General features: G+C 36.7%; 15 protein-coding genes and 1 pseudogene across 19 annotated transcripts; 10 read left to right on the forward strand and 6 right to left on the reverse strand.

The window, feature by feature from the left end:
* Positions 1–525: 525 nt before the first annotated feature.
* Positions 526–2272, reverse strand: LOC132180588 (uncharacterized). The gene is made up of 2 exons (XM_088516339.1): positions 1434–2272; positions 526–1216 (listed from the first exon to the last, which is right to left on the reverse strand). The coding sequence occupies exons 1-2, from the start codon at positions 2270–2272 to the stop codon at positions 526–528; spliced, it is 1530 nt and encodes a 509-aa protein (XP_088372465.1).
* A 3948-nt stretch (positions 2273–6220) lies between these two features.
* LOC132183208 (heavy metal-associated isoprenylated plant protein 46) lies at positions 6221–6928 on the reverse strand. Its single transcript, XM_059596610.2, has 2 exons — positions 6838–6928; positions 6221–6712 (listed from the first exon to the last, which is right to left on the reverse strand). Exons 1-2 carry the CDS (start codon positions 6844–6846, stop codon positions 6335–6337), a joined length of 387 nt encoding a protein of 128 aa, XP_059452593.2. The 5' UTR covers positions 6847–6928; the 3' UTR covers positions 6221–6334.
* A 1229-nt stretch (positions 6929–8157) lies between these two features.
* On the forward strand, positions 8158–8691 carry LOC148585180 (uncharacterized). Its single transcript, XM_088516340.1, has one exon. The coding sequence runs from the start codon at positions 8158–8160 to the stop codon at positions 8689–8691; it is 534 nt and encodes a 177-aa protein (XP_088372466.1).
* Positions 8692–39056: 30365 nt separating this feature from the next.
* On the forward strand, positions 39057–45453 carry LOC132181085 (putative membrane protein At3g27390). 2 transcript variants are annotated; one of them, XM_088516577.1, is made up of 10 exons: positions 39057–39308; positions 39540–39648; positions 39739–39931; positions 43110–43246; positions 43323–43611; positions 43739–43845; positions 44104–44269; positions 44345–44540; positions 44625–44865; positions 45104–45182. In XM_088516577.1, exons 1-10 carry the CDS (start codon positions 39215–39217, stop codon positions 45111–45113), a joined length of 1542 nt encoding a protein of 513 aa, XP_088372703.1. In that variant the 5' UTR covers positions 39057–39214; the 3' UTR covers positions 45114–45182. The 2 variants fall into 2 exon arrangements, with proteins under 2 accessions (XP_088372703.1, XP_059450132.2); XM_059594149.2 differs by having other exon boundaries at positions 39061–39308; positions 45097–45453.
* An 891-nt stretch (positions 45454–46344) lies between these two features.
* Positions 46345–47316, forward strand: LOC132180589 (uncharacterized). Its single transcript, XM_059593468.2, has one exon. The coding sequence runs from the start codon at positions 46345–46347 to the stop codon at positions 47314–47316; it is 972 nt and encodes a 323-aa protein (XP_059449451.1).
* Positions 47317–48771: 1455 nt separating this feature from the next.
* On the forward strand, positions 48772–50871 carry LOC132182295 (period circadian protein). The gene is made up of 4 exons (XM_059595497.2): positions 48772–48915; positions 49013–49100; positions 49881–50276; positions 50533–50871. The coding sequence occupies exons 1-4, from the start codon at positions 48815–48817 to the stop codon at positions 50662–50664; spliced, it is 717 nt and encodes a 238-aa protein (XP_059451480.1). The 5' UTR covers positions 48772–48814; the 3' UTR covers positions 50665–50871.
* Positions 50872–51861: 990 nt separating this feature from the next.
* Positions 51862–60080, forward strand: LOC132182430 (uncharacterized). Its single transcript, XM_059595669.2, has 16 exons — positions 51862–52298; positions 52523–53136; positions 53722–55071; positions 55355–55828; positions 55946–56017; positions 56147–56227; positions 56349–56386; positions 56499–56586; positions 56667–56816; positions 57175–57366; positions 57455–57534; positions 57672–57744; positions 57828–57929; positions 58224–58329; positions 58867–58954; positions 59669–60080. The coding sequence occupies exons 1-16, from the start codon at positions 51935–51937 to the stop codon at positions 59874–59876; spliced, it is 4080 nt and encodes a 1359-aa protein (XP_059451652.2). The 5' UTR covers positions 51862–51934; the 3' UTR covers positions 59877–60080.
* A 3270-nt stretch (positions 60081–63350) lies between these two features.
* Positions 63351–68930, forward strand: COL9 (CONSTANS-like 9). The gene is made up of 6 exons (XM_059594234.2): positions 63351–63561; positions 64494–65192; positions 66210–66437; positions 67134–67438; positions 68005–68136; positions 68271–68930. The coding sequence occupies exons 2-5, from the start codon at positions 64605–64607 to the stop codon at positions 68132–68134; spliced, it is 1251 nt and encodes a 416-aa protein (XP_059450217.1). The 5' UTR covers positions 63351–63561; positions 64494–64604; the 3' UTR covers positions 68135–68136; positions 68271–68930.
* A 289-nt stretch (positions 68931–69219) lies between these two features.
* Positions 69220–72272, reverse strand: LOC132181152 (uncharacterized; annotated as a pseudogene). The gene is made up of 8 exons (XR_015912119.1): positions 71711–72272; positions 71531–71632; positions 71312–71393; positions 71176–71195; positions 70985–71045; positions 69896–69978; positions 69577–69684; positions 69220–69429 (listed from the first exon to the last, which is right to left on the reverse strand). The product of XR_015912119.1 is annotated as an uncharacterized LOC132181152 (transcript).
* Positions 72273–79053: 6781 nt separating this feature from the next.
* XERICO (RING/U-box superfamily protein) lies at positions 79054–81303 on the forward strand. Its single transcript, XM_059596641.2, has 2 exons — positions 79054–79180; positions 80383–81303. The coding sequence occupies exon 2, from the start codon at positions 80612–80614 to the stop codon at positions 81074–81076; it is 465 nt and encodes a 154-aa protein (XP_059452624.1). The 5' UTR covers positions 79054–79180; positions 80383–80611; the 3' UTR covers positions 81077–81303.
* A 4163-nt stretch (positions 81304–85466) lies between these two features.
* Positions 85467–98886, forward strand: RNEE/G (RNAse E/G-like protein). Its single transcript, XM_059593247.2, has 14 exons — positions 85467–85784; positions 86884–86987; positions 87710–87891; positions 88380–88632; positions 88721–89832; positions 89918–90235; positions 90363–90404; positions 90854–90978; positions 91629–91776; positions 92362–92434; positions 93331–93443; positions 93779–93898; positions 94473–94628; positions 98450–98886. The coding sequence occupies exons 1-14, from the start codon at positions 85630–85632 to the stop codon at positions 98627–98629; spliced, it is 3081 nt and encodes a 1026-aa protein (XP_059449230.2). The 5' UTR covers positions 85467–85629; the 3' UTR covers positions 98630–98886.
* An 846-nt stretch (positions 98887–99732) lies between these two features.
* On the reverse strand, positions 99733–102275 carry LOC132180701 (calcium ion-binding protein). Its single transcript, XM_059593607.2, has 2 exons — positions 102119–102275; positions 99733–101762 (listed from the first exon to the last, which is right to left on the reverse strand). The coding sequence occupies exon 2, from the start codon at positions 101712–101714 to the stop codon at positions 100005–100007; it is 1710 nt and encodes a 569-aa protein (XP_059449590.2). The 5' UTR covers positions 101715–101762; positions 102119–102275; the 3' UTR covers positions 99733–100004.
* Positions 102276–103173: 898 nt separating this feature from the next.
* On the reverse strand, positions 103174–106802 carry LOC132180702 (ARM repeat superfamily protein). The gene is made up of 2 exons (XM_059593608.2): positions 106355–106802; positions 103174–104266 (listed from the first exon to the last, which is right to left on the reverse strand). Exons 1-2 carry the CDS (start codon positions 106720–106722, stop codon positions 103438–103440), a joined length of 1197 nt encoding a protein of 398 aa, XP_059449591.2. The 5' UTR covers positions 106723–106802; the 3' UTR covers positions 103174–103437.
* Positions 106803–111767: 4965 nt separating this feature from the next.
* LOC132180703 (flocculation protein (DUF1296)) lies at positions 111768–121380 on the reverse strand. 3 transcript variants are annotated; one of them, XM_059593610.2, is made up of 11 exons: positions 120896–121380; positions 119360–119403; positions 118901–119009; positions 118388–118517; positions 117909–118267; positions 117634–117816; positions 116438–116837; positions 115361–115661; positions 114938–115084; positions 113701–114192; positions 111768–112768 (listed from the first exon to the last, which is right to left on the reverse strand). In XM_059593610.2, the coding sequence occupies exons 1-11, from the start codon at positions 121056–121058 to the stop codon at positions 112472–112474; spliced, it is 2625 nt and encodes an 874-aa protein (XP_059449593.1). In that variant the 5' UTR covers positions 121059–121380; the 3' UTR covers positions 111768–112471. The 3 variants fall into 3 exon arrangements, with proteins under 3 accessions (XP_059449593.1, XP_059449592.1, XP_059449594.1); XM_059593609.2 differs by having other exon boundaries at positions 117634–117819; XM_059593611.2 differs by lacking the exons at positions 119360–119403; positions 120896–121380 and having other exon boundaries at positions 117634–117819; positions 118396–118517; positions 118901–119003.
* Positions 121381–128731: 7351 nt separating this feature from the next.
* Positions 128732–131396, forward strand: LOC132181049 (heterogeneous nuclear ribonucleoprotein 1). The gene is made up of 6 exons (XM_059594092.2): positions 128732–128903; positions 129040–129080; positions 129615–129778; positions 129988–130087; positions 130201–130370; positions 130673–131396. Exons 1-6 carry the CDS (start codon positions 128851–128853, stop codon positions 131165–131167), a joined length of 1023 nt encoding a protein of 340 aa, XP_059450075.2. The 5' UTR covers positions 128732–128850; the 3' UTR covers positions 131168–131396.
* A 4678-nt stretch (positions 131397–136074) lies between these two features.
* On the forward strand, positions 136075–139056 carry LOC132180566 (receptor-like protein 7). The gene is made up of 2 exons (XM_088516655.1): positions 136075–137429; positions 137664–139056. The coding sequence occupies exons 1-2, from the start codon at positions 136075–136077 to the stop codon at positions 139054–139056; spliced, it is 2748 nt and encodes a 915-aa protein (XP_088372781.1).
* Positions 139057–141238: the final 2182 nt, after the last annotated feature.

Genomic DNA, 141238 nt, shown 5'->3' on the forward strand with positions numbered 1-141238 from the left:
CATGAATAAAATGCAAAACCTGATTCTTCAAGGCCTCGGTGACATAGACCCTCTTCTTGTAAAACAGTACCCCCTGAACCACAGAATATTTTGTATGTCCCATGTTCCCACTCAGTACCTTCTGCAACAATTCTTGAGCTTTAGGGTCATTATGATAGCTGTTCCTTACTTATGATAACCAGTCCAAAGTTGGATAAGAAATGATGGACAGTGTGACCAGGGGCTCTTCCTCTTCATTCCTTCAAGAAAAGGCATCAGCTACTTTATTATCTTGTCCTTTCTTATACTCCACCACAAAATCATACCCCATCAACTTAGCAACCCATCTTTGTTGCATGGGTGTACCAATTTTCTGTTCCAACAGAAATTTTAAACTTTGATGATCAGTTTTGATAAGAAAGGGATGTCCTAAGAGATATGGCCACCACTTCTTTACTGCTGCCACTAAAGCAAGCAACTCTTTCTCATATGTAGACATCAACAAAAATCTCCCTTTCAATATCTGACTAAAAAACCAATTGGCCTCTATTGTTGCATCAGAACTGCCCTAATTCCCCTTCCTGAAGCATCACACTCAATTACAAATGGTAAATTGAAATCTGGTAAAACCAACACTGGGGGGCTCACCACAGCTTTTTTCAAATCTTCAAATGCTTTCTCAACCATTTCATTCCATTGCCAAGCATTCTTTTTCAACAAATCAGTTAAGGGTGCTGCAATGGAACCATAACCCATAACAAATTTCCTGTAGTAGCCTGTAAGACCTAAGAATCCCCTTAAAGCTTTCAAGGATTTAGGTCTAGGCCATTCTGCCATGGCAGACAACTTCTTACTATCAGCCCTCACTCCTTCAGCTGAAATCAGATGAACTAAGTAGTCCACTTCAGAACAGCCAAATCTACATTTACTCCTCTTAGCAAACAACTGATGAGACCTCAAAATTTCTAAGGTAACTTGCAGATGTTGTAAATGGAGAATCAGGTTAGGACTGTAAACCAAGATATCATCAAAAAACACCAGAATAAATTTCCTCAAATATGGCCTGAAGATGTCATTCATCAAACTTTGAAAAGTTGATGGTGCATTGGTTAAGCCAAAGGGCATTACCAAAAACTCATAGTGACCCTCACGTGTTCTGAATGTTGTTTTATGTATATCTTCCTTCTTGACCCTGATCTGATGGTAGCCAGACCTCAAATCCAGCTTAGAATATACCCTAAAGCCATGTAATTCATCCAACAACTCAGGGGAACTTATCCTTGATTGTTTCATTGTTTAATGCTCTATAATCCATACACATCCGCCAAGAGCCATCAGCCTTCCTTACCAGTAACACAGGGGAAAAAAAAGGACTCTGAGATGGTTTAATAACCCCTGACTGCAATAAATCCTTAACTATTTTCTCAATTTCTGTTTTCTGAAAATACGGATACCTATAAGGCCTTACACACACTGGCTTAGCTTCTGACTTCAAAACAATTGTATGGTCTTGAGACCTATGAGGTGGTAAACCCTTAGGTTCAGCAAAGATATCAGAAAACTCAGCTAGCAACCCTTCCAATTCTGACCCTTTAGGTACTGTTTCTGTATCCTCCATACTATCAGGCAATTGTAACAGCAATCCTTTTGAATTCTTCTGTATAGAGCTATCCAGCTGTGCCTCTTCCCACAATTGTGGGGCAACCAATCCTTGTAACAAAATTGCTCTCTGCCCCAAAGTAAACTCCATGGTTAAATCTTTGAAATTCCAAGTGATTGACCCCAAGGTTACCAACCACTGAATTCCTAAAACCATATCACAACCAGCTAACATAATGACAAATGCTTCAGCTAAAAAAGAGAATTCCTTAAGCTGAATTTTCAGATTAGTGCACTTTCCTTCACTCAAAACTTCTTCCCCATTAGCCACCTTCACTTTAATCCTCTGCTCACTACATATTGACATCCTAACTTTCTTACAAACTGAAGAATCTACAAAGTTATGAGTACTACCACTGTCCACTAAAATCATGATTTTCAGGTTCCCAATCCAACCTACAAGTCTCATAGTTTTGGGATGTTGACTGCCTGTAATAGCATGCAAGGAGATTTCTGGATTCTCCTCAGCATAGCTAACCTCCATCAAATCCTCCTTCTCCAATTCCAAGTTAGGGCTTACTTCTAACTCATCTAATCCTTCCAACAGAAAGAGTTTAGGGTTTTGGCATTTATGCCCATATTGCCATTTCGCATCACAATTATAACATAATCCCTTTTTCCTTCTATCCTCCATCTGTGCCTGAGAAATTTTTTGGATAGGAACTGTGGCTTTAGGAGTTCCTAAGGTTAAATTGTGGCTATTAAAACCCTCACCCCGTGGCATGCTGAGGCTTGAAAAATTTCGACCAGAACCACCATAAGTCTTAAATCTTCTCCCATTTAATACATGTTCTTCCTAAACCTTAGCCAAACCATAGGCTGCTAACAATGATTGAGGCTTAAACATCCTAACAGGAAGCCTGATTTCATTTTTCAACCCTCCCAAAAAACAACTCAACCTATTTTGATCATCAATTCCTCTTACTCTATTGGACAAAGCCTCAAATTTTTCCTTATAATCATCGACACTAGTGGTCTATTTCAGTTTAGAAAGAGCCTCCATAAGGTCATCATACCCCGAAGGACCAAATCCTTCTAGCAATGCTTGAGTTAAAACAGTCCAATCATGCAAGCAACCAGACATTTCCATGTCCCGAAACCAAACTAATGCTTTGCCTTCCATATGAATAGAAGCAAGCAAAAACTTCTGATAAGAAGAAGTGTTATGAACTTGAAAGAACTTATTTGCCTTATAAATCCATCCAGAAGGATCAGTACCATCAAATTTAGGAAATTCAATTCTTACTGACCTGGTTATAATAGCCAACTGATCATCCCCTTGCTGATCACTTCTATAAACTCTATCTTCTGCATACTGTCTTCTCGTGTGTCGCTGTGCATGTTGGGAATATCTGCCCTCCATTCTTCCTTCTGGAACTATTGGATTATAATCCTCATAGAAACCCTGTTGCCAGTGCAACCTTGCATCTATGTTCCCTAGATAAGGAAACTGCGGAGACTCACCACAATGTTGAGGAAATTGAGATCTTCTCTGCCATGGTGCTGGACCACTTCCTCCTGGTACATTCACTTCCTCTCTTCTATGCCAAGGTACTGCACCATTCCCTCCACTTAACTCAACTTCCTCTCTCAACACCTCTTTATTTTTTTCCCCCCACAGTTTGTGAAACAAACTGTGGATTCTTCTCTTCCACTGCTGTTGCTTTCCCACTGGTATCACCTCCCAGCTTTAATACTTCTGGACTCCTTTGCTTTTCCATTATGTCAGTAAGATGAGTAAGTTTGAACATCATTTCTTCAAACTTTTTCTCATTAGACAGGTTCATCTCAGCACAAAGCTGTTTTCCCTGGCTCTCAACTCGCTCCAATTCTTTATCATGCTTCTCGAGTTGCTTCCTGATTACTGCTATATTTTCCACCATCTGGTTCATTCTAGTACCATCTGCCATTTCTCCTCAGGATTGTGCTTCTCTAATACCACTTGTAGCACACAATGTACTCTTACAAGAAATTAAGAGAAAACTAGTGCTTGGTTGAGGGAATTTCTCTTGAGAAACTGCGAAACAGAGTTTTATTCAAAACTAATCTAATTGATTACAAAATGTAACTGAATGCTTGCGTAATTCTCAAAGAATACAATTGAGCTTTTATATCCCTAGGCAGGGTTACAATGGAACTTCTCACAGAAGAATAAAACTCAAGTCAATTACAACTACAATCAGTTAAGCAGTTGCAGCCAGCTGGATTCCACATGTCAAATACCCAACTGCTCTTTCACTTAATCCCTTACAATTCTGCCACGCACTCCACCTTTATCTCCCCCAGCTTAAGTCTTTCTTATTCTTCTTCCTGCGCACCATTCCCTTTCCTTCTATCAAAATACTTATGACATATATATATATATATATATATATATATAAAATTTGAAATTCTTCAATATATAAGCCATGCATGGTCAAGGGTTTGAGTAATCAAACTTATATGGATTGATATGAAAAAGTAAAATAAAAGAGGGGGGGGGGGGGGGGGGGGGGGGGCGCATGGATAAAACCGATTTAAAGTGGCTTGTGGGGATGATGACACTCATGCTTATATTTGTATAAGTTGCAATGGAAGCTAATGATCCTCTCTCTCTAGATCTCCCACTTCACATGATGATATGATCGAAACACCCAGAAGAAGATCCAGAATGCTTAGAAAAGTGTGCTAAATCTTGCGAGAAGTTCACAACTGAGCAAGGATTTGAGCTTTGTTTTAACATCTGTGGAATAATAAAATGCGATTTCGAATTCCCTGAGCTTGCGAATCTAGAGAAGAGGATGAATTATAGATTGGGAGAAATTCCTTGAAAGGAGGAAAAACTTTCTTGATTCTGCAATGTTCACGAGAGCCAATAAATTAATCATGTTTACGTATTAATTTAGACTTTTTAAACCTATATCTTATCGAATAAATAATTGTTCTTTAGTATTTACTCTCTTCGTTTTTTGTAAATTGTTGATGAATAATCAATGCAAGACTTGCAAAGGCATTTTTCTACTTGAATTTCTAATAGTTAAGTACGTATATCAATTTATATCCAAAATGAGTGTACATAATCCTTACATCTTAACTTATTTTATGGTTAAGATTTTATTTTATTTTATTTTATTGTGCAAAAAATATCATAAAATATCATAAGGCAAGACAATCATACACAAAATAACACTAAAATTTAAGTAGTTCCCTCAATGTGATGTATATCCACTGGCGGAGGCGATCACAAATAAATTTACTATGAAAGATGGAGTACAAAAATATAGTGAAAACAAAATCACTCAGAACCCAAAATCCATGCAAGATAGCGATTGGTCTCTATTTTTCTCTTTCGCTATAGTGTCCTTTATTTTTCTCTCTTGTTTTGACTTTTCCAAAACCAAGAAAAAAACAATCGACGCTTCTTATTGTGTGCGGCTCTATGCTTGCTGCCCCTCAAACACAACAGCCTACAAATTACACTTGTGCGGCTCTGTTGATATTTCTCGCACTACTGATAAGCATGAAGGTTGGTTGCTGTATGTAGGAGGGAAACTAAGTCCAGTTGGACAATAAATTTCAATACAAGTCGGCAAAGGTCTCCGATTCCAAGTATAAGACTAACAAACAATGAATTCAAGACCAAATAGTGAAAAGAAAAGCTGATAGCCCACCAACTGATTGGTTTCGAGGCATACTTAGCAAATATATTTTATTTAATAGTATACATGATGTCAAGTAATAAATATGTTATCACTTCATTTAACAATTTTAAGTGATGTGACATTATATACATTGTCAAATGAAACAAAATGGCTCATCCCCATTTCGCATATTTCTAATATTGCTAGTAAAGATGCAGAAATGACTTTTTACTCTTTCAAAAGTGAGGGATTGATCTTCCTCACTTTTGGATATATGGTGCCATCTAAGAAACTTTACAAGGTAGATAGTGACCATTTGCACCATGGTTTGGCAGAGAGTAGGATTTTTTAATGTTTAATATTTCAATTAATAATTTGTATCATTTTATTCCTTTTAATATATATATCTTAGATTAGCATTTTCTATATATTGGTGACAATTTGTGTTTACATGTTACGTTCAGGTCTTATCGAGGCATGATGATAACGTTACTATGTTAGCATAAAAAACAAATATTATGCTTAAAATACGCAATTGAGAGGATTTAGAATTGCCTCAAGCCATATTTGCTCAACCTAATCAAAGAACTACAACAGAAATCCGGTATCTTCCGAACTATTATATATTCATGGAATACTTTGGATTAAATTACCGAACACCCGTAATTGTGTTTAATTTAATCACGATAAGCGCATGTGGCATACATGCCACACTTTTTAAGTCAATCCTTATAACTCGATCCATTTAATTAAACAGGTCAAACCTTTTAATTTTAACCCATTAACTGTGTTCTAGGTTTCTAAAGTTTGTATTATAGATATACTTGGTTAATTGTAACCATTATTTGAACTAGCTAGTTGGCATCAGGGTATGTTGTTCTCAAGTTTGGATGTCTTGTATATATGGGGGATATTCCAGCCCAAAAAAACAAAAAGAAATGAAAATCCCTAAGAGGCGAGAGAAGAGAAGAGAAAGTGATGATTTATGCTTGAATACATCGCCCACCACTGAGGAAGCATTAGATCGACAAAATATGGAAATTACTCTCCCCGGCCTGCCTATTCATAAAATAGAGTTACATGATGGAGCAAGAAGGGAAGGGCTCCTCATGATGATAGATTGGGTAGGAAGGCATATGATACGGCGGCGGCCACACTGTCAACGGAACTACTTCAACTTTTTTCTCTTCTTTCTTATCTTCTTTCTTGTCTTCCACCACGCTTACGATATCTGCATGCCCGACTTTCTTCCGGATCAACGTTGTAAGTTTGACGGTGTCAATTCCCTCCCCTTTCACCTCTATTTGGTCCTTTTCCGGCCCTTTCAAAGATGCTGCTTCCACCCCTCGAACGCTAACTGCAATCTTCATGGCTTTGGTGCGGGCATCGTGTCCGGCCATGACACAGAAAAATGACTTCTGCCCATCCATGGTCACCCTGAGCACCACAACTTGCTGCAAAAAAAAAAAAAAAAAAAGAATTATCAATAATTAGAAAAAGAAAAAAGGCTTTTCTTTATTTATTTATGATTGACTAATATTAATTAATTAAGTTAAACAAAACAAACCCATTTCTATACCTTCGTCATGGTGTTGGTTTGTGGGATATATTGTGACGAAGAGTCTCTCTCTGTTGGGGGCCGGATATAGAAATGTAAAATTGAAAGTGAGAAGAATTGTGGTTATAGCGAGTCGTTTGGGATACACTCCTATTTAAAGGCCTTGGAGGGGAGCCGCGACTCCAAACAGTTGCTCGGGAGTTTCCCAAGTCAACAAGTCTTTCTTCTCTCTATATTTAAAAAATAAAAAAATCAAAAAATCAAAGTGGGGAAGAAAAAAGAGAAATTACAATAATACAAACAAAATCGATAGAGAAATCCTAGTAACAGTTAGGAATGAGTCAAATAAATGACTCGGCCCATCAAGCGAACCAATACGGCCAAAAGAGGCTGTTATAAACAGCCCAACAGCTTAATTGCACGAATCATAAAAGTGAAATATCACCCGGAGTGTACTGTGCTTAGGGCTCAATTGGGGAAGAAACCTTCTTTTGCTTGGAGGAGCATACAAGGTGCAAGTGATCTTATTCGTGAGGGCTTGATATGGAGAATTGGGAATGGGAGGTCCGTGCGAATCTGGGCTGATCGTTGGATTCCAATCCCTTCTACTTTCAGAATGCAATCCCCCCCAAAGGAGCTTGACCCGGATGCCACAGTAAACCAGCTCATTGATGCAGAGACGAAATGGTGGAATAAACCACTACTGGACCAGATATTTTCAAAAGAGGAGATTGCAGCTATTATGTCACTTCCTGTCAGCCATTCGAATCAGGATGACAAACTTATATGGAGAGGAACAGCTACAGGGGTCTTTTCGGTGAAGAGTGCGTACCACCTCCAAAAAGAACGTGAAATGGCTGCTAGGCCCGAAGGATCCTCCCGTAGCAAAAAAAGTACTTTCTGGAGCAATCTGTGGAAACTTCATCTACCGCCGGTGGAGAAGAATTTCTTATGGCGTGTGTGCCACGATATATTGCCAACACGAGACAACTTATGTCGACGGAAAATTCTATCTGACCCGGGATGCCCGATTTGCGAAGTTGAGGCTGAAACTACCTTCCACACTTTGTGGCAATGCCCCTAAGCAAGGGATGTGTGGAGTGGGGGGAATGTGCTGTTTCAGAAGAGCTATTACTCTGGCCCATCTTTCGGTCAAGTTGTGGAAGACATGAATCAGAAGTGTTCCACGTTGGTCTTTCAACAATTTGTGGGTATAGCCAGAAGGATTTGGCTCAGAAGGAATGCGGTAATTCATGAAGGTCTTTTTCTTCATCCTAATTCTGTGTTACAACAAGCATTAAGGGGGTAGAGGATTTTCTCAGTATTGAATCAGCACGGCATATGGAGAATCCCACAGATGGCTTTGGAACGATCCCAATATGGAAGGCGCCTCCTCCTGGCTGGTACAAGGTAAATTGGGATGCCGGCGTTGATCTTAAAAATGGGCGGTTGGGACTGGGGGCCATTTTACATGACCATCAAGGGAATATGTGCGTGGCAAAATGTTTGACAAGATCAGGTTATGTGGATCCTACATCAGCGGAAGCATGGGCTGCATTGATGGCACTTACTCTGTGCAAGGAGGCGGGTGCTCAATACCTGGTACTTGAGAGTGATGCTAAGGTACTGGTGGATGCTATAAAATCTACGGAACCTGATGATAGCTGCCGTGGACAACTTGTGGCCGATATCCAGCATGTTTTAACGGGGTTTACCTCGTGGGAGATAGGCTTTGTTCCACGCCAACTCAACAGGGTTGCACATGCTTTAGCCAGTCAGGCCGTAAGGGAGCAGCAGGATACGTTTTGGTGGAATGATCCCCCTCTCTGTATTCGAAATCTTGTAGAGGCAGAGCGTACTGCTCTGTTTTTCTAAGTAGTGAATCAGTAAAAATTGCTCCACTTTTATCAAAAATAAATAAATAAATGGCAAAATTCCGTAAACGGAACACCCCAAAGGGTAGCCGACACGACCATCAATGGTTGGAAAATGACAACAAAGCCGACCATCAGTAGTCGAAAAGTGTATAGAGAACAGAAAATTACGGGTAATTGAAAATGATGTGGTATAAAGTTTTGAATTTTTTTGTATTGAAAGTAAAAAAAAAAAAAATGTGAATGATGTGATATAAAAAAAAGTGAAAATGTTTTAATGTTGATTTTTTTGTTAAAAAAGTTGCGTGACCAATATAAAAAGGGTGAAACGGTTTGTTAATTAAACAGACTGATTTTGCATTGTTTGGTAATCATTAATTATAAGTGACCAAAATATGAGATCAATGATGGGGAAATCAATTTAATTAAGCACATGCATTTAAAGGGAAGTGTACCACTCCAATTAACATGTTACTGTGAGTAGGGGTACTGTCAATTCATATTTGTATGTTGTGTTGAGGTATAGGTATAGGATTATATATATATATATATATATATATATATAACATAACTCATTTAATTAAAATGATCAAACTTCTTAATTTTAACTCACTAATTTTGTATTGGGTTTATGTCTAACTTGCAGGTCGTACAAAATATTATCAGTTCTAAGTGTGAGTGCGATTGGAATGGAGATCATAGATCTATTTTTATGATTTAGATTTTGTTTTTTGTTGTTTTTTATAAGTGTATGTGCCTACATGGTTTATTGTACCGTAACTTATACACTATTAAATAAATATGTTAAATTTAATATGAACGACAAAATAGATTTTTGGGAAAAGTCCACGTACCCCTCTCAAACTACCACCCAATTGATAATGTCCCCTCCAACTTCCAATTGTGACAATGTCCCTCCTAAACTAACAAAATATTGTCAATGCCCTCCAAAGGTTAGCAAAAAGATAAAAATACTCCTATAGATTTCAAAATAAGACAAAAATACCCCTATAAATTTTTAAAAAAATAAAAAGAAATTAATTTTAAAAAAAAAAACGAAAATTTTAATTTAAAAAAAAAAACGATTTTTTTTTTTAATTTTTTTAAACGAAAATTTTAATTTTTTTGAAATGGAAATTATTATTTAAAAAATAATAATAATTATGTTTTAAAAAACGAATTTTTTTTTAAATATTTAAAAAAAAAAAAAAACGAAATTTTTTTAATTTTTATTAAAAACAATTTACAAAACAAAAATTAAAAAAAAAAAAACAAAAACAAAAATTTTCAATTTTTATTAAAACAATCGGTTTTTTTTTTTCTAATAAAAAGGAATTTTTTTTAAAAAAAAAATTGGCCAGATTTTAATTATTCTTTTTTAGTTTTAAGTTTTTCTAGAAATTTTAGCATTTGTCGTTTTTATTTTACTATGGGTAGTTTTGTTATTGGGGGGACATTAACAATATTGTTTTGATAATTTTGGAGGACATTGTAATTTGAGTGGTAGTTTGAAAGAGTATGTGAACTTTATCTTAAATTTTTTCTATTTCAATCTAAATCGCGATAATCCCTATTTGATTATACATTACCAAAGACACAAAGTAGTGCAATTTACCCTTAATTATTTATTTTGTAATCACACTGGATGATTATAGTAGATTTGTTTATTATTGTGCAAATACGTACATATATAAATGGCAGGAATAATACCGGTAATACATATACATAAATTGGTTGTTGTGGGTAGGGTGATGCTGCATCATCCAGGCACGTACGTACGCATTCACCATCGCAGATGATCACTACATGATCATCGCTTTCCGACTTTTCTTTGTAAAAAAAGCGGCTTTTCTTTGTAAAAAAGACACTTTTTCTTCTTCTAACCAATTCAAAGATGAGTCACAACGATATATATAAAGCGACTTAATTTTCTCTGAGACCGACAATTATTATTATTATTATTTTGTGCTGGCTTGAGTTTTGGGAAGTGTTAGAGAGCCAAAGAGTAGGAGTTAAAATTCTTTCTAAACTGACGTGACAAAATGAAAAGAATTTATAAACAGTCGGTTTGAAGTCTTTAAAATTTTTGCAACATCAGTTTGAAAAGAATTTTGACACTTATTGTTTGGCATTACAATTATGCTTTTCCAGATTTGGGTGAGAAGGATTTCATTGAAAAAAAAAAAAAAAAAAAAAAAAAAGATTTGGGTCCCTTCAAGGCTTATTGTCATGACTCGGGATCAACAACAATTTATGGATAGCGACCTAAACCTACCGGTACTAGGTAGATATGTAGAATGAAACAATTTTTTTTTTTTTTTTTTGTAAATTTGTTGTTTTTTTTTTTTTTAAGCAAAAATGGTAGGTCGGGGAGATCAATTGTGGCTATCCTACATAGGCGTAACAATATTAGCACCTACCCGCTGAGAGTCGTACAGGAGGGGCCTAGACGGTGGGAACCGCAAGCGCTCCCTCAAGTCCGACTGAGCCATAGCTTGACCCAGCCCCATCAGGGTATCAATGGGAATTCAATGTGGCTAATACTAATCAGACTTATGTGGAAATTCTTCATTGCAGAAATTCGAACACACTCCCTAATACATACCCTAACCACTTAAGAACTTTTTTGGGCCATTTTGTTGTTTGAATTCTTATCGAAGATGTTTGTAATATATGCTGATATCAAATTGGTGGATATATACAAAGATGTTTGTAGACTATAGCCAAATTTAAAAATGGAAAACATACATTCTTTCACTGACCTGGTTGGCCACACGACTTGACCTTGACTTGGGCAAAATTCCCCAGCCACCACGGCAACGGCCAGCTGGTGATTGAAATTTAATATTGTTTTTCATTTTCTTTTTTAGTATTAATATTGTTCATGCTTTGGATGAGTAATTAAAAAATGAATAGGACATTTAATTTTAATCATGAGGATCAATGATAGAATTTTGGTTGGAAAAAAAGGTTGGGAGAGGGTTGTGTGTTAATCCCCTTCCCTTTGTTAAATTATCAGTTATCCCAAAAGTTTAAGCTTATAGGAAGATGTAAATTTAATCACTTAACCATTACTTTAACAATTCCCCTTACGTGTGGGCTCAAACTTCCCTTTAATAGGTGAGGCCCAACACGTGGAATATTTAATTAAATGGTGGGTGAATTGACGGAGTCAAGGTTCGATCCCATGACCTTTGGTTCTGATACCATGTTAAATTACTAATTATCCCAAAAGCTTAAGCTTATAGGAAGAGGTAAATTTAATCACTTAACCATTATTTTAACACCCTTCCCTCCCCTCTCCTCACTTGACTTGATTTGATTGATTTAATTTTATGAATTGATTGGTGCTATGTCATGGATTTGTGTTAATTGGTTCTTATATATCTATCAAGTGAGCTGCAATTAAATTTAATTATTTAATAATAATATGTGAAAAGTATTGTGTTTATTGTAAAAAAAAAAAAAAAAAGGCAAAACTTCACTCTACCCCCCGTAACCTACTACCTTTTTTGACTTACCCCCTTCGAACTTCAAACTCTCTCACTTTACCCTCCTGAACTTTTAATTTCTCTCACTTTACCCCCCTCTGTTAGTTTTCACCGTTAAAATCAAATTCGTTTGATTTTTATGCCCATTATACCATCACTTCAAAACTACACCGTTATGGACTCTAAATCTACAACACCCATCCAACCCAAAACAACGTTGTTTTGAGCATTATATATATATATATATTATAATAATAATAATAATAAAGAAAGAAGACCAAAATCAGGGTGGCTCCAGCCACCCCCTTGCCACCCCATTTTGGCCAAGGGGTCACTGGAGCCACCCCCTTGGTCTTTTTTTTTTCTTTATATATATATATATATATAATGCTCAAAACGACGTCGTTTTAGGCTTGGTGGGTAGGGGTGGGCAAAAACCCGCCCAACTGGCAAACTCGCCCCGCCCTGAACCACACGGGTTTTGTGTGTATTTTTGCGGGTTCAGGTAGGATTTATCCAACCCGTGCGGGGCAGGGCGGGTTGCGGGTATAAGAATTTTTTCCTTACGGGTACCCGCCCCGCCCCGATCCAACCCGCATTAGTATAAAAAGGAAAAAACCCTAGGTTAACCTCTCTCTATTTTGTTCGGCCACCTCTCTCCCTTAGTCCCTCTTTTGTTCTCTCGCTCTCTCTTCGTCTCTCTCGCTCTCTCTTCGTCTCTTTCGCTATCTCGTTCTCTTGCTCTCTCTTCCTCTCTCTTGTTCTCTCTCATTAGTGGCTCTCTCTCCGTCTCTCGTCTGCGTCGCCCTCCACCTCCTCAGACGCTACTGCGTCGCTCCCACCTCCACAGACTACAATCCAGGCATTTTTCTCTCTCTAGACCTTTTTCATGAATGGGATCTAAGAGATCTCTTGATAAATTCATTAATCTGATGTTGGATTGTTTGTTCAAACAAATAAATTTTCGTTTCCATTGTTTATAGGTTCTGGTGTTGGGTTGTGGTTGTGTAGGAGGAAAAGAAATCTGCAGAACAAGAGAGACGAAAATGGAGGAGAAAAAACCAGACGAAAATGGAGGAAAAGAACCCAACCCACACAACCCGTAGACGATTTCCCCGCCCCGCAGCACTCGAACCCGCGCGGATGTTGCTCATTGTGCTCGGGCGGCGGGTTGGAAATCCCAAAACCCGCAAAGTGCAGGGCGGGTGGGAAAAAGTGTAATCCCCGCCCCGCCCCGCGCCCAGCCCTGTGGGTGTTGTAGATTTGGAGTCCAAAACGGTGTAGTTTTGAGGTGATAGTATAATGGGCATAAAAATCAAACGGATTTGATTTTAACGGTGAAAACTAACAGATGGTGGTAAAGTGAGATAAATTGAAAGTTTAGGGGGGGCAAAGTGAAAGAGTTTGAAGTTCAAGGGGGGTAAGTCAAAAAGGGTGGTAGTTTAGGGAGGGCAAAGTGAAGTTTTCCCTAAAAAAAAAAAATTATAATAAGCCATTAATTTATGCTTATAAATATTCTTAAATCTAATTTTATGCACAACTGTCATTATGTATGGAATTAGGAACATCTTCATTTCATTTGAACTGAATAATATCCAATTAGTTATATTGGAAGGGTATTTTTGTCCCCTCAAAAACTGAAAAGACAAAAATACATTTCTAATATAACTAACGGGATAAATATGAACTGGAAATGATCATTTTCCTTATGTATGAGCATCAAATGATTGGTGCAAGTATTTTACGAAATTTATAAAAATACTCACGTTTACGCAGCTTGGAAGGCTGTGATCCTTTGTAGAGATCTGGCTCTTCGTAATGTGTAGGATTCAATTCATGTTGCGATATGAGTATAAAATATATATGTCAATTCAAATTCGACCAATTTAATTAAATAGGTTAGACATTTTAACTCTAACCCACTAATTTTGTGTGAGATTTAATTGCATGTCGTGTAAAAAATTGTTAGTCTTAAATATCGTACGTCACGCTCAGGTCGTATCGAAACATAAGCATTATCACATATAGATCCAATCCATTTAATTAAATGGGTCATAAACGTAAGCATTATTATTATTTTGATGGAGTGACGAATTAGAACTAAGAACACAAAAGACACAGGTGGGGTTTAGTTTTATCAACACGTAATTGGAAGTATATAAAGATAAATACAATTCAAATTTAATGTCAAATAATATTAATGGTTGATGTTAACGGCATATGGTCCTGTGGGGCATGTTTATCATAATTTTCTACAAAGACCATGATGTGTACATGTCGTTTGGCGGAATATTAACGCGGTTAGCATTCCGCGTGAGTCAATGAGTCAACCAGGCTTAGTTCACACTTCACATTTAAGTCAATTATTCAAACAAACCAAGTCAATTTTCAATTAACGAGTCCTGCCCGCCATTCTATTCTTCCACACACAAAATTATATTATATCATATTATATATTATATATGTATCTATATTTCTGGAACCCTTGAATAACATTTTCCAGAACATGAGGTCTTAATTGCAATGGACTTAGCAAGATAATTAAATGCCAAGATTTGGGTGGGTGGGATTTTTCATTCAAAAAAAAAAAAGATTTGAGTCCATTCAAGGCCCATTGTCATGATTGGGGTCAACGCCAATTTATGGACTGCAACCTACACCTACTAGTACTAGGTGAATAATTTGATAAAAATTCAATAATGATTGATTACAAGCTCAATAGTAATTTTAATAGTCATATCATTCTTGAAGAAACTTAAAAAAAAATATATAGAAAATGAGATTCTACTTACTAGTTGATGATAGAGAGAGATAAACATTGAAGCTTATTAACAAGCGCCATTACAGTCTAGGAGAGAGGAGGGGGAAAGACTACTTTTTTCTTTTTTCTTTTTTTCCTGCGACGTAAGTACATACACTTTGTTTGTAATACTCCCTTCGCACCTGTAGCATTCCTCATTGTTTTAAGCATAAACTAGTCATCAATACATGAACCAAACATCAAAGCTCCAACCTTTCTCATCAAAGATCAAATCCACAAAAGAATCTACCATATATGATACATCTCTAAAACACATGGATCTACATTTAATCTCTTTAAATAGTAGATAAACATCATAAAAAATAAAAAATAAAAAATAAAAAAGATATTACTTGCTAAACAAAAGCTATAACCTAGCTACCTACTCAATAATCATCATCTAACCTATAATACTCATCCTAGAACTATATATTAAACAACAAACTTATACAATAAACTATGAAAATACAACTAATTAACATATATAGTAGTCAGACATCATAAAAACATGCTCATAACAATAATGAACACGAAATTAGAGCAAAAGGTTACCTCTCTTGAACGTAAATTTCAATAATCCATCTCTTCTCTCTCTAGGGTTCTTTGGACCAAAAGGCAATGAAAATGAGCAAAATGGGGTGTAATTATGAATTTATAGAGAGCATTATTGACAAAAAGTTAAATTTAACATTGAGTAGAGAGTTTGTTAAATTATTTATTTTGTGAGTTTTGTTAAAATGTTAAAATAAAACTAACAGTAAAAAGTTCAATGTGAATGTTCCAACAAATCTTAGTCGTAACTCAAATTTTTGGGTTGGCTTGTTGGCCTCTCTTGTGTCCGTACAGTAAACATAAGATGGAGTTTAGTCACCACTACTGAAGAAGCATTAGACATGACTTAGGCAGTCGCTTACGGCCCCATAAGTAATATTTATAATCTGCAACAATTTTGAAAAAAGAAATAATGTGCATTATCTCTTCTTTTAGAGAATCTTTAACTTTTATAGAAAAATCAATGTTATAGGCCCACGAACAAAACCATTAATGATCTCTCCCATTGGGAGTGATTGGCTGTGGTGAGAGTTTAACTATGGCTGTTCTTTTTTTCTTTTCTTTTTTTGTAAGTAGACAATGGTTGTTACCTTTCTTTAAATTGTTTCAAATATTTTGTGTTCAAACCCCAAAACGCAAGAGATTAGACAAAAATGTGTGGCTGTGGTACAACTACACTTTTTCCTTGTGTTTTATGTCATCAGGAACATGTGGCTGTGGAACAACCACATTTCCCCCCCTTTTTTTTTTTTCCTCTTATATCATGTTATCATTTTTGTCAACAAAATTTAAGTTCTTCAAAACAACAAAAATTAATTAAATCAAGTGTTTTGTGCCTCCCAGTGTCGGATAATTATAAGAAAATACTAGAAATTTATGTTTTTGTTGAATAATAAAATTGTTTTAGCAAAGAAAAAAGTATTGTTTTTTTTTGTCTACAAAAGCTTAATTAATAAGCTAATACGATCGAGGCATATGAAAGTATATTAGTCAATAGTTACTATTAATTAAGTATATTAGTCAATATACGATCGAGGCATTTGCTTTTTACAAACAGAGCAAAAAGTTCTGAAGCAAATCATAACCGAAGCTAAAATTATATACGTCACCAATCATACCAAATCAACCATAACAAAATCATCCGCTAACCCATGACTAATCATCAGGTTTAATATCAGATCATTACCAAACAGACACAATCCAATGCATAGGTAGCACTTATTCAATGCATAAGTAGCACTTATTCCTCGGCCTTGAGAGCAGAGAACTCCCAAGCCAATATTCATCCTCCTCAACCCGGAAGCCAGGATATCGTTCACATCCACAACCCAAAAGTCTGGACCAAATGCAGATATACTTACGGATAGAAAACAAAAAGAGAGGATAGAGCCTTATTACAAGCAAAAAACATGAAAGAATAAACGTATAGCAGAAAACGTATAGGGAAATAGCAACGGAAAAACAAGCAAATACAGGCAAAATCGGAAACACAACTAAAAGAAAAAACAGGGAAAGCACACTATGGGGATGACGACAGCCAGGAGGAAGCGATCGCGTGCTAGCTGGAAACCGATGCGGAATGTGGCATTGAAAGCACATCGCGGGGAGACGCGAGAAAAGACCGGTAGCAGACGGTGGGCGGCAAAGCGGGCATGGAGGAGATCTGCAGCGTACTCAGAACCCGAGGGGAGAGTTTGAGTGAAACCCCAAGGGCGGCACCCACACAAAGTGCCAAACAAGCAAAAAACCAAAAAAAAAAAAAAAAAAAAAAAAAAAAAAAAAAAAAAAAACTAATCCCAAGCAAACAACAAGAAGCAAAAATCGCAGGAGAAAGAACCAAAACAGGAAAGAAAAAGCAAAAAACGCCCAAACCCCAAACAGAGGCCTCGTCGAAAAGAACAAAGTGCAGGAGGAAAGCAGGCTGGAACACAACAGACCCATGGCAGGGGCGACGGACCCGGTCGGAGCCAGAGGGCTAAAAGGAGAGACTCGCGTCGATCCAAGAGCCCAGACAGATCCGGCGGAACAACAGAGGAGAAGGCAAGGCGACAAGACGGCGGGGCAAAGTTTGAGACTAAAAGGCTAAGCAAAACGGAGGAGAGGGAAAGAAGAAGAGGGAAACAAGAGTGGAAAGGGGCGGAAGATAAAGGGGAGAAAGCACCGCACAAAGGCTAGGAAGCATCAAGTAAATTGCCTAGTACAAAGGGTTGAGGGCAAGGGGAGGAGGGTAGGCAGCGAAGGCCACCCCTCCTCCCCACCTGTGCGGCGCTCAAAGAAACAGTGGCTAGGGTTTTTTTGGGAGAGACGGGAGAAACTCCACAATCCAAATTTCAAAATAAAATTTGATGACTTGTGTAAGTTGAGTGAATTAGATGATCATCTTATTATAAAGTAAAGTTGAAAGGTCGTTGATAAATTAGGTTATATTCATCTTTTATTATAATTTTATATCATATATTATATAGATAATGTTTCTTTTATTTACAAATATTTGTAACTATAAATGTCTGCTAGAAAGGTGCGTTTGAACATATAAAAAAATTTAAAAAAAAAAAGAATAAAAAAGTTAATTGAAACTCAAAACATATATTTATATCGAAGGCGAAAAGAATAATTTTTTTAAAAAAATAAAAATAAAAATAAATTATATTAATTAATATTTAAATATAAACAAATGTCTTATTTAAAAATTATCGCCACATGCCCCAAAGAGTTTTGTACAACCAAGTAGAAGGTGACACATAAGTTAAACTTACCAAACGTAAATTAACAAAAAAAAAAGCATAACTATATTAGATTATATCACATATAAAATAAAAATTAATTGTTTTTAAAAACTGAAAAAAAAAAAAAACAAAAAAATAAAAAACAAAAAACAAAATTGAAGGGGTGGCTACCCCACTTGGGGTGGCCGCGCGACCACTCCCGTGGCCTGGGGGTGGCTCGCCGGCCACCCCTTCAATTATGCTTTTTTTTTAAAATAATAATAATAATAATAATTCTTTATTTTATTATAGTATAATCTGGTGTGATTGAATTTTTGTTTAAAGTATAAGTCTAATGAAATTGGCTGATGTTTCAGCTTCTTATTGGTAGCACAAAAAGTGACTTTTGTGCAATAGATCCACCCAAGTTGCTCTCTCTCTCTCTCTCTTATATATATATATATATATAGCGGGCCTGAACTGAAATTACTCTCCCTATGATGGAGCAAGCAGGGTAGACGTCCTAGAGAATATTTGAGAAAACGTTTTGGTTTTTTCCTCTTAACCAAAAACAGAGTATGACATTCTTATTGATAAACAAATTACATATGCAGGCTAGGAGTTTTGAAACTTTTTCAGTGAAAAAGAAAATGAAGCATTTACAACATTTACGAAAGAAACAAATGAAAAACCATTGACATGACCGGCAAATTAAACATGATAAAGAGTCAAAGACACAAACAAGGGCAGTGCTCCGGGTTAAATTAGTGATGATAGAGTGGGTAGGAAGGCAGAAGGCACACCACCCCCATAGTCTTACGCCAACCGCCACGGTAGTACTAGTATTGCATCAGGTTTTTCCTCTTCTTTCTTCTCTTCTGCCACGCTTACGATATCTGCATACCCGACCTTCTTCCCGATCAACCTTGTAAGGTTGACGGTGTCAATTCCCTCCCCTTTCACGTCTATTTGGCTTTTATGCAAGCGACTACTGGGACGAGTCACTTTAATGCCGTGTCAAACACCGAGTCTCCAAGCCGTCTAAGGGTGCGTTTGGGAGTGCGTTTTTTAAAAAATAATTTGCGATTTTAAACCAAATCGCAATTTTAGGGTGTTTGGGATTGCGATTTTAAAAACGCAAATTTTAAAATCGCAAAAAAATCTGCGATTTCCATAAGCTGATTAGAGGGCGCTTATTTGAAAAAGTGCGAATTTAAAACAAAATCACGATTTCTATTAAAAAGATATTTGGCGCAATATTTACCTTTTTTAGAATGGGAATGAAAAAAATACCAAGAATATCCACATAAAATATATTAAAACCCTTCTTTTCTCTTTTTTTTTTTTTTTATTTATCATCTCTGTCTTGTTCATCCTTATTGATTATTTGGTCATGAAACCGCAATTATATGTTAATGTTATCCAAACACTCAATTGATAAAAAAGTACTTTTTAATAGGTTTTACCAAACGCCTGTGCGATTTTAAAAAGTAGCGATTTTAAAAACGTAATTTTTAAAAACGCAATTTTTAAAATCGCACTTATTGAAATCGTACTCCCAAACGGGCCCTAAGGGCGAGATCCTCAGTTGCGAGTCGACCAGGTAACGATATATACTTTAATATGATCATCTTCTATGTCGATCATTTTAACGGTTAGAAAAGTTTGATAGTCATACATTGTACGTATCTTTAAACCAAATATGCATATAACACAGTTGCAACGTAATATATGTAGAAGATGTAACACTAGAAACTGAGGACGAAGATGTAGCTCACACTGAAAGCGAACCCGTACACTAGGCTTCACTACTGTCCCGTGGATCACCGCATCTTTCCCGTGGTTCAGCACATCCGTATGTATATATAGATTACTTCTATATGCACCACTATATTTATGTAATGATATAACTACAATTGAAAAACTAAACTATGAAAAACATGTACATTTTTTAATGTGTCATGTTTGGTATGGTTACAGTTTTTGAATTATATGTTCTGTTTGGCATGTTTACTTGTTATGATATTGATAATGTAGATAGGTTAACGTTGTTGTTTAGCCGTTTATGAACCAGAAGTTGTTGATTACAAAGACCTTCTTATACTTTAAAGTTGCTCATCGCTTAGTGACTTAGACTTGAAAATATGTTATCATGTTTACTCTCTTTATTTTGCATTTAAAGATAAAACAGTTAGGCTTGTGATTTTATAATTTTATATGCACATATGTTGAGATTATGTTGTTTTTTAATGGAATGTGATTTTTGTTATTTTAAAGCTTGATTCATTGTAATTTATCTTTTCTTTTCTTTTTTAAAGCTTGGTTAAACATATATTATGCATGTTTTAATTATTTTTTGTCTAATTGATTTTCTCCCTCCATGGTATCCAGTCCGCTTGATAGATTCTGTAATATATATTAATGATGTTTTTCATGTTAAATGTTCATTTATGTAAACTTGAAAAATTTAAATGTTCATTTCACTCAAAATTTTGAGTACATATCATAGGGACTTATCCATAGGTTATAAAAGATAGGGTTAAATATCTTATTCACCCATGTAATTTAACTTCTATTTTTTGACCTCTAGAGTTTACTTTTTATTACAGGAGGTTCATCTGGTTTGCCTAAAGACGAAGATAGCTCCTCCATTAAAATTTCATCCAAAATTTGACAAAATGCCATGTCAGCACCATTCACGGTTTAACACGTGTCCATATAATTAATTAATTAAAAAAAATTTAAATTAAAAACTTTATGTTTTACTATAAAGGATGCTCCACAATGATCCACCCAAGGTTAGAACAATAAAAATCAAATATTATATTATTACCTTAAAAACCTTCTCTTTTGTCCAATAACATCAATTTCATGACAATTATTAAAGATCTTGTTTGTATTGCATGTAGAAGTCAACGGTCAAAATTCAAATTATATAGATAAGATCTATTAAGCAAAAGTTGACCAAATTAATTAAGATGGTGTGGACTGGAGAGTGAACCAAAATGAAAATTCAAAGTTGAAGAAGAAGAAGAAATTAAACAGTACTCGCCTTGTCAAGGTTTGCAATAATTGAAACTTCCCCATATCTTGCCTTGTTCCAAATTGAGTTTTTAGCAATCAACCCATCATGCTCAAGTCCCGGGAAGTCCCATGAACGAGTTGTGTGTAATTTTCTTCCCTTGTTGAGGAAAATGGACACCACTTTCGGATGCTCTGCATTTGCAATATAGTTTATATATATATAGAGAGAGAGAGAGAGAGAGAGAGAGAGAGAGAGATATTTCTCACTAGCAATCTGAGCTGCTACTTGATCGTCAAATCTTGCAGCAAAGCCATTGATGTGCCTAGTGTATGAGTAAAATATGGATTCTTTGGCCATAGTATGACTGCATGAAAAAAGAAGATAGAAACACCCACCTGCATCAAATTATGTAAGGAAAGAAATGAAAGTATACGTACCTTCCCAAGAAGGATCCAAGAAATTCATAGTGAGACTCGGTTGCTCGATTGAAATCAATGGAAGAGGGTTCTGGGCCATGTGAATGAGCTCCCAAGTATACCACATAGGACTACAAGAAGGGATTATATAGTGAAATCATGAACATATTAACCCCAACTACATGGAAAAGTAGTATTTCTTTTTTCTTTTTAATTATTCTATTGGAAGAAAGAAGGTGTAATTAAATTAAATAATGCTTACCGTTTTGTAGGCAAAGGTAGATCTGTGCAGTAGAGAGAATAGAAGAAATGACAGGACGTAAAGGGCAGGACTTGACATTCTCATTGCCTATTTCTTTTGCTAATACTCCTGCGCTTTACCCCTGTTTTCTGCCCCTGGCTTGTTCAATTCAATAGAACAGAAAGTTGCCACTTCTTTGGGGTTGAGCTTTATAAGAAGGGGGGAGGGGAATTGAAGAAGTTGGTAATTAATATCACATGGCCCCATAATTTATTAATGGATATAAAGAAATTGAAAATGTAGCATTTAGTGGACCCAGATAGAAAATATAGAATTAAATTTGAATTATGTGAAGGTTGCTACCACTATCAGTATAGAAGAGCATGGGAATATGAGGAGGAGGAGGAGCCCAGCAACAGCAAGCTAGCGGTGAAGGATAACATGAGCAGGAAGCGCATGCAAAACATTGGATACGACAACATCGGTCGCCGTTGCTGGGGTCACTCTACCGCATTTCCTTTCTTTCAAGCATCGTTCTCCAGGCATCTTTCTCAGCCTACTATGGTTTAGGTCATTGAGCCTGTTGATGCACATTCAGTTTTCCAAGGGAGGACGTGGCACACCTTCCTGGAGATGTTGCGGTGTCCAAGGATGCATCAGGCTACACACAGAGCAAACAAGAGGATTAGAATCCTCGGTGGTGTTCCGGCAGGGAAACTCCGATGCTAACATCAGTAATATGAGAGAGTGTATAAGCAACATAAAAGCCAAAAAGCAAAAGTTACAATTACCTTGGTGCTGGGAGTGACTTGCATTTTATAGGCATGGAATGGAGTTTGATTCCCGTACGTCTTGGTTCCCTTATTCCTCAATATTTGTTGTGCAGTTATTTGAGAAGGATTGGGTTTGTTAGCCACTCAGTGATCTTAGTAGCCTAAGATCGTGGGATAAGCGATATCGCTTCCGTTTGACGTTAGATAAGGATGTCCGAGTAGTCATCGGTCAGACGTGCACAACTTAGGCGCTGACAACTAATCTACATCCTGATGAGTGTAGATAACATTTTGAATTTGAATGATAGTCCATCCCGTTTGTATAGGGATAGTTGATATGTTGACAGCTAGTCTATGTTGTGATCAGCCTTTCAAGTGGGGGATAAGATCATCCATTTTAAATAAAATGTGTAGATATCCTTGTTGTTAAATAACCGACCCATCCTCGGCTCTTGACTTTTTTGCCCCTGATGATTTGGGTCTCAGACTAGGCGTCCGAGTCCTCATCAGGCTAAGCTGTCCGAGGCCTTGTCTAATTGCTGAAATCAGATTAGGGATCCATTGGGCCTTATGAAGTTGATCCATGACCCAACAGAGCCCAACTCTTATTGGAATTGGGAACCCGGCGAATGGCAATACATCATACGTGGTCCACGTGGACCTATATATGGTGATGACTAGTAGGTAGCCTTTCCACTACGAGAAAGGGCCCAACTTTATAGACTTTTGAGTACCAATTGCTCAAGGCTGATTTTGGTGTATATATATATAGTGGCACCTAATATATTGAGTTTCAATGAGAATGTAGACTTGGGTCGGGCAATTGAGCCTAAACTATTGATTCCGTTGGGCAAGAGAATCAACTAATCAACTGCTCGTATAACAATGGAGATGTGATGCAAAGGATAACTGTTCTTCCACCTTATATATTCTAACTATCTTCTTGTTTTTTACAAAGAATCAAACAAAGCCTTTAACTTGTCAGTGGGCATGTAATATAAACAATGTTTAATAATAATCACGACTTGTGAAGAGGTAAGGAATTCGGCCCCACTGCCCTAGCAATTGCGATTCCTGGCAAAGGTTAAACCTCACTATATGCAAATTAAAAAATGCCTTGCTTGGCCAGGGATGGGCGACATATATATATATATATATATATATATATATATATATATATAATCAGAATATATTCTGTTTATATTCTGATAATCACCATAATTGTTGATTTGATATATTTTCCCTGTATATACATTGATATTATTTTGTAATATTGAACATTAATCCCTTGATTGTAATTCCTATTATGTGTGGCCTTATTTAACTATAAATAGGCCCCATTGTATACAGTTCTAAATACACAAAAATACAATATTCAGTTTATCCCTATATTCTCTAATATTCTATATTTTATTTCAACATGGTATCAGAGCCAAGTTTTGGCCTTGTCTAGAGAATTAGGAAGTCAGTCCGGTCAAAGGCTTTTTCGATCTTGTTTTGGTCTAATTATTATACCAACAGGCTCAAAAAGGTCTGATCTGTCCTGTGAAGTTATCAGATGAACATTCTGAATTTCAACGCGCTCTCACGCGCCGCCTGAAGTCTCTGTGTGACTATTCACGCGCCTCACGCGCCACCTCCGGCCACCACGCGCCGCCCCAGTCAGCCGTTTTCAGAAAATTCCACCAGAATCCAGATCGGAGGCTGCTCATCTACTGACCTGCCGAAAAAACGCGCCACCAGGAGACCCTACGCCCTGCCACGCTCCGCCACAACCTTCTGTGGAATTTTGAACCATCGCCACGCACTATTTCCGGCCACCACGCGCCGCCCCTGTCAGCTGTTTTCAGAAACGAATCACAGATTCGTGATCGGAGGTTGCCGATCTGTCGAACCAGCTGAAGCACACGCCACCCAGAGCCGCCACGCGCCGCCACCTTGTAAGTTGTCTTGTTGAGCTCATTTTTTTCACAATACAACCTGCCACACTAGATTATTCCTACTTTTTGAGTTCACACACCTACAGTACACCTAGCCACACTAGATCTCAGCCCTCTTGCACCAAGCCTATACTCCTTACTATACACTCAGCCACACCAGATCCTAACCCTTAAAAACAAGCTCATATCCCCTATCATACACTCGACCACACCAGATTGATTCTCGCACCAGGCTCACAAAACCTACCCTACACCCAACCACACCGGATTATATCCCAAAAAAAAAAAAAAAAATGGCCGTACCTCCTACCACTCTCCCAAACACCAAAGATATTACCCAACCTATCCCTACTATTCTCGATGGCTCCAATTACCCGGCTTGGTCTCAAAATATGAGTAGGTGGCTCAAAGGACATTGTCTTTGGGAGTGTGTTTCTGGTGAAGAACCTAAGCCTCTTGCTGGAAAAGAGGAACCTGCTGTGGCTTTCTCAACCCGCCTCCGCACATGGAAAAGTATCCATTACAAGATTATTTCTTGATTCTCCAACACTTGTGTTGTCTCCATCAGCATGACATTTGGCAATCTTGACAATGCCAAAGATGTCTGGGATATGTTAGCTCAGCGCTACAGCACTACTGATCTTGCTCAGCGGTTTCAAATTGTGACCAAGCTCCATCACATGCGCTAGGAACCAGGTCAGAGTATTACTGATTTTTATTCACAAATGACTTGTCTTTGGAATCAATTAGCACTATGTGAGCCAAAATGGAGGGATAAGGTTGATGCCTCTGAGTACATCGCTTTTCGCAATAGCATGCGCCTGGCCGAGTTTCTTGCGGCAATTCGAGATGAGTTTGAGCATACTCGAGCTTCTCTTCTTCACCGCTCACCACTGCCATCTTTGGAGAGTGCTCTTAGTGAACTTGTTTCAGAAGAGACTCGATTCTCTACTATGAAGTTACACACCTCTGAGATGGTCATGGCCACTACATCCCGCAATGCGCGTGCTCCTAATTCTATTCCTGCTGGGTCTTCCTCTTCCAATCGGAACATCCAGTGCCACTATTGTCAAAAGTTTGGCCACAGATATAGTGAATGCAGGAAAAGACTTTCTCGTGGGAATCATCGAACTCCTAGTCATAAGCCTGCTACGGTCACTCATACTGATACATCAGATATGTCTTACACCGATATTGCACCCCAACCCAGTACTCTTTCTCCTGCAGAAATCGAAGCTCTCATTCATCAGGTTTTATCTAAGTCCAATCTTAATACCGCCATGTCCACCACACCAGGTAATTCCTCCTGGTATATTGATTATGCTTGTTGTAATCACATGATACCGAATTCTTCCATATTTTCTGCAAAATCTGTGTTACCTAGGCCTACCACCATTTACACTGCTAATGGTTCCCATCTTGCTGTTAGTGATGTCGGGTCTGTTTCAACTCATCAACTATCTGTGTCTGATACATACTTAGTGCCTAATCTCTCATTAAATCTTTTATCTGTTGGTCAACTTTGTGAACTTGGCTTAGAACTACACTTTTCTAACCGAGGTTGTGATGTGCAGGATCCATAGACGGGACAGCTAATTGGGACCGCCCGTAAGATTGGACGTCTGTTTGAGCTTTCATCACTCCATCTTCCTCCTGCTGTGTCAGCTGCCACTCTATCTCAGTCTCCCTCTACCACCCTCAGTTTATGGCACTCTCGTTTAGGACATCCATCTATTTCTCGTATTCGTTCTTTAGCTACAAGTGGTCAATTAGGGTCTGTTGAGTCTGAGTCTTTTGATTGTGTTGCATGTCAACTTGGAAAACAAAGTGCTTTACCTTTTAATAATAGTGCATCTGTTGATTTGGTGCATTCTGATGTATGGGGCCCTGCGCCTATTCCCACCATGGGTGGATCCCGCTATTTTGTCATTTTTGTGGATGATTTTTCTCGATACACATGGCTTTATCTTTTACAAAATCGGTCTGAACTTCCGAAAATTTACTCTGAATTTCAACGGATGATTCAAACCCAATTTTCTCGCAACATAAAAATTTTTCGTTCTGATAATGCTATGGAATATCGTGAATCTACCTTCCTTACTACCCTCAAACAAAATGGCATTCTTCCCCATCGCTCATGCCCAAATACTTCTCAACAAAATGGTCGTGCTGAACGTAAACACAGGCACATCTTAGACACTGTTAGGGCTTTGCTTCTATCTGCTTCTATCCCTGAACACTTTTGGGGAGAAGCCGCTCTTACCGCTGTTTATACCATTAATAGGGTCCCGTCTCCCACTACCTTAAATAGGTCCCCCAATGAACTTTTGCATGGATCTCCTCCTGATTACCAATCTCTCCGCCTCTTTGGTTGTGTCTGTTTCGTGCTACTTCCATCCCATGAACGAACAAAATTATAACCTCGTTCTCGTCTATGTTCTTTTCTTGGGTATGGCATTGAACACAAAGGATATCGTTGTTATGATCCTATTTCCAAACGGCTCCGCATCTCACGGCACATCACTTTTTGGGAACATAGGCTATTTAGTGATATGGAGTCTTTTCCTACTCGTCCCTCTAGTTCTTCTCCTATCTTCACTAATGTCTCGCTTGATTTGCTCCCCGACACTACTGATCTTAATGCAGGGATGACAAGCTCTCCAGACGACATTCTGACAATCGACCCCAATGACTCTGCCCTGCCTATTGATCCATCTACTCTTGAGCCCGCTCCCTCTATCCCTCGTCGTTCTACTCGGGTAACATCTCTTCCTTCCCATCTTCATGATTATCACTGTTATTCTGCTCTTGCTACTCTCCATGAACCTCACTCCTTCCGTGAGGCTCATGCTAACCTTCTTTGGCAGAATGTTATGTCTGAAGAACTTAATGCCCTTTCCAAAACTCATACTTGGGACTTAGTTGATTTACCTCCAGGCAAAACTGCGGTAGGGTGCAAGTGGGTTTACAAGATTAAGACAAAATCTGATGGGTCTATTGAGCGATACAAGGCACGTCTTGTGGCAAAGGGGTTCAATCAGGAGTATGGTATTGATTATAAGGAGACTTTTGCACCAGTGGCTCGCCTTACTTCTGTTCGATCACTCCTTGCTGTGGCTTCTGTGCATCGTTGGGATCTTTTTCAAATGGATGTGAAAAACACATTTCTCAATGGTGATCTTAGTGAAGAAGTTTATATGCAACCTCCTCCTGGGTACAATCATCCGCCACACAAGGTTTGCCGACTTCGCCGGGCATTGTATGGTCTGAAACAGGCTCCACGGGCTTGGTTTGCCAAATTCAGTTCCACTATTGTGCAGATTGGGTTTGTTTCTAGCCCCTATGACTCTGCTCTTTTATCCGGTGATCTGATGCTGGTCTCATTCTCCTCTTACAATACGTTGATGATATGATTATTACTGGAGATGATACTGTTGGTATTCGTAACCTTCAACAATTTTTGAGCCAACAATTTGAGATGAGGGATTTAGGTTTTCTCAGCTACTTTCTTGGATTGGAAGTGTCTTCTGATCCAAAAGGTTACAATCTCTCTCAAGCCAAGTATGCTTTAGATCTCCTCTCATGAGCTGGCCTTACTGATTGCAAAATTGTTGATAGCCCTCTAGAGACAAATGTCAAACTTCGTGCCACTGATGGTGAGCTACTTTCTGATGCCACTCTCTACCGACAGTTAGTTGGCAGTCTCATCTATCTTACTGTGACACGACCGGATCTTGCCTATGCAGTCCACCTTGTTAGTCAGTTTATGACAGCGCCACGCTCGGTTCATTATGCGGCTGTTCTTCGCATCCTTCGCTACGTGAAAGGCCCCCTGTTTCATGGTTTGCATTTCTCTTCTCACTCATCATTAGGCTTACATGTATATTCAGATGCTGATTGGGCAGGTGATCCCGCTGATCGTCGTTCCACCACGGGTTATTGTTTCTTACTTGGTGATTCTCTCATCTCTTGGCGTAGCAAGAAACAATCAGTTGTTGCACGCTCTAGCACCGAAGCTGAGTATTGTGCTCTTGCCGACACCACTTTTGAGCCCCTCTGGCTTCGTTGGCTCCTGCATGATATGGGTGTTTCTCAGACCTCCAATTCTCCTATCTTTTGTGACAATCGAAGTGCGATTCAAATTGCGCATAATGATGTATTTCATGAACGTACTAAACACATTGAGATCGACTGTCATTTTGTGCGCCATCATCTTTTGCAAGGGACTCTCCGTCTCTGTCCCATTGCTTCCTCTGATCAGTTGGCCGATGTGTTCACCAAAGCACATCCACCTGGACGGTTCCGTGATCTTGTTTCCAAACTCAAGTTGGCATCTACATTACCACCTTGAGTTTGAGGGGGGATGTTAGAATATAATCAGAATATATTCTGATTATATTCTGATAATCACCATAATTGCTGATTTGAGATATTTTCTCTATATATACATTGATATTATTTTGTAATATTGAACATTAATTCCTTGATTGTAATTCCTATTCTGTCTGGCCTTATTCAACTATAAATAGGCCTCATTGTATACAGTTCTAAATACACAGAAATACAATATTCAGTTTATCCCTATATTCTCTAGTATTCTATAGTTTATTTCAACAAAATATATATATATATATATATGGTTAAGACCGTACGGAAAAAACACTCCACATAAGAAAGGGAAGGTAGTCATTCCAAGTACACACTATATACTCCACTACTCATGCATTATATTCTCCTATTTTCCTAGTGATCACTCTTTCAAAGATTCACACGTACAAGAGCCCCTGTCTAAGTTAAGTCTTTAATTTTACTTCGTGGTATGAGGTTGTGAAATGACGTGATACTTTTAAATATCTCTTTCAAAAGCATTATGCTACTCACCACTGCCGTACCGCATTGGACGATTGGGGGAGAAATAAGTTGTTGTTTGCAGTTGGAGAGGCATTGCAATTGTGTCACACTGTCACCCATACTCAACGATATGAGGAGCATGCGTGTTTGGCTGAGGCCTTTCAGGTTTGATTTTGAGCAACCATCATTCCAACTTTCATATCACATCTTTTACTTCGACTGTACGTGTAAGAATGCTGAAATTGACTAATGATGATATATTGTAAACCAGCTAGCTAATTAAAAAGGACCCAAGAAACCCATCGTGAAAATCAATGCGCTCCCAATTAAGTATATCACACAAGACTACAAGAAGAGATAATTAGTCAAACTCAAATCATGAAATCATGAACATATTAACCCCGGCCCCCAACTACATGGAAAAGTAGTACTTCTTTTTCGTATTGGAAGAAAGAAGGTATAAATAAATAATGCTTACCTTTTTGTTGGCAAAGGTGGATCGATCTCTAGAATAAAGAGAATACAAGAAATGACAAGAGGTAAAGGATTGGTTTGATACTCTCATTGCCCCCTTTTTTCTTTTGATAATACTCGTACGCGTAGGAGTATTATCAAAATAAAAAGCCACGTGCCATGACTCTCATAGCCTCAACTGCCTCTTCTTAATTTAGAAAATTTTGTTTGTAACTTGTAAATCGCCCATTTATGTAAACATATTTTATCACATCGATATATATGCCACTTCAACTTCCCAAATCAGTACTTATATATAGGCCTGGGTATCGGTCAAAACGGTTCGATTTTGGCTCTTATCGGTTATTAACCAATAATCTTCAGTTAAACGGTTTATTAACCGATACCGAACCAATAAAAATTTTAACCGAAATTATCGGTTATAACGGTACACGGTTAAACGGTTCGGTTAAACCGGTTAACCGATTTAACCATGGGCTTTATATTCATTTATTTTGTTGGGCCAAAAATGAGTTTTTTTTACTTTTGAGAGCCCAAATACTTTTTGTTGAGCTAAAATAACTTATTAAAAATGAGTTGTTTTAGGGCTCAAATACTTTTTGTTGGGACCCAAATATTTGTTTTTTGGGCTAAAAATTGAAGCTTTTTTATATTGATCCACCACAACTTTTTTTTATATTATAAAATACATTTTTCCAAAGCAAATGGACTAATTAACATAATGAATGCTAATTAGACTAACAAAACTAATTAATGAAAAATGCTTTCACCAAAGACAAAGAAATCCCATCTAATGCCATCATTAAAAAAAAAAAATCAAACTTACCTAATCTCAAATTAAGATAAGGTTACATAGGTATATATATAATTCCAAAACTATGTCGTTTTGGCATCCCTACTTAACGGTTTATATCGGTTAAACGGTTAACCGATATAAAATTTCTAACCAGACCGAACCGAACCGATAAGCATACCGGTATAAAAAATTTAACCGATAAGAATATCAGTATATCGGTTACGGTTAATATCGGTTCGGTCAAAACCGGTACACAGCCGGTAATCGGTAACCGGTTAATCTGCCCACCCCTATATATATATAATAATTTGAAATTCTTCAATAAATAAGCCATGCATGGTCAAGGGTTTGAGTAATCAAACTTATATGGATTGATATGAAAAAATAAAAAAATAAAAGTGATGGATGGTGGTGGTAGGGGCAGCCGATTTTGAGAGAGAGAGAGAGAGAGGGGGGGGCGTTGCGTTTTTTTCACTTGAGGGAGAAGGTTGCCGGAGATAGAATGACGTGGTGGCTGGCGATTTAGGGGAGAGAGATAAACTGGGGTTGGGGGTTTTTTCTACGTGGGGTCTAAAGTTTTTTCTTTTAATTCCTAACACTTACCAAAGCGGCGCCGTTTTTCGTGCTTATTTTAATATGATTTTTTTTCTAAAATGGCATTTTAGTAATTTACCCTTGTCAAAACGACGTAGTTTTGAATTTTTCATCATATTTGACAGTAATTACTAACGGAGTGGCCAAATTACAACTGTTTGGTAGTTGGGAGGCTACTTTATCACTTTCTGAACATTAGGGGGCTAAAATGAAAACGACTGGTAATTTGGGTAGCTTTTTCATATTTTTCTCAATTTTTTTTTCTTCATAAAAGGGCATTGTAGTAACTTACCTGTAACAAAACAACGTCGTTTTGCAGTTTCCATCCAAACTGACAGTTTTGACTAACGGGGTGGCCAAAATGCAATAGTTTGGTAATTTGGGGGGCTACTTTATCACTTTTGGAACATTAGGTGGCTAAATCGAAAACGGCTGGTAGTTTAGTGGGCTTTTTTATATTTTTCCCTTATATCTATCAAGTCTACAATTAAATTTAATTATTTAATAATTGTAACAACTTAGATTTTAAAACTTTTATTTAAATAATATTAAATAGATTAAAAGAATAATCGATAAATTAGAACAATGATATGTAGATTAATGATATTAAATAACTATTTAGTGTTAAAAGTATATTACATTGATTTTTGACCTCTTTTATATATCACTTCAATTCTAAAATTTAGCTTCACTAATATGTTTATGGGTATAATTAAACCAAATTTAGTAAATAAATTATTTATTTATTTATTTATGAATAAATGACTGATCTTATTCAAAAAATTCTGGAGTGAATACAAAAACATCTAGAGCCACACAACACTCTAAATACCAAGAGTTTACAAGAACTCTAAACAACAACACCCGAACTCTCTAAGGTAATTATATCGTGTATAAAATCCGGGACTTCTTCCATCCAAACTCTATGCTCCCCATTGATACCAACTGCCCTTGCTAATCTATGAGCTGCACAATTTGCTTCCCTTCTTACAAATTCCACCTTCCAGCTCCTAAACCTCGGCAGAATAGTATGTATATCTTCTATAAATAAATTATTTATATTGATGTTTAGTGAAGTCACAAATTAATTTGAAGCTTTTCAGTTTTTAACCTAAGAAACAATGTCTTAATTTTTATACTGTCTAATGAGATTAAAACTGCTAAAGAAAGATACCAAGACTAACCACCTTTGTTGAAAGCTTAAAGTCTTCTAGCAATGAGGGTAATGGGAAATATAATGATAATAATAATTTAATAAGGCAAGTGGCAAAGTCAGGGGAATGCAAGTAATTAAAGTCTAAATTGAATCAAAAACTTTGTATAGGCCAAAAATAGACTCAAACAAACTTGAATGAAGTCAAACGAAAAATATAAAATGTTTGTATCGGAGTCCTCTATCTACTCTCAAAATTTCATGTCAATCGGAGTACGTTTGTATATTAAAAAATGGATCGGGATACACTGCCCTCATTTTGGACGAAAATACTAATTGGTATAGATCATGAAATATGGACTAGGTTCATTCTTTTGGTTAAATACATCTCAACCCCTAGATCAAAACTGTAAAAATAAATCATAGCCATTCATTCTCTTATAAATAGAGCCTAAGCTAAGTCACTTTCACTTGAGCTTTTCATTTACAATCTTAGAACAAGTAAAATTGTTTGCTCATCCTTTCATTTTATTTCTTAGTTCTAGTCAAATACCATATAGCCTAGATCTTTCGTGTAGTGTTCAAGTGTTCTTATTTTTCTGAACTAGCTACCTAGAGAAGATTTGGTGGAGTTTTACTTCTAAGGATTATTGGGTAAATGTTTCTTGTATAAATATCATGATTTATTGCTTGTATCACTTGTTCTCATTTAATTGTTTAAAGACTCAATAAGCGTATGATGTAAAATAGAGTAATGGATACCAAGTGAATTAATAATAATGAGTTAGTAGACAAAATCAATTAAGAGCTTATGATATTATTTATATATTATTTATTTTACAGCTTTTACATTCTATCATTTCTTTTATTGTCATTTAAATTTTAGTTCATATTTTTAGCGGTACGGACCATTGGTCTCATTCCTGAAATATGGATTCAGTATCTACATTCAATCATTTCTTTTATTGTCATTTAAATTTTAGTTCATATTTTTGGTGGTACGAATCATTAGTCTCATCCCCGAAATATGAATTCAATATCTACATTCAGTCATTTCTTTTATTGTCATTTAAATTTTGATTCATACTTTGGTAGGTACGGATCATTGGTCTCATCTCCGAAATATGAGTCATGCTTAATATATATTATTTATAATACTTTTTTGTATTTAGTGATACTGGCCATTAGCCTCGTCACCAAAAATGAATTCAGGTATAAAGCTAGTTATAAGTGATTATCTTAGATTAATATAATAAAATGAGTAAGTAAAGATGAAGTGACGGATAATAAATAAATATAAAAAGATGAGGGTCTTTAAACAATAATATTATTGGAGAATGAACTAATATGTAAATATTGTTTGTATGTATGTATTTATATGCAGAAGTGGAGCAGAATTCTACACTAAGGAGTGTAAGTATGGATATACTTACTGAGTACTAGCTTTGTTTTATTGTTATAGGAATTCTTATTTTGTCTTATTAATATAATTTTGCAATACAACTGCTGCATAATGTGTCTAATAAAATTGGCTGATAAGATAGCCACCTTAAGAATAAGCTGGGTGAATTGCTGCAAGGAACTGTCGGTATCTCAGTGGATGGAGGTATATAACCATCCAACATGCCTAATATATAACTAAGCTGGGGCGGTGTAGTTGCCAACACCAAACATGTAAATCTCTAAAGTGTGAGGGGCGTAATAGATGTAAACGGGCTGGGAGCTCATAACGAGAGGTCTGAAGAAAGATTATCATAAAACACAAACTAATCTGTCATTACGCCGCATTCACAACTCATTCATTATTATATATTTTAGTCTTTAATCTTACTTGTTCAAACTAGTCTTTTTAGTTTTTATCTCTAGGAAAATAGATTACTCACTTGTTTGCCTATAAATATGATAACGTCATCTTTACATAGACCTTGATGCAAGAATAGAAAGTGAAGATGATGGTCCTTTTACTAGTTTTGATGGTTGATAGACCATCTGCTGCAGGATTGATGCTTACTTTATGGAGTAAGTCTCATTTATGTTAATCGCTTTTATTACGTATGGTGATGGGAGTGAACTTAAAAAATATTACTATATTAATTTGGTGCCGTATGTGGCATATATTTGGTACACCTAGTGTGTACATATGTTATAATGAAAACCATGTTTCTATTTTTATTAAATAAAATACCACCTTGAGGTATTTCAGTTAACTCAATTGTGTTGTGTAAGTTATTCCTAGGTCATAGAAAAAGAAAAAAAATAAACATACTCTGCTGTAAGATTGTATTTTCTAAAGTAGCAGCGTCACGACTTTGATATTTGCTAGCTTAAATATCGGGGCGTTACAATAATAATATGTAAAAAGTATTATGTTTATTGTAACATTAATTTATAAATTTAAAAAAAAAAAAAAAAGGCGAAACTTCACTCTGCCCCCCTTGACCTACCACCTTTTTTGACTTACTCCCCTCGAACTTCAAACTCTCTCACTTTGCTCCCGTGAACTATCAATTTCTCTCACTTTATCCCCCTCTGTTAATTTTCACCGTTAAAATCAAATCCGTTTGATTTTTATACCCATTATACCCTCACCTCAAAACTACACCGTTTTGGACTCTAAATCTACAAAACCCACCTAGCCTAAAACGACGTCGGTTTGAGCAATATAATTTTGGTCTTTTTTTATTATTATTATTTTATTTTTTTTTTGCTTTTTTTTTTCTTTTTTTAAAAATTATAATGCTCAAAACTACGTCGTTTTAGGCTAAGGAGCATCAAGTAAATTGCCTAGCACAAAGGGTTGAGGGCAAAGGGAGGAGGGTAGGCAGCGAAGGCCGCCCCTCCTTCCCACCTGTGCGGCACTCACAAAAACAAGGGCTAAGGGTTTTTTGGGAGAGACGGGAGAAACTCCACATCCAAATTTCAAAATAAAATTTGATGACTTATGTAAGTTGAGTGAATTAGATGATCATCTTATTGTAAAGTAAAGTTGAAAGGTCGTTGATAAATTAGGTTATATTCATCTTTTATTATAATTTTATATCATATATTATATAGATAATGTTTCTTTCATTTACAAATATTTGTAACTATAAATGTCTGCTAGAAATGTGCGTTTGAACATATAAAAAAATTTTAAAAAAGAGAAGAATAAAAAAGTTAATTGAAGCTCAAAACACACAACACACACACACACATATATATATATATATATATATATATATATATATATATTTGTTTCAAGCAATATAACATTGACTCACGAAAGCGAAAAGAATAATTTTTAAATAAAAATCAAAATAAATTATATTAATTAATATTTAAATATAAACAAATGTCTTATTTAAAAATTATCGCCTCATGCCCAAAAGACTTTTGTGCAACCAATCAGAAAGTGACACATAAACTAAACTTACCAAACGTAAGTTTAAAAAAAAAAAAAAAAAAAAAAAAGCCTAATTATACCAGATTATATCACATATGAAATAAAATTTATTTTTTTTTTTTAAAAAAAAAAAACAAAACAAAAAAAACAAAATCTAGCCACCCCTTCCCCACTTGGGGTGGCCGTGCGGCTTCCATGGCTCGCCAGCCACCCCATAGGCCATGGGGTGGTGGCTAGCCACCCCCAGCCCATGGGGTGGCTCGCCGGCCACCCCTTCAATTCTGTTTTTTTTTTTTTTTTTTTAATTTATTTTTTATTTTATTAGAGTATAATCTGGTGTAATTGAGTTTTTGTTTGAAGAATAAGTCTCATGAAATTGGCTGATATGTCAGCTTCTTATTGGTAGTACAAAATGTGACTTTTGTGCAACAGATGCACTCAAGTTGGTCTCTCTCTTTATATATATATATATATATATATATATATATATATATATAGCCGGCCTGAAATTACTCTCCCTATGATGGAGCAAGCAGGGTAGATGTCCTAGAGAATATTTGAGAAACTGTTTTGGTTTTTCTTCTTGACCAAAACAGAGTATGACATTCTTATTGATAAACAAATTACATATGCAGGCTACGAGTTTTTAAACTTTTTCAGTGAAAAAGAAAATGAAGCATTTACAACATTTACAAAAGAAACAAATGAAAAACCATTGACGTGACCGGCAAATTAAACATGATAAAAGAGTCAAAGACACAAACAAGGGCAGTGCTCCGGGTTAAATTAGCGATGATAGAGTGGGTATATAGGAAGGCAGAAAGCACACCACCCCCATAGTCATACGCCAACCGCCGCGGTACTACTACTACTGCATCAGGTTTTCTTCTCTTCTTTCTTCTCTTCCGCCACGCTTACGATATCTGCATACCCGACTTTCTTCCCGATCAACATTGTAAGGTTGACGGTGTCAATTCCCTCCCCTTTCACCTCTATTTGGTCCTTGTCTTGCCCTTTCAAAGATACTGCTTCTTGTTGGATCGATCCTTTGACCATCTTATCTGAAAATCAATTGGCATTCAGTCAAGAAAGTCAAATCATTTTATGGCATTCGAAATCAGACCTCACAAAGCATATTCTAATAACAGTCCAAATGAGCAGAACAGCAACCTCAATACTTCCACCCCTGGAACGCTAACTGCAATCCACAAGGCTTTGGTGCCGGCCTCATGTCCAGCCATGGGACAGAAAAATGACTTCTGCCCATTCATGGACACCTTGAGCAGCACCACAGTTTTCATCTATAGTTTGCTGCAAAAGAATTTCAACCAAATTAAGCAACTTTCAATTAAAAAAAAAAAAAAAAAAACTTTATTTATTTATTTTATTGACTAATATTAAGTTAAACAAAGCATATATATACCCTCAAAAAAATTTTAAGGTAAAAAAATTTTTTTTTTTTTTTAGTCTTACCTGCTAAATTTTTTTGCTCTTCGCCCCTACCCATTTTCACAGCCGGCTCCGTCCCTGCCCTCATCACGGTGTTGTGTGGACCAGATGGGCCGATGATTATCATTATCGGAGAGTGGAGAGATAATTGTTGTTATGGCTGGTGGTTTGGGATACGTCTCCAATTTAAAGGCCTAGCTTGGAGTTTCCTTTTTTCTTTTTTTCTTTTGAAGAAGTAGTTTCTTGGGAGAGATAATTGTTGTTATGGCTGGTGGTTTGGGATACGTCTCCAATTTAAAGGCCTAGCTTGGAGTTTCCTTTTTTCTTTTTTTTCTTATGAAAGAAGTAGTTGCTGGGGAGTTTCCTATAGCACAAATTAAACGCGTCGGTGAGAACGAAAGATAGCCTAGTCTTGTTTATAATTAGGTAAAGAGAAGTTTCGATTCTCTTTGACTTTTTGACTTTTTATTATTTTTATAAAGTTAACAAATTCTCAATTTAATATAGAATGGATGCGTCAAATTGAAAATGGGAAACCGTACATTCTTTCACTGACCAGGTTGGTGTTGGTTATGACTTGTATTTCACACTTCAAAAATATGTGTTGGCTTTGACAAAAGAAACCGACACGTTTTTTGTTTGCAAATTCAAGTGTGAATTGATTTTTTGAGCTGTTATAGATTTTTGGCCAAACAAGTAAAAAATGTGGGCTTCTAGATGAAGGAAGAAACAAAAAACGTGTGAGGGGAGAATTGTGGGCTATGCTATAGTTGTGAGCTATGCTATAGGGAGGGTAGCGGAAATGTTTTAAAATAAGCCATCTTGTTTGCTTATATATGGCCATTCGGTTATTGCGGTGAAGTGGGCAGTAGTTCCACAGAAGTAATCCCAAGAAGAGAGTTAAGAATGTGCAAGAAAGTGAGTGCTTTTGTCCTTTAACTTAATTATCACTTATTGTATTGAAAGGAGTGTATGAGGTTTTTATATGGGGCAAAGTGTATTTGGGTGGTATGAACATGTACTGTGCGTTATAATAATTTGCTCATAGTGAAACTCTCTTGTTGCTGGGCGTAGGCCAGTTTTGAGCTGAATCACGTAAACTCTTTGTTTGATTGCCAATTATTATCAATTTCCTAGCAATTGGCCACGCAGACTAATGCTCTTGGAAAGATAAAAGGAAACGCAGGGGGAGATTAGCCATGTCTCATGCTCCGAAAAGGGAAAAAGTAGGGTTAAAATTATGATAATATATTGACTAGATCCTAGTGGGGATCTCGGTGAGGTCCTGACTGGGTCTCAGTAGCATCCAAGCAAAATTTATGTAGTGGCTTGGTTGGGTTTGGCGGTGTTCCGGTAGGGTCTGACCCGATAAAGTCTTGGTAGGCATATTTTGGTTTGGTCTATTAATTTGAGAATAAGAAATTTAAATTCGAAAAATGATTTATAGTTTAAAAAATAAAAAGAGAAATCGTGTTGCAAAAATTAAAGGATATTTTTTAATATATATATATATATATATATATATATAACACTTAAAAGTATAAAAAAAAATATTTTTCAAAAATCGGAAAATATAAAGTTAGAGAGATAAGAGGAAAACAGAATGGGGGCATCTCAAGGCGGTTCCTTCCCGCCAAAAAGCGTGATGTGGCCTTTATCCCCACTATCTTTTCGGGGGGAAGTTAGTTCACGGATTACAGCATCCGTGGGTGGCCACGTTTCGGCCGAGCCACCATATTTTGCCACGTTTACAGTGTCACAGTCCTCCCCTTCATAAACAAAAAGCTGTCCACTTTCTTTCCTCTTTTGCACGCACTCCAAACGATGCGAAAGAGATAAAAAGAGAAGCCCGATCCTCTCTGTCTCTACTTGTATTCTTCTCATGGAGGTTCCCACTGGGCTCTCCGCCAAGCTATGCAGCTTTCTCTCCTTCCTGCCCTTCTTCTTCTTGCTCTTCATCCTCGGCATCCTTAAAGGTTTCATTATTCTCTATAACTCTTCTTTTTTATTTATTCATTTATTTTTATGTATTTATGATTAATTGAAGCGGGTATATGAATGCATCTGCAATTAGACATGCATGCGCTATAATGGGTGATGGGTTAATGGATTATATGCTATACATGTGTTTATTTCATATTTGATGAAATGCATAGTTGAATGGATTTGTGATCTTGTCCTTTCTTAACAATTAATTCCTTTGGCAGCGGCACTTGTTGGACCGGTAGTAGTAGGCATCATTTTGATTGGAAACTCAGCAGTTATACTTGGGCTATGGACTGCACATTTTGTATGGACTTATTACTGTGTGGTAAAGTATGTGGATGGTTTTTCAAGTCCCAAGTTCATGTTTTGTTTTCATGCCATGTGCTTCTGATTGGATACCTTTTGGGCCTATAATTTCAGAACCAAGAAGCTCGGACCAGTTCTGAAGGCTGTGCTGCTGGTTTCATTGCCAGTTCCTCTGGCCCTTTGGCCAGTCTTTGGAATTGTTGGAAGCCTTTTAGGGGGAGTAGGATATGGATTTTTTGTGCCTCTTCTTGCAACTTTTGAGGCTGTTGGAGAGAATGTCACGGACAAATTATACCACTGCTTTCTTGTAAGTTTCTCTTTCTGCCTTTTGCTCAGTTTTTTGTTTTTCGGGTCTAGCTTTTTGACTAAAATCCATGTGCATGTCTTACCTGAATACCTTACAACCTCAATGACAAATCCATTAGGCCCCAATTATATTTAACTTCTAGAATCCTCTATATGTGTCACAAATTCAATTATGAAGATCAAACCACTGGTTTAATCCCTAATGCAGCATTACAATCAGTAAATCCTGATCAATAAGCCTATGCTACTATATGTGTAACCGAGTCAATTGCTAAGACCAGATCACCGGTTTAATCCATATTAATGCAGCATTACAATCATTACATCCTGATTAATAAACCTACGCTAAATCCTCAAGGTAATCAGAAGTCTAATTACCTTGAGGATTGCCACTCTAGTCCTATTGGATAGGACACTTATAGGTCACAGCCTATCTTCTATCTGAAAGTCCATTCTGATCATTATCTTAACCACAGTACTAAAATTTTTCAAGTCAGGTTTCCTTCCCCGGATATATACACTAGGTCTGGTACAGGAGGCTGTTCCTGAGCTAAGCTAACTTGTCCAGTCGAATGTTCCTAAGGCAGCACAATGTCCCAGAGAAGATTAATGCGAGAATAATCTCTTAGTCCGAAGGTAAGTCGAGCAATCTTTGAGTGTGTCGTGGAGTTCCTCCCATGGTGGGGATTTCCTCTGCTTGTCGCCCACCCTACCTTGAAACCTGTGGCGCTTGTCTTGCAATCAGGGTGTCGGCAACTCTTGGACCAAGTTCTAGCCTTGTGCTCCTTCAAAGTTAGAGTCTCCGATTTGTTGCAACAAACGTTTTTTTCACTAGGCGGATCAATAAACAGAACGAGTATCGCAGCATTGGTCCGTTAACATTGACTCAATTACTAAAAGCATACTCTAAACTTGGACTTTACTTGGCCGGAATGTGATTTCCCATTTTCCCTCTAAGTCTATCGTATTGTTGTGGCTCCTAAAAGTCTACCGAACCTTATAACCTTTGCTCTAATATCACAACTATAACTCTCTTGGCCCATTAGGGTTAGGTTCGTCATCTTAGTCTCTCAGAGGCACAGAGTATTACAAGGTTTACTAGAGCAACTAACTAAATGCAAAAATAAATGCATGATAAGGAAATAAGATTAATTAAAAATTGTCATTTAATGCAAAGACGCTTGTGCAACTGCACTAAATTTTTTTTTTTTTTTTTGAAATGTAAAGTTTCGTGCTGAACTCTATTCGTCTCCTATATTCCCATCCTGCCCCTATGACTTCATGCTTGTAACCTGAAAAACAAAATAAAAAGGGTGAGCAAAGAGGTTCAATAAGAAAAATCCCCTACCATGAAAACAGTTGGGTTAAGTTCATTTTCTTTAAAACCACTTTTTCCTTAAAAAACCACATCAAAGCACATTTATTTATTCTAAACATGTATATATAGATACTCATACAACATTCTCTTAGTACGGCCGATGTACACAATTACGCCCCACGTACTGGGATTGCGCGTAATCCCAATAAGTGTGAGAATGAGGTTAATTGAAAATTTAATTTTTGATGAAAAATAACCCAATAGACGTGAATAGTAGTAGGTTCTAGAATTTTGGTTCTAATTGTCTTGGTTTAGGTGACCAATCCAAGGGTTGTGGTGATTTCTCACTAAAAATCTTGGCCCTTGGTTAATAGGTGCAAGATAGGAAAATAAAATTTGAATTACATTTTTAATGTAGAGACCACACATGGCCGGCGATAAACTTTTGCCTTAGGTGATTGATTTCAACTTAATGCCTACCATTTATTTCTCAATGGATGTAAATGACAATAAGACTAGGTTCATAATTGAAATTTTATTCTTGGCATTTCTTCTTCCCTTTTTGGTCATTAACTCGAATTTTAAGGTTTGTAGGAGATGTTTTTTTTATAGGTGAATTTTGTAGGAGATATTATGTATGGGCGGCTAGGGTAATTAGGGTTAGGATTATGCATTAAAAATTTTCCTTTTAGGAAATTAGGCAAAAGTTGATGCAATATAGAGTTTTGTCGATCCTATGCCCCCCTAAAATTACTGTTGCTAATGATTTTATTAAACTAACCATGTCATTCAAGATAATACCTTAAAAAAATAACGCTGACTTGGCAGAATAATGTGGCATGGGGATACTTCTCGCTCTTTGATAGGCCTTGATGTGGTAGGCCATTAAGTTTTTTGATGGAACACAGACGGAGGGACCAACTGTATTTATAAGATGTTCGCAGGTATAATTTGTAATACTTTTGTAAACTGAGGTGGCTATTTGATACCAAGGCAAACCACGTGTACTAAAAAAGTATTTAACCCTAAAATTAAATTATTTATTTTATGCGTAATCTATGTTTTCATCTACTCACTAAGATAATTCCATCTAATAATGGGTTTGCACTCTCTAAGCCCATCTACCTGGGCTAGGCCTACAAATTACTTTAGCTTAGGATTGGGGTCGTTACAATGTTATTCTCAAATGGTTCTTATGTGGTTCTTATGTGTCTTTTGGATAGAAATGGTTTTTTACTTCAGTTAAGCTGTGCCTGTTTCTCTTGAAGAGACATAGTGAACCACCTTTTTTGTGCAATGTGTTTGTAAATACATAAATGCAACTAATTCTGCTTTAATATCACAGCTTTATCTATTATATGAGATTCTAATAAGGAATAGCCCAACCAAGAGCTAATAAATTTTCTTACTTGTTCTTATAAGCGTGGTAATTGGTTTTACTATAATTTCTTAATTGCTAAAAATTTTGTCATAGCAATGTCTTTAACTTTTGTTAAAGATCTTAATAGATCCATCGGAACTTGCATATATTTATTTTTTGCCTATGTGTACCAAATATTTAACAACTTAGAGAAAGTGTTAACCATACTTGCGCTATTACTCCAAAAAGACTAGTGAAATTGCAATTAAAGTTCACTAGAATAATTTACAAAACTCAGTCTCAACTAGTAAGGAACCAGTGTGGGACTTGGCATCCATGAGCATTTTTATAATGCATTCATCCAATGTAGGCAATTTATCATTCCACTATAAGACTAACTTTTTCAAGTGTCACAAAATAGCTGGTATAAAGCTTTGCTTAATTGAGTTTTCCATAAAGTTTTTAGCAATTCATCTGGTTGGCTTGCTCTTTTTACAACAGGATGGTTGTTGGTCTACGATTAAAGGAGGCTGCATGGTAGTGCAGGATTTCACAGACTTTTGCTTCCACTCATACTTCTCGTACATGGATGAGCTAATTGAGACAGTGCTTCCGGATGAAAAGCCTATGGACATTAAGTGAGAAATATTCTTTTTGATCCTATTCTGTATGGTTACAGATTCTTTAAGACATATTCCATTTTTTCTTTGCTAGGTTATCGAAATTGCCTAGTTGTTTGCTGGCAAGCCTGATTGGTGTGCCAGTAGATATGCTTTTAATTACCACTGTTGCTCTGTGGAAAAGCCCTTGCATGCTATTCAAGGGCTGGAAGAGGCTGCTAGAAGACTTGATTGGGAGGGAAGGACCATTCTTAGAGAGAGTATGTGTTCCATTTGCTGGCCTTGCTATCATCTTATGGCCATTGGCTGTTGTGGGAGGCGTGATAGGTGCTATTGTCTCGAGCTTCTTTTTGGGGCTCTACAGCGGAGTTATTGTCCATCAGGTCTGTCATAAGTTGCTTTTCTCATTATGACAGTGAATTCAGGTTTTGATGATGTAAGAAATGTATTTTTTGATGAATTTGTATTGGTTTGAAGTTTTATTTGAAAAGAGATTTATAAAATTTCCAGGAAGGCTCGCTTCATTTGGGACTTGCGTACATCGTGGCTGTGGTTTCACTGTTCGATGAATATGTAAATGATTTACTCGCCTTGAGGGAGGGATCCTGTCTTCCGCGGTATATTTTCTTCTAACCAGCTTTTTTCTCTTAGCCCTCACCCCCTTCCGTGGCGGGATTCTTTTTTCTCTTGTAGCAAGTGAAAAGAAAGCAAGGTAAAAAAAAAAATGTTTTGGGAATATTTTAGTGAATTGTTGTGTTGAAGAGAGAAGAAGTGGGGACATTAGTTTTTAGAATTCAAGTCATTATTATTGCTCGCGAGTAATTATTCATAATTTATATGGATTGATTTGATTCTGTAAAATTGTCGACAGCCAGGCCTAAATACCGTAGAAACATGAGCCCCAGCTCAGAGAGAAAAAAACTAGGTGACAATCATATCGTCAACTCAAAGAATGGGAGGGATAACCCGTGCACTTCAAAACTCATCTCAGAGAAATCAAGAACTATGAAGTGGACAATTCAACAATACAAACCAATGCAGGTAAGAACTCATGAGGTACTTCTTCTAATTAGTATCGGTCTTGTGTGGATTTCATTGATTTTGTCAATGTTGCAGGTATGGGACTGGTTGTGTAAATCCTGCGAGGTTAATGGTCGGATTCTCCTTCGTGATGGTCTGATAACTCACGAGGACATTGAGGAATGCATTCTGAGGGGTAATTGTAAGAAGTTGGGCATCCAATTACCCGCTTGGTCTATATTACAGTGTCTGCTTGAATCTGCAAAGTCCAACTCATCTGGGTTGGTGATCTGTATGTCTCTCAAACTTTTGTTCTTACATACACGTACATAAGTATCAAGAGGTCTAGTCATGATCATGCAATCGAATTTCCCAGCCGACGGAGTGGAGTTGACGAGGGTGAACGGGCCAAGGGATAAAGTGTTCGAGTGGTTCATTGAGCCCCTATTAATCATGAAAGAGCAAATAAAGGGACTCCAACTAGATGAAAATGAAGAAATATGCCTGAGAGAGCTTGTTATGAGAGGCAGAAATGGAAAGCCCGAGGAGTGGGATGACACTGAATTTGCATCCAGTGACAACGTCAGAAGAGCACAGTTGCAATCCATTATTAGAAGGTGCACTTTTGAATATTGTATCTGAAATGAATCAAGTGTTCATGTCTTTTCCATTAGAAATAAAACTCTGAGTGTGCATTTAATCCAAAATTATAAGAATTGAGAAAACTTCAGCTCTTCTATTTCATCAGTACATGCTATTAGAACATAAAAAGCCTTGGCCATAATTTTCTAATGTACCTCCAAACTAGCTAGGCAATTAATTTTGCTTCCCCCTCTCCTTTTTGTCAGACAACAGGGAATTGTAGCTTCAATGTCCCGGATACCAACCTTCCGACGTCGCTTTAGGAATTTGGTGAAGGTGTTGTACATCGAAGCAATTCAGAATGGTGCTTCAGGTAATCATATTGGGGGAATCTTAGAAGCCAGATATGGCAGCAAGAAGTGGATTCAAGATGAAGACAGAAACAATGGAGACGAGGGAGAGCGTAGTACATATGACAATGGGAATGTAGTATAAATGAGTTTGTAGAATTACATTTTTCAAAGGATACAGTACTAGGGGCTTTTATTATGTTGCCACAGTACTTGTTTGGAGAAAATGGTCTTTTCATTTTGAAAGAAAATATTCTAACAGGTTATTTTGGTCGCAAAAGCATATGCACCCCACGGGCTTGGTTCTATATTTACACCATAATCTTTTGAGGACTTTTGTTTTTGTCATTTACAACGAGGGTAGTTTGACTATTTTACATCAAAGAGATCGAGAATAAAAACAGTATTTTGTATTTTGACTTCCAGCGGATTGAATACAATGAAAGTTATTGTATACTTGTATGAGACCCAATGGATGAAATAATTAATTTTAAAAAATAAAATAAAATGGGAGTAAATTGAAAATAATAAATTAAATTAATATTTTAAGACAGACTGTGAGTCTGTGACAATGACCACCAAACAATGGACGATTCGAAAGAAGCATAAAAATTATGCTTCTTCCAATTCTATTGCTGACAGATGGAAAATGGTAAATACTTAAAACAAAAAAAAACCGTTTGGTATTGAGTGGACAAAGAAACTGCATTTTGTGGTAAAAAAATCTGTAAGGAGGTTCCCATAACCCCTTGTCTTTCGGTACCCCTGCAGAGTTTTCAGCCTCAAGAAGGAGACTTTTTCTCCATCAAAACAAACTTCCATGTCTATCCCCCCCTGCCTTTCTTCCTTCGCCAAAAAGCTCTGTCAAACAATTTTCCTGAGAATCTTCCATTTCCCTTGAGCTTTTCATCTGTTGCCGGCCTGCAGAAGTCTTGGGTGGCTGAATTTTCTTATCAGATTCATGCTCTTTAAGGTAACATGCAGATCTCTACTTTCATGTCATGATGAAATTAATGATGTTATGATTGGTCTTGGGGCAACAAGAAGAAATGGAACCCAAATAGGTTGTCTGCTTGCCGGATGTTCAATCTTGCTCCCAGAAAAGAAAATATATACCACCTTCCCCGGCCTTTTGGCTTTCCTAGGACAAAAACACATACAAAAATGTCTTTTGGTCGGTCCATTAGAGCACAGTCATTGAATCAACAATTTCCATTAGCAGAGAGAATAACTGTTGAAGAGCCTGCAGCAGCAGCAGTAAACAAAAGTGCTCAAAGCACCGTCACCTGCGTCTACCAGGCGAACATTGCCGCGTATTGGCGGAGAGTGACGGTGTCGTGGTGCAAGAACCTCATGAACCATTCCTTCAGCATTAAGGTGGATAGTCTAGAAAGCGACTTTCATTACTCCTGCAAGATTGATCTCAAGCCTTGGCATTTCTGGAGCAAAAAAGGGTACAAGTCGTTTGAGGTTGAAGGGAATCAAGTGGATGTGTACTGGGATCTCCGTTCGGCTAAATTTGCCGGTGGCCCCGAGCCGTGTGCAGATTATTATGTGGCTCTAGTATCGGACGAAGAGGTGGTGTTGTTGTTGGGAGACTATAAGAAGAAGGCATACAAGAGAACAAAATCCAGGCCGGCCCTTGTGGATGCCTTTCTAGTGTACAAGAAGGAAAATGTATTCGCCAAGAGAAGTTTCTCCACCCGGGCTAAATTTGACGAGAGAAAAGAACACGACATTGTGGTCGAGAGCTCGACATCTGGGCCTAGAGATCCTGAAATGTGGATTAGCATAGATGGGATTGTGTTGATTCATGTAAGGAATTTGCAGTGGAAGTTCAGAGGGAACCAGACAGTATTGGTTAACAAGAACCCTTTGCAAGTGTTGTGGGATGTGCATGATTGGCTGTTCAGCAGCCCTGGTATGGGGCATGGCTTGTTTATATTCAAGCCAGGCGCACCAGATCATCAATGTGATCAAAGTGACATTAATGAAGGCAGCAGCCATAATGGAGATACTACTACTACTACCGTTGACAGCGATGGCAGCACAAGTGGGTATTACTCTACTCGGAGTAATGCTCATGTAACATCACCTGAATTCTGCCTTTTTCTTCATGCTTGGAAGATTGATTGAGTAGTAGTCATCACAATTTTACTTTTACATTTATATTTACATACATATATATATATATATATATATATGTATGTATATTCATGAACTAAACATTTTGGGAAGATCACCAATATTGTAAACTTGATTAGTTCTATCCATCCATGGGCCTTTTTATAGTTGTAAATTATGTTACTAATTACATTTTTTTAAATTATTTGGGCTCAACACTTTATTTCACCTGCTATATATATATATATACTTGCCATGATCGATTATTATTGCAGTCTGCATATAGGATCTTTCATTAGTTTAGGGCTTGTTTAGGTTTTGCAGTTTTCAAAAGTGAAATTGTAAATTAATTGGCCTTTAAAGTCATGGGTTTTTAAAAATCTACACATTTTCTGCGATTTGAAAACGTATATTTTTCTACATTTTCATCGTATTGTAATTTTTTTGAAAAACACAATTCCAAATAATCTATTTTTTGCGATTAGGTTTAAAGTCGTGCTTTTGATCTACAAAATTACAATGTTAAACACACTCTTAATGCTGCCTTGCTGCGATAGAGATTGTTCACAGATGTGTAGGGGTCTAAGATATGATAGGACTCTTAAGATAATTCAAAAGGATTGTTGCATGGCGAATGTTGGAACAATTTGAAATCTCCTGAAGAACTGTATAAAAGACCAAATACAGGAAATATCAAAATAAAAAAGCCAGAGACCAATGTCTCACTATAATGCCTCAGATAAAGCCTAATATCATTGGGTAAACAAACAATGTAAGACTTAACACTTATGAACATGTTTATAATTGGAATATGAAAAATTAAGCGTCAATGATTGCGATCACATTACAATCATAAATAAACTAACGGTACCATCAGTTGTCTAATTATAAATTAGTGCTCCTATAATTGAAGACTGTCATTAAAATTTATAGAAGTGCCAATCACCCGGCACATTAGGTTGTAAAATGAGCCGCTTCCAATAAGATTTTTAGAAGCATTCCTAACTCTTCTCCTTATCTCTCTTCTATTAGAATTAATAGTAAGAATTATCCTTATAATCCCCATTTTTATTATTGGTTAGGAAAAAAAAACATTATTTAAAGATTAGGGAAAAATGTAAAATTAGTCAATGTGGTTTATTTAATTATAAATTAACTCTATGTGGTATCAAAATGAATTCAAAGGTCCCTGAGTTATGCCAAAAAAATAATTTAGTCCTTATAGCTAAAGTTCGTACTGGCTACAGCCAAATTCTGTTCAAATTGGTTTTTTTATATACCTTAAGGATATTTGAGTTTATTTTGATATGACATGAAACTAATTGTAAATCAAGTAAACCATTGGACTAATTTTACATTTTTTCCTAGATATTATTCCAGAAATATTATTCTAGAAAGTGCTGAACGGTGCCGTTCTGAAGACCGCATAAAACAAAGAAAAAGGAAGGAAAGGTCCTCTCTCCTGTGCAGTTGTCTTTCATTCTGGGGGAAGAAGAAGAAGAAAGAGAGAATGAAGGTAGTGTTCCTTTTCAGAGATTCAGAGGGATTGGCGTCTGCCATCTACGATTCTCTCCACCCTAACCCTAACTCCTCTCTTCTTCAGGGCCCACGGTAAGCTAATGCTCTTATGGTACACCATCTCATCTCTCTCTCTCTCTCTCTCCCTCAGTTGCTCAGTTGCTTAATTCCTTTCTGTTTGCGTGTGCAGGGAAGAGTCGTTGGAGCTCTCATTGGAGCGGTACGGAATTAAGGATCAGAAAGCGTCTGCCAAGGTCATTCACTATGTTGATCAACAGGTACTCTTCTCACCACCCCAGATTCCAAAATTTCCTTGCTTTCTTACAGATTTTTTTTTTTTTTTTTTTTTTTGACTAGGTGATTAACCTTTTAGAAATTTGGAAGTCTCCCCTTAGCAATTACAATTAGGCCATCGATTATGTTTAATGGGTTCCAATGTTTGATTACTGTTGATCTTGGATAGCTAAGTGTGTCACGTTTTAGAATGAGGGAGTTGTAGTTGGTTGAAGTAAGGGACTTTTGATCAAAAACCAAGGTAGAATTCTCTGTGGTGTCGAAGCATCCCAAATATGATATGGCCTGCCCAAACGTAGCTTTTTATATTATTTGTAGCATTTGTTGTGTTTGGAAATTGGACGGACGGCTATTTTCTCTTTTGTTCTTTTGACAAGGGATTTTAATTTTTCACTTTGACATTGTGACATGAGCAATGCACTTAGAAATGATGTGGCGCTAGAATTGAAACATATCTGGGTTTTGTAAGATTTATGTGATATCTAGAGGGGTTTAGTTAATGGCGGTTTCCGTGAATCATCCAGTTTGGTTCTGATGCCTAGAGAGAATGGGAGAGAACAACAACCACCTGCAAAAATTTTGTTACTTTGCTCCAGTTCCACCCCACACTACATTTTTCCCCCTCGATATCTTATTTAATTTTGAAAGCTCTTGCCTGACCATGTAGACAGGCAAATGGCATACTGTGTAACTCAACCTTACAGCTTCATTTAATAGGTTGTACCCTTACTTGGATTTTTTTTTTTCTCTTTATTTTCATTCAGGTTTCACTTTTGTTAATGGAAACTTATGAGCCACCAGTATTGGCCTGTGCTGTTAATGAAGTTCTATCACAAATAACAGGAGAAAAATCATCCTCAATGCCCACACTTATAGTCCCATTTGTCCTGGCATCATCAAAGTTTAAGTGGGAAAGCAAACCTTTAACAACAGATGAAAGCAAAGCTTCCATTTATGGAATACAGATAGGCCCAGAAACAGATGTAACTCTGGCCATGGCTGCCAGAACCCAGAAGGTGCCATCATCGTTGCAGATTCATCACGAACCTTCAGCCTGCCTTCTTCATTTGGTCCGTGTCTTGAAGTTGCCAACTTTTGTTCTTATTGGGCCAATAAGAGGTCGACCTGCATCTGATAAAGCTCTAGGAGAAGAACTTGAGGTATGCATACTCTAGTTACTTTCAGCTAATGCATTTATATTGGTGAAATTGCTTATATAGTAGATTAGGTATATTTAAACTAAGACTCAGAGGCCATGTTGAGATAATGGATTTTGAAAGCTATTGCAACCTTTTTCATGTTTTCCTGTGGAGATAAGAACTGCTTTTCTCTTCCTTCCTTTTTCCTACCATTTTATAGTTGTTCTGGTTATCTGGATTTTATACCATCTGATTCGTGGCCGGTTCTCTTCTCCAGATACTTTATGAGATGGGAGAGCTTTTGGCAAGCGCTTCTGGCCTGTGCTTTTTGAGAGACAGGGTCATGTGGCAACCAACAACAAATACATCAAAGGATAGTGAGGAGCCATGGCGTGCATTATATGGTTGATTCTCAGGTGTTAGTAAAGCTTTAGATACTGTGATGCAACCTATCACGTGATGGATTTGGTTGAAACTACTTTAGTCTTATTTTTGAGATTCATGTACCAAAGCACAATGCTTAGAAGTTAATTTCCTTACTTTAGATTTCTGGTTCTCAACTGCCAACAGAAAAGATGCTTAATGTTGTATGCAACTCAGTTGGTCTTTTTCTTCATTGCAGTGGAGATGAGTTGGTCTACGGCCATTGTAGAAATCATTTAGCGTTTCAGGCTATCAATTATTATTATTATTTTATTTGTTTATAATGCCACTTAATGACAACTGAATTTTGTTTTGGGTAAAACAAGATAGCACACGGCGTGCCTGCAAATTTTTTTTTTTTTTTTTTTGTATTAAAATATTTTTAAAAAAAATTTTCCTTCACGGTGTGCTATGCACGCCGCGTACTCCCAATCACGTCTCGTGTTCGTGTCTGCATTTGCGACTTCAAAATTTAAAAATAACGATTTTAAAATGTATGATTTTAAAATATAATTTTTAAAAATACAGTTAAATGTTTTGTAAAATTATAGTTTAGCTTTTAAAATCGTACATTTTTTAAAACATATTACCTTGCATGCAATTATAAAATACAAACTTTTTTTTTAAAAAAAAAAAATGCACCTCTAAACAGTGTATTTTTTGTAGAGTAATGTTTTATTCTGGACAAGTATTTCACGTCAGCTTTAAGAATGAAATGAAAGAGAAATGTTAGGGGTTAATAAGTTTTTCATATTTAACTCATATTCTCTTACAATTAACTATTAAATTTGTGGGGTTTACTATTGACTTATGTGGGATCTATACAAGTCTACAAATTCAATGGTTGATTATAAATAAATATAAGCTAAATATGAAAAATTTATTGACTCCTAACATTTCTCGAAATGAAAATATTTTTGTCCAGTATATATAGTATTATTTTTTTTTTATGTAATTTTTATTTAATATTACTTTTTTTTTTAAAAAAAAAAAAAGGAAAAAAATCTGGAAAACCGCAGTGAAAAACCCCCCAATCAAGCAGCCAAGTCTTTACAAATTACAATACGATGTGAAAGTTATCTCAACAAATGAAACAAAAGCCCAATTAATTTTTTAATTGTTAATAATATAATAAATTCAAAACACCTTTGAAACAACAATAGCTCATCATTTCCCGCACAAAACCCCCCAAATCCAACACCCCCTCTTACTTGGTTGGCCCTAACAAGCGCGAGTGCATAACTTTCCGTCGAGAAATGGCGTCCGAAGAGCCTGGCAACACGGAGACCGAGGGCGAGGGCGAGGGCGAGGTCGAGACAATAGCCTTCAAGAAGAGACGTGCGAACCGCCGGGTGAGCTTCGCGGACGTCGAGATCACCTCCGTCCACATCTTCAACCGCGACGACGACCTCTCCGAGGACCAGCCCGCCACCCCAAACTCCTCTCATTCTGGGCCTGACCCAGAGGTGCTAGGGTTTTTCAGGGACCTTGCCGACAGCGACGATTCCACTCCCATTCCAGAACTCGACGATCCGCCCAACTCCTTCTTGCGCCCCATTGGCTCGCCCTCTCCCGGAAGCAGCACCGTCGGCTCTGCCTCCGCAGTTTCCAATGACGACGGCAAGTTCCCCCACCTTCTATTTTTCCATCTTACCCCTCTATTTGGCTCTGATTGGAGGGAAGATTCTTACTCATGAGTACTAACAAGTTATTTTTAAGCAATTTGCTTCTGTTTTGCACTTTTTTTATGTTACGGTATCTCATTGTTTGGTGCGTGCATTCGTTGAATCTCTTGAAACGGACTATGAAAATGCTGAAGCATTTGCTCCTTAAAATTTTCGCAGAAGACAATTTCTTTGGGCCTGTGTCAGCGAATTTCATTAGACCCGGAAGGTTATCCGACTCTGGTGCATCGGATGATATTACCATGGATTCCACCGCGTTCTCTATGCATTTCCGTAGTCTTGCCAGGTCAGACTCTGGAGGAGGAGGCGATCTCAAGACCCCGACGATGACAACGGCACATCGTCTTCTTGCCTTTGAAGACAGTGCTACTACCCCTTCCCACACTGCTACCCCTACTGATTCAGCAAGTTTTATGGTACTAACTAAAGCTAAGAAGCCTGTGCTTCCTGTTGATAAAGTGAGCAGCGGTGGTGGTGGTGGTGGTAAAGATTCAAACGACATGAGTATTGTAGGAGAAAACCCACGTAGTTATGATTATGGGAGGATATCTCCCAGATTAGATGCACTTTTGGCAGAAGGGAGCAACATTTTGAATTCTATCTCTATTGACTCAAAGTGTTTAATGGGGAGTGATGATATGCATGAAATGTCTGCCGAGGCAGTGTCTCTGCCTAGTACAAAGACGAGCGAGGCAAGTGGTGGTTCTACTGCTGTTCCTGTTGATCAGATTACTCATGATCACCAAATCCAAACTCCCAAGCAGTTAACTGAAGTGAGTACAGAATGTTTTTTTTTAAAAAAGGATTGCAAGTAAAATGAGTTTCCTTCTTATATTTCGTAGAGTATTATCCACTTGGGAGTTCTTCAATGACTGTCTGGAGTGCATTCACTCAGTTTCACTGGAGACCATTATGGGCTTTGGTTGTCTCATTAGGAGGGCATTGTATCATGCACTGAAAGTATTTCATTTCATTCTTATAGTTACTGTTTCTTGTAATTCTTATGTCCTCATAACATGTTTTTAATGGACTTACTCTGTGCATGATTAGTAGTATAAGTTTAATGATCTGTTGTCATGTTATAATCATTGAGGTTGGAAGTTTGTGACTGGTCGCTGCTGACTGTTTTAGATGTTAAAGGTGATACATTCTTTGTCCTGAGACAAAATGCGTGGTTGGTCTTTTGAATTTGCTTATCTATTATCCAACATGCTAGCAGCATTGTGAATGAATGAGCTATAAAGTGCTAACAAATACTAGTTTGAATTTACCTATGATTTTTGGAATTCATATGTGTGAGTTTCTTCAAGGGGATTAAGTGACAGGTTTGCTTGCATGTTTTATCCTTGTAATTGCAGGGGGTTAAGGAATTTAGTGAAAATGCAATTGAAATGTTTAGGCCAATATCTCAGTTCACTGATGATAATAGAGGCACTCCATCAAATAAGGATGGTAGTTCTGAATTCAGAAGAAGTGGCCCTGGTATCAATCAGAAATCTGGTGAAAGATATCGATCTTTTCTAGAGGGGTCCATATCTTTGTTATCTTCTGAACAACAGCAATCGGTTGTGAATACTCCTAATTCAGCCAAATATATGGGGATTGTGACTCCTTCCTCAAAACTGCCAGGTTTCTTTTCAAGTAAGGAAAGTATTAGACATGGTGAGAGTCTGTCTTCCATTCGAAAAAGCATTTCCAAGTTTAAAATTCCTGAGCCGTCTCCCAGTTCCTCTACTCTGAAAGAGGGAATCGATAAATTGAAGCGCAGATTATCAAATTATTCTTCCATGCCTTCCTCCTTCAATATTGTTCTGGCTGGAAATAGCAAAGATCCTCAGCAAGGACATGCGGATACACCCATTGCTCATTTAGAGGAGCACTTGTGCACTGCTGATGTGAAGAATGAAGAAAAAAATTTGACTAACATAGATGGTGATGGAATAGAGATCCCCAAAAACATTGGTAAGTTGAGCCAAAATGAAGTGATCTTGGGCCTTGCAAAAGATGGGGAATCTCCAAATTACATGTCTCTGGGCCTTGTTTCTAAGGATAAGAATCTAATGACAGCAGTGGGTTCACCTTCTCAGTTCACTCGGTCAGGATCGAAACTGGTTCAGAATTTCTCGATGTCAGAAAATCCCACAGAAGGGACTTTGGTTACTTCAGGGACTGATTCCTCATCAGTGGAGATCACACTTGATTACAGGAAAGACAAAAGAGTAGCTGGTATGCCTGATAACTTTGTTTCATCTCCAGTGAAAAGGTTAGGTCAGGACTCAGCAGCATCCATGGAATATCAAGGCAGTGTCTCTCGTGATTTGAAACAGCTGGGACAGTATAATAAACTTGTTTCTGGTTCGGGGCAAGATGGAGATTCAATTCAACATGTTAATGGTGATAGCCATTCTACTCTGGTAGCTGACAAACTGGATTCATTGCTTTCTGAAATGAGAGCAGAGTCGGATGCATCCTTCTTGAGGACTAACCATGTCAAAGAGTTTTCCAAAGTAGAAAGGGTCCTTGATAATAACATCGCTCATCTTTGCAATGAATCTGAAACGTTTATAAATATCCAAAGCCCTTTGAGGGAGAGGGACACTATGAATTTTCAGTTTGAAAGCACAGATAAGAACCTTCAAGCTGGAGCAGACCCTCGCCAGCTCAATTTGTATTTTTATAGAGGGAAAAAAGAGCCTTCTCTTGAAAAGGTCATAGTCTTTCTCTATATTTACTCACGCACTTTCATAGACATGCACGTATATATATTTTGGTTGTATGTTGTAACTGCATGCAGCTTCACACATGGGCATATCAACTCTGATCTTATTAGACTGGCTTATCGACAAAGACCTACTCAAATTTCAATTGCTTTCTTACTGTACATTACTGTGGTGAAAGTACTAGGATGTTTCTTTATATGAACGGTGTTATTGTTTTACATATATACCTACGTAAATACTTGCAAAATGTGACATTGATTTTGGTGCTTAGAGCCCATCCAAGAAAGATCTGGCCCAGAGTCTTACCTTGAAAGAGTCAGCTCAGAGCTCCTACAGGAAAAAGCCGATTTGGAGCCCCACCAGCAAAGAGTCAACTCCAAGCCCCTCTAGGCAAGACCCATCAAGTGCATCACACAATTACGTGATGCCACCTTTTGTTGGGAAAGTTGTACTATCCCCCAGGTCCAGTTCAAGTAGACGTGATAATAACTGCCATGATGAAGTTCATATTTCACAGAGTCCTTTTCCTGCACGAGATATGGATATTTATTCTGGACAAAAAAGAAGAAACGTTCAAATAGTTTTTGGAGATGGAGACCATATAGACAAGTTAACCAGGATACAGAAAAGTCCAAAAGGTGATAAAAGTGGGGGTCATAATTTAGAGTTCATGTTGGAACAGGCTAATGAAGTTAACAATGGAGAGAAGATAGGAGGTGATAAAACTCGGATGCATTGGGCTGATGTAAGTTTACCACTTTTGCTCTTTTGTATGTTATTTAACTGCATAGCAGTTTTGCTGATGGCCTGTAAAATTTTTAAATCCTTGGTATTACTTTTGACTTCAGAACTCATCTTGCAGATTTTAGTAAAATTCTCAGGTGATACAAAACAACTGCTTTCTGGATCTATTGATAACCTAAATTTAAAGGCGGTATATTCCCTTCTCTTTTCCATTTCTTATAACAGAACTTAGATATGGGATGTGGAATTAGATAACTATGATCATTTAATTTAGCTTTTCCACTTTTTTCTTTTTTCTCACATTCTTTTCCACATATAGATTTGCATGCTGGACGATTTTGTGGCTCGCCTATTGAAGGTTAAAAAATATGAGATACTTTGTTCTGAAATCCAGTCTCAGGTTTGCTGAAGATACGATATTATACTTTATGAACATATCAACATGTTACTGCTTTACAAGTACATCACCTCTTTGGATACTAAGCTTTTGCTAACCCTGTACTTGTATTTGCCTTCTACAGGGAAAAGTTGACCACTTCAGTAGTGTTAGACATAAAAGGTGGTTTCATATTATGAAAGTATCATGGATGTAGATGAACTTGGTTCTTATAGGTGTTCATGAAATGATTTAGCATATCAAGTTTTGACATTGGTGAATTTATCTGCTGCAGAGTAGCCCAAACAAGATTGTTGATGTATGAAATTGCATATAAAAAAGCAAAAATGCAATTAATGGGTGTGAAGCGCAACATATTGCTGGTACCTTATTCCTCTCTTGTGTTTTCCTTTCTGTAGACATGTATACAGTTTGTCATCTCTGCTCTTACACTTGCATGCAGAAAAGAGTACAGCGATTGAGCTCTGGAATTCAGGAGTGTCAAGTGTTGAAGTTGAAAATTGAACATCTATCTGAATGTGGTGCAGGGGATACTCAAATTGACAATAGTCTTCATCAGACTTCTTTAGTTAATTTTGAGGGCACGCATGAGGTATATATATGGGTTTTTTAAGATGTCAATGTATCTCATCTTCTATGTTCTGCGGCCTGCAAAATTCACTTTAACGATCATTTTTGGAAATTTATTTCAATTCAGATTTCCTCTTGGTATTTTAACAAAAATGAATCTAGAATTGATTTTAAAAAATATAAATAAACGAAACAAGATGTTGGTGAAAATAGAATTTAATGTTGGCATCAATATGTGTTTTCATTTAATTTCTCCAATTTCTATCATGCTTGTTATTCTTCATTTGTGCCCATTCGGCTTGTAGAGTTCATGAAGTTTAAGCAAAAATATAAGGTTTAAGTTTTGGGTTCCTTGTAATGCACATGTTGTACTGCGCCAGGCTTGCTGTGATGAAGTGACCAAAAGAAGGCAGCAGCTTGAAGCTTTAGATAGAAAAATAGAAAGTCTGTGCAAATGTTTTCACTCTAACTGTAGGATGAAAGGAGAACCAAACTGTGCCAACACTCTTGCATTAGTTCATGATCAGCTGAAGAATAGAATGTGTTGCAGGTTTATACGCCAGGATTTGCAGGTCTTTCTACTGTTTCTGTGATTCTTGTAAATACATACAATAAAATGCCTTATGTCACTGAGGGACATATTTTCTGTTACTTTGTCAGTTATGGGAAATTGATGATTTTGAGAGTAGGAATGGCCATTATGATATTCTCCTCAACTATCAGGGCTACATCAGCCAAAGGTTTACTCTTTTTATTGGGTTCCTTTCTTTATTTGATTCATATCTTGTGGTTGATTCCATACGAGATGCCATTGTTTATACCATCACATTGAAAAAAAAAAAAAAAAAATTAACATCGTTTGCTTGATGATGTACAGATTCACAGTAAACACTGGTCCGTTATCAAGCATAATCATCTCAAACAAATTGAATGATATAAACATCTTGAAGGTATGAACAAGAAGATTTTTTTATTTTTATTTTTATTTTTATTTTTTTAATGTTTCTATAATCCAGTGTTTCTTGTTCACTAGAATTTTCCAAACATGGATGCTGGCATTGCATTTTCATTTTTGGTAAATGCTGAGACCACTAAGAAGTATGTTGGTTCAAGATGTTTGGCAAAAGAGACACAAGTAAGCTGCACCCTCTCTTTATTGCATTGGTTCTGCTGGTTCATTTTCCTTGTCTTTTTGTTTCTCTTTTCTTTTTCATTTTTTCTACAGTGATAACACCGTTGATTTAAATATAATAAGCATCATTTTGCAGATAATTCCTCTGCAATCCACACTAGCATTAGTTCTTATGTTGCAAAGTCTTTTTTTTTTTTTAATGATATGTATAAAAAGTCTTTTTAATGGCAGTATGTATTGGATTTATTATCTCTAGTGTTAGAGGCTATTCCATTCACTTTGGTATGTTATATGCAGATATCCACTTCGCTTCTATGTAATCTGCTAGATGTGGTTGGGGAAGTACAGTTAACACAGATAGAGATTAGAAATCTGGTCCAGACAAGTTTTCATTCTCCATCCGGTAATATCTTCTGTGTCCTCCCTCCCCCTTTCTTTTTGTGCTTCTGTGCTATAACCTTTAGTCACATGTGGTTTCCATTCAAATTGGTTAATCAAAAAGGTCTCCTGCCTAATCAAAAGTTTTGTCATTATCTAATTGTAGTCTAATGAGGCATCTTAATGATGATGCAAAATTTTTGTGTTTCTGTTATAGTTTAGCCATTCCATTCATATTTGGGCTGCAAAAGGTGCAGTCACATATTTCCTATTCAAGTTAAATACATGACCTGCGTTTAGGCCTACCAAGTCATGTATTTTTTTTATCAGGACCCCTACTTGTTTGATGAATCTCTCAGGTCAAGATAAAGGAAGTCATTTATGTGGAAGGGCAAGAAGATTAATTTTTCTCTATATATTATCTCAATTTCTGAGAACTTTTCTAAGTATGATCAATTATTTTGCTGTATAAACTATAATCACACTGAATGAATTCTGAGTTGTATTCAAAGTTTCGTTCTGGAGTTGAAATCTCAGTGAATGTGGTACTTTTGATTTGCAGTTAACCAGCTTGATTTGCAGCTATGTTTCATTGAATTTTATAGTGGTCGGAAGGTGACATTGACTCTTGACATGACATGTTTGAATCGGTAAAGTCCTTTACAATTCTATTATTTATATTAATCAGCAGTAGATTTTGCATTCATGTTACTGGACAAAACAGAGCCATATCATAAGTTTTAGGAATTCACTGCAATGCGATATGAGTGTTGGTTGTGGTTGAAGCTTTTTGAAGTGATGTAACTTATGGGGTCGACACTATGATATCTGTGGTACATGATAGAATAAAGGAGTCATGTGCATGAGGCCATTATATATGGAGCCTTAGAGTTTATTGTAAGTGCCCCCTTTATGCAAGTTATTGCTCCTTGCCAATTATGTGGCTCTGCTTGCTTATTCTATCCATGGACATAGTAGGATTGATATTAGCATCTATGGAGCTGTTGGGGTAGCTCTCTGATAAGTTTGGCCCCAAAGATGTCCTATTCACCCTTGATCTGGAGGTCATTATCATCCCAAAAGTAAAAAGGATAATAATCTCATAGTTTGATTCTTCTGTAATAATGCTTAGATAAAAGGTCCTGTCATGTCATTAATGTATATTGTTCTCAACTTGATGAGTTTCGGTTGGGGACCTCAAGCCTGAGGTAACTGGGACAGCTTCCATATAGTGCCAGCCGCAGCTGACGGATTATATGCTGTCATAAAGTTTCTAGGCTATTCATACGTCATATTAGCTTTATATGTATATCTACATATAGTATGTTAAAGGATGACTGATTGGTCTGATTGTTTCTGAGCAGAGGCGTTTATCCTTCGGAGATCCTCCCAAACGAAATACATGTTGGCACTGCGGGTCCAGAGAAATCATGGCCGGAGTCACTCATAGCTGAAATAAGAGCTGCAGCTGAGAATCTAACAACTGGATATTCAAGAATAGTGAGGCTGTGTAGGTCTGTTTCTGAGGTTGTGCAAGGTTCAAGCACATCAATGGTGGCAGGAAAAGTTTAGAGGTGTCACTTGACAATTTCTTCAATCTGTATAGACTGCTCACCATCGCAACATGTTGCGGTTTTTTGGTAGATTGTACAGTTTGCATGTATTATTATTATACCTGAAGCTTTTCACCAAAATGGATATGTAGTGAGGGTTTGATGTGAATTGTTAAGAGTTTGTTGACATGAATAAAGTGAAGGTTTGTCCCTTCAACGTTAAGGGCAATTCGGTCATTCGCTCTTATTTATTTATTTATGGTGAAAGTGCTTTAGAAATTGAACAAGTTTCTTGGGTTTGATTATTCGTAGGATAAAGTGGGATCTGATTTGGCATATTCTGGAGTGCGTCTTCGATGTGGGGGCAAGTGGATAACTGCTGTCGTTGTGTCCTGTGTTTGGGTTCAGAAATTGGGCTTCTTCTTGTGTCTTCGATTGGGCTTGGATCGTTCACTGGGGATGTACTATTGCTGTCACAACAGATGACTACACCCAACGTTGCTGAAGCAGCTCCACCCCACCATTCACGCTTGTGTACCACTAAATCACAGGTATAAATTTTTTTTGTCAGACTCACACATATGTTTCTTATAGGCCTAGCTTGTAATTTTTTTTTATTATTTTTTTTTAAACGTAAATCTAACACAAAATTAACAAATTAAAATTAAGAATTTTTGAAGCTGTGTTAAATGTTGCGGGAACATGAAGTGTGTGCTCCCCATCATAAAGTCAAAGCTTTGTGTGAGTTAAGTTGTTGCTGAAATATAGGTGTCTGCATCAAAAAAAATAGTATGTCCCATCTCTTTTCCTTCTCCTAATTATTCTCCCCTCTTCACTCTCTCCCTCTTAATTTTGGTTGTTAATAGAAAAAAAAACAGATAACCACTTAAGACCATGTTTGTTGAGCTTTCTCATTCTCTTTTTTTTTTTTTTTTTTTTTTTTTTTTTACGATGGTCAAATACTAGGTCTTCATTGCCTTATCCATTCACAATTAACAAGGAGGAAAACGTGTGTCGTCCACCCATTGGCCACTGGGTAGGTTTCTTAAAAGAAAAGCACATCCCATCATCCCATGGTACCAAAAGTATCAATTAAGAATGGTCCCGGGGAAAATAAAATAGGATATTTTTTGGTTCACGTGGCACAAGGGAGTCAAATTGTCAATGATTTTGGAGAGGGAAGGGTAGTTGGGTAATATTTAGAAGTATAGGAATCGGGGGGGGAAAAGCCGAAAAGGGGTACGCTTTTTGTGAAAGTGGGACTGAATCTCACGTGTCCTTTCTTTGTCTATCAAGTGGGCTTTCATTGCCTACAAATTGGCCTTTATCTGTGCATTTACTTTTAGGTGCTCAACCTTCGGTGCTCCATTTTCTCGACTGCACACAAGCTTACCTACTCGCTTCCCTTCACTGCCACCTCTTCCACCCTTCCTTTTTTTTTTTTTTTTTTTTTTTATTACATCCTTCCTATTTTAAAGTACTTGATTTGGGTGCGAGAGGAGATCTTTTGTAGTGTTTTTTAATCCTTTAAATTTAGTTTTATTTTATTTTATTTTTATGAGAAAGGGTAAAATTAAATTTAAATCGTAAAAAAAATTATATAAGATCTTTTTTTAGATTTTTTATTTTTTATTTTTACTCATCTCTTGTTCATTTCTTATACATCATAAATGCACGTTAAATATGTAGAATTACATGTGGATCCGACAAATCAATGATAGATTCACAAAAAAAGATGAGTAAGGGATAGATGCATAACACATGAATTTTTTTTTTTTAGTACTTAAGCCAAATCCTACTTTAAAAGGCCAAAATGAAAGATGGATTTCAGTGTTTTAAAGTTTTCTATGATAAATAGCAGTGACTATGATGCTTAAGTAATGCTACAAGTTTATTTTGTGTCATTTTTATTTTTCTCTAAGAATGATGTGGCTCTTAAAATTACCTTTGAGTTAATGATTTATCAAAATATTAAATGTGATCAAATGATGATTTTAAAATGTACCTCATTTTTTGAGTGACGCAAGAAAAACTTCTAGAATCATTCATGATACTTAATTAGCAGCGTTTTTATATAAAATGGATATAAATTTCTTTCAAATTGAGTTATAGAAATTATTCTAACTCAATCTCTAGAAGTGTTGTATGATTTGAGCATTTTTTTTATTATTATTATTAATGTTATTAAAAAGTATATAAGAAATATATTGTTTTTTAAAAAAAAAAAAAAAAAAAAAAAAAAAAGCATTTTTCACATATTAACGAAAACCCAAAACATTTTTAAAAATACTGAGTTTAATCTAATTGATAGAAAAATTTATGTGTATTATTATATAATTATGTGACAAAAAGGTGTACAGAACATGTGATCCTGTTTTGTCAAATTGTGATCCTGTCTTCAATGACATCATTTGATCCATGTAATGATTTGTAAATTTTAGGAATGTAAAAAGCAGCATCATAACGTGGCAGACATTTGTTAGTGTACGTGGGGAAGTTGCCACTCAATATTTTACTAAACCCTAAAATAAGATAAAACAAAACCCATTAATGTAGAAGAAAACTTTGTTAAATTAATTTAAATCCTTATACCAAATCTAACTGTCACGTCCCAAATCAATTTCATAAACTTGCACTTTCTGGTGCCACTGGATTTCAAGCTGGTTGGGTAGCAGACCAGATAATGAACAATCGCCCACTGCTTAACAAAGCAAGGCCTAACATTTGGATGGAGTGTAAGGTCAAGTGAGAATAACGCCAAAGCATAGATATAAAATTATATGAATCGAGTTTAATTCGATTTATGTCAAAAATTGTTAACTATACTTAAATATAAAATAAACAAAATTTGTTATAAATTAACGTAACATTTCATATTACACTTGTCACATTAAGTATTAAGATACAAATCGCCGTTTAGTGATTACTTACACGATTATAGATAGATTCATGTGATAGTCTATACTTGTTATTCTCTCTTTCTCTTATTTATTTTTAGTTTTTAAATTTATCATTAGATTTTCTGCAAGATTTTTTTAAAAAAAATATATTTAAATGAAAATAGTAGGGAGATTAAAAAAAAAAAAAAAAAAACGCAAATATATGTTATATTATATAAAAATTACGTACATCTGCAACAGGAAAACAAAAAACAAGGGACAGATGTGCAGGAAGGTGGAAGAAACTGAGCAAGCATTCGTCCACGGCAGAGAGTACGAGAAGCACTTTTCTTGCCAAACATAGCTTTAAATAACCAAGATAAGAAATATCAAGGAGGGGGAGAGAGGAGAGAGAGAGCTTTACCATTATGATATTTATTACAGGAGGGGCCCAGAAAGGGAAGGCGACCCTTTATTTTCTACGCCTTTCACTACCAAAAGGCATTGGGCCCCACTCTCCCTACCCCACTCTATTCAGTTTTTCACTCTCTCTCCCTGCACTTTTTTATCAGCTTTGGTATATCATGATGTCACATATCCCATACACATATACATACACTCATACATATACATACTTTCTCTCACACCCACCCCATTTCTATCTTCATATCTTTCTCAACATTCACAGAGAGAAGAGAAGAGAAGAGAGAGAAGAGTGAGATTCTGGAAAGATCTTCGTCCCAGGGTTGCTTGGCTTTGTGTACTTTTGCAATAATTTATTTGCAAACTTAGCTCTTACCGATCTTGTCCACTCTTTTTCGTACGGTAATTTTTTTCTGCTATTTTTTTCTTCTTTTGCATGATAAATATCATCATCATCATCTTTTTCTTCTTCCTCTTCCTAATCCCTCTTCTGGGTGGTGCAATATAAACTCAAGAAAAAAGTTTGAATTGTTACCTAGTAAGATTTGTTATGTTTAGCCCTTGGTATTCTTTGTGGGTGTGATGGTTTGTATGTTGGGCATGCTGAGAAATAATCACTTGGGTACCTTTTATTTTTCAGAATTATGAACTTAATTTTGTGCTGTGAATTTTTTTTCTTTTTTTTTTTTTTTGATAATTCTGAAGATTTAATCTTGTGACTCTTTTTTTTCAAAAAGTTTGGAGTGAATTTTGTGATATGTTCTGTATATAGGTGGACTTGGTAGTTTGATTTTATAAAAATTTCTGTGTCTTCTATCCTGATATATTCTTTTTGAAGCACCCAGCATGTTTGATTCACTTTTTCGTTTTTATAAAGTTGGTATTTTTTTTTTTTTTTTTTTTTTTTATCCAGTAAAGTTGGTATTTTTCCTGGAATCTCTTGAACTTTTATCTCTTTTTATGTTATTCTCGGGAAGAAAGATGTAATTTTATTTTGAAAATATATTGTTCTCATGGATAAACTTTTGTGATTGACGGAAGCATTTCCCTTTACTCGTGATATAAAGAGTTCTCTTTTTTTTTTTTTTTTTTTTTTCCCTCTTTAGTTTCTCGGAGCTAAACAGTAATTTGAGTTGCCTCGCTCCTTGGGTTTGTTATATTACAACAGGAAATTGTCTTCTTGTTTTTTGAACTCTGGATGAAGAATAGTTTCTTTTGAAATCGACCTTTTTCCTTTTATGTATAGAGAAGTAGAAAAATTTAACCATCTCATGAGCCTTTATGTTTAATGTATACTGATTTGTTGTGCTTGTTTCTGTATGCTTGATTTGAAGGTTTTTAGGACACTTGGAGGAATAGTGGTACGTGCAAGGTGCTACTTTTGGTAGGCTGATATATAATTTGGCTAGAAGAAGTTCAGTAATTGGAGAAGTATAGATTGAAAGATGGGTTATTTATGTGATTTTTGTGGGGAACAAAGGTCCATGGTATATTGCCGGTCGGATGCTGCTTGCTTATGTTTGTCATGTGACCGAAATGTCCACTCTGCTAATGCCCTATCCAAACGCCACTCAAGAACACTATTATGTGAAAGATGCAACTCGCAACCTGCATTAGTAAGATGTGCCCAAGAGAGTGTCTCTCTTTGTCAGAATTGTGATTGGATGGGTCATGGCACTTCTACCTCAACCTCAACACATAAGAGACAGCCCATCAATTGTTATTCTGGATGCCCGTCAGCTGCAGAACTTTCTTCAATCTGGTCATTCGTTTTAGATATCCCTTCTGTGGGTGAATCTACTTGCGAGCAGGAATTGGGATTGATGAGCATAACTGAGAACAGTGGAAAAACTGCTTGGGGCCCTACAGAAAACAACATAACCCAAAATGTATCTAGTTCTGTTGAATTGAATGATGTGTGCAGCATGGAGAAGTCCAGTTTCTGGGTTGGGTCATCTTCGGTGCCTGAAGTTAACTCTGGGCATCACATTCTAGACCAGCCGGGTGGATTCGCATATTCATCCTTGCCCAAGGTATATATCAATAGTTTCATTGAAATCTCCTATAGAGAAATCTCAACAGTTTGACAAAAAATATACTGCAATACAACGATTAGCATTGCCGGCTTGCTGGGAGTTGGGTTGTTTCTGTCGATCCGTTTCATTCACCATCTGTTTCTTAAATTGCTGAGAATGTTATGTATTTTAGCTTGAATCCATACTATGATAGGTCTAGCCCATCATAGTATGAATGTTATGTATGAATGTTGGGTTGTTTCTGTCGATCCGTTTCATTCACCCTCTGTTTCTTAAATTGCTGAGAATGTTATGTATTTTAGCTTGAATTCATACTATGATAGGTCTAGCCTGTATACAGGCTGCCTACAGTAGATACCATTAATTAACATGAGTTACAATATGTCACAAAGGTATATATGGTTTTTGTGTGTGTGTGTGTGTTTCCTCCTGTTATTGCTTATGTACCGTTCATCAAAATGTCCAATTTGTGATGGACAAAAGAGTTAGATTGATAATGGTACTCCAAACAATTTTATCTTGTTCAAAACTGACCATTGAAGCTAAACTAGTTTTGGAGTGTGATGAAATAGACGTGTAATCTTTGTGGTTCCACCAGTATCTTCCTGCCTGACTTAAAGACTCTGGTTCTGCTTTTTGTCCCATAAATTGCCCTTTCTGTATGATTCATTTTGGGATACTTGCCTCCCAGTTGCTTATAGTGCAAGATCAGCTCTATGGCATCCAGGCCTTCCCTCTTTCCATGGCTGTGATGAGTGAATGAATTTTAATTTTGAGCTTTACGTCTTCATGATGTAGAATGAGAAATTAATATTTATGTGAAACATTTTTTATGGTCTTTTTGGCGGTCAAAATTAACATAAATTGCATGCTTTGTCAACGTTTTCCAATTCTATGTTTTAATGAATTGAAATATCCAAATTCTAGCTTTGTGTGTGCATAATTGGTGTATGGTGAAAGTTCCGTGGTTTCTTCATCAAGGACTTATGCAAATTTTACATTATTAATATGCAGGTAGGCTGTCCTGGGACAAAAGGTCCTGGACTCTCTGAAGAAAATTATCTCTATGATGATTTCGATATGGATGAAGTGGATTTGGATCTTGAAAACTACGAAGAACTCTTTGGTGTAGCACTAAGTCATTCTGAAGAGCTTTTTGAGAATGGTGGGATTGATAGCTTGTTTGGGATGAAGGACATGTCTGCTGCTGATTCCAGTTGTCAGGGTGCAGTTGCTGCTGAGGTAACTCTCATCTAATTGTATTATGCTGCCCATGATATCCTCCTTGACGTATAGGCTTCTCATATGTTACATTTATTGGTGCTTAGTCTGTTGTGTCGCAAATAGTCTGTCAATGCCTTGTTTTGAAGTTTGTGCTTCTCATAATGTATTGAGATACCAAACTATGCCATCTTTCTTGTTCGATCAATAAATAAAGGACAAAGTGATACTTGTTTATTAATTTCAAAATATTTTTTTGATGAGTGTAGTTTCAATTTTCAGTTTGGTTTATACTTATAGAAACTTTTAAGAGGTTATTTTTAATGCAGATGGTTTCTTTATGCAAGGATCTTTCATGTATTTTCTTGAATGCATGACTTGTTAAGCTTTTACCATATGGTGTATGAATTTAGAGATCATATGATGGCATGACTGCTTAACTTGATAATAGAATTTGGAATTATTACCTGGAGGTGGGCCCAATAGAATTTCTTAAACACCTTTTCATCAATTTGAATGTTGATTAAACCTCACCAACATATTGCACTTGCAAGCATGTGTGAACCAATTGGATGTGTATGATGTCCTTGATGGATTGTTCTTTCTTGTATGGCAGTGATGGTAGATACAATTTTTCTTTTCTACCACACTTTTGAAGCTTTTCTGATTCATTTTGCAAAATGTACTCATGATCAGATCTATATGTTTCTTCTCCAGGGGTCGTCAGTTGGACGTGTCAATGCAACACAGCCAGCATGCAGCAATGCTGCATCTGCTGATTCAATGATTAGTGCCAAGACTGAACCGGTACTTTGTTTTACGGCGAAGCAAGGGCATTCAAGCCTTTCATTTTCTGGTCTTACTGGAGAGAGTAGTGCTGGGGAATATCAGGATTGTGGGGCTTCTTCAATGATTCTCATGGGAGAGCCTCCATGGGGTCCTCCATGCCCGGAGAGTTCCTTCAATTCTGCTAACCGTAGTGATGCTGTTATGCGTTACAAGGAAAAGAAGAAGGCACGCAAGTAAGTCTTTTGCTAATAAATAGATAATACATATAAATATTTGTACAACGAGTCACTGCAACCTCCTTTGATGGTAATCGTTAAGTTGACAACTTTGTCTTTTACTTGCTTTACTTGCTCTTTGTATTATAGCCTCCGGAGAATAGAGTTTTTGAGTTTGGTGTTTCTAAATTTCTTCATAGCATTACTAGTTATTCGGGTTTGGTATATTCCTTTTTAACATTTTCATGGTTCCATTTCTTTTCTTCTAATAAAACAAATGTCAGTTTGAAGTTTTCTGCCCTTAAATTTCTACCTAGTTGTCTGGATTGGGTTACATGTTAATAGATAAATGGATATGTTTTTCAATATGCATGTCTATATCTGTACCTTTGTGCAAAAAACAACTAAAATCATTAGTCTAAATGCTTGTAAATATGATCACTTGACCCTGGCTGGTATGGTGGCATTTTCATTTAGACTCTTATGGCATTTTCATTTAGACTCTTATTTAATTTTCAAAAAAAATTGCACGATCTTCTATTCAAGGCTTTTGTAGTCTCAACTTTCATCTAATTGTTTTCTAGGTTCGAGAAAAGAGTGAGGTATGCCTCTCGCAAAGCAAGAGCTGATGTAAGAAGGCGTGTTAAGGGACGCTTTGTCAAAGCTGGTGAAGCTTATGATTATGATCCATTGATCCAAACCAGAAGCTACTGAGAGTACATTTTTTAACCATGCTTTGTAAAAGGAAAGAACCACTCTCAATGTCAAAAAATCCGTACTATCACCTAAACAATGGATGAAACTAATGCATATTTCCTGTGGAATGACAAAGTGTATGATTGTATCTCAGGGGCCTTGGTTTTCATCAGGAGAAAATGGTGGATATGAAATGCTGGGTTCAAATGTTTAGCAAGAAAGTTCGGGAGCAGAATTTTGATCCTCCATCACACTATAAAAGGATTGATGGATTGTGACACCATCCAAAAAAGACCACGCCACCACCCCTAAAGGCTATGGGTTTTTGTTTCCTTGTCTTTGTGCAGTTACTCTCTAGGAAAGGATAACCTTATTGGTTTTTTCCAGCCATAATACCGTAATAATTAGTATTTCTTGTATTCCTTGCTCTGGTCACCTCTATAAATGCTGTTGCCATGGCTGGCATGGTGGGGGTGGCTGTTCTCTCACATTTGCCAGGTCAACTAAAAAGCTAGCACTTGTAATGCTCTCATTTCTTTTTAATTTCCCATGTACAGCGTAGGATCTTTATGTTCGCCTAAGTTAGTGTTGTTGTATCTGCTCAAAACAATACAAAAAAGAAAAAAAAAATGTTGTACATTTCGTGAACATGTATATCACGGGATTATATATATGCTTTTGAGAGGAGATAGTCTAGTGGTTTCACATCAGTGTAAGAATTTACTTATTTTGAGTTGCCATGAAAGGACTGAAAGATGGTTTACTTCTCTTGTATATTGTATTTTTGTTCTAATGACGTGGTCATTTTGTTCTACATATTCTTATGCAGAAATGCTTGTTATTCTTTTGCATACAATCAAGGACACTTTTGCACCAGTATCTATGGTTGTTTTGGTGCTGACCTCTAGGTGGACCTTGTATTGTTGGTGAAATTTATGATGTTTATGTCCATGAACCCATGTCTCGCCCTTCTGTCCGCACTGAAAAGTCTAGCATAAGCTTCAGGGTTTGATCAAAATGAACTGCTAAATTCTATCCACTAGTTCCCAATATCAGTCAGCATTCATTATGGTCAAAAGAAATTTCGTAGAAAAAGAGCCATATATTTGCATAATAAGCATTAATTCTTGTGAGCATTGATAAACAAATACTGCATTACAAAGATAACTTCCTTCCTACATCGTTTCAATGTCACCAAGCTAGTAGAAAGTTTGCCTGACAAAGAATCCCATTTATCTTTTCCTACTGAGCTCCAAAACATTAATCATCATCAGAACTACTATCTTCTGACATCCTTCCTACATCGTCGTCTGCTACAGTTGTTTATCGCAGAAAAAATGTCACTTGGAGAAATAAAGACTTCCAAATGTATCTGAAAGGATAAAGAGCGAGAGAGAGAGAGAGAGAGAGAGAGAGCAACTAGTGCAACATTTAAACAAGATAACAGAAAAAATTCTTACCAGCACCTTGTCCCAGTCCTTCAACTTGGAATTCGTCAACATGTAATTATCACGCAATGGCGCCCAGGCAGGCCCTTCTGCCTCCGTCTGAGCTGTAGATGTATGACCCTGCATATCACAAAACCAAACAGTCAATTCAAAGTTGCAATTGGATGTATGTTAAAAGCTGGGAGAGACATGCAGCTTCCATCATTTAGGTTCAGTATGAACTCAACGAAATCCACAGATTAAACCCAGTTACATAAAATGACATAAATGCAAGAAACTCAATAAAAATAAAAAAATAAATAAAAAGAGGAAGGAAAAAGAAATGGACTACCTTAGTGGGAGTATCGGCTGCTGCTGGCTTTGATGTCCTGCCCAACTCTGAAAAGAAGGTTTCTTTCCTCCGCTTCCTGATTGCTGGTAATATTCAAAGATACTCACTTAGAATCACTTTAGCGAGCTAGTATTAGCAACAAGTGTGGATCAATTTAACGATTACATAATGAGGCTTAAACATTGGACCACAGAATAAGTTTGTACTTAATTTCTGAAGTCAAATATGGCAATCAACATCAACAAAACAGTGTCTTGTGAGCAGTCTCACCCAACAAAATTAAAAAGGGAAGAAAAATGTAACGATCAAATTGTAGTAAAAAAATGTAACGGCCAGACTTGAACCTCTATGACTATAACCACGGTGTTCTTTTTTTTCTTTTTTTTCCTGTTTTTGCTAAATGAGATAATTTTATGCAAATGGAACCAGTTTAATTAGCATAAAATTGCTGACTCACTTGAGTACCCACATGACAACAATGCCATTCCTGCTTTTGTGTAAAAACCACATGGGCTGCACTTCTTAGCATAGGGAAAAAAAGGGAGTAAAAGAAAGAAGATGGATATGAGGATAGTATGACAGCTTTCAACAGAAATAACACATGCATCTTTCTTTGATGTCAGGTCACAGGGAACACTTGGGCACTGTGACCAAAGCAGTTAGAGCTTAGATGTAAAATTAGATGTTTGTGGATTGACAAGAGAAATTGACATGGTGATGGAAACTTTTGGAGATGTTGATACTAATGGGAATTTGTGAGCAACAGTCATATTTGTAGTTCACATCAACGCTTTTGTGGGCAGTCAGGAGACGAGAAAATAGAAAATGTCCAGAAAAAAAATTTAAAATCTTTTATTTGGAAGTTCAAAAGAGATGTACTAATGTGTATGCCAAAGATTAACGAATATAATATAAATGCACTAGTTTCAATCTAAGAACACCCCATGTACATATGCTGGTATAACTTGACATGCCTACATGGGTCTGTAACACTTGATAAATTGCACTGGCAATGAGCGTAATCCCAGAAGATGGATATGAAATATAGTAAGGCAAAGAATAAGAATATATCAAATTGTATCAGCATACCATTTGCATCTTTAGACCTCGATGGATTTAAACCTTTCTGAGCATTTTGTGCCTTGTTGACCTGCACAAGATATGAAGATATCAAGCACAGAAGCTTAGGTATGAATGTGACAGCAATAGAAAAAAATTAAAAAAAAAAAATAAAACTTAAAACGCAACAAAACATGGTTAAATCTTCATGGAGAACTTACAGCATTGAACAACTTGACCACTGAAACTCCAGCAACGCACATGGAAAATGTGAACTATTATAAAGTAGGCAAAACAATCTGATAAAACCAGTGCCCTTGTGACATAAATCTCAAGTAACAAACATAAATGCATTACCTCCTTTTGCAGCAACGCCTATTAGAAACTTCTCTTGCGAATCCAAATAATTAGCAGGTTTGACATGCCCCCTTTCTCCCACCTATATCATATGAATGAAAAGTACAAAACTCATAAGCAACCAATCATATATTATAGGGGAAGATTAATGATTTAAATGAGCACAAACGCATGAAACACTTATGCTTGTCATAACAACTGGTTTTGAAATTGAATTACCAAGTGTTTTTCCTTCTTGGCCTCCCCCTTGACCTTCCGTTCAGCCTCCTCTTCTGCAAGCTTCTCTGCAATGAGCTTCCTGTCCGCCGACAAAACTGGACCCTGCAAAGCAAAAGACAAACTTTATACAAATCTCATTGTATTAAAAAGCAACTAAACAGTTATCCTAGCCTATCTTACGAGTGAATCAGTAGTCACGCTCTTCATGATAATATTGCTGAATGCCATCTTGAATGCTCTACAACCCTCCTCAAACTTCGTAATTCCGAGTTGAATTTCATCATCTTCTTCATCATCAGAAACCCCATTATCCACATTCACATCCCCTCCTTCTTCCTCAGGATGTTCCTCATCTCTGATCACGGGCATAGGGTTCTAGTCAACATGATCATCACCATCACCATCATCATCATCCTCGTCCGAATTGTACTCTCGTGCCCGCTTGCGAAACAGTTTCTTCATTTCCCTGTCAATCTTCTTACCCTTTTTGCCATGTTCAATGCCCTGTAGCATCATCGCATTTGTGGGTTTTTTCTTAGACTTAGAGCCCTTCTTCTTCCCTATATTCCTCTTCATCGGAACCTTTGCCGGTTCTGCCACATGGGTTTCCTCAGTCATGCCCCAACTCACCGATAGCTCAACCAGTTGAAATCTTAACTTTCTCAGAGACAATCGAAGACCAATACCACCGATTCCAAATAAGAAAGAAAAAATTTGGGTCTTTTTAATTACGTGAAATTTCGGTCTGGGGAGCCCCTACTATGCGGTCCGTCTGCAAACCCAGCCTTTTACAGCAACCAATAGCTGAGAGACACGTAGGCTTACTACACAGATACAAAATAAAACTGAAACACCAAATAAATTGGTCTCCCTTTAAGAAATCCAAAATACTCCGAAGTCCTGCTCTCTTGATTATTGAGTTGTAAATCTGGGTTTTGATTTAGGTGGCTGATTTTTGTTTGTTAACAAGAAGCCTTCTTTTCTGGGTTTCAGCTATGGGTTTGTGAGGATGAGAATGAATTTTAGGTGCGTGACTTAAGTGATGTTTTGTAAGTGTTGGCCGATCGGAGGTTGTATACTACACAAAAAATTAGATAGTTTTTGCCTAGCTTTTTCCTCATGCATTCTATATGTTTGATGACATTTCCATGAGAATGAGTGGTTTGTTGATTTTTTTTTTCTTTTCATTCAAAATAATACTGTATGATACGAGAATGTTGTCACAAAAGTTGAATGCAGCATGCTTGAATGGTTATAACATGCTCAATTTTAGATGCATACCGTGTGTTTGATGTGTTGCCTAAATGAAGTTTTAAAATTGATAATGCCTTACTATCTTAAACTGTGGTTATGTTTTTGTTTTTGAGATTGAAGATGACCTTCCTGCTCAAATTGAAGATGACCATGGTGAAATGTGAACCAAAGTGAGAACTTAGTCGAAGATCAATGGAACATCTACATTTGCAACATATTGAGTTGCTGTTTTGGAAGTGCCTTGTTCTGTATTTTTTTCGTTTGTTCATGTAATTTTTCTGATGTAATGTTTTTAGCACTTTTTTATGCTATTGTATCCGATTGTGGAGATGCATACTAGTTGGTAATGCTATTGTTTCCAATTATAGAGGTAGCACTTTTTTATGCTATTGTATCCAGTTTTAATAAGTATATGGAGAAGGATTATTCCCATGGAGAAGGAAATATTTCCATTTCATTTGAAATGAAGAGGTAATTGCTTATTCAAGTAAAACAAAACAAGCAATTTGACAATAAGATTTGATTTCTATATTCATAAACGAATTTTCATTTCTGTCAATAACCACCTAATATGGCAATTGCCAAGTTACATGAAAAAGAGAAGAAACATGAAAAATCTAAACAAAATACTTGGCTCAACTTGAGCCAACTGATATTTACACAATAATTCTACATTGGAAGTGTCTTAAACATCTCTTCATGGGTTACATCAGGATAATCTAAACTATAAACACATATTCACTTCTTCGGTTCTTCCTCTCCTTAGTAAGAAATCCAGTCCAGTCAATGCAACAAATGCAGCAAGTGCTTGCCAAAAGTATTTCCTACACAATATCTGCCAAAAGCAAGGAAAACAAGGAGAATTTTGTTAATAACAAGGAAAACAGCTTAACAAAATTGAAGAAGAATTTTGTTAAACCATAAAATTAAATGACAAGAAGAAAGAAAGGGCTAACATTCTTTGAAAAACATAGCTCAAAACTACATGAGGAAAAAGAGCTTTTTCATGGAAATTTCATCAAACATATAGAATGCATGAGGAAAAAGCCAAGCAAAAACCACAACAAAAATCAAAACCCACACTCAAAACCGAGTACCAAAACAAATCCGATCTTTTTTTTTTTTTTTTTCTCAACCCAAATCACAACCCAGCAACAACATATCCACAAAATAGTCTCCACTCTTCGGCCATTAATCCAAAAAACAGCCAACATATTTTTTTCTCCATCTATGGTCTATCGGTACCAAAAGGCTTACCTCTTTTGGTGGCCCTGCTCGTCAGTCGGAAGGGAGGCGCTCGTGGGCTGTGGGTTGAAGGGAGGAGAGGGAGGGAAACGACAGTGGGAGAGGGAGAAGCTCGTGGGTTGTCTGGGTTGCCTCGACGACGGTGGAAGGGGGACAAGCTCATCTTGGCCAAAGGGATTTTCTGGTTGCTGGTTCTTCTTCGCCATCACCGGAGAGAGTGAGCGAGGGAGGGAGAGCCGGACAGCACGCCTCTAAGATAAAACATGAGTCTTTGGATTTAAAGATCCTGTGTTTCTGTTCCTATCTTATTAAGTGCATCTAGCTGAGGTGTAACAATTTTATTAGTTGCTGCAAAATAACACTTTTGCAGACCGACCGCATAAGAGGTTTACTCTTCGGTCTGAGTGTATAAATCAAAGGCAATCTAGAGATAGTAGGAGTGTAAAAAAAGAAAAAGAAAAAATTATATCGGGTACCACCCGGTAATGGGAAAACTACTTTTGAAACCGGTTAGAAAAAACTGATAATTGAGTACCCGGTTTTGGTTTTGATTTTTGACACTTATAACTGGTAACTGGGTATATATATAAAATAATATTTTTTTATTTTAATTTTTTTAAGGTATTTTTAAACATTGAATTTTTATGGCATTTGTAAACATTCAATTTTTTTTTTTTTTTTTTTAACAATCACAACAAAGCCCAACTTATTGGGACAAAAATACTAATTATTTTTTTTTTAAAAAAAAATAAGGGGCAAAAAATTATTAAATTAAGCACAGAAATTAGACTCAATACCTCAAATAAGCCCAAAAATTAAGCCTGGTTACCCAGTCCGGATAACCGAGTACCAACCGGAACCGGCCGATTATTGTATAACCGGGTAATCGGTTCCGGTTCCGGTTCCGGTTTTCCAAAAAAAAAAAGGGGGTACCCGGTCCTGGTTCTCGATTTTGGCCAATAATCGAGAACTAAAACTGAGTTGACACCCCTAAGAGATAGGGTTACTTGGTATTCGACTTGGATGCATAGGACAACGAAGGGACCGAATGTACAAAGAAAATAGTACTAGGGTTTAGCAAAACCCCTTTCTAATTTTATTTTTTATTTAAAAAAATGGAAAATCAGTGCTTTTTTTTTTTTTTTTTTTGAACTAATAAATTCAGTTCATTTGATTACACAATGATTTCCGTCAAAAAAAAAAAAAAAAAAAAATTAAACAAAAATTGAGTGCAGAAATCTATTTGTTATTTTTGTATGTCACACGTAGCCTTCATAATATTTTTATACCACATACAACTTATTACAAATTGGTGAAAGTTTAGGGACGGAGGTGGAGGAGGAGACCGATGTAGGCTATGCCTATGCCCCCAATTCTTTCTTAAGAAAAAAAAAAAAAAAAAATCAGCCTACGGAAAATTTGTTGACCTTGACTCCTGCTCATAATAAACTTTTGGCTTTGTCCACTCATTTTGCATTGTTTTTTTTAAAAAAAAAAAACATATCGTCGTCGACGTCAAGGTCACGCCGGCCACAGGACAAAACGCAGGAATTAACAGACACCGAAACGAGTGCGGTTGAGAGGTTTCAAATAGAAGGTTGACACGTTTGAAAGTGGGGCAATGGTAAGCACGTGACTGTGTGTCTGTGCACGTGATGGCATCATGTGGTGGTTGGCCCACTTTACCCTCCATTCTGTGACTTCTGTCCTCTTCCAAAACTCTTTTTATTTTTCTTCTCTTGTATACATAAATTAATCATGCCAACAATTTTTGAGTTATTGATATATATACCTATTTTAAAAAAAAAAAAATAAAAAAAAAAAAAAAAAAAAAATTATATGATATTATGTATAGTGTTAATTTCTATAAAATTTAATTTAAACTATAAAATAAATATTAATACTATCTATTTTACATTTTTACTTGAAATGAGAAAAAAAAAAAAAAATCTTATTTCCAGCCTAGTTTGGTATGTTTGTCGTGGAAACCATGAGTGGGCAGGACATTTCAAGTTGGATTACTGACAGCCATTATGATCGACGCATGATTTGAAAACAAATAGGAACCATGCATTGAGATGTTTGTAGAGTCTACAGACTTCCAAGAATCTATGAGAAACATCTATATATATAATCTAAGAGAAACGTACTACGTTATATCTTTCACTGTCAATCATATATAATGGAGAGCAAACTTTTCAAAGATGAGACAATATAGAGTTTACGAGTTGTAAAAAATCTCAAAATGAAGTTTGAAAGTTGGATTTGTCCATACAATATATGTCCATGTCATTTACCCAATTTCAATGATATATGCAACAATGCCATTTGGTGATCCGTCATTAATCCATAGTCAAATCAATCGGTTGTTTAAGCAGCGTTGAATTGATGAATAATGCTACCCACATTCTTTTTGTTTTTATACTAATTTCACATATTTTTATGTGGCTTTTAAAATTGTACTATTAAATTAAAATTTCATCCATAATTCAAGGATAATTTTAAAAATCACATAATTAAGGATACGTGAAATTGAGAGAGAATGATCCTCTCAATTTCAAATGAGAGGAGCCGGTAGTGCAAGTTGGACAATTTTGCTCCTCATTTAGCACTAATCGGCTCCTCTCCATTTCAAATAAAATGAAAATAATTATATTCCAAAAATTAATGTAAAAAAGTGAGGGTGTGTATAACATTAATCTGCACCAAATGAAGTGTTGTACCTATTATCGAAGGGAGCGTGTGTGAGTGGTATATGTCGCATTATAGCTTTCAAGCCAGCTATATGGGTCAACATTTTATCACCATTCACATGATTTTTAATGTCCATGTATGATGCCCTTTCCTTGTATCTTTTTTTTTTTTTTAAAGGAAAATAAAAAAAGAGGTTTCAACTAGCTAGTTGAACCACAAGGGTAGTAGTTGAGTTGGTAAAAGAATTTCTTTCATCCTAGTGGTCGCGTGTTCGAATCCGCTTGTGGTAGTAGATGCCTGAACCAGATGCTACTTTGAAGGGGCTCTACTGGCTCACACCTTTGTGGGGTTGTGGTGACGGGTTCGCCTTCCCAGGTAGTAGCTATGGCTCAAACCAGACATTCCACAGCGGGTGGGAACTCCGATGGTAACGCCCAAGGGGAGAAACTACACTGGTCGCCCCTTCCCACCTTTTTAATTAAAAAAAAAAAACTAGCTAGTTGAAAGTTTCATTTTATCACCAAAAATTATATGATATTATGTATAGGGTTAATTAAGGCACAATACTGTGTGTGAATTACTCGAAAATTGAGTACTAATAATTAATCACTCTTGAATTATGTGAAATCAATTCATAATTAACTATATATAAAGGCTTTGCATGTGATATGATTTATAAAACAATTTTGTTCATGGTTGAGTGACATGAGCAAGTGATTTAGATTCAGACAAAAACCTGTTTATCTTGATGTTTCTAGAGTTGTGTAGAATTTAACAACTCCATACCAACCAACCAACCAAGGATATTTTCTTCTCTTCTCCACATAGGACGACATCATATGCACATTCAAGCCAGCAAGCAACCCTAAAAGGGTACACGTATGAAGAAAACATTTATCTTCATCTTCTTTTTTATTATTATTATTATTTTGTTTAATTGGAAAAGGAATCTCATAGATTGTGAAGGTTGAAGGAAGAAGAGGGTGCATCCAAACCGATGGGGACGTGACTTTATACATTTTACATTGCATTAACTATCCACGTTGTCCCATTTTCAAACCCCTTGACGACACTTTGCCACCTGGACAATACTGCCGGCCGTGATTGGAGCCCCCCAGCATCCCCCTACAATTTGTGTCGTTTTTCTAAGCCCCGTTTAAAGGACGACACGTAGTAAAGGCCATGATGCATAATTCAGGCGGGGTTACCCACTTGTTTGCACGTGAGATTCTTCATGGCTATAGACAATAAGCACCCTTAGGCCTCAGGTCTCAGCCTCAGGGGGACGAATACACATACCACCCACAAGGTACACGTTGGCATCACGACACACACAACAACATATATGACATGTCTAATCAGCGAATACGTGACACTTGTCCATGAACAAGTAAGATGAAAATTAAAGGAGGTAGGATGAGGATGATGTGCACCCATTTCACAATGACATGCAGGAGAAGGACCAAGACTTTTTTGTCATATCGTATATATGCAGTTTGCCTGTTTTAATTTGGTTAGAAATCTCCCATGCATTCATATTTTGCAAAGCCGACAAGATTTGTCACTTCAGGCTAGCTAGCTCATCTCTACAGACCATTATTTCTTGTCCCCTTGCTAGCTACCACCTCAAATGGAATACCATTGATTTATCATCCAATTACTCATTAAGGTAAATGCAATTTTGTCCACCACACCACAATTTGTGTGTCTTTAACTATTTATTCAAAAGCTCTTAATCCATCCTTACATCAATTTCATCTAGGATCGTCCAATCCATTTTATCGACGATGACATTTTTTACTCTTTTGACAATTTCACTCACTAATTAATATTTAATAACTTAATACTAGGCGGCATTACTATGCTACATTATTTATGATTGTGCGTGGTAAACAAGACTATATATATATATATTTTGTAAACCAAAACCAAATACGATCATAAAGTAACCTAACTCTTTAAATTGAAAATTAATAATTTGAACTTTACTCAATGTAAAAATGAAGATTTAGATTCCTGTTTAATTGTATTTGTAATAGATAACTTCATGTGACAGGTAATCTAAGCTTTACCGGTTCTGCAATTATCCGAAAAAGGTAGGGCAACATCATTACACGAAATCCCATTTAACTAACACAGTTAAACTGGGATTTAAGGTATCGAAAAGAAGGTTTACAAGGAGGAAAGAAAAGGTGATGATATAAAGTAACCATGGTTGAAGGAAGATACGCGCCGGAAACGGCCAAAGGCTAACCAGGGTTAAGACAAACGGGTTAGATGCTGATAATCGTGGGAGGTGGGTGGCGTCTATTATATATACGAGGGAGAAGCTGTTTGAACAAAGCAGCCATTATATGACCGTCTAAAATCCCACATGTATATGCTTGTGATCCCATGAATCTTTTGTTCATAAGCTCATCTCGGTGATAGAATCTGTATCTCTTAGCTCACCTTTGTGTAAGTCTTTCTCACACTCACTTCTCTTGTAGAGTTTGCTCGTTTTCCTTTTATGGGTCCTCAAGGAATACAATGATTTGCTTGTTGGCCATTCTTTTTTTCTTCTGTGTTGTTTGAATCACATGAAAAAATCTAGATCTTGTTTCACCTTGATGTAGTCAAATGGGGTTTTTGGATTAGAAAATCGGTTTGTAGATTGAGATCATGTTATGTAAGGATTTCATATTCTATATTACTATGTTTTCTTATATTTATGATCTCCATCTGTCTGAATTGTGCTAGATCTTGATGAAGAAGAAGCTTTATCAAGGCTAATTCATCTCCATTGAAAGTTCAAACCTTTTAATAGTTTGACTTCTACGACTCTTCTTGGGCTTTGGATTTTATTTATTTATTTTCCCTTTTCAATTATCGTCAAACATGGTTTACGACGCAGGATGGTTTCTGCATCATTTTAGTTTCTCCATATATATATATTTTTTTCAATCCTTAATTACTCTCATAATTGTGGAATATTGGGAATATAGCCCTGTTTTTACCTCAATCTTCCCATGGAAGACAGGTTACTAGGACATAAGGCTGGTGGTGAGGGGCCATTTTTAACCATCTCATTAAGATATAAAGAAAATTCTTTCCTTCTCTTTTTGTTTTGCCCCCAATCCTTTCCTTGGAGACAGCTTGCTAGGACATAAGGCTGGTGGTGAGGGGCCATTTTTAACCATCTCATTAAGATTTAAAGAAAATTCTTTCCTTTTCTTTTTGTTTTGCCCCCCAATCCTTTCATTGGAGACAGCTTGCTAGGACATAAGGGTGGTGGTGAGGAGGCACTTTTAACCATCTTATTAAAACCTAAAGAAAATTCTTTCCTTTTCTGTTTGCTTATATCAAATTACAGTTATTTAAGGGATTATGCCCCTTTTGTGGGTTTATTGCAGATCAGTTTTTATGACTCTCTCTTACGGGATGTGCACCAATTTTCTTGCATATCTATATTTGCCACTTTATACATAAGTACTTTTTTTAAAAGATCAATTTCTGTATCATCGATTCTTGCTCTCTTATTGTTGTCAATAAATGATCTGTGTGGGTGAAATTTTAAGGTCTAAGCTCACTCTATTTGTTATTTTCAATATTTTATTAATTGTTTGTCATTTTCTTCTTTGTGTGGTATCCTAATCTCTCTTTTACTCATTTCGGATCAGGTATCAAGAAGAGAGTGAGGACACCTTTCCCCTGTTTCGTTCCTTTCTGAGAGATCAAACTGACAATACAATCTATTCCCCACTTTCTGCCTCTTCCAATTCCACCCGATTTTGTTGTTTCTAAGAATCCTTTTTCAGCCGGGCTGAGTTTGAGCCTTCTATTTTCTAAAAAAATATATTTACTTTTGCAATAATTCCAAATCCCCCAAAAAATTAAATTTTGATCAGAATGGGTCTCTCAAGCCTCCCAGCTCCATCTGAGGGAGTACTATGTGTAATCCTGGTAAATACTGCCCTATCCATCTCTATTGTCAAAGGCATAGTCCGAACAATCCTTCACATTGTTGGTATCCATCTGTCATCATCATCAGCTTCACCCCCATCACCAGATTCCACTCAAAACCCCCCAGAGCCATTCGAATTCCGTCTTACTTCTTCTGAGACTTACATTGAGGAGTTTCGGAGCCGGAGCCCGGCTATTCGGTTCGATACAGTGTATAGCTGTAAACAGCCTGAAGACGAATGCTCGGTGTGCTTGAGTCAGTTTGAACCTGAATCCGAGATTAACCGCTTGTCTTGTGGTCATCTTTTTCATAAAGCATGCTTGGAGAAGTGGCTTGACTATTGGAACATTACATGTCCTCTCTGTAGGACTCCCTTAATGCCTGAGGAAGAAGCATCTTGCATTTGGTGAGCATTTACAAGTATGTGACATGTGACTCCAGGGAATTCAATGTACAGCATAGTGTACAGTTACTTTTGTGAATGCATCGGCTGGGTGTAGTGTTATACGCATATTATGCAGGAGTTCAGATGTGATATGTTGATATGGGTCTTTGAGACCTAATTTTATTATTGTACATATTTTGATGTTGCTGGTGTTATATGCATTGCACTTCTGGCTTGAGCCTTTTTTGTGGAGAGCTTTTTTATTTTCTGTTGCCTTGGTGCTGTATTTGCCTGGGAATTGGGGAATCTCTTGATTGAGTAATGAACATTATTATGCAGAAGTCAGCCATATTTCTTACAACCAGGGTTGGAGGAATTCCTACAACCTAACATCTAAAAAAGTGGCGTGTTCTTTGGCATGTGAGGTGAGATGAGATGAGGAGGGTGTGTTGGTTCCATTTGGTTACATGGAAAACCCAATTATATGCTTAAAAACCACAGGCACTATGCCTGCTAAACCTAAGGTGAATTTCTGGCTAGTTGGAGGAATTCCTACAACCTAACATTTAAAAAAATGGCATGTTCTTTAGCATGTGAGATGAGATGAAGAGGGTGTGTTGGTTCCATTTGGCTACATGGGAAATCCAATTATATGCTTAAAAACAACAGGCACTATGCCTGCTAAACCTAAGGAAACGTATGGCTATAGGGTAATGTCTTTAATCCACAAGTAGGCCCCTATCTTTATTCTACTCCTACATTGTAACAGGAATATGTTCTATTTACCCGTATCTTGTTTCGGGTGTGATAGATAACTATAAGAGAGACCATATAAAAGCTAGGAAACCCCACAAAGCATATTGGATAAAGGGTCTAAGGGAAAGTGCCTGTTAGCCTTATTAAGTTACCAGAAAATGGTGCACAAAAGTTTGTAAGCCCACGTCATTCTTACCTTTTATTGGGAACACTTTATTCCTAAGAACAAGCCCTGCCAAAAGAGTTCAAACTCATCAAAAAAAGAAGAAACAGAAAGGAGGGATGGGGGCACTAATAATTAGCTCGACAAACCGTTTGTCAGAACTCTTGCGTTACTCAAGTTTTTTTCTTTTTACTTAACAAAATTTATTTTCTTTTCATTTTTCTTTTCTCATGTGTTTTATGGGGTTAGGTTAAACACCTTAAGCATTTTATGTTACCTTCAAATACAGTGCCAAACTTATATAAAAAAAAGGAAGAAATTCAAGATTCGCAAGCAAGAAGTTTTTTTTTTTTTTTTTTTTTTAATTAAGATTAGTTCATGAGTTTTCTTGAAATTTGAATTTAGTTTTCAGATTTTAATTTCAATAATTAGGTTTATAAGATTGAACGTAATTTTAAATAGATTCCTCTATCAACTAGTTGTTCAATTAATGGTGTGTTACATCATACCACCAACTCGATAATATGTGGTTCGCGTTTAACGCGTCATGTGTTAACCTAATCTTCTATAAGGCAAATCATAAATCTATCTTAAATAAAAAAAAATTAAAAAGTAGAATAAGACATGACATTAAAGAAAAATAATTTGGTGGCGACTATCAAGATTCAAGGCCAGCCTCCTCTCAAGGCAAGTTGACCATCTCTCACTAGCCTCTATGAGTGGAGAGCGAGTGGCAGCTCCTCTCTTATGAGGGGATGCCTCCCTTCACTCTAGTCATCAGTTTTTTGAAAAAAAAAAAGAAAAAGAAAAAGAAAAGATAGAATAGATTTATAATTTAATGATATTTATTACATAGAGCGTACCATTGACACATGACGTGTTAGACATCAACCAATATGTCATCAATTTAGTGGTATGACTTGACACTATCAATTAATTGAATGACAATTTAAACAAAGGAAGATTTGATTTTTGTTTCAATTTCAGAAGCTAGGTGAAATTTTTTGCTTGCTTCAATAGACATGAATCTTAGAAACCATAGTGCTCCTAATTAAAAAGGGAATTAGAGTCTATTTGTTTCTCTTTTTTTTTTTTTTTTTTTTTACTTACAAATTTTCGTTCTTTTCATTTTTCCTTAAAACATTTTATGTTAAACTTAGATAAAGAAAGAAATTCAATATTCGTAAGCAAGTAGTAGTTTTTTCAAAAATTTAAAAAAAAAAATTTTTAAAAAAAGAAAAAAGATTAGTTCATGAGTTTTCTTGCAATTTTAACTTAGTTTTTAGATTTTTAATTTTGATAATTAGGTCTTTAAGATTGAACCTAAGTTTAAGTAGGTTTCCCTATCAACTAGTTGTTCAATTAATAGTGTGTTACATCATACCACTAGCTCGATGATACATGACTCGCATCTAACGCGTCATGTGTTAACTGATATTACATGAGGCAAATTATAAATCTATCATAAATAAAAAAATTTAAATATGTAGAATATGACATGACTTCAAAGAAAATTTGAAAATTTGGTGGCAACCATCAAGGCTAGCCTCCTCTAAAGGCAAGTTGACCATCCCTAACTAGCCTCTAAGAGGGGAGGCCCTAGCTGTGGGCACTCATCTCCTATGAGGGGGATGCCTCCATTTATTATAGTCACCCCATTTATTTTTTGCTTTATTTTTATTTTTTAAAAAAGAAACAATAGTTAAGATAGATTTATAATTTAATGATATTTGTTACATGCAACGTACAATTGACACATGACGTGTTAGACATCAACCACTTGACATCGATTTAGTGGTATGACTTGACACTAATGACAATTTTAACAGTGGAATACTTGATTTTTGTTTCAAGTTTAGAAGCTAGGTGAGCTTTTTTGCATACTTTAATTAATGGACATAATCTTAGAAACCATAATACTCCTAATTAAAAGGGAATTAGAGTCTATTTGGACATGCGATTTTGCAAGACAAATTTTGATTTTAAATAAAATCATGGAAACTTGGAGAGTGTTCCATTTGGGAGTACTTTTGAAAAAGAAATTATGGTTTGAAAAGGTAGAAAATTCACATTTTTTGAATCGTAGGTAAGGGAATGTAATTTTTTTTTTTTTTTTTTTTTTTTTATTTCCGCACAAGAGGGGGGGGGGGGAAGAGGAAGGGATTCGAACTAGTGACCTCCGCTTCATGAGACGTGGTCTTAGCCGATTGAGTTACCTCTTAGGGACATGGAATGTACTTTTACAAATGCATGATTTTAAAGGCGCAATTTCACTAAATGCTAACTATTATTTTAAAATAACAATTTCATTAAATAGATTTTTATTAAATATGTTTTGAAATCACTATTTTTCAAACTACACATTTTAAAACCATCAAACTAAACCGACCATTTATCAATGTTTTAGGCTAGAGAAAAATACCATTTCCCATTTATTTATTTTTATTTTTATTTATTTTTTTATAGGTTAAAAAAATACCATTTCCTAATTGCTCTTCCTAATAAAATATAGGTATCTTTGGTTAATGTCTTCTGGTCTTGAAATCAGAAAATTATCCTCCATATCAAAAACATGTTTACCATTAGTTTTGAGAAAACAAAGTCTCAAAAACTGATAAAATGGAAAATATATTTTCTATATTTTGACACGAGCTCCCCAGAAGCAAGGAAATAGCAGAAAATCCCAGAAAAGAAAAGAAAAAAGAAAAGTGATTAAGAGAACAAAAAAGAAAAAAATGAAAGCCTACATACCTCCTCAAACTACTACTCAATTGATAACATCTCTTCCAAACTTTCAATTGTAACAATGTCCCTTCAAACTATTGAAACATTGTCAATGTCCCTCAACGATGTAGTAAAATAAAAACAAAAACACTAAAATTTTTGGAAAAAACCTAAAATAAAAAAATAAAAAATTTCGGTTTTTTTTTTTTTTAATTGAAAATTTTCGTTTTTATTATTATTTTTTTTAATTCTTAAATAAAATTTTCCTTTTTAAAAAAATAAAAAAATGTTGGTTTTAAAAAAATAAATTTTTTGTTTTTTTTAAAACATATTTTAAAAAAAATCGAATAAAATAAAAAAATTGTTTTTTTAAATAAAAATTTCCATTTTTTTTTTCAAAAATTGTTTAAAAAAAAATCGTTTAAAATTTTTTTTTTTAAAAAAAAATTCTTTTTTAAAAATTATTATTATTATTTGAATTATAGGGGTATTTTTCTTATATTGAGAAATATATAGGGGCATTTTGATTTTTTGCTAGTTTTGGGAGGATATTGACAATATTTTGGTAGTTTGGAAGGATATTGTCACAAATTATAATTAAAAATTTGAGAAAATATTGTCAATTGAGTGATAGTTTGAGATGTGTATAATGCATATGGACTTTATCCAAGAAAAAATTCACACAACTACACAAGCGTGGCAATTCGGCACACGTGCCAATAGAAGTAAATACTCGCACAAGCGTGGTAATGCGGCACACGTGCCAATGCCATACAAGGCGCCAAGGCAATCCTATCATCTTCTTCTTCTTCTCTCTTGGCTATCCATCCCCTTTGCCCCGAGTCACACCACGTTCAAGGTCACGAGTCACCCTCCTCAAATGTCGAAACTATCCTTCCAGCCATTCCTAATTTACCATCCAAGGACCAGCTCTCATGGCTCGTTGTCCATACTCCTCCACTGAAGTTCAAGCTCATGCAGGGTGGTTCAGGTTCAGCTCCATGGACCTCCATATCCTCCCCCGACGCTCCACTAGCTTCTCCTCCTGCTCTTCTTCTTCGCTTATCGGCTCCGAGAGCTCCCTATCTTCGTGAGTTCACTCGCAACCCTACATTCATACATTCATCATTTATGCGCTCCATGTATTTGTTTGAATTCGCTCAAGGGATGTACTTTTAATTTGTCTGAATTCAATTGGGTTTCGATTACACTACACGCTCACACCCAGAGCGCTCATAATTTCATCGTTTATGTCAGACTATATACAACACAAGAAGCCTCTCATTGCTTCAGAATTCAATTTATGCATGGTTTTATTAAAGACTTCCATCTACTCTATCGCAGCCTTCAAAAGCTTTAGTTTTTATTTATGGGGTGATCCTTGTGTTGTACATTGTCAAAGACAAGTTTTTTGCTGGGTAGGCTTTAAGAGTGTGGTTTGCATAATCCAATAGGATATAGTATTATATATGATTGACATTATTCAAACATTTTCATTTTTTTTTTTAATGAATATTTTTTGGGATGATATAAGTATATATATGTATTTGAGGCCGAGCATTTGATCATATTGCCGTCATTGCATGTTAAAAGCAATGCTGCCTCTACCTGGGGAAATGATGGAAGCCTTACATATAAGAAATTCAGTCTTCGGAGTGGCATATTGTTACGATAATGTTGAAGCAATTGTTTTGTAGGGTTGCTAATGTATCTGTTTAGAAATCCTCACTGTCACCCTCCCAATGAGGGAAAATGTATTGTGGTCTTGGATGCAACACACTTGGCATCCATAGTGCCTTCCCCTGGTTGTGATCTGGAAATACTTACTTTCAATGCATGAATCATTTTTTATTATTCAATAGCCGAGAGTCAACTATCTATATGGCACATATCAAGTTTCTCAAGTTATAGAAAATATGTGACTAGAAATATGTGATATTCATTCATAGACACCACAAACAAGTGATGGGGTTCACTCAGGTATGATGTTTTTTTTCTCCTGTTCATTCTCACCATAAATCATCTTCAAATTCATTTGTACTGTCAGAATGCTCGGAAATTACTGTTTGCATACAGGTCGAGCATGTAATGAAATTGAAATATTATACGTAATCATATCAACTTAAGACTTTGACTGCTGGGCTGACACCCTTTGGAAAATCAATAATGTGTTTCTAATTTTCAATCAGGTATATATGCCCCCACATACCCTTTGGAAATGCATTCAGATTCACACTTCGTATAGGGAACTATAATTGTTTCAGAAGATCCGCTATAATGACTACGAAGAAAGGTAAGTTAACTTGCCCATTCTGATTACTCTAGGTAATATTTGGGTGTACTAAGTGCCACTCTTATATAGTAGAGATCATAAACTTACTTCATACCTTAATATCTTGTTTTTAGGTAGCTACTTCAGTCTTAGCTGTCTCATTGTATTTATCCGTTCCTTAAAGATTAAAGTTAACTACTGTTTTATTTGATATTATGTGATTATTTGTGTTTTCCTGTCTGAATTTAGTTTTGCTTAAGCAAATCTTTTATACATTTTTCTTGCTGGTGTCAACTGACTGTAGCTTTCGTTGCAAGCCAGCATTTCAATGGAGGACCTTTATCTGAAGATAATGTGAACATATGATTATACTTGCTTCTACTTACCAACTCAAATGTGGTTGTCTATAATCAGAAATAACAAGAAAAATGTGGTGAACATATAATTATATACTGTACCAAAAAAGTATAATATCCATTAGTTTCCCCCAGTTTGTTGTGACCTGTCAGAGGTCTGAACAAAGTGGTACTTTTAAGTTGAAATTTCCATTCACTTATCATCGTTGATGTGAAATTCAGTTACCAATTGTGAGAGAAAGCCTCTTTCTGTCTCTGCTCTTACTCGATTCTAATGGACAGACATATTTTCTTCATTGGTGTATTAATGTTTTGCACCATCCTTTGAGGAACTACTTTCTTATAGTTTTGAATGGCTGATGGATCTAGCATATTCTGATTTCTCAGGCAAGTCAAGCACTACTTTGAAAGAATTATGGCGCATAGTTTGGACTATAGAAGCCGATTTGACAGCTGGTCAGCTTCTGTACATAACTGGGGATCCTGATGTATTAGGCTCCTGGGATCCAGAGATGGCTATACTTATGTCTCCAACTGAACATACAAACTTATGGAAGGCTGAAGTCAAGGTAATTTCATCCGGCTGTGATAAGTGGTAGTAATGTACTTGATACATGTGTATATCATAATGGGAAGTTGAGTACCATAACATATTTACCTGATGTGGTTGTTTCTGTCTGTTGTGACACCACTTCATTGAATTAGAGTAGATACTGTAAGGTAACTAAGTTTACCAAGGCAGATCTAGGAGAAGCCTGTTAATTCTCTAGGTTATAACTTTTTGACTTCTCTCTCTCTCTCCCCCTTAGTCTGAGATTGGTGGTTTTTGTCTGTTTCCCCAGAAATGAGAAAGAACAATGTAGTTCCCCAGTTGTTTCTTTTGATTTCTAGAGAGATTGCCTTAGAAGAAACTTCCTTATTATGAAAAGTAAGTAGTTGAAAACAAAATATTACTCTTCTCATAAAACTAGTGAGAGACACCCTAAGCTTTATCTGCTTTCAGTTTCATAATTGTATTTATTGCAATTGCCCCTAGTTACCTTTTTGTGCTTGGCAGATGGCTTATGGTGGAAATTTCAAGTATAATTATTTTATAAAAGAAGAAACATGGCCTTCATGTGACATCATTTGGAGACCTGGGCCTGAATTTTCTATATCAGTACCTCTACCTGTTCAACAAGATAAAAGAATTATGGTGAGAGACTCATGGATGAGGTTTGATACCAAAAAGCCTCCAGCTCAAGTATGGGATTCATGGATAGAGGAGACATATCTTCCCATACAATCTTTAATATCAGCTCCAGCCAGAGGTAATTTCTCCACCTGCGTACACTTGTATATGCAACTTCTTCCCTTATAATGTTTCTGAACACTCAAATGCTTCCAGTGGTTTGACAGATGAAGATGAGATAGTGAAAATCCTTGCAAGAGATTCAATAGAATCAAAGCCGTTCTTACATGATTCCACAGTCAAGGATATATTGTACTCAAGGGAGGATACCACTAGTGTCACTCATAATGGCTCAAATTCTGACCGGGTTTTCACTGAAAAAGATCAGCCTGTTGAGGAGCCCTGGTTACTAGCATCACCTCTCCTTTTTCCTATTTCCAAGGATAAGATGGGGTCTGATGTGTCCAAAAGTAATGACACCTTAGAAGATGAGGTTATTGAGATAGAAGATAAAGGAAATTTGTTGCCTGAAGAAGGGAACAGTCTTATTTCAGAGGAACCCATTTCTACTGTTATTCTGATTAATTCTTCAATATGTACCATGCAAAGGATTGCTGTACTGGAAGACAGTAAATTAGTGGAGTTATTACTGGAACCGGTTAAAACTAATGTGCAGTGTGACAGTGTGTATCTAGGGGTGGTCACAAAACTTGTTCCCCATATGGGAGGTGCTTTTGTAAATATTGGAAATTCTAGACACTCTCTTATGGACATCAAGCAAAACAGGGAACCATTTATATTCCCTCCATTTCGTCAAAGGACAAAGAAACGAGAAATCAATGGTTCTGTTATTGGATCACTTGAAAAGCATCCAACTGCCATTGACAATGTGTGCACATCTCATGATAGAGTAGTCATTGCTGATAATACAGAAGTTGACTCTCGGGATGATCCTGTACAATCTATGCACAATGACTATGAGGAACATGAAGTTGAGGATGATTTCAATATTTCAGAAGTTCTTGAGGAAAATGTAAATGGTGGTATACTCGATTATGATGAAGCGGAAGCTGATTTTGAGGACTGTTTAGATCGAAGTGAACATCACCTGGAAGGTGAAACTATTGACCATTCCCTTCCTGTAGACATAAATGGTTCAAATGATTCTCAAATGTCTCATCTCCAACATATGAAGGATTCTAGGCATACGCTCAATAATGACAACAAGTGGGCCCAAGTTCGAAAGGGCACCAAAATTGTTGTACAAGTTGTCAAAGAGGGACTGGGTACAAAAGGTCCAACGCTAACGGCTTATCCAAAATTAAGAAGCAGATTCTGGGTATGATTATCTCAAGAATTCTTTGTTTGTCATATATTCAACCATTAGTTTGTGTTTAATCTGAATGAACTCTCCTGGCTTGCAGATACTGATTACTTGTTGTGATAGAATTGGCATTTCAAAAAAAATTTCTGGTGTTGAGCGTACACGGTTGAAAGTCATTGCAAAAACTTTGCAGCCTCAGGGTTTTGGTCTGACAGTAAGGACTGTTGCGACTGGTCATTCTTTAGAGGAATTGCAGAAGGACTTGGATGGTTTACTTTCAACCTGGAAAAATATAATGGAACATGCCAAATCTGCAGCTCTTGCAGCAGATGAAGGTGTTGAGGGTGCCATTCCCGTTATTCTCCATAGGGCAATGGGTCAAACACTCTCAGTTGTTCAGGATTATTTTAATGATCAGGTGAGTACCTGTCTCTGTCTAACTCCTGATTCTCCTATTATCTATGCGATCTTTATTGCTTTATTGCAACTTGATAACCCAACAATCTCATTCCCTAGTTGTATTCTTTATTATGACTTACATTCAGGTTCAGCGAATGGTAGTTGACTCGCCAAGGACATATCATGAGGTATGACATCAGCAGAATACCAGAGAGGACTATCTTACTGGATAAGGACCCATGTTTGTGTGTCTTCCTGATTTAGGTTTTTCATTCGTTTCCTTTCTAGCAAGTCTTGAGTGAGGAGGGTAGGATTATTGCCTTTAGTAGAACATAAACTTGTGTACATGGGGTTGGTCCACAGTCCCATATATCACAGAATTGGTCGTTTGAGCTGAATATTCAAAATGAACTTATATGGGTGTATACCTGGCAGAGGTTATGACACGTTTTTCTAGTAGATAGCCAGTCAAATGGGGATGAGTAAAGAATTTTTCTACTTAATACTTTCTTTTTCTGTAACTGCTGTGTTATAGTCCCTTGCTCTCTGCAGATTTAATTTAGATTTCTAGAGATCTCGTCTTTACTTTTCTCCTATGAACATAACCAATGTCAGCATTTGCTATGTCATTTTCCAGGTTACCAATTATCTTCAGGAAATTGCCCCTGATCTTTGTGATCGAGTTGAGTTATACGATAAAAGAATTCCTCTTTTTAGTGAATTTAACATTGAAGAAGAGATCAATAATATCCTGAGTAAAAGGTGAGGTTCAGCATTGCTCATGTTGTCAATTTCCACGTTACCTAGCATAGAGGATGCATAAAGAAGCTTTTTGTTCATTGATCTATGTGTTTTGATTACTATGTTGGTGAATCATCAATTCAAAAGGCTTAAGCTGTTAAGAAGTGAGTCAACGATGTATATCATGCAGAACCCCACATTAACACACTCAATACACCTTTATGCATTGACCTAGGTTTTTGAAACAAATTTTGGACTTGTAGAAATAATTATGATGAAGCCTCCAAGAACAAAATATGGCATTAAGGGCAATGGAATTCAACTTTCCTGATATTTCAGCCCATCACAAAAGACAATCTAATGAACTACTTTTTAGTTGGTTTCACACATCTGTTGGCACATCCCACAATAAATTTGTTCCTTGAAGTTGAAAACAGATGATATTTAATTTTTTGCACTAGCTCCATAGTGTTGAAAGTATGGTTGAAGAATCAGCACATCACCAAAGGGAGGGGCTCCACCCGTCATGGTCCTTTTGAATAACTGATATCCTTCACCTTTTTCTTCAACTGTAAACTGTTTGTAATATAGCTACGAATAACTTCATTTCTGGAAAACTTTATATTTATTACCATTATGTTCATGTTGATAGCATCTCTTGCTTGTGTCAGGGTTCCACTTGCTAATGGAGGTTCTCTTGTGATTGAACAAACTGAGGCATTGGTCTCTATCGATGTTAATGGGGGACATGGGGTTTTTGGTCATGGGACTTCGCAGGAGAAGGCTATTCTAGATGTCAACCTTGCAGCTGCAAAACAAGTACGCTTGCTGCCGAGTTCTTATCACAGGCCACTTAGTTCATAATCCAAGTCTATATTTCCTGCTACCTAAAGAGTATATTAATCTGTTATTACTTTTTTCGTTTTCTTCCATTCAAAGTTCATATATTTAAACTATATTAGGCCATTGCTTTTCCCATAGCGTTTATATCTTGCTATGTCTTTGCTAAAACTGTACTTCTTGTATTTCGTAAGTCAATTTCCTTGATACAAACACAATTAAGCAACTCGATATTTAGTTTAGAAAAGTAAATCTTGCAATTAATAGATAGGTTAAGATATGAAGGCCAAAAGCCATCTAATGGTAAATATTGGAGCCTTACTCCAGAAGTATATGTGTAGGACTATTTTATCATCCATCATCTTGCCATGGTGTATATTATTTTGGGGTTGCTGCATTGACACTTGACACAGACGATCTTTTTTTGGCTGTTGTTACGCATTTATCTTTTCATCAATTGCTATTGGTTTTTCTTCCAAAGGTTTCTAATGGAGTATCTGATTATGCCATATAATCCACAAGAGCTATACACAACCTATTTGAAAGAAAATAACATGTTTTCAGATTGCGAGGGAGTTACGGCTGAGGGATATTGGTGGCATTATTGTTGTGGATTTCATTGATATGACAGATGACTGTAAGTTTAAATCTCTCTTTCTCTCTCTCCCCTGTGCGTGCACATGTGCATGTGTTCTCATGGGGCCCATGGGGGCCGGTTGGTATACAATATTTTTTTGTAGAAAGTTTTAGGATCAATCATTCGAGTTTGTTCTTGGCCCTATAAGTTTCTCTAGGTTAGGAGCAATTGCCTAAGACTTCTTTTTTCCTTTGCTCTCCACCATCATACTAAATAGCAGTGTTGCACAGATGTTTGTCTATTTATTAGCGGATTATGAAAAGAGAGCCTATTTCTGGCTTTTCTCTTATTCTAAAATGAGAGAAATTATATAACTGCCTTTATTTTGATACTACTGTTTTCTATCCCTATATCAATTTACAATTACCAAAACCCACCTGTAGAATTTCAATATATTATGCTTCGTAAACTGAGTTAGGCTTAACTGTATCAAAAACTAAGGAATATTCATTCAATGGACTATATAATCTGCCCAGTAAAGTTTGGTGGAATTTGTAATACAAACATGTAGCATTCACTTGAGCTTGGCACCTGCACCACATGCTTGCCAGGAACTTCTTTGTTAATAGATGTAGGAACAAAGGAGATTTCACAGTTGCCTATTCTTCATATATAGAGAACTTCAAGACTCGTTGTATCACCTCACATTCCTTTTCCAGAAAGGTTTTGCTGACATGAACAAATTGACTCTTTTGTATTGAAAGCAAATTATAGCAGTGCGCAAGGGAGGCTTGATTAGTTAAGAGTTGAGAGAGGCTTTCTTAATTACCTCTTAATATGAAATTGTTTATCATTTTTTAATCACTGCGCCAAAAAATATACTAGGCTGCTGTGATTGTCATTTAAAGTGTGTAGCTTTTTATCCATTTATTATCAAGCATTATCTTATCTTTCAGCAAATAAGAGATTGGTATATGAAGAAGTTAAGAAGGCTGTAGAGAGAGACAGGTCAATGGTGAAAGTCTCTGAATTATCTAGGCATGGGCTTATGGAAATAACAAGAAAGAGGGTACGTTCCTTGATTTTAAAGGCTATATTCTCTTATCCTCAAATTAGCAGGAATCTTAAGAACCAACATGAAAATGGCTGGGCAAAGATGTACAATGGCTGTTGCGAGTGTGAAAGCCATTGTGCGTTAGCACCTGTTTTCTTGTTGCATCCGTTTTCTCAGCGTTGTCCCAACTATTTGGGATTGGCTAAAATGTAACATGAAAGGACATACATATAATCATTTATATCTAATTTACAGGCAAGATATTCATTTGAGAAGTTTGACACAGTACTAGATAAGTTCAATTGATATCTCTTTTTACATCTAATGAATGGTGGCTTGATGTTGAACAGGTTCGACCTAGTGTGACATTTATGATTAGTGAGCCATGCACATGCTGTCATGCTACTGGGAGAGTTGAAGCTTTAGAAACCTCCTTTTCAAAAATTGAACAAGAAATTTGTCAGTTGCTAGTAAGTTTTATAGCATCAAAAGTTTTTATTTTTTTCTATGTTATCTACTCTATTAAGATGAAGCATAGACAATTTTGTGAAGATTTGGAGTATGCTAGTGGGGATAATACAACACATTAGTATTGCGCTTTTCCTTCAAAAAGCACTAGAAAAGAATAAAAACAGCCATTACAAGGCAATTGTTTTTTTCAAGTGAAAATTCCATATAAGGGTGGGTTTTAGAATCTCTCAAACCTATTAATTCATCACAAACCCCAAAGGGTTGGCCCAAGTGGTGGAGGCCTTGGTTTTAAGGTTTGCTCCCTTCAAGGTCCAAGGTTCAACACTTCATGGGTGCAAACAATCTCTTGGAGCCACATCCCCTGGTGAAAAGCCAGCAATTTAACCAGTTTCGTGTAGGGAAACTTTCAAGGGTGCGGTGCACGGGACCGGGGTTTACTCTGCAGGGGTGGATCCGAAGGGCTCTGCCTTGGAGAGGTTCCCCGACATCAAAAAAAAAAAAAAAAAAAGTTACATTTCTTGGGTTCCATTGGGTTGCTTTGCTCTTATTACATTGTATACATTGTTTTTTCAGGCTATGATGGACCAGGAAGCCAATCCTGAAAACCCCAAGTCCTGGCCAAAATTTATTTTGCGGGTTGACCATCACATGTGCAACTATTTAACCTCCGGTAAAAGGACAAGGCTTGCAATCTTGAGTAGTTCACTGAAAGTTTGGATTCTTATAAAGGTATGCCTCATTAGCAAGTACATTTTGTTAATACCTGGAAATTCCATATAATTTTCACCATTGTTAGAATCCTACAAGCCCAAAAATAAACAAAGGTAAAAAATATGGGATGTGTGTGAGAGGGATTATGGAGAAGAGCCCTAGTAGTTTCACGATAAGGGGAAAGGGATTATGGAGTACGATGTCGATTGCACGGTTGTTGGTGGTGCTCTGCCACAACAAGAAGCTCTTTTCCCCTATTTAAGAAACCACTAGTGGTCAGGTACAAAAGCTTACTTTTATGCCTGGGCCACCGAGTGTGTGTTCCGTTGACTTCTCTGTTGATGGGGATGCTCTTGCGGAATGTTCACCTACGAAGGACAGAAAGCTAATTCTTGGAGCTGAACCACCTGTTGAGGGTATTGTTTTGGGTCTAGGTGGTTGTGAATTAGTCAAAGATTCATCACGGTTGGATAATGAGTTGGGTTTGTCAATTAAGGAGACACTAATAGGAGCACAAGTTGGAAAGAGTGATGCTAGATGTTTGGGTGGAGCAGATTCTTTAGTATGGAAGGGTTTGATGTGTGTGGTGCAAATAAGCTGAAGATCTACAACCCAAAGCTAAGGGATAGTAAGTTTGCAAAGATGGACGATAGCCTGATTGCCGAGGTAGTGACGGCAACCAGTGCTCCGCCCGCTAGTCCTTTGGGTTTTAGTTTGAGTTCGCCTTTGCAGCCGTCTGGTTAGACTGTAGCTAAGACTTTGTCGGAGGTTATTCATAGCCCGGCGAAAGCAAGTGCAAATGTTCGGAATTCCCCTCTCTTTGGAGGGGGTTTATCAAGTCTTTTGCTATGGCTTAGCCTTCTGTGGAAGTGTTGGGTAAGGTAGGGACTATTAGCCTGACAATGTTGGTTCTGTCATTGACACTAGTGCATCAGGGGGGATTTCAATGTAACTAGCTTTCCAAGTGAGAGAACGAGTGACTCCCATTTGTGTTCACCTATGTTGTAGTTTTTTTATTTCATCTCTGAGCAGAGGCTCATGGATATTCCACTTGTGGGCGGCTCTTTTACTTGGTCTAGTAACATGGACCCTCCTTCCTGGTCTAGGAGTGATAAATTCCTCGTTTCCTCATCTTGGGACTCCCAGTTCCCTAATTTGCTTCAGAAGGGGCTCCTAGACTTTGTTTATATCATTTTCCCATTCTTCTTCATTTTGGAGGCATTTCTGGTGTAAAAGATACTTCAAATTTGAGAATATGTGGCTAAAGTCTAAGGGTGAAACAGTGGTGGTCCTCTTATCACTTTCAAGGCACTCCAAGTTACATACTTACATCAAAACTTAAGGCTCTAAAATATGACTTAAAAGCATGGAATGAAGTAGAGTTTGGCAATATAAAGAAAAAGAAATAACTTTTGGTTGATCTACGGGCCCTTGAAGGTTTGGAGGAAGAGTGAGTTTTAGTTGAGGAGGAGATTTTGAGGAAGGTCATAGTGACTAATGATTTGGAGAGGATTACGCTTTTGGAGGAAGTGAGTTGGAGGCAAAAATCAATGACACTGTGGTTAAGAGTGGGAGACAAGTGCACAAAGTTCTTCCATCGAGTGGCCAATTCTAATAGAAAGAAGCAATTGGTGGTTAATGGCTCAGTTTGTTCAGATCAGTCAATGATTTGAGATCGCATTGTACAGTTCTATGACAACCTGTTCACTGAGCAGTTTAGTTGGCGACCCAGATTGGATGGCCTCTCGCTTGACTCTATTAGGGGGAGGAGGCTGGTTGGAGAGACCCCTTTATGGATGATGAGGTCTTCGAGGTGGTGAAAGCCCTTAATGGTGACAAGGCCCAAGGTCCTTATGGTTTTACTATGGGCTTTTTCCAAGCTTTCTGGGAGGTGCTTAAATCAAACATCATGAATGTCTTCCATGATTTTCATACTATAGGTAAGTTTGAAAAAAGTTTTAATGCCACCTTCATTTCTCTTATTCCAAAGAAACCATGGGCCATTGTTATCAAGGAATTTCAACCTTTTAGCTTAGTGGGTGGAGTGTATAAGAGTGTGGCCAAAGTTCTAGCTAACAGGTTGAAATTGGTTGTGGAGAAAGATTATCATTTCTAAACCTTAGAACACTTTCATCAAGGGCAGGCAGATCCTATACTTAATTCTCATGGCCAATGAGTGCATTGATAGTAGGCTTAGATCTGAGGTACCAGGTGTTCTATTTAAGCTGGATATTGAAAAGGCTTTTGACCATATCAATTGGGATTTCCACTTATATATGTCGAAAAGATGCAGTTTTGGGGAAAGACGGTGTAAATGGGAGGTATATTGTATTTCATTTGTGCGCTTCTCAATCTTGGTGAATGGGACCCCATCAAGTTTCTTTAGTAGCTCTCGTAACCTGAGAGAGGAGATCCTAATGCAAAATGATTTCAGCTCTTGTGGATGGGGTCTTTTATTGGGCTACATGGTAGGGTAGTGAAGTGGTGGTGCTATCAACATTTCTCACCTTTTGTTTGCAGATGACACCTTGATTTTTTGTGAGGAAAATTCAGAACACCTTCACAATTTGCGTAGTTTGTTTTATGCATTGAAGCAATTTCTGGTCTAAGGATTAATCTGGCTAAATCAGAGTTAGTCTCGGTTGGCAATGTAATGAACGTTAAAGGTTTGACTAGTATTTTGGGTTGCAAGGTATTTGCCTTACCCATGAAGTATCTAGGTCTTCCCTTGGGAGCTTCATTTAAAGCCAAGTCTAATTGGAATGACATCATTGAGAAGGTAGAGCGTTGTTTGGCTGGATGGAAGATTATGTACTTATCTAAGGGTGGGAGAGTCGCCTTAGGGAAGAACTTCACCATGGACAACCTAAGGAAATGACATATTATTGTGGTTAAATGGTGTTGCATGTGTGTGAAAAATTAGGAGTTAGTAGATCTTCTACTCCATTGTAAGATTGCAAGTGCTCTTTGGAATAGTAGTAGGAATACTAAGCAAAAGTGAGTGTGTTGTTTAATATTCGAAGAGCACTTGAACAACTATATTTTTTATATATAAAAATTCAAAACTTATAAAAAAAAAATAGTAGTAGGAATACTATCTTCAGCAATGTAGGGCTGGTTTGGGTTATACCTAAAAGGATGGTAGATCTCTTTGCCTGTTGGAGAGTGCCAGGGGGTAGGTTTCAGCTTGGTGCAGTTTGGAAGATGATTATGCCCTTTCTCACATGGTATCTAGGAAGAAAGAAACGATCATAGCTTTGAGGACCACGAGAGGACCTTAGTAGAATTAAAGATTTTAAAAGACTCTTTCTTTGGGTTGCTGCCTCATATTGTAGTTTTTTGAATTTTCACTTTTTTAGATCTCTTCTCCACTACTTGTTAGGTTGTTTTCTTCTATACTTTATGTGTACTTGGATTGCGCCTTTGCACTTTTTAATGAATTTGCGATTACCTATTAACCTATCCTGGTTGCTAAACCAATCCTTGATTTAGCAACCATCAAATTATTTCGGAACAACTGACATGTTAACTGTAAAACAGCCTGCGTGAGTTAACCGTACCTAGTTCAATAGAAAGGAAGGAGAGGGGGGGGTTGGTGATGGGGCGTGTGTGGTTTTCAACAGCTGTTCTTAGACATCGCAAAGTTTAACAAAAATTTGTTTGTTAGCTACAAGGTTTGCCATTACCAGCCCACCTACCATTTTATTGATCTGTAAGGATTATATCCATGGAAAGTTTTGCCAACTACTCTCATTTGACCTATATGGGTGATTGTTAAACGTGTATATTTCCATATTTTGCAATGCTAATCATTCATTGACGAAACTGTAATTGGCCAGGTTGCTAGAGGTTTCACCAGGGGTGGCTTCGAACTGAAACCTTTAACAGATGAAAAGGCAAACAAAAATCAGCATCAAGCAGCCATTTCTCTGCTACGGCCAACGGAGACCAGAACTAACAATCCCGGCAAAAAAGTAACCCTTATTCCAGTGAAAAGATGGAAGACCGGTGGGAAATGAAAATTTGCCAGATTTGACTTGCTCTTTTCTGTACAAACAGCAGGCATAATGTCATTTTTGTTAGGAAATTAGGGAAGAGATAAGGATAGTTTTTCTTGTTCTGTAAGCTTTTTGGGTCATACAGTGCCCACCCACTTTGCACTTGAGAAGCTTCACAATGTATTGTTGCTAGGGTGAGGAGTTTTGTTCTTGAGAGCAAATGTCTAAAAATAATTAACATTTGCAGCAATTAGCAATTCGAGAAGGGAATTCTGTTACCATATTGTGTTCTTTATTGGCCAACAGATAATTACTTTCCTTTCCTGTCTCAAACCAAGCACGTATCTCCAGCATTGTGGTAAATTTGATTGAATATCTTGGACTGTAAATGTAGCCTCTTAGTGAAGGGGTATAAGCCACCCATCTTAGAGTAATGCTACGTATTATCATTTCATCTCTTACTAGTTAATGTGGACTTTTAAAATCATCATTAGATTAAAATTCAACAGTAATTTATAAAGCATGATCATAAATAAAATTCAATGAACTAAAAAAAAGGAAATGAAGAATGATAACTTGAGATTTCCTGACCATGTCTTTGAAGCGAAGATTAGAGTAAGAGCATTACTAAAAAAAATTATCTTTATTTTAGTTAAAAATCACATTAAAAAAGAAAAGAAAAAGCACATACATCTCTTGTTTTTTTTTTTTTTTTAATAGACTTTTCCTATTTCATTTAAATATAATTTATTTTTCAAAGCATCTACCTTCCAAAGTCATGTATGTCTTATCATGAGTTTTATTATGAATTATCATGAGTTTTTGTTTTGTTTTATTTTTCCTTTCATCTTTTTTGAGTTAAAGTAGTTTGCTGCAGGATATAACTATATTTTTACCCAAATTTGCATGCTATTTTGGCTAGTCGGGCGTGAATGCTCTAATAATCACAAATATGCATAATGAAGCATGTGGGTAGGAATAGGTAATGATTTGGTTTCCTGAACAATAATTGAGATTTGAGACAGCCATAATCGCTTTAGTGCATAAATACCTCGGTTCAAAAATAGACGTACTTCTAACTTGTGTATGTTACAGAGGAATATAAATGATCGAAATGCCAAAAGTAAACATAGAATGATGTAGATTCATGACTGTCAAGAGCAAAATCATCCTTTAAAAAAGGCAATCTGAGGATCATATTCCATCCTGACAAGTAGTCCATATGAAACATTCATAGTTGCTTTTACAGGTACAAAACTCATGATTATGCAACTCAATGCTAAAACTAGGAATTAAAAGCTTACAATTTCTCAAATGAAACACAGGATAGCTAAAAGTAACGTGGATATTTCCAGATGTAGGAAGCAGCAAATTTCAAACTTGATATATGGAGTGATTAGCTGGCCGAAGCAGTGCAGGTGTTGATACCATCCTTGCAATCGTTGGTGAGATCATTGAAAGTTTCGATCTGCTTCTTTCCTCTCAAGAACACTTCTGTATCAACCGACACCCTCATGTAACCATCAAATTCAACTGAATTGCCATTGTTAAGTTTCTTCATCTCTGAGTGCCACTCACTATTCTCATCCCAAAGATCCTTGTACTCATCAAGGAAATGAGTGGAATACTTGTCCTTCAAAGGGTCAAAGAAGGACTTATCAGGTTCATTTGTTGCAATATAAAGGTTCCTCCCATCTTCAATCTTGTCCCTCAGGGTTGAGAGAAGTACATCAGGTGAAGTATCTGTAGCAAGATTCGGCCAGAGCTCTCTGTTCCTTGCCTTCTCCCCTCTCACAATATGAACAGAATCATAATCCCAATTCAACCTCGATGCAATAGCTGACACTATATCCATCAACCGTCTTGATTTCCATATCAAATGCCATGGTCGTTGAACAACGGACTCCGTCTCTCCTTCACATACCCTATACCAGTAGTTATCCGGCTCCACAGACCCAAACTTTCTCATAATCAAAGCATCTTTCACTTCTGAGAGTTTCATGGGTGTGACCTTAAAATCCTCCACAAGATAGAGATTTAATCCATCTTTCTTCTGCCATTGTTTCCAATCCGACCAAAACTGATCCTGGTCCAACACAGATGCCGACTCTCTCAAATGCTCAAAGTCAAAGTAAAACCTAAAATCTTTCCCTTCCTCATTCTGATTTGATGAACCGTAAATTGAAGATAAACATATACTCAGATCCATAACCAATGTTCGGTTCAAGTACTGAGCTTCACCCAACGCACACAAGAAACTCCACAAGTAATGGTTCATGCTCTTGCATCTATCTCCACCGCCCGTATAAAGCAGGTACTTCCCACGGCTAAACGAACCTTCAGACTCAACAACAGGAAGGGAATCATTCACAGCCTCCCCAACAACAGGCAACGAAATAACCTGTTCTTGCTTCGCAAACCCGGGTTTCTGATTCTTCTTTCTCTTCCTCGCATTCACACCCGTGTGGTAATCCCCAATCCCAACCACACTAAGGGTACAATTCTCGGACCTTGAAATCACAAACCTCCTATAATCCTTATAAAAGGCAGCAGTCTTCCCATCCTTAGGCCTAAACCGCCATGCCATATCACAGGTGGTATCATTAGACCCACGAACTGGTTTCCCAAACCTGTAAAAATGAATATCCTTAAACTGTTCTATAGTGGCCCTCATCATCATATGGAACACCTCAGAGTCCCTGCAATCTACCGGGCTATCCATATTGTTTTCACATGAGGTCACTTCGTTTTCAATGGTGGTACCTACACCAGGGTCTACAGTTTGAGTTATCCTTTCGACATCTGTTAGGTTGATAAACGTGTCGAATGCGGTTTGGTTTGCGGCCATGAAATCCTCACCGGTCTTCACAACCGTGTTATCAGACTTAAAAGTGGCATTGGAGTTGGATGTGAGAAATGTGGTGATCTTGGTTGATGGGTGAAACAAAGGGTCTTCGGGTTCATAAGTGGCGGCAATAATTGTAAAAATTAATACACCAAGCACAAACATAGTGAAGCAAAGATTTCCAATCAATGCCAAGGCATTCTGGCCCAAATTCTCCGGCCGGAAGCTTCCGGTTCTCGATAGCGCGGACCGTCCCAACATTTTTCAGAACCAGAAGAAGCCTCTTCAACAATCAACCAATCTATTATACTGTATAACAGGAAAAAAAAAATACCCAGATAAATTATCAGCACCAGAAGCTTCTACAATCACCCAAATCTACATAAGATAAAGAAACAAGAATACCCAGAAAGCTAAAATGCCAAAATATGAACAAACAGTCGAAGAATGAAAGAATTTAAGAAAAAAAATATAGAGTTATAGGTGAGGGGACGAAGAAATGTCAGATCTTGAGAGTAATGCTTGGAAGATGAAAATGACATACAGATGGGTTTTTAGAGATCCATGAAGGAATGTGGAAAGACAATAATAGAAGCAGATTAGTTACCTAAAATGACTATGACCAGTGAAATTAATGAAAACCCAAAGCTGTTTTCGTTTCATACCTTTTTCTAGATGAAGATTACGCAAATACAGCACAAGAATTCATTCCTCTGTCTCTCTCTCTCTCTCTCTCTCTCTCTCAAAGTCGAGTATCTGTCTTTGAGCGTGAGTGCGGGTAAGGTTGAGCTGATAGGGAGCTGCTGATTTCTCAGAAGTCTATATGCGATTTGTAGTAATGATTATTAAATTAGTAATGAGAGGAAGTCCTAGGGGAGGCACAGTGGGTGCATCCATTAGGATGCTTCCACGTGGACGGATTGGTTACGTGGAAGCAGGAAGCAACGTTGGATTACTGTGCACCATTGGACCGCGGTGCTAGTTTAAGGGGCCACAAGGCACACCGACAGTGGCAAGCATGTAATTAGGTTTAGATCTCACATTGTTGTTTATTTGAGAATCTTGGTTAAGCGGAGCCATGTTTGCCAAGGGAAGCCTCAACAAGTCAAAAGGGGCGATGGATCTGAGGATGTACACTTACTCGAAGAGTTATTTTATTCTTGTATTTAATTGTGTTGTATATAACCTTATGGGATAATGTTAATATTGTCTAACTAGGGACTCATTTGGCCTATTTCATTATCAGAATTTATTGTTATTGTATTTAATGGTATAAATGATGTAATGTAATAAATATGTTAACAAGTTATTTAAAAAATTTAAATAATTTGACATCATTTTCACAGTTAAATACAATAACATTAAATTCGACCATAAAATGACTACCGGATCTGTTGCCATTCATAAATGGGTAGGGACACATGATGCATTTATATCATTCAAAAGTTCACACGAAAGTCTAATTTTTTTGAATGCTTTTTTCTTTAGATCTTGGACATCATGACTGAGTAGGGCACATGAAACTTTCCCAGATGAAAATGCACCACACAATTTGCTCAAGGGATTAGCCTATTAGGAAATCCCACTTTCCATTCTGTGAAGATATGGCCTTCAGCCGCTAGGGAATGGATTCAAGGCTGCCAAGTCTTCACAATTTTGGTCAAAGAAGTATACCATATGGAGCGCAGCCTCTCCCACATTTGTGACCAAAAGAAACGTATATGTAAAATGGCACAGAGTGATTTCTATATATATATATACATGATCAAAGTCCAGATATACAACATACCCATGATGTCACCCCTGAGAAAACCAACTCCAGTAAAATCTGTTTCATTTTGACTCTAGCTATTCCACTTGTTTCAATAATGATCTTGCTGGGTACAAGAGCTTTAACAGGCCAAACAAAACAGATTCAGATTAAAACTCTTAGCCCACTTTCTACTAAACTACCTTCTTGAACCCAAAAAAAGAAAAGGTTTTATTATGCAGATGGAATATCCGACGATGTACAAGATGCAGCCCTATGCTGGATGCAGCTCAAGCTATGCTCCATACTTCTTTGAACCATGTCTTGCAGTAACCTCTTGCAAGTTTCAGCAGCTTTATCTGCTCCATCAACCCGTGCAGCAATGTCATAAACAATTCTCTCCAAAACTGAGGAAGCTAATCTCTTTTCCTGGGGAGAATCTCTAAGCAAATCCAAAAGTGTATGGGCTCTCTCTCGAGCTTCAGCTGTGCCCTCTACAGTCAGTCGCAGAAGGCCTGGGATTGCCCCTTCATTAAGAATGAGTTCCCGGTATTTATCTCGGCAGCTTTGGCACAAAGAGAGTAAAGCTCCAACTGCATGTTCTGTGCTGACAAGAGATCCATCTTCAACCGTCTCTACAAGTGTCAAAATCCCACCATCAGAATTTGAGATTGCAATTCGTCCTTCTTCAGACTTGGAAAGGATGTCAAGTAGGGCTGTAGTTTTTTCAGCAAATTTGGAATACTTCTTGCACTCTTTAAGGAGGTTTATGAGAGGTGGAACTGCTCTTGGATCAAGAATCGCAGAGTAGTCCTCCTCCGTGCAGGTGGAGAGATTGTGTAGGGCTGTAACAGCATCAACTTTTCCTTGAACGCTTCCAGAACAGAGGATTTGAACCAGGAGAGGTGCAGCTCCAGAAGCTACAATAGTGGGCTTGTTTGGTGCAGCAGCTGAGAGTGTTAAGATTGCAGCAGTGGCTAATTCCCTAATGTTGCTGTTTCGAAACTTGAGGAGCTCCACTAGAGGAGGGATGGCACCAGCTGTGGCTATCTTGACCTTGTTTCTGATTAACATGAGATGTCTCAATAAGAAAATTGCATAGCATATCAAACAACCAAACCAATCAAACAAAAGAATATCTGCCATCATTCAGAAAATTGGAAGTTGTAGCAAATAATTTCTTGTAAGCAGATACATGGTTCACTTTTGAAAATGAAAATGCACCATCAATGTGAACATTTTTCAAGCGCCACTTATATTTTCTACAATTGAAAAGGATCCTCTTTTGGGGAAAAGGACCAGGAAGGTTGCTTTCTAGATATCAGAGTGCTGGTGCTAGATTAGAGGGTGGAAAGAAATACAAAACAAGGTCTGCAAAAACAAACCTAGAAATATTGCATCTGAACACAATTCAGCCGTACCCTCTACAAACATTTTCATTTAGCTTTACAAAAAAATAAAATAAAATAATAAGCTTATCTCCAATAAACATCAGAGGCATTCATCATCATATTGAGAAATGCAAACACACGCCTAGGAAATCACATGCAAAATCAACCATGTGCCAATGCTTCCATCTTAATTCTCAGCATATTAACCATGCCTTTTATAAAAAGTCTATATTCAAACCCTATAAAGCCTTTTGGTTGCTGGGAAAAGTATAAAACTTAGGCTCAGTTTTTGACATTCTCAGGCATTTTATATATATATATATATAAAATAAATAAATAAAAAAATTTTCTTTCCATTTGTTCATATTTCTTGAAAATCATATGAACTAATATGTCAAAGTTAAAAACTTTCAGCATTTTAAACGAAAAAAAGCATGGTGTTCCCCTGAACTCAGCCTAACATGACGACCATGTTGGTTTATTAAACTTGATTATAACTTTAATCAGGTCGTGGTGTAAACAGGGTTTTTGCACCCTCCAATAGGAAGCAAACACCTCAACTTGAAACATCAAAAAATAATATAACCATGCACACCATATAATTTTCTTTCTCTTGACAAAATACCTCATAGACAAAATATTTATGGATAAAACCACTGGAGCCATCATCTTGGTTGGCTTTGGAGATTCCGGTGTAGAGAGCTCAAAGGTGGGTGGAGGGTTTGGGGGTGGGCGTTGGGTTAGATCGAATGGAAAAGTCCATGAGATTGATTTGAATTAAAGATACGGTGTTTTCATCTCCATTGTATTTGGTATTTTTATATGATGTGTCAACTTTCTATTAAAGATTGTAAAATAAAGTTTTACATCATATCTAGATAGAAGGGGCTCTCGTTGAACTTTACGTTTGAAAATCTCAAAACCTCCCTCAACAAAAGAATCAAAATGACATTCATATAATTTTCCTTCACCCCTTTTCTCAATTTTCTCAGCAACCAAACAAACAACGAGTTCAAGATTGTCTAGAGTCTTTTGTAGCTCTCCAATAGGACGCAAACAAACTGATTCCACATAATGTCGAAACTCAAAATAAATTTTATTTAGAGGGGTCAGCAAGGAAACCCAAATGAGTAAAGCATCACCATCATGCAATCCGTCACAAACAAAGATTATGCAAATATATCAGAATACAAGAACACATGTACATGTTGATCTAAGTTTAAATATGTTCAAATACTCAAAATTAACATTAGGCCAATTAAGCAAACACCCCCACCACCCCCCCCCCCCCCGCCGAAAAAAATAAATAAAAAAAAAAAATAAATCTCACCCTCTTTTCCTGCCCTACTATTTCTCAGAAGTATAACAGAATATCCCAAACTCAGATGAAAATTGAAACACTAAATCCAATAAATACCCACAAATGTTATCGACAACTTCCAGCACATACCAAGAAAACCCAGATATAGCATGCCGATTTGATTCCCAAAGTAACAAAATTTCACACAATAAAACAACACCCAGAAGCTGTATTATTCAGACAAATTGAAACCCCTCAAAGAAACAAAATTCCCATACGCTTTCCTTCCTAAACATTCTCGACCACTCAGCAACACCCAAAATCACACACCCCACCTTGATAAAACCAAACCCAATACAAACCCACAAATCAAATCCACAACTTTGAGCCTGTATACCAACATAAAAACAGATAGAGAGAGAGAAAGAAGAGAGGACATGTAAAGGTCGAGACATTTTACCGTTCGTTCCGTACAGCGATGTTGAGGAGGGCGAGGAGAGAGGCTTCCCGAGCATCCAGACTGGGAGAGACGAGCATGAAAACAAGGGGCTGAATCACACCCGCTGCTGCCAATCTTGAGCGAGTCTTCATCGAAGACGACGACGACGACGACGACGATGATGATGATGATGAAGAAGAAGATTTTCTGACCAGCTTTCTGATATCTCTGGCTGCTTCTATCTGGGACTCGAGATCCCCATGGTTGAGCTTCTCTGAGAGTTGCAGTATCTGGGCCTGCTTCCTCTGGTTCCATGTCTCAACTGAGTCAACCTCCTCCTCCCCCTCTTGCTCTCTCGCTCCTACTGTTACTGTGCCTTCCTGTCCCATTCTCTCTCTCTCTCTCTCTCCCCCCCTCTCCCTCTCCCTCTCCCTCTCTCGCTTATCCTTTGAGGTTGCAGGTTTGGCTATAAAGTAAATCACGCCATCAGATTTTATCTTCCCACACTATCCATGAGACATCGACACCAAAATCTTGTTAATAAAAACATTCTTTTTAATTGCTTTTATGTCCTCAATTTTAGTTTGTCCATATCTTCTTGTCACTCATTCCACATTTATTTATTTATTTATTATAAATTTAGTATATAATAGGTTATTGTTTTGTTTAATAAGAATAAAAATTAACACTAGATGATTCTTCTTGATCCTCATTAATCATTTTTTAACTGTTACAAAATTTCTTGAGTTGCACTAATCAATGGACAACACTAGTTTAATAAATCTAAAAATTCTTTCAATCGAGATTGAAGTATGGGAATTTCACGTCTACTTGTTCTATCAAAAATATACGTAAAAATCACATGTATTTTGAATATATGTCAGTTTAATAAATTAGGTTTTTTTCTTGTCTAAATCCAATTTAGAGAAAAGTTTTATTCTTTGATTAATTTTGAAGAATCAAATGGTCACACATTAAATCCTGAATCGAAAAAACAAGCTGAGAGAAAAGGAAGGTCAAACCCGAAGCGTGTTCCGGTGAGGGCAACCTCAATGCTTAAATCAAAATATTAGTTTGAGAAGGAAATAAGCTTAAAGATTTCACAGGAAATGAGTATTTTCTCACAAATGACTGAATGAGCACATATTCTTCTCTTTATGGAGTATTTTCCCTTGGTTAGTTAGGAAAGGGAGTTCATGAGATGGCAAAACTGATTATGCAGCCTCCCGAGTCCCGAGAATAAAGAGCCATTAGGGCCTCGTTTGCCATCAGCCAGGGCCGGCACTGTAGCTGGAACGGCAAACAAGGCCCTAATGGCTCTTTATTCTCAGGACTCGGGAGGCTGCATAATCAATTTTGCCATCTCATCAACTCCCTTTCCTAACTAACTAACCAAGGGAAAATACTCCATAAAGAGAAGAATATGTGCTCATTCAGTCATTTGTGAGAAAATACTCATTATGGGGTGGCCGAAACCACCCCCAGCCCCTTGGGGGTGGTTCGGCCACCCCCAAATCACCCGATCCCTCTTTTTTGTTTTGTTTTTTTTGTTTTTGGCCAAGGGGGTGGCCGGACCACCCCCTTGGCCATGGGGGTGGTTCGACCACCCCCAGATCGGCCAAGAGGTGGCTCCAGCCACCCCCTTGGGCAAAAATGGGGTGGTCCGGCCACCCCATTTTGGCCAAGGGGTGGCTGGAACTACCCCATCTTTCTCTTCATTTTTTCTTTTTTTTTTTTTTAATATTTTGCTTCTAAAAAAAAGTAAGTAAAAAGTCAAATTTTGCTGCTGTTCCAACTACAGTGCCGGCCCTGGCTGATGGCAAACGAGGCCTAGGAGTCCAAATCATAGTAGTCCGAATATTGTGTAGTCTTTTTATTACTTGTGCACCCATTCATTTGAATTTGGTCGGTCGATCCATAAGACTTACTAAAAATTGGCCTGCTTAGGCCAACTTTAGGCCGAAAATGTCCATTTCACACCAAATTTAGTGGTATAAAAGTGAGAAAATCACATGTCTACACCCTACATGCACCGCAATGAGTCTGAATTTTCCACCTTTTCTTTTTGTTCTTGTGTGCAACTCAAATGTGTGGAATCTATGACTTGGGTCTTTTAATCTTTTTTTTTTTTTTTTTTTAATGGTGATATCCCCCTACAATACCAACAAAAAAAAAAGGGGGGGATAATTTGGGGAGCCGAACTCCAAGAGTCACGACAAGCACAAGACGTCCACGAGAAACAACAAACCAACTGCGCCCCCTTTTGGCTTTTATGTTTCCCCCCCCCCCCCCAACACACTTTGATGAAATATGGTTTCAATTTCAAGAATCACAGGTGCAAGTTCGCATTGTTTTCAAGATTTGTTTTTCAAGTCGTCTCTAAAAGTTAGTTCAATCGACTGAAATTACGCTTAATAAAGCAGAAATTACTAGTACGAATCACTCTCTCTTCTCTTGTGTGAACATGTTAATAATAAAATAAAAATAAAAAATAAAAGGATTTGTTTTCACAAATAAAAAATAATAAATTTAATTATTTAACTAATAATTTAAGTGATACTAGAGTTATATATATATATTGAGAATAAAGACATAAACATATGCTACAAAATTGCTATTTTTTTGGTCCAATATAATGGATTTCAACTCCTGTGTTAGAAACGTATACGAAGGAATAGAAAACGACTTATAGTGAAAAGGAGAAAAGTGATCCGAGTGCACCATTCAAACCATTCACTGGCAGTGGCAACTCTTATGACAGCTCTTAAATATAAAATACACAGCGGAATTAAAATAAGGAAGAAAAAAATTAGTTGAAAGGCATTAATTCTTGTTCGGTTCATTCTGGATCCCTCAAAACCTTACTGTATATATATATCTTAGGGCACCCACATCAGGTTATAAAGTTTTATTTTAGTTGGTCTTAGGGATCCTCAAACTCCCTTCTCTTCAGCTCGGGTGGTTGATTGTGTTCTTTGCTAGGAGTACAGATGGGTTTGGACCTTTTGAGGTGTTTTTACACCTGTAATTAGGGTTTATGAACCTATTGAGGCTTGTAATCCTTCTTGTACTTCTTTTGCCTTTAAAACCGCTCTATGCGGCCCCTTTAAGAGGACTGGGCTATTAATTTGGCTCATTTCCTACGTTGTTTCGTTTTCTTGCACTGTTAATTTTTGTGTTTGGGTTTGTTGTAGGGGAGCTCACCCATTTTTGGTTTTTTATCACTTTATACCCCTTTCCCTATTTGCTTTTTTTTTTTTTTCTCTTTTAACAAAAAAAAAAAAAAAAAAGGACTTCACGTCCGGCTTATCAAAATAGCTAAAAATTTACTAAAAAAAAAAATAACCAACGGTAGATGGAACATGTCAATTCAATAGAGATGTATGCAAAATGGATACCAAAATGCAAATAAACATTTCTTTATTTTAAATGGAAATGTCAAAGTGAACAATGAAAATGTTGCCGCTTTGAAACAAATTGATAGTTAAGATTAAAAAATAAAAAATAAAAAATAAATAGATCTTTTAGTGTTGAAACTAATTAAAGAAATAATTAATGTTGATTTGTTCAAAGATTTAAGTGTTAGTAAGGAGTGATATACAAGGAAATTAAAGAGGAACATCTGTATGATCAGTTCCCCATACTCTCGCAGATAGATGTAAGCGATGGCTGCCATGTCACTGCATTCATTATCCCCCTCTTCCTTCCATGTTCAGGCTGAGGATTATTCGAGCTTCTCCTTGAGTTTTCCCCTTTCTTACCTTTCTTCTCTGCCATCACGCCACCATTACCAACTTTCTTCTGCGTCATATCGACACCTGCCTCGAAATGACAACTACTCTGCTTTGTATTTGCACGAACACAGGTACTCTTAGTGTTACCGTTACCTACATTTATTGAAGACCCATCTTTCTGCCTGGGCCTTGTTCCGGCTGAGACATCATTAGAAGATTGCGGTGTTAAAGGATCCTCTGGATTTTCTGAACTGGGTTTCTTGATTCTTCTCTTGAGCTTCCTCACAGTGCGGCGGGGGACAACGAAGAACTTTTCACCCGGGTGGAGGATCTCATCAGGCCTGACAACAGAATCCCATGGCTGCCGAAAGACCTGAGGTTTGGCAAGCACGAAAGACAGGTACTTCTCCATAATCCTGGCTGCGGGAGTTGCCATGTAGAAGCACTCCACCACCCCGCCGGCGTGGACGATTTTCAACGGGGTAGAGAAGCTTTCCTCCTCCCTCTGATTGACCGCGGCGGCCGGCGTAGGACGTTGGAAGGGAGTGAGCTTATGGACTATGAGCAATTTCTTAAACATGTTTTTGCAGTTTTGGAAAGATGTAGGCTGCCAATTACTGGTACAAAAAAGGATTGATTAATTGACCAATTGGCCATGGTTTTCAAGTCTTGGGACATCGGTGGATTCAAGAGGCACATAGCCGTTCATTTCTTGACAAATTATTTTTAAAATAATGTAAGATGAAATCTAGGCCGTCTTGCAAAGAAGAGGCTGTGGCTGGTCCTTTTTGTCATCTAGTTTTTGCAGACACAATGGAATATATCAGGCCAGCAAATTAATCTGGAAATGTGGATTCTTGCCGACAGTAATTTATACGTTGAGGGTGGAAGTCAAAGAAGTAGCATCAAAGGCAAAGTGTAGGGTACAAGTTACGAAGTTCTTGGAGAGATCGGAAGTGGTACGAAATCCACCACTTTCGTTGTCTTGTTTGTACTTTTGTTTGGAATCTTTTTGTTGGTCTGAGGTTTGAAAACCCCAACCAGCCATCAACGGCTGAAATTCCGCGAATCCCTTGTGGATAAGTCCGACCACTCAGCGGCACTGTAGCACTGCACAATTCAGTTTCTCGTCGGCCAAGAAATACCCAAAAGGTTGGGAGAGTAATGTTAGAAGTATGGATTTTGTCTTCTTATTATTGTCTTTATTTTAAAATTATCATTAGATTTTGAATAATCACTATTAAATTTTGAATAATTATTATTAAATTTTAATTTAATAGCAATTTTAAAAGTCACATTACCTTTAAAAAATAAAAGAAAAACAAAAGTCATACTCCTATCATCATTACGCGAAGCTTTCGAAGGAGAAATGTGCGGAAGAGTATATGACCAGCCCACCCTTATGAATCCCAACGCAGTTAAGTGTACAACTAGCTCTACATTTAATCATAGAATATAATTTCATTGACTAAATAAACAAATATCGCCAACCACATTATAATAAGAAGTCACAATAATTCGCATACTTGTTTTTTTCCAAACAGATGTTAGGTAATGTTCAGAGAGTAATAAAAATTCAAAAACCTTCCTCGAAATCTTTCAGGCCAAAATCAAATAAAGAGAAGATTGTCTGTCAACAAATTAAGGCAAAAAGTGGTGTGTTCTTCAGTGATATCATACTACCGAAGAGAAGAAGAAGAAGAAGAAGAAGGAAGACAAGCTACTACTTTTCCCCCCAGAATGCTGTATATTAAGCATGCATTAATGGATACATCAGACAAGTCAAACAATTGACATGTTCGCTTCGGCTTTTAGCAGTACAACAACAGTTAACGTAAATCGTTCTCTTGCTATCAAAATTCACTTTACAGGTAAGACAGCAGAAAGACAAGACAAAAAAATAATGCAAAAGTTTCTCCAACAACCTATATCTTACCTTCCAAAAACCTCAAATATCAAAAGAGAAAGAATGAACGAGATTCTCACCACTCAACAGTAAACTCTAGGGTTGAAAGACTTAAAAATTTAGAAAAAAAAAAAAAAAAAAACGAGGGGAAAAAGCTTGGAACTATGAAAAAGGGGGGAAACGGAGAAACCACATAGCAGCAGCTAAAACGAGAAGATCTGCACATCTACCTTGACTAACTTAAAAATGGTCAATATTGGTTACAGGTGGATAGCACCTTTTATGTCCTCAACCCAAGCAATCAGAAGATACTACGGCTATAACTTTTCCAGCCTCCTTTAGTGGGATTTACACTTAAATCCAGTCAATGCTGTGTATCTTCTTGATGTCTCTCCCTCCCATCCAAACTTTGTTCTGAGTTCCCCAAAAAAATCCAAAGATTGGACTTGAATTTCGTGTCTTGCTGTTTATAGAAAAAGAAAAAACCCCATCCCTGTTTCAGTAGTTACTCGGCCAGTTGATCTGTGCTTGCTGAGGCTGCTGATAAACACTGCCACCAGGGCCCACCATATCAACAGCTCCCGCCATGGCCTGAGATTGTTGCAGAAGTGGGTGAACCATTGCTGCCGTTACTGCTTGGGCAGGGTGGTAGACACCGGGAAAAGTGCCATGGCCAGCTTGTGTTGGGGTGAAAGTCACATGCTGACCTTGAGGTGGAAGATTGTAAAATGAACTTGTTGGTAAGCTGGATATGTCTCGGCCAGGCGCAGCAACCCATACACCCGAACCTTCGCTCTGAAAAAAAATGCAAATCAGCCAAGTAATCAACTATGATGAAACCTAATCAACAACCGCCTCAGTCTTTATAAGTGCTTATTAGAAGTACATGTATGTTTAGCAGCTTTAACAAAAAGGCTTCTCAATCTTTACCATGCAGGGCCATAACAGTCAAACCAACAGATCACCACACAAGACAACAATGGGCATACTTGGGCACTACATTTCGCTACAATCGTTCATAAAGGAGCATAGACACTACATGTTTTTATTTGTTATGATATGAAGTTATGTAGCAAGAATCATTCTGTCACATGTTTGATTGAAACTGCCACCCAGAAAAAAAACCGAACCCAAAGGAAGGGAATAGGTGTATGTAGGTTCTGGGAAAACACAAGGAGAGAAAAAAAAAATAGTAACTTGATGTATGTGTTACATCATCCACATACACCAACACTACTAAAGCAGCCATCACAACAACCCCACCTCTCTCATGCACGAACCCCCCCTCCCAACTGACAGCACACCCAATAACCACAACCATATCCACCATTTCAACGACAATTGTTTAATGGTTTCCCTTTTTTAATAAATAACAATTTTCTGGCCTACTAATAACTACACATACCACAACACAATGCCACAACCTCCAATACTGCTCTACCAACTCCACTTTTTAGCATCATTACAGATTTCAGAAACGTGTTGCACCTATTTTCTGAAATTTCAAATTTGATGCATTAAGGTGAGCTGAGGATGTCTACCATTCAAAAGCAACCATAAAGGCCCTAACCATCATATTACTTTCATTTTAAAAACAAGGTTTTCTGAAAATGGCCCTAAGCAATTTTAAAATGTAGCATGATATACTAATTAGAGGGAGGGGGGGGGGGGGGGGGGGGGGGGGGGTGAGGTTGGGGGGCCAATAGAAACAGCACATAAAAGCTAACCTGCTGCCCGCTAATGTATACATTACTTTCGTTGAACTGGGACCCAGTAAGATCCTCATTAGCTGTTGAGTTTCCTGCATTTGCAGCAGAACTGGGGTTATATCCAGCTGGAGAGGAGCCATATGGTCCATAGCCACTTGGCATTCCAATGTGCGATGGATTTCCTGTGTTAGTCCCTGGTTTGTATTGCGGAAGTGAGTATTTGACCCCAGTGGCAGCTGTGCCCGGTGGAGCTGGATATACACCGCCAGCCGGAGGTTGCTGAGGAAATGCACTGTTGCCCAAATATTGGTGGATGGCTGGTGGTGGGACATAGAAGGGGGAAAAATAATGACCATATGGGAGGTAGTTTGGAGGATAATGGGATATGTGGACCCCAGCTGGTGGTCGGAAGACAGGGACAGGCTGCTGAGTCACAGCTATTGAGCTTTGCATGAGTCCTGCAGCCTGAGTCACCAGTGGTGTTGGACCTGCTGAAGACAGGACGCCACCCTGCAAATAAGCATAGAATAGCAACAGAATTTAAAGGTATGTAAATATCAAAATATGTGTAGATGCAAATAAAGAAATAGACGTACAATGAGACATCAACTACTGATAGTAACGTTAAGAAGTAAAATCTTTTCCTCATACCATCTACACGCACGCACACACAGAAAGAGAGAGAGAGAGAGAGAGGGAGAGTGGTTATTCCCAGTTCCAAATTCATTGATGGTAAGAATTGTAATCGGCATTATTTTGAGCATCATGATAATTTTCTTGAGGAAAGGTTACAGCTGACTCAAATACCATTGCCAAGATCACACCTGCAGGTGCTTGTGCATTTGATGCCTACCAGGCTACATCTTGTTCTTGGTATGCATACTGATTTGTATTCAAGGTGCTTTTTGACTGTGATCAAAATTCGTAAAATTATTAATTACACTTAGTTTTGGCCATTTGTAGATCGGGCACCAGGGCAGTAATTTTCACTGAGGTATATCGCCAAATTCTACCACTCCAGTGCTATTTTGACCATGTCTCTAATGTTGGAACATACAAAAATGATGATAGATAAGAAAAAATGCATAGAAATACATTAATGGAAGCATATACCATGCACAGAAATCATAAATAACTCAATCAAGAAGCAACACTTTATGTAACCTCTACAAAAAAATTGATATTCTCTAGCAGGAAACTAAGAGGACTTTTCTCTCAACAGGAATGATAAACTAGGTGCTTTATGTGTGCACACCTCTTGAGGAGACTGAGAAGTTGTTGGAGACAATACTGCAAGATTCCCATTGTACTTGCCAACACCAGGAGAAGGAAAAGGAGAAAGACGACCATCACTATCAGCACCCGAGCGGTAGAATTGAGCATAATAACTTGGATCCATCGGCTGTTGGACCAATAGAGGGAAAGACAACTAATAATCAATGGTAATTACTTTAAACCAAAAATAGTCAGCCAAAAAACAGTGAATCAGCAATTATGATTATTACTCCTAAGTTTGAAACCATAAGCCAAAATCAATCAGAATATGTGACATATTTAATCAACATGTCAAATTTGGACTCACAGGAAATCAAAGTTGAAGCTAGACCAAAATTAAAATTTTTAATCAGTATAGCCAGATCAACATATAACAAAGGAGAACAGTGGTTTGAGGGCTCACAACGAAGCTAGGAAGACGGGAAACATCACGTGCTTGCGACTCAGAGTTTTCAAATGGTGCAAGCTGACTCCCCAACATTGGAGGCACAAACCCAAAACTGTAGTTTGGAGAAGTATGAACCACCGAGTATTGATGCCCTCCAGATGGCAATGCAGTCTTCTGCTTGGATTCATTATACTCTGGGATTGTACTGGATGAGACATCACCATCACCAGATGATAAATTTTCAGGTACATGTGTAGGTGATTGTGGGTGATCAGGATAATGTCCCTCTTCAGCTGGTGCCAATGCATTTTGATTGCTGCATCCAACAAAATAATTTAAAGAAATGTGAAAAATTATTTCACTATACCAGAGGATGAATGCAGAGAACACTAGGGATGGAAATGCAAGGACCACAAGTGAGTTGACTTCCCACAGTTACAAAAAAAGTTAACTATTTAAAAGCTTAATCCACCAGAGCCAGAAATGCACACATGCACGGGGGAGGGGGAGCAAAAGTGAAAGCATCGGGCTCTTCATAATTGACCTTCATTACAAGATCCTAGAAAGTCAATGCATGCCATCAAAAACCAAATTATGTTGGTTGGACAGCGATGCTCCACTAACATGCAGTTACAGTTCATTCAAGATTCACCTATAACCCAGAAAAACCTAGTCCATGCAGTTAAACTAGCCACAGGCTCATTAAATTACATAATAAGCAAATTACTTTTCAAACTAATAAGCAACGTTTTTTTTCTATAATTTAGAGGTTCTCTTGTATATTGCATACTAAGGTTGACCCCCTATGCACTTTGAATGGATATACATTACTTATCAAAAACAATTTATGTAATAAACAAATAATTACAGTGCCCACTACTACAACACTGCTAAGATGATTTATATCATGGAAAAAAAAATAAAGTACCTTTTTGGCTCCTCCTTATTGTTTTCTCAAGAAATTACAATCTCACTTTTTCCATAGATTAATTAAGAAAAAGAAGTGGAAAATAAGACCCCTAGTCTGAGGTAGATTAAACTAATGAGAATCACATTAAAACTTAATAAATGTCAAAGCATATCAATTCAAACCTTGAGGCCTGTTCCTCCATGGTTTCTTCAACATCCTGAGAAGCTTCAGACACAGGCGTAGAGCTCTTGTCACTCTCAGGACCACTGACATAGCTTGTAGTTACTCCAAAACTAGCACCAAAACTTCCAAAACTCAACTTGGTTCTTTCAGATTCAGGGACATGGATATGGTTTGGAATAATAACAAGTTGACGTTGTGGAAGTCGTAACTCCTCAAGCTTCTTCTGCAGTTTTGAAGTTGCTTCTTCCATATCAAGGACACTAGATTCGGGCTGTGTCTGATCGGTAGCTTCAACTGAAACAGTGGGAACATCAGATGCACAAGCTGTACCAGCTGTTCCAGAACCTTGAACAACATTACTAGTTGTTGGCTTTGGTTTCCATTCCTTATTTGAACCAACTGTTGAAGATAGAAACCAGAAACTACTTTGTAAGTCTTGAGCAAGTCATCCAACTATTGTTGATAGCTTAGACTAAAATAATCATTATTTCTATCAAGAAATAATTCTGGTTAATAGGAAAATATTACTCAATACAACAATGAGTGATCAGGCCAAAGATTGAAACAGACCTCACTTCCTAATTTACAGCCAAAAAACTGATGGAAACATATGCCTCAAATGGCATCAATTCATTCGAAAAAGAATCAACAAGGCAACAAGACGAAAAACAGCTAGTGAAACTCCAGTTGTCAAGTAGCAAAGCATGTCCAACTTTTAGGTGGGGATGGCAACATAAGTTAATTATTCTCATCACAACTAAGCTTAAAAACCAAAAACACCTTTATTTAGGCTCACTCTGGATAAGAATAAAAGATCAGCTGCCCTGGAACACACAAGGACTCATAATTTTAGGACCAGGCCGATGTCTAAATATAGCTTGGAACAACTAACAACTTTAGCATCAAAGGAGAGCTTGCATTTTTGAGAACACGTGCATTCCTTTAACAACTAACAAATGTAGCATCAATGGAGTATTTCTATTATGACAAAAACCAAAGTAAATTGCATTCCTTCTGTTAATCTCTATCTTGGTTTTTGGGGGGTGGTGGGTGGTTGAAGGGGGTGTCTGTTTTCAAACAAAACACTTCATAATAATCTCATAGAGATTCATCTGACCTCCTAAACATCTTTAAGCAATATCCCCAAGTTATACAAAGATTGATACAAAACAACATTTATTTTAAAATTATATACCTTTCTGAGGGCCAATTATTTGTTGTGACCGGCTACTGTAATTAGATGAAGGCCGACTAACCGAAGAGCTGCTATGAGTTAGTGTAGATGAAGGCAGTGAAGACTCAGCAAGCTGATTTTTTCCAACTCCTTGGGATTTGCTCAGCATCTTTCCCTGTTCGGAAGCACTGCTAATCTCGGAGGCTGCTAACAGTCATCAACAAAAACTAATTCATGTTAATCAAATCAGAAGATAAATAAAAGACAGTACTGAATACAATTTTTAGAGTCCTGACCAGCAGCTGATTTGTTCTCAGCAAGGACAACTGCATTTGGTTCACCAGGAGATCGATTGCTCCCTACTTCACGTTTGATTGCACCCACAGAACAAGGGAGCCGTGAATCATTAGATGGAACTAGTACAGGGTCCAAAGATGAGAAACAGATTGCTGATGAAGATGACAGTGAAGTCGACACTGAACAGTTACTGGAGCTTGGTGAGGGCTGTGTGTGCGTATCCCCAGTTCCAAAGGTAATGACGGAATCTTTGTTTGCATAAGAAGATGGTGGTGCAGTTCCCAAATTATTAATGGCAACAAAAGCTGAACTTTCTTCAGGAACACTAGTGGGACCATTGGAAATGACAGGTTCAGAGCTGCAAGGGATATTTAATCAAGTAAGTTCTATGAAACTTTAACAATCTATAACCTAAAGAACTAAATTTTAGTGGACCTAACAAGTATAGGAGAGATATAAATTCATAAATCAAAACCACCTTGTTACCGGACTTTTATCTTTAGTTTTTGTGTCCTGAGAAGTTGGTAAAGATGGAATGACAGCCTTCTCTGCACCTTGGTTGATTCCATTCTCCTTTCCAGGACCAGAATTCCTGCCACCACCAGCATCTGGAGAGAGGTATAACAGAGCCAGTTAGCTCAGCTGTTATGAGTTATGACAACCCCAATAATACAATAATATTGTAAGAGTTTCTTTCTTTATTTTCGGGCATGTGCCAAGGGGGGAGAGGGGGGGAGGGGGGCATAACTCCTCAATGACACATTGAGGCTAGTAGAACAGATAACAAGTTCCTCATAAAAGTAATCAAATGTGGTACTTATTGATTCATTTCAAAAAATGTTACATTAACACAAGCACAGAAGCATATTTGTAGATAATCAACCAACAAATTGCAACATCATCAACCCAAATTTATTAAAAAGAATAGATAAGGCAAGAGTCTTCCAACTAATAATCCTAAAGAAAGTTTTGGTTTGAAATAGTTGTTCACCATGTGGTATGTGTCGAGGTGGGGCATAATTCACCCGTCCACCCCTGCCCCCTCGCCCCTGCAGACTGGGTCTCCACCGTGATTCTGCAGACTCTTTGTTGTTCAGATTCTGCAAGAATATAAGAAACAAAGTAGAAAGATTAAAACAGTTCAAATTAATTCTGAAGCACAATATAACAACTACTCATCACTGTCCAAGCATGTGTAAACAAGAGTCTGCTTTTAGTCTCTAAATGATAAAACCTAACAATCAAAATCCGGCTAAATCCACAACAATGTCTAAAGATAACTCAATTCATCACATTTTGAATCATAATGCAAGTTTGCACATCCAATATATGCTTGCACCAATCTAATAAAAGTGATAACTCAGGTCACAAACCTCTAAAATTAAACCTTCAAATACATAAACTCAAAAATATATTGTTCCATCATTAAGTTACAACAGAAATCTCTTACATCTTTTCTCCTATCCCGCTTCCTTTTGACCTCATGAAATGTATCTGTGGAACAACATAAACACATGTTAGCTTGGTGAAAAGGGGATGAAATGGAGAAGAGAAGAAAAGAAAGCAAGAAAATAAAACATACTATATGGCCCCTAGTGTAAACAAAATTTCCTAACCATTCAAATTACAAGAAATGAACTCAGATGAAAATTTACAGTTATACATGGAGTGAAGTGAAACGGGAAAACACCAACAGAAAGACTTCCCAACTGTTTGCTTGAAACAAGAACTCATAAGAGATAATTAAATGTTCTTAACAACATGAAAGCATTAATTAGTCACTACTATAGAAATGAGTCCTAATCAATAGCAACACTGCTCTGTAACATGCCAAAATAAATAGTTTGCACTTAATAGCGGACCACTTTGTAATGGTATGCAACAGAAATCACCCCTAAAACTAACTAGTCTCCATTGGAATGTTTAAACCAACCACCAAAAAGGTACTTTCTCTGTATTATAACTGTAACCCAGCCTTTTGCAGAACGCACTCAATAAAATGAACCTTCTCCAAGCACCAGAGCTGGCAGTAAATGCTTGATAACCAAAACTGAATAGCTACCAATTAAAAGAAATCTTTTTTTTGATAAGTAATAACCAGTCTTATTAAAAGAGTAAGGCACCCCCAATTAAAAGAAATCTTTGAACTAAACATGCTTGACAACCACAACTATAGAATGTATCACTACTGTACACACTACTGACTATAATTTATTGTGGTTTAAAGCATTGAAGCAACATAATTTTTTCATTTTTTGTTAACTTCTTACTCAAAAAATCACTACTTTACCTAATGCAACTACCTTGCTTAGTCAATCTAATCTCTTTCTCTCTCTCTCTTCTTTTTTTTTTTTTTTTTTTTTTTTGGGAAGGAGGGGGGGAAGAGTATTATCTTACTTTTTTGCTCAAGGAAACACATGGAGAGAGTTAAAGATGAAATCCTGTAAAACACACTTGGGAAAGAACTACATGTATTTGGAAGCAATTCATCAGGAACCTAACAATGACTACGAAATAAAACCCCATTTCATTGCTTAGTCCTTATTTCTGAAAATCAAGCAGAACAATCTAACCATTGACATGACATAAACCCGTAAATGGTCCAGAATATGATTTCTAGCATCCAACAAAGCTAAGTTTTTACAGAAAATAAAGAATAGGAAAAAGTGCTTTCCTTCAGAAATAGAAAGGTGTCAAAACATAAAGAGGATATCAGAATCTCAAACTTCGCCTTATAAAAAGCTAACCAACAGTGAAAACCCATCTTATGAAACTTAAAAATTCCCACTTCCTCCACAGCCAAAACTTAATCTAAAGCGAAATCAAATCAAACCCACAAGAAAACAACACACAAGCCAGAAGAGAAAACACAAAGCCCGACACACGGATCACAGAAGAACCCACAGAACCCGATCAGGATCAAAAGCCCATTAAGCTGAAAGAGAAGCAGAGACGCGAAAGAATGAAAAGGGAAAGGCAATCGTACCCTGGAGAAGGAGCTTCTGAGCGGTCTCGTTGGGATCCATGGAACATTCTTTGAGCATTGCGTGAATCTCGTCTTCACTGTGATTGCCTGTGATCTCCATGATGTTCTGGATCACCTTCCCCAAGTGGCTCGGGATTGAATCCTTGGACCCCCCACCGCTCATCTTTGCAGCCCCAGAAAAAGAAAAACCCACAGACTAAATAATATCTCTAAATAAATATATATCAATGAGTGAGTCTATATTTGTGCACAATTGGAGAAAGCGAAGCTGAGGAAAACAGAGAAAACAGCGATGGAGAAAACGAAGGGGGTTAAGGGATTGGTGCGTGGGTGATGCTTAGAGAACAGCAGCCAAGGAGAGAATTGGCAGAAACGTGAAATTTTACCCTTTTTTTATGGGTTTTTGAATTTGATCTAAGAAAGAAGGAAAGAGGAAGAAAAGAAGAAGAGAAAAGGAAAGAGAGAGAGAGAGAGAGAGAGAGAGAGGGGAGGGAGCAAATATGAAGTGTGTTTTTGGAGTGTAGGGCTTTTGATTATTTCTCCTTTCATTTTTTTTTTTTTCTTCTTTTTTCCTTTTCTTCACCCTTTTTTTTTTAGGTTTGATACGGACACAACACAAACCCAACTCATGGCCAACTTCTCTCCTACGTGTACAAAAATTTGAATTTTAAACCAAACAAATTGTCTTCTTTCCCAAATTTTCGGAATCCCAAAATCCTCTCTCTCAATTTCTTTTGTTGTTAAATGACACGTAGGAGAGAAGTTGGTCCTAAGTTGGGTTAGTGTTGTGCCTTTAACATTTTCCTTTTTTTTTTTTCTTAAACTTCGTGTGCAAGTTATTGCATGTTGTTTTTTTACCATAATTATTATTAGGACAATGTTTTTTTTTAAAAAAAAAAAAAATGGGATGTAAGAATTTTGTTTAATGCCCTGCAACTATTAAACTTAAATGTTGTATATTTTTTTAAAAAATTAAATTATTTAAAGATAATACTATAACACTAAATAAACCCAAGCGTAATTACATTCATTTGCCACATACACATATCTTGTCTTAAACATACAATCTACTACTATATTTACACTCTTCATTATCTTATAGAAACTCCAATCATAATCAAAAGTGTTATGGTGTGTTTGGTAAAGAGTTTTGTTGTGAATTTTTTTGTTTGAATAGTAATAATAAGTGATTTATATGATATAAAGGTAAAATAAGATTTGAATTTGTTGTAAGAAAAAAAGTGAAGAAAGTTGGTTGGTAATAGATTTGAAAAGAAGTTGATTTTTTCTTTTAAGAGAAGTGAAAACAAAGACCAAAGTTGGTTGCCAAATGTAGCTTTAGGTATTCTCCAACTCATACAAGTCGAAATTGGCAACTATAGTTGTAAAATTGGATAATTTTATAAGTGAACATGAGTATACGGCTCAGTAAGTAAAAACATCATTTGCTCGACCGAAACATCAAGTACAAAAATTGGTTCTTGGTTATAAAAATCAAGGTACAATTATCTTTTCAAACAAGTTGCATAACCTCTAAAAATTTAATGCAACGATGCACCTTTGCAAAAATGTTAACGTATTTTTTATCAATCAAAACAAGAGAGACTTTTTTTACTGAATTGAAACTAGAACGTACAGATCTACTATTTTGAATCGGAGAATATTTAAATCATTATATCACAATGGCAAAATTGTTATTTTAAATATTTGTTGATAATTTTGCTCTTATAAATATAAAGAACTTAATACTTTTTCATTCATTTGAACCGAAGAGAATCCTAATCCATATAATAGATAACATTTCTCTTGTTATTATTGTAATATTGTGATCGTTAATATGATGTAACCACATCCATAAAAGGATGCAAGTGAAAAACCCTTTGCTCAAATTTTCCATTTTTTTAAGACACGATGTACCTACCTCTTGTCTCCAAATTATTTCATGTTTTTATCCTTAAAAAGTATAAGTAGAAACTCATATCTTAAGTTTTACTTTCAATTAAAGGAGAGATAGTCCTCAAGAGGTAGCTTAATTGGTTATGACCACGCCTAATAAAACGGAGGTCACTAGTTCGAATCTCCCTCCTCCCTCTTGTGCGAACATGTCAAAAAAAATTAAAAAAGAGATAAATATAAGACACTAAAGAAAATATATATATATATATATATTGTTGGTAGAAAATCCAAACAAATTTGGCACGTAAAATATTCGGGATTATTACACTTCTAGTGCAAATTGATATTGCGTCCATATAACACTTACTCATGATCAGCTGCAAGTAAAATTTATTATTTAGTAGCTGACGTGGTAAGTGTCACGTAGACTTGCCAAATTTGCCAAATTGATATGGTGGCCAACGCGGCATTTACGATGGAATAAACAAATTAAATTATAACCTTTTGAGATGATCCACTTTCCAAAAAATAGGAGTAGAAGGTGCAAGATAATTGCCTCGTAAAGGTTTGTATGGAAAGAATCTTAGGATACGAGTGGGTTACCAAAAGTTTAGTGAGACAAATAATAATTAATGCCACCATAACAATACAAAAAATGGCATAATTGCTACTATTTTAAAATAATGATTTTTTTTTTTTTTTTTGGTCAAAGTTCTTTGTGATGAGAGTGAATTTTTTTTTTTTTTTTGGTTAAACACTTTTTTAATTTAGTCCTTGTACTTTGCATTTTTATCAAATTGATCATTGATTTTTTAAAAGTGACAAAAATAATTATGTTTTCACTATTTAGTTGTTTTACTCATTCCGTCCACAAAGCTATTTAACCTTCTATGTGTTTGCTTTAACCCTATCTTCACATAAACTAATATAACATATTTTAAGTGGTTTTATATGTAAGTTACTTAAAAAAAAAAATTAAAAATATTAACCACTTAAAACACATCATATCAATGGATGTAAAAATCTAGTATGAAAAATATCATTACTCTCGTTCACTGTATTCTTTTATCTAGTAAATGGGCAGTATTTATTTGGCATAATTGTCATGAAATAATTCTTAAAATTCAATATTCTCTTTACGAGATTTCTGGTTTTCAAACTCTAATAAATCCATTGCATACCAATTGTTTTTACACGTACAGGATGCTTCTTGGCCAAGAATTGGGCGCAAATGGTATTATTCAAGAAGGGGATGCTAAGCAGGTTGTTATGGCAATAAACTCATCTTAACCATGCAATAGAGAGTTTATGGGCATTTTGTGGAAGGAATCTAGACGGGTTTGAGGGCGTTTAGCAATATGAGTTTCAACCATATATATCCCTAAAGATGGTAATTGTGCAGCTCATGGATTAGTAAAGGAGGCCATTAAACATGTCATAGACATAACATAGAGGAACGAAATTCCCCCGTGTATCTATGGTATTATAAAGAGAGAGTAATTTATCCCATCCCCTTTAATTGTATCGTTTTTTTACGATGTTTCGAAATAAGATATCAACTTTTTTCTCAAAATACAAAAAATAATAATAATAATAATAATCCATACAACCTCTTATTGCTTAGAAAAGGATAATAATTGATTTTATATATAAAGGATAATAATTAGATAGAATGTTGGGTTTGATTCTTATTGCCGATACGTTGATAGCTAGAGAAACAAAAAGAACGTTCGAATTTATGGTGACATTCCTGCCCCGTAAGACAAGGAATCAAGCTAAAGTAGATAGATTTTTTTTTTCTTTTTTTCGATACAATAAAGATGGTTAAATTCAACCCACAGAATGAATAAAATTTTATTATTTGTAAGGATTAATTTAATTATTTAATTAATGTTAATTTAACACTATTTTTTACATGGAGTAAGATCATTTCCATTGAGTTATAATGTTCAAACTTATAACTTTCATTCTAATATCATATTAAATTACTAATTATTAAAAAAATAAATTAATTAATAAGAAATTATCAATGTAATCATTGAAGTCTTAAAAAAAAAAAAAAATCAGTATAAAAATGAGAACAAGGGATTATTGTATATATAATGCAAATTTGTACGTGGAATACATGAAAATCCAACATAAATGCAATAATTGCAAATCTGTTGAATAAACTTTTGAAAGCTTTTATGATTAGTGGATACATCTTTGGTTTGACTATCCCACTTAATTGGTTTATGACTTGACTCTGATTTTAGTGGGTCTTTAATTCATGCTATTTGTTACAATACACGTGGCAATTTGCTAATGAGATACCTCCACACTCAACAATTATTTCAGGACAACAACAAATGGCTCCTAAACAAGTTGGTCCATTATTAATAATAATCTTTGTCCCTAGTTTTCATATGAATGTTCCATATAATGTAATTTAACTTTAGAGAAGCTGGATTATATTAACTTTTTTTTGGAGGGATTAATTATCATAATAAAGTTTTTTCCTTTTCTTTTCAGAGGTCCCTGTCTTCGCTTGGGCTTGTCCTTGATGACATGGATGCTTTAAAGCAGATTTTAAGCTAATTTGTAAGAAAATTGTAACGTATTCTCCAAACATTTTCTGAAATTGAAATCCATATGGATTATTTTTTATGGTAAAAAAGTCTTCTTAAGAGAAATCAATATGGTTTCTATAAAAATAGGGTGGTTTAGGTCATGGCAACTTCACCTACCTTTAAGAGTTTATTGAAGCTTCCTTGCCAATTAAGGAGTTGACTTAAAAGTGTATATGGATAAAGCATGACTACTTTGAAAACTTCGTTTGAGCTAAAGATATTCATATGACTAAACAAGACAAATAATCAAAGCACAATGGAAAAGAAGGTCACTGTCAAACAAGCTTAATTATTAAACTTTAATTCAAATTCCATGCTTTATTGTGATATACATATTGTGTTATAAAATACTTCATTTATATTTTTAGTTATGTTTATCATTTTTTTTTTTTTGGTATATAATAGAAACATAATATATAAAAGAGAACAAAAAATTGATCATTGTCATGACATTTTTATGTAGCCCCCTCAAAGATGATTTCTTAGCTCCACCACCAAGTGGAGGGGGACAAAAGGGACCGAGGAGTAGTGAAGGGGTGGGTGGGCGGACAAAGGTGGAGAGTAGAAGGCAATAGATTTGACCTTCAAAATAAGAAAAAGCGGGACGAAAGGAAGAGGGAGAAGAAGATTCGGGAGATAGGTGATCGTGAGGAGGAGGAAATTCCTTTGTCCTTGGGAAGTGGCGGAAGAAAAGAGAGGAGGAGAGAAACTCTCACAATATAGATACTCAATTTTCAGTTTCTTGTTTATGTTTATTAATATGGAAAAGGATATATGGTAGTATTTGATGAAGATGATGATATAGCACACAGTTGAGATTTGCACTCAACCAAGAGATAAAGCCAATGGTACATGTGTGATTCCAAACAAATCCTTTGCACCCCCATATATACTTACCTCACATATTATAAAGGTTCTTTATTTTTTCATGTTATATATATATATATATATATATGCTATTGTTGAGTCCAGAGGGTTTTTTTTTTTTTTTTTTTTCCTTTCCTTTGCTTTTTCTTTTTTGGGTACTTGAAAATATTAGAAGGAAGTTCACAGGTGGTAATTCCATGGAGGAGCAACTCTCTTGTGTCATTTTGCAAGCAGATTTATTTCATCTTATTGGTCTAGCCATTAATCGAAAACAGTGTTTTCCATTGAGAATCCAATAAATAACTTATTAGCCATATAATCTCATCAGAATGATCGGAAAAGTAGCACTCAATGAGCCATATAGTCTAATAAATAACTTATTAGCCATATAACCAAGAGGCAAAGCTTATAGAGTAATGTTATATGCTACATTTTTATTTCATTAAACTCATGTGATAATATTTATTGGCCATTGTTAAAAAAAAAATATCAAATGGCTGATGGGCACTGCAATATCGCTCTAGTGAGATAATAAGAAAATGAGAGTGTAATATGTAGCGTTACTCATCATATAGGTGACTATATACGACTAATGCTAAAAACTACACTTTTATTATACTAATATTATACCTGCTACCAATAAATTATTGTTAATATATATTTAAAGATGGATTGACACTATCACATTAGTAGGGTGGAATAATAATGAAATAAAAATGTAATTTCTAGCATTATTGATTGTTGGGAATAAATTCATACTACAAGCCCACCAAATCTGGGCCCAATGGCCAAGGATAGGCGCACTAAGATATTGATTAATAAGCAAGGGCTATTAATTAAATATAAAGATATATTCCAATTAGGATAATATTGGAATAAATGAGTCTTATTCAAAGTCTACGGAGAAAGAGGAGCACAATTCTAACTCGAGCTAGGAATCCTAATTCAACTCTAATAAGAAGACTCCGTCCAAGTCTACTTCAACTCCCCAAGCCTATAAATAGGTCCCTACACAAGGTAGGAAAACATCTTCTCATACACTCTCAATATTCTCTCATACTAGAATTTACGGATTATAACTCAATTAGTCCCTTTGTTGAATTATTTTATTGAATAATTTGGCATCGAAGTGTCCCCGGGACCCCCTTTGGGGACCCCTTTGACAATTGCTCTTTTGGAGTGCACGACGACGTAATGAAGACCCCGAAGAAAGTGCATCCACCGTGAAGAAAACTGTTCTAACAGTTTGGCGTCGTCTGTGGGAATCAAACCCACAACCGCGTGGTTAGAACAATTTTCTTCATGATGGATGCGCTTTCTTCGAGGTCTTCAATACGTTGTCATCATGCACTCCAAATCACTACAAAAGAGCAATTGTCAAAGGGGATCCGATGCCAAAGTCAAATCAAACAGTTTCTAGAGCAATTGTCAAAGGGGGTCCGATGCCAAAGTCAAGCCAGACAATTTCAAAGAGAAAGATCATGGTTCGGCGCACAATCATTCAATATGTTCAAAGGGACTAATTGAGCTTTAATCTGTAATTTATGATATGGGAGAATATTGAGAGGGTATGAGAAGATGTTTCCCTACCTTATGTAGGGGGGGCTATTTATAGGCTTGGGGAGTTGAAGTAGACTTGAACTGAGTCTTCTTATTAGAGTTGAATTAGGCTTCCTAAAGCTTGAGTTGGAATTGTGCTCCTTTTTTATGTAGGCTTTGAATATGACTCATTTATTATAATATTATCCTAATTGGAATATATCTTTATATTTAATTAATAGCCCTTTCTCATTAATTAATATTTTTGTGGGTTTATCATTAGCCATTGGGTCCAGATTTGGTGGGCTTGTAATGTGGATTTATTCCACTAATTATAGTCTACAACGCAAATGTACTAGGACAGTCAATTGGGCTGAGCTAGCCCAAACCTCCATGTTGGCTTGAGTTTCTTAAGCTTTTGGTTGAGCTCTAACTCTAAATAGTAATTTTGGGCAAGACTCAAAGGGTTCAGATTTATTTCTTTTGAAGCATGCTACACATCATTCTCTCAATTATTTTTGTAAATTTAATGGATGAATAAACTCATATGAGTTTCACAAAAATTCAATGATAGATTCATCTGTTCACTATACTGAGATGTATAAAAGCGGTTGAAAAAATTACTTTTATCATTTATCAACTAAAGTTAAACTTTGAAGGAGCTCTACTGGCTCTTTGTGGGGTTGTGGTGACGGGCTCGCCTTCTCAGCCAGTAGCTATGGCTCAAACCAGACATTCCACAGCGGGTGGGAACCCCGATGGTAACGCCCAAGGAGGGAAACTACACTGGTCGCCCCTTCCCACCTTTTTAATTAGAAAAAAAAAAAAAAAAAACTAAAGTTAAACAATAATTTAATCACAAATTAGTAATTGTTATGTTTCTGATTCCAAATCCCTAAAGTTCCTTAAAGCCCACTCTTGTTGATCAGCTCCTCTTTAACCAGAGCTCTCCATCTCACACGCTGAAACAGACGCACTATTGGGTTCAAAGCTCTCCCTCACAGATCTCTCAACAGTCAACACCTAACTAACACCACGACTTCCATGGGTTCCAAGAAGAACAACAACCTCCTCCACGGTGACGGTTCCAGCCCTGGGTTCGTCCACTTTCTCTTTCTCTATCACTTCATATATTTCTATGAGAAAGGTCCTTGGTTAATGGGTTTTTCTCGGATATTAATTTTGTCTGACTTTTTTTTTGGTTTTGGTTTTTGTTTTTGTGTTTTGATGCAGTAAAATCTTCATTGGAGGCTTAGCCAAGGACACCAGCTACGGTACGACAGAGCTTTTTAAAATTTCACTGCTTTTAACATGACTCATCCTTTCTATGATTCTCTCTCTGTGTTTCGGTGTAAAAGTCTTTCTCTTTTCGCTCTTGTTTTTAGATAATTTTATGCTTCGCCATCTTTCTCTTGATGGGTATTATGGAATCTGTTGAGACCCAAAAGAAGAAAAAAGAATCTGTGCGTATGTATGTGTGAGCCAGTGATAATTTATGGTTTTTGTCATGAAAGACCGTCTCAAAAGCCTCACTGCTTTTAGTATAACTCATACTTTCTATGACTTTCTCTCTGTGTTTCTGTGTAAAAGTTTTCTCTTTTAATTTTTTTTTCTTGGATAATTTAACGCTTCACTGTTGTTTTCTCGAATGAGTATTATGGAATCTGCTGAGACCCAAAAAAAAAAAAAAAAGAATCTGTGCGTATGTACGTGTGAGCGAGTGATGAAGTTATGGTTGTTTTTGTTGCTGTTGATGGCTATTATTGAATGGGTGCTGTGTGTTGTTGTTGTTGTGTGAGTGAGTTCAGAAACCTTTGTGAGCTACTTTGAGAAGTATGGGAAGATAATAGATTCTGTGATCATGAAAGATCGGCAAACGCATCGACCCAGGGGATTCGGGTTCATTACCTATGAGGATCCTTCTGCTGTCGAACAGGTTATCCAAGAGACCCATATCATCAATGGCAAGCAGGTTAGTCATTTTTTCTTTGAAATAGTTCAACACCACTCGTTTGCTTCTTTATACCCAACTGTATGAATGTATGCGTGTGTTTGTAATTCTCTTAAATAGTTGGCTCCATTGCATTGATAAAAGTACAGCTAATGTTGCTAGGAGATTTTATTTTTTTGGATAATGTCTTGATGTGCATGATTTTGATATGTGTAATGAATTTGGACCAGGTTGAGATAAAAAGAACCGTTCCTAAAGGTTCCGCACAAGCTAGCGATTTCAAAACAAAGAAAATTTTTGTTGGTGGGATTCCAACTACGGTCACTGAAGGTCTGATGTTTGAACTTTTTAACATTCAATTCAAATGTTATTATTGTTGTAACTAGGCTGAGGCGTTTGTTCTTTCTCTCTTTCTTTTTTTTCTCATCCTTTTTTGACATTAGACGAGTTCAAGAATTTCTTCTCAAAGTATGGAAACGTGGTGGAACATGAGATTATACGTGATCATGTGACTAAACGCTCACGAGGCTTTGGATTTATTGTATTTGACGGTGAAAAAGCTGTTGATAATATGCTGGCAAATGGCAGTATGATTGATATGGAAGGTATACAGGTGAGTTTTGTGCAATCGTTCTCCATGATATCAGATGTAATTGGCCATTTTTCTTTGATCTATAAAGCAGCCACACGTTGTTGCACTTCAAAAAGTTCTCATAGTGGAAATAATTATTGGTTGTTGCTTCTTACCACTTCTAATGTTATGCATTTTCTATTAATCTTGTTGGGTGTTTTTTTTTTTTTTTTTGTCTTTCAATTTAAGTAGAGTTAGTTACAGGTTCCTGGTTTTTCTCAAGGCAGGCTCTGAAAATAACTTGATTCCGGAAAAAGATAGGTTAACTCACTTCTTTGTTGTAGGTTGAGGTCAAGAAGGCTGAACCAAAGAAAGCCTCAAACCCAGCACCTGGTCCTGCATTTGGTAGTCAATCTAGGGCACGCTCATACAATGATGATTTTGGTGGATTTGGCGACTCTTATAGTGGTTTTGGCGGTGGTGGTTTTGGCCCCAGTTCCCGTAGGTCACTTGGCGGTTTTGATGGTAGATTTGGTGATTATGGCGGATATGGAGGTGGCAATGATTTTGGTGGTGGTTATGGGAGTTTCGTTGGTGGTAGTTTTGCTGGTTATCAAGGAGAGTCATCATTTGGCTATTCCGGTCGCTATGGTTCCTATATGGGAGGCCTTAGTGGGGGATATGGTGGGAGTGGGTTAGGTGCATACGGACGTGGTGGGGGCTATGGGAGTTATGGTGGTTCAGGCTCCCCTGGTGCTAATTACGGAGGACCAGGAGGCTTGTATGGTAGTAGGGCAGGTTACAGTGGCAGTAGTCGTTACCATCCTTATGCACAGTAGATTTTGCTTAAGCTTTCCAGTAGAAGTTGCTTGCTGGTTGCTTTATCTTCAGTGTATGCATTTGCATTTTGTGATATCATAGACACAAGGCACTTACTGCAAGGCTATCTAGAAGATCAGATGAACCATTAGTTTATCTGGGTTCGCGCATTGGGTTAGACAACTGAAGCTAGATTTGCATATCTAGAGCTTTCTGTCACTGATCGGAACGTGATTTTAGTTAGTCATCTATCTTGTGCTTTATATCCTGATGCCAATTTGTTGAGTTAGACTTTCGTCTTGTTATGTGATATTAATTGGTTAGAATCAATTGGGAGTTGGGAATGCAATATAGGTAATGAGACTAGATGCTCATTTGGCAGACTGCTTCCTATTCTTATTATACTATTGTTAAGTTTGGCATGCTAATTACCAAGGCCTAATTCCCCTTTACAGGTTATAGTTACAATGACTTAGTTCAGTGCTTTTGGTAAGAAGCTATTACTTATCCAAAAAAATCAAGAAGCTACTCACTTACCAAAAAAAGATTGAAAAGAAAGAAAGAAAACGTAGCCATAACTCAATAAGAATTATGGATAAAAAAGTATCTGGATTCTGTTTTTTCTATTCTTTATTCTTTTAGAAACACTCTTTTTTGATCTTCAGGAAATTGCACTTTACCTCCCCCCCCCCGCCCCCCGTTAACCCTCGTCATTAGGAAAATCACTGAAAAAGTATGGCTTATGTACGATTGATTTGAGAATTTTAATAACTATAACACCCAAAATGTTAGGGACAATAATCACAAAAAAGTCGACAAACAGCTGTGTTAGTGATGATGAATAGTTACTGTTGATCTTCACATTGGTGGATTGACAAAGAGAGGCGAGGTGATACAGTTTCAAACCTTAGGGTTTCCTTGTACCTTGAATATTTAAAGGTGCTAGACTGAAAATGACTTCAAGGGGGTTGTAAGTCATTCAGCTTCCTGAAAAATGGTACCCATGTGCATGGGCTCCTTAGTTGGAAAATGTTTAGTTGATTGTTGTTTTTGCCTAGTTGACGACTGTACACACAAGGGTTTTCTTTGTTTGTTGCCTTTGATTCCAATGCATCACTTGGTTACAAGAATCTTTTACCATGTTAACTATAACAGTGTGACCTTGCAATTGGCTGGCTCCACTCAGTGCAGATGGATGCCCTCTTTTACCTTTAATTGCCTTAATTTATGGGATGAATGCTGATGTTTTCCATGTATGTTGTCTGACACATTTGAAGAAACCATTTCAAATATTGGAACGGGATAATTTGTTTAATGTGCATAATTGGCACATTTATATTTCTTGGAGAAGGCCTAGTGAAGGCAAGCATGTGACTTTCTTTTTTTTTTTTAGTTCGAATCCCCCCCTCTTGTACAGACAAGCATGTGACTTTAATTGGTTTTAATTGTCTCCTGAAAGGAAGTTGAATGAATGAAAAGTTCTTTCCTTTTGTAATTTCAAAATCTCTTACGAAAGCATCTGTACAGAATGCTTGCTTTTATATCATTTTCCCACATCTATAATCTACCGCTTGAGGTTTAGTTCAATCATAATAATGTCTTTATAATCCATGAACTATTTAGACATGGAAAAGAAATTGACCAATACGGATGATTTTGGCAAAGGGGAGAGAGTGACAGCTTGACTTCAATGAAAAGGAATTCCATTCAAGTGTGAAGCAACCCACAGACTTATTATGATCCTTCCAACCCTTCATTTGGATTGGAGGTAGTATATCTCATTATCCCGCAAAGCAAAATTATCTCAAGAAGAACAATGGAAACATCTTATAATGGGGAGTAATGCTATTCTCACTCCCATTTCATACGGGCCTTTTTCCCTTGAAAAGCTTTAAGAATCAAAACAGGGCTTGCTTAGTTGATCAAGCATCGACGAGCATAGACCAAATGCTTTCTAGTACCCCTCAATTGCATTCGATCGAACTTTGACCGACAACTCTCGGTTATCCCAGAAGGCACTTGGTTGATCGAGCTTTTCACTCGGTCGACCAAGGTGGTTGTGCAATGTCTTCACAACCTGAAACACTTAAAAATTCCACAATTTTCTCCATTTTTCCATCTCTTCTCATTAAGACAACATGCTCCCACATCGCTCAGATGTTATAAATCCACGTTAGAGCTTTGATTTTCTTATTAGTTTTAGTGCTTGTTATATTTCCATAATAAAGTTAGAATGTTAGGTCCTTTAGGTAGAAATGCATGGACTTGGCATAAAACCTTCAGACTTAAGGGGCTAGCCTTTGTTTTTGACCTGTTGTTTAACAAAGGAAAGTGTGAAATAGGAAGAAAGTTGGGATCTTGGAGGTTTCACGACAAACATGTAACCTTTGATTTGTTTTCAAACGTTGATTCGTGTTTTATGAACACCTTCCTTAGAAGTTTTTAAACATCATATCGTAGAGTCGATGGAGAGTGGAAAGAACATGAGCTAGTTGGGTTAAAAATTAGAAAAATGCATATTGGGGAAAAAACGTCCGAACGATTTCAAGAATGGTCGCAACGGTTCATAGTGCAGGAGTTCTTGTTTTGATGACACAGCATTCTCATTTGGCTCTATAAATTTATTTCATATTTTAGTTAAAAAAGATTTACTTTTTCTTACAGCCGGTTTCCCAAATTAGGGATTCAATTTCACTATTCAATTTAAATATTATTTTTAAGGATGTCTTTTATTCTTTCTCCAACTTTTATATATTTGAAAATTTGTCTTTTTTCTAATTGTCACATTTTTAAAATTTGTCTTTCATAACGACTATATTTTTCAAAATGTGTACTTCTCACCATTATCAATTCTCATAAGTCATTCGTATATCTCTAGGCAACATCCTAAAAATGAAAAAGAAAAAGAAAAAAGAGAGGAGTGAGTTCGATTTTATTTTTTCTTATGCTCTCAAAATTTTTCCTCATAGTAGGGAGTGGAGAGTAAAAAGAGTAATGCTATAAGTAGAACTTTTGTCTCTCTCTTGTCCCCCAAAGTGATGTATCTTTTAAAATTATCATTAGATTTATAATGAATCACTATCATATTTTTATTTAATGGTGATTTTAAAAATATGCTGGAGAGTTATTTCCATGTCTTCCATATTCAGCACTTTTAAGCCGTGTGATGCGTGCATTTTTCTTCCTGCTGCTTCTACTGCGCAAGTAGCGGAGAAATTATTGCGTTGTTTCGGTTAGTAGTTAATTACATATCCCGAATTTTGCATTTAATTGGAAGAGGTGCATAAACAACGTAAATAAAAATCCTTAGGAAGAATTGTAACAAACAAAGACAAGTGTGCATGAGAATCAACAAACAATACAATTATGGTAGTGCATGACTTTTTCACGACACTGTTCACAATAAAATAAATAAATAAGAGAAATTTCACTTTGGTCCCCAGAACTTCCACTCGATTTTACAAACCCTTCCTGAACTTTTAAATCTTTCATTTTGAACCCCTGAACTTTTAATTACTCTTAATGTAGACAACTCTGTCAGATTTTAAACGTTACATGACGTTTATACCCCTGACTTTTGTATAAAATTTTAACTTCCAAAACGTTTTTTTATTTTTTAAAAAATGAAAATCAATGACATTTTGGTTTTTTTTTTTTTTTTTTTTTTTTTTTTTGTATTTTTAACTGCTAAAATTAGCGGAAGGGTTCTAATTGAGAGTAATTGAAAGTTGAGGGGTCCAAAATAAGAGATTTGAAAGTTTAGGTAAGATTTGTAAAATCGGGTGGTTTGGGGGTGGCCGACGCCACCCCCTAGGCTGAGCTGGGGTGGCTGGCCACTGCCTAGAGGAAGAATGGGGTGGCCAAACCACCCCATTTTATTTTTTTAATTATTTTATTTTTTAAAAAAATATTTTATTATTTTAGTATTTTATTTTATAATTAATTTTAAAATTTAAATAATATTTTATTATTTTATATTATGTGAGACAAGTGGCAGGTTTGTGGCGATTGGATGAAAATGAGTGGCCAAGATTTAAAAAAAAAAAAAAATGCATGAGCAATTCTTGAAGAATAGCTAGGGATCTCAATCTCCACAAGTCTCTGAAGTCTTAAAAACTGTGCTTTGTAAGAGCACTAGTAACAGATGCCCTATATGTCATTCATTTCCATATGTTTAGGAAAAATTTCAGAAAAACCACAAAAACCTACTCACATCAGATTCTCTACATTTAACCAACCCTCAAGAGTTGCTACAATGTTTTCCAATGTGTAGGCAACCATTTTTGGTTCCCTATACATTATTTTAATATAAATATTTATCTTTCCTCTCTCATCTTCCATCTTTTAGTCTTTAATTAGGAATTGTTTTGGGATTTTGTGAAAAAAGTGAGGGTAGGTAGGAAACTTGTATTTTTTTTAATGGTATAGAAAAAAAAATAAGAAAAGCTATTGTGAAATATATTTTTATAAGGAAGCAAAAAGTAATTTTGTACCCTAAATTTAAGAAAAATTGAAACGAAACTGCTATTAGTGCGCTAATGGTTTTGAGACTGCATGCCCAAGAGTCCACCCTACTAGCTTTCATATTAAGGGCACAAGACTCCACCCTACTAGTCTCTGAAGTCTTAAAAAACTGCACCCAAGAGTCTCTGCTGAAGTCTTTAAAAAACTGCGCTTTGTAAGGCTTTTGCGACTGCCGAGCTTTCATATTAAAAGGGCACAAGACTCCACCCTACTAGTCTCTGAAGTCTTAAAAAACTGCACCCAAGAGTCTCTGCTGAAGTCTTTAAAAAACTGCGCTTTGTAAGGCTTTTGCGACTGCCGAGCTTTCATATTAAAAGGGCACAAGACTCCACCCTATAAATTAAAGCTCTCTCCGGCCTACTCCTAGCTTCATTACCAACCATATCTTAACAGTCGCAACATTATGGGTTTATTATCGCTTTCTCTCTTCATTTTCATGGCCTTGCTTTTCTTATTTTCTCTCACTCATTCTTCTCCATTTATCCAACCCGTCCTCTGCCATCATGATGACAGCTCTGCCTTGTTTCAATTCAAGGAAAGCTTTTTCATCGATGAAAATGCATTTGACTATCCTTGTCAAAATGCCGTTGCGTCTTGGACAGTAGAAGGAGACAATAATATTAATAGTGATTGCTGCTCATGGGATGGGGTGGAGTGCGATGATGACACTGGTCATGTAATTGGCCTCCACCTCGGCCAGAGTTGTCTACTTGGTTCTATTAACTCCACTAGTAGCCTTTTTCGCCTTGTTCACCTCCGAAGGCTTGACCTTTCCCACAATTTCTTTTACAAGTCTTCTATCCCACCCCAGGTACGCAATCTTTCAAGACTAACACATCTCAATCTCTCTTTCTCTAATTTTTCTGGTGAAATCCCCTTAGAAATTTCACAATTGTCCCAGTTGTCATCTCTTGATTTGTCTCAAGACTATTCCCTTTTGGAACTCAAAAAGGCTAGCCTCAGAACCCTAGTTGGAAATTTGACCCACCTACAAGAGCTTGATTTGAGTGGGGTGCATATTAATTCTACTGTGCCTAATACTTTGGCAAATTTGTCTTCTTTAACATTCCTCTCTCTCTCTGGTTGTGGTTTGCACGGAGAATTTCCAATAGGCATCTTTAAGCTATCAAATTTACGGGTTCTTAATGTAGGTGCCAATGCAGGTCTCACCGGTTGTTTGCCTAACTTTACATGGAGTAGCCCTCTTCAGACATTGTATTTGGCACGCACAAGTTTCTCAGGTGAGCTACCTGCTTTCATAGGAAACCTTGGCTTTTTGACTTTCTTGTCTATTAGGCATTGCAATTTCTCGGGGTCCATTCCATCTTCACTTGGTAACCTAACTAAACTTACCTATCTTAACCTTTCAAATAACTCTTTTGTGGGTAACATTCCTCGTTCACTTGGAAACCTTGGTCAACTCTCTCATCTAGTAATTTCCAGGACTCAATTGACAGGCCAAGTCCCTCTTAGGCTTGTAAACTTGCCTCAATTGAGTTATCTAGATCTAAGCCATAATCTTTTGAGTGGTGAAATAAAATTCGAGAATGAGACACGATTGGCTGTCATTGGCCTGAACAACAATCGGTTAACTGGTCCAATTACTTTTGGGCCTATTAACCTCACAAACTTACAGGTCTTGGACCTTGCAGTCAACAAGATTCATGGTCAAATTTCAAACTCAATCTTCAACTTTAAGAATCTTGAATTTCTTTATCTTTTTGAGAACTACTTTAACGGCACTTTGGAGTTTGATGAGTTTCTTAAGCTCAAACATTTATCTGAATTGGATATTTCTGGTAATCAATTATCGTTACTCATTAAAGAAACTAGTGCCAATGCAACTCTTCAAAAGTTTCAAGTTTTAGGATTTTCTTCATGCAACTTGAGCGAGGTTCCAAATTTCATAAGAAGCCAACATGAATTGAAGAATCTAAACTTGTCCAACAACAAGATTCATGGCCAAGTTCCAGAATGGATGTGGAACACAAGCACAACAAGTCTAGAGGTTCTTGATCTTTCCAACAACTTGCTCACAGGCTTTAGTCAACATCCAATTTTTCTTCCATGGACTTCTCTACAAGTTCTGGATCTCAGGTCAAATTTTCTCCAAGGATCACTTCCGATTCCACCAGTCTCCACTTTGTATTTTTTTATTTCCAACAACTTAATCACTGGAAATATGCCAGAATTGTTTTGCAATCTGAGTTCTCTTATAGTCCTTGATTTGGCTAATAACAACTTAAGTGGTTCACTTCCTCGATGCTTTGACAACTTTAGTGCTTCTCTATCGGTACTTGATTTGCAAAGGAACAAATTTCAAGGAAGCATTCCAGAAACTTGGATAAGAGGAAGCCAATTGGGGATAATAAATTTGAGTCAAAACAAATTCCAAGGGCAGTTACCGAGATTGCTGGCTGAGTGTACAATGCTAAAGGTCCTTGATCTTAGTGATAACCAATTCAATGATATGTTTCCATTTTGGTTGGGAGATCTTCCAAATTTACAGGTCCTCATGTTACGGTCAAACAAATTCAACGGTCCAATGGAGACGCCTCAAACTTATTTTAAGTTCCCCAACATCCATATCCTTGACATCTCCTGCAATGATTTTATGGGAAAGCTGCCATTAAGACTTTTTGAAAATTGGAAGGCCAAAAAATTTGAGGATGATGAGCATATGTTAACATATATTCATCAAAACTCAGACTTTCAAAAAAAAAGATATTGGTTTGCCGATGGGGCTTGGGCTTATACTTACTCTATGGTGATGACAAACAAAGGAAACGTTGTTTTCTATGAGAAGGTTCAAGAAGTGTTCACGGCCATTGATTTCTCAAGCAACAGATTTGTCGGTGAGATTCCTGAATCTATTGGAAATTTAAAGGGAGCTCAGTTGCTCAATCTTTCTAATAATGCTCTTACCGGTCATATCCCATCATCTTTAGGAAACCTTACAAAGTTGGAAGCATTAGACCTTTCTCAAAATAAGTTGTCGGGGGAGATTCCACAGCAACTAATACAACTCACTTTCTTAGAATTCCTCAATGTTTCTCATAATAGTCTCACAGGGTCTATACCACAAGGGAGACAATTTGATACATTTGAAAACAGTTCATTTGAGGGGAATCCAAGATTGTGTGGGAGACCATTGACAAGGAAATGTGAGAATTCTAATGAGCCACCTTCTCAACCTTCAATCTCTCAAGAAAGTCAAGACTCTGGATCACAATTTGAATTTGGTTGGAAAATAGTTGCGATTGGATATGGATTTGGATTTGTTGTTGGAGTAATCATTGGGCGGATTGTGATTGCAAGGAAACATGATTGGTTAATGAAAACCTTAAGAATAAGGCCACTGGGTGGAAAGAGACGCATAAATTAAATAAAATAGATTGGACAAGATACCCTCTCAAAGCCATGTATGCATTTATTATACCCATGTTTCTACTTTAAATCTTATTTTTCTGTGTGTAATGCGTTATTTCCCTTTTTCATTATTGTTTTGGTGTATTTTGGAATAGTGTGGCATTAATATGTTGTATGTAAAATGCTTGGGTGGGATCTTTTTTATATATATTTTTATAATTTTTGATGTTGTAGTAGAGTGCATTACTTATCCCCTGATTCCATTTGATAATTTTCGATTACTTGAACTTGGTGAGAACACAAAGTTCTTCATACTTGGCAGTTTTCTATTTCTAATGACGTTAAAATACAAGTCAAGCATGCATAAGAACCAAACATATGTTATTCATAATGTTTTTTTTATTCAATGGATAACTCAATCGGTTAGATATCAAACCTTATAAAGTAGAGGCCATTTGATTGACAATATTCTCTCAAACTACTAAAATATTACATATCTCTCCAAAATCAATAAAAAAAAATCTTAAATTTTAATAATAAAACAAAAATTACTTTATTAATTTCATGTTAAATTCGGACGTCAGGATCAAAAATTGCTTCTTAAAAAATGGTTAAGAAGTATCTTCACAATTATGTCATGTTAATGTTAATGTTAACTGTGAGATCTTAACAACAACTAGACCTGCGCGCAATCTGTCACGACCAATTCATGGCCACATATCATCGAGACGCGTGCCTATGAAAAATGTGGAAAACCGTAATGGCCAGTACTCACGTGACACTCATACTGTTCGCCACGTGTCATCTTGCACTTGAGTTCTTTGTGGTCAGCATGTATCCTCTCTCTCTCTGTCTCTCCCCACCACGTGGCGTTTGTTCGATCCTACAGTACGGCTGGGCAACTAAAATACGCAGAGTCAACCACAATAACGAAACTACCCCCTCACTGCAATCGGCCATTACATTAAATCCGAGAGGTCATTTTCATAATTTCAGTGTTTATTACCGTGAAACACACTCCCCGATCTTTTCTCAAGTGCCACGGTGCCACCCTTCTCTGCTTTTCATTTGCTCCCCAGCTTTATCGAGCTTCCACACACCCGCTGAGAAAGAAGATTGTAGCATTATCTTCATCACACGGTAAGAATTCTTCATCTTCTGTTTTGCTTTCGTCTCTGTTTGTTTCAATTCCAATTAATCTTTTATGGTGATTTGGTTTTTCTGATCTTTTTTTAGTTGGAGTTCTTGTCAGGATAAGCTTTATGTCATCAATCGAATCTATTTGCGTCTAGGTTTTGAGTTCGATTTAGTTTTTTCTCTAGGAAATTTCGTAATTTGTGATAATTGAGTGGTTGTCAAGTGGAACAACCACAGTGTGTGATCATAATTTTATGATTAATGAGTTTCGAAGCTCAATCTCTGTATTTTGCCTATACTCCCGCAAATTTTTATATTAACAGTAACTTCAATGAAAACGAATTACATTTGAGTGTGTAACAACCCACAGACTTATTATGATCCTTCCAACCCTTCATTTGGATTGGATGTAGCATATCTCATTATCGGGCAAAGCAAGATTATCGCACAAAGGACAAAGGAAACATCTTATAACGGGGAGTAATGTTACTATCACTCTCATTTCATACGGGCTGTTGTGATGTGTTTTAAGTAGCTTTATATGTCGATCATAAGAAAACTCTAGCCTAACCATTTTGGCTCCAAAAGCAATATGAGAAAGAGAGGGGGAGAGAGGGAGAATCTTTCCGTTGATATGGTAAGATGATGTACTTATTACTTTTGCTAAACCCCTCACGTTAACGTTCTTGATATGTATTTCGCTTTTGTATGCAATATGTTATATTATAACTCAGATAATTTATTTTTGTTGAAAATCCTAAACTTCTCTTGAACTCTTATCGGGCCTTTTTCTCTTGAAAAGCCTTAAGAATCAAAACAGGGTGTGCTCAGTCGATGAAGCATTGATGAGCATAGGCCAAATGCTTTCTAGTACCCCTCAATTGCATTTCATCGAGCTTTGACTGACCACTCTCGGGTATCCCATAAGGCACTTGGTTGATCGAGCTTCTCACTCGGTCGACCAAGGTCGTTGTGCAGTGTCCTCACAGCCTGAAACACTTAAAAATTCCACAATTTTCTCCATTTTTCCATCTCTTCTCATACCCACATCACTCAAATGT

The sequence above is a fragment of the Corylus avellana genome, chromosome 5, assembly GCF_965113065.1.
Source record: "Corylus avellana chromosome 5, dhCorAvel1.hap1.2, whole genome shotgun sequence".
Lineage (NCBI taxonomy): Eukaryota > Viridiplantae > Streptophyta > Magnoliopsida > Fagales > Betulaceae > Corylus > Corylus avellana.

Excerpts from the sequence above, each read along its gene's own strand:
- LOC132180588 (XM_088516339.1), bottom strand. The coding sequence starts at position 2,272 with ATGGAGGATAGAAGGAAAAAGGGATTATGTTATAATTGTGATGCGAAA. Across the intron at positions 1,217-1,433 it reads GTGTGTGTAAGGCCTTATAG|GGTATATTCTAAGCTGGATT; the intron begins GTATCCGTATTT and ends ACATGGCTTTAG.
- LOC148585180 (XM_088516340.1), top strand. The coding sequence starts at position 8,158 with ATGGAGAATCCCACAGATGGCTTTGGAACGATCCCAATATGGAAGGCG.
- LOC132181085 (XM_059594149.2), top strand. The coding sequence starts at position 39,215 with ATGGAGGTTCCCACTGGGCTCTCCGCCAAGCTATGCAGCTTTCTCTCC. Across the intron at positions 43,846-44,103 it reads GAGGGATCCTGTCTTCCGCG|GCCTAAATACCGTAGAAACA; the intron begins GTATATTTTCTT and ends GTCGACAGCCAG. Across the intron at positions 44,541-44,624 it reads CTCATCTGGGTTGGTGATCT|CCGACGGAGTGGAGTTGACG; the intron begins GTATGTCTCTCA and ends CGAATTTCCCAG.
- LOC132180589 (XM_059593468.2), top strand. The coding sequence starts at position 46,345 with ATGTCTTTTGGTCGGTCCATTAGAGCACAGTCATTGAATCAACAATTT.
- LOC132182295 (XM_059595497.2), top strand. The coding sequence starts at position 48,815 with ATGAAGGTAGTGTTCCTTTTCAGAGATTCAGAGGGATTGGCGTCTGCC. Across the intron at positions 48,916-49,012 it reads TCTCTTCTTCAGGGCCCACG|GGAAGAGTCGTTGGAGCTCT; the intron begins GTAAGCTAATGC and ends TTGCGTGTGCAG. Across the intron at positions 50,277-50,532 it reads CTCTAGGAGAAGAACTTGAG|ATACTTTATGAGATGGGAGA; the intron begins GTATGCATACTC and ends TCTCTTCTCCAG.
- LOC132182430 (XM_059595669.2), top strand. The coding sequence starts at position 51,935 with ATGGCGTCCGAAGAGCCTGGCAACACGGAGACCGAGGGCGAGGGCGAG. Across the intron at positions 55,829-55,945 it reads CTCGGATGCATTGGGCTGAT|ATTTTAGTAAAATTCTCAGG; the intron begins GTAAGTTTACCA and ends CTCATCTTGCAG. Across the intron at positions 57,535-57,671 it reads CAGGGCTACATCAGCCAAAG|ATTCACAGTAAACACTGGTC; the intron begins GTTTACTCTTTT and ends GATGATGTACAG.
- COL9 (XM_059594234.2), top strand. The coding sequence starts at position 64,605 with ATGGGTTATTTATGTGATTTTTGTGGGGAACAAAGGTCCATGGTATAT. Across the intron at positions 65,193-66,209 it reads CATATTCATCCTTGCCCAAG|GTAGGCTGTCCTGGGACAAA; the intron begins GTATATATCAAT and ends ATTAATATGCAG. Across the intron at positions 67,439-68,004 it reads GAAAAGAAGAAGGCACGCAA|GTTCGAGAAAAGAGTGAGGT; the intron begins GTAAGTCTTTTG and ends ATTGTTTTCTAG.
- XERICO (XM_059596641.2), top strand. The coding sequence starts at position 80,612 with ATGGGTCTCTCAAGCCTCCCAGCTCCATCTGAGGGAGTACTATGTGTA.
- RNEE/G (XM_059593247.2), top strand. The coding sequence starts at position 85,630 with ATGGCTCGTTGTCCATACTCCTCCACTGAAGTTCAAGCTCATGCAGGG. Across the intron at positions 91,777-92,361 it reads ACCTTGCAGCTGCAAAACAA|ATTGCGAGGGAGTTACGGCT; the intron begins GTACGCTTGCTG and ends ACATGTTTTCAG. Across the intron at positions 94,629-98,449 it reads AAGTTTGGATTCTTATAAAG|GTTGCTAGAGGTTTCACCAG; the intron begins GTATGCCTCATT and ends GTAATTGGCCAG.
- LOC132180701 (XM_059593607.2), bottom strand. The coding sequence starts at position 101,714 with ATGTTGGGACGGTCCGCGCTATCGAGAACCGGAAGCTTCCGGCCGGAG.
- LOC132180702 (XM_059593608.2), bottom strand. The coding sequence starts at position 106,722 with ATGGGACAGGAAGGCACAGTAACAGTAGGAGCGAGAGAGCAAGAGGGG. Across the intron at positions 104,267-106,354 it reads ATCGCTGTACGGAACGAACG|AAACAAGGTCAAGATAGCCA; the intron begins GTAAAATGTCTC and ends CATGTTAATCAG.
- LOC132180703 (XM_059593609.2), bottom strand. The coding sequence starts at position 121,058 with ATGAGCGGTGGGGGGTCCAAGGATTCAATCCCGAGCCACTTGGGGAAG. Across the intron at positions 117,820-117,908 it reads TGAGAACAAATCAGCTGCTG|CAGCCTCCGAGATTAGCAGT; the intron begins GTCAGGACTCTA and ends GATGACTGTTAG. Across the intron at positions 116,838-117,633 it reads AATAATTGGCCCTCAGAAAG|TTGGTTCAAATAAGGAATGG; the intron begins GTATATAATTTT and ends TATCTTCAACAG.
- LOC132181049 (XM_059594092.2), top strand. The coding sequence starts at position 128,851 with ATGGGTTCCAAGAAGAACAACAACCTCCTCCACGGTGACGGTTCCAGC. Across the intron at positions 129,081-129,614 it reads AGCCAAGGACACCAGCTACG|AAACCTTTGTGAGCTACTTT; the intron begins GTACGACAGAGC and ends GAGTGAGTTCAG. Across the intron at positions 130,088-130,200 it reads TCCAACTACGGTCACTGAAG|ACGAGTTCAAGAATTTCTTC; the intron begins GTCTGATGTTTG and ends TTTTGACATTAG.
- LOC132180566 (XM_088516655.1), top strand. The coding sequence starts at position 136,075 with ATGGGTTTATTATCGCTTTCTCTCTTCATTTTCATGGCCTTGCTTTTC. Across the intron at positions 137,430-137,663 it reads GGCACTTTGGAGTTTGATGA|CACAACAAGTCTAGAGGTTC; the intron begins GTTTCTTAAGCT and ends GTGGAACACAAG.